Source organism: Lineus longissimus, chromosome 3 (genome assembly GCF_910592395.1).
Source record: "Lineus longissimus chromosome 3, tnLinLong1.2, whole genome shotgun sequence".
Taxonomy (NCBI): domain Eukaryota; kingdom Metazoa; phylum Nemertea; class Pilidiophora; order Heteronemertea; family Lineidae; genus Lineus; species Lineus longissimus.
The window spans coordinates 16,249,975-16,394,153 of NC_088310.1; the positions used below are offsets into that span (position 1 = coordinate 16,249,975).

The 144,179-nt window shown below is 40.7% G+C and overlaps 3 protein-coding genes and 1 long non-coding RNA gene across 36 annotated transcripts; 2 read left to right on the forward strand and 2 right to left on the reverse strand.

Annotated features, from left to right (window-relative positions):
* Nucleotides 1-1,700: 1,700 nt before the first annotated feature.
* LOC135484036 (uncharacterized) lies at nt 1,701-32,535 on the reverse strand. 2 transcript variants are annotated; one of them, XR_010446414.1, is made up of 3 exons: nt 32,333-32,535; nt 31,201-31,281; nt 1,701-2,070 (listed from the first exon to the last, which is right to left on the reverse strand). It is a non-coding gene; the product is annotated as an uncharacterized LOC135484036 (long non-coding RNA). The 2 variants fall into 2 exon arrangements; XR_010446415.1 differs by lacking the exon at nt 32,333-32,535 and adding an exon at nt 31,664-32,052.
* LOC135484035 (uncharacterized) lies at nt 9,233-16,339 on the forward strand. 4 transcript variants are annotated; one of them, XM_064765070.1, is made up of 5 exons: nt 9,233-9,348; nt 10,812-10,857; nt 11,213-11,373; nt 12,248-12,457; nt 13,379-16,339. In XM_064765070.1, exons 3-5 carry the CDS (start codon nt 11,217-11,219, stop codon nt 13,549-13,551), a joined length of 540 nt encoding a protein of 179 aa, XP_064621140.1. In that variant the 5' UTR covers nt 9,233-9,348; nt 10,812-10,857; nt 11,213-11,216; the 3' UTR covers nt 13,552-16,339. The 4 variants fall into 4 exon arrangements, with proteins under 4 accessions (XP_064621140.1, XP_064621138.1, XP_064621137.1 ...); XM_064765068.1 differs by lacking the exon at nt 9,233-9,348 and adding an exon at nt 9,860-10,167; XM_064765067.1 differs by lacking the exons at nt 9,233-9,348; nt 10,812-10,857 and adding an exon at nt 9,860-10,167.
* LOC135484983 (uncharacterized) lies at nt 18,485-28,157 on the forward strand. Of its 3 annotated transcripts, none has more exons than XM_064766705.1 (4): nt 18,485-18,619; nt 24,901-25,014; nt 26,463-26,675; nt 26,964-28,157. In XM_064766705.1, exons 1-4 carry the CDS (start codon nt 18,559-18,561, stop codon nt 27,455-27,457), a joined length of 882 nt encoding a protein of 293 aa, XP_064622775.1. In that variant the 5' UTR covers nt 18,485-18,558; the 3' UTR covers nt 27,458-28,157. The 3 variants fall into 3 exon arrangements, with proteins under 3 accessions (XP_064622775.1, XP_064622776.1, XP_064622777.1); XM_064766706.1 differs by having other exon boundaries at nt 18,485-18,610; XM_064766707.1 differs by lacking the exon at nt 18,485-18,619 and adding an exon at nt 24,502-24,563.
* Nucleotides 32,536-39,817: 7,282 nt separating the features above from the next.
* LOC135484037 (MAP/microtubule affinity-regulating kinase 3-like) lies at nt 39,818-110,253 on the reverse strand. Of its 27 annotated transcripts, none has more exons than XM_064765076.1 (25): nt 109,588-110,253; nt 109,332-109,478; nt 104,922-104,957; nt 102,962-103,015; nt 93,123-93,171; nt 92,593-92,658; nt 86,543-86,613; nt 83,647-83,703; nt 83,069-83,204; nt 81,172-81,272; nt 80,674-80,793; nt 77,899-77,998; nt 71,472-71,584; nt 69,928-70,120; nt 68,187-68,356; nt 67,441-67,500; nt 64,570-64,623; nt 63,055-63,099; nt 61,053-61,279; nt 58,394-58,543; nt 56,518-56,748; nt 54,874-54,990; nt 52,423-52,452; nt 49,209-49,259; nt 39,818-45,801 (listed from the first exon to the last, which is right to left on the reverse strand). In XM_064765076.1, exons 1-25 carry the CDS (start codon nt 109,684-109,686, stop codon nt 45,477-45,479), a joined length of 2,802 nt encoding a protein of 933 aa, XP_064621146.1. In that variant the 5' UTR covers nt 109,687-110,253; the 3' UTR covers nt 39,818-45,476. The 27 variants fall into 27 exon arrangements, with proteins under 27 accessions (XP_064621146.1, XP_064621145.1, XP_064621143.1 ...); XM_064765075.1 differs by lacking the exon at nt 77,899-77,998 and adding an exon at nt 76,854-76,953 and having other exon boundaries at nt 109,588-110,252; XM_064765073.1 differs by lacking the exon at nt 77,899-77,998 and adding an exon at nt 76,854-76,953 and having other exon boundaries at nt 69,934-70,120; nt 71,457-71,584; nt 109,588-110,252.
* Between the last annotated feature and the right edge of the window lie 33,926 nt (nt 110,254-144,179).

Here is a 144,179-nt window from a genome sequence, read left to right on the forward strand (position 1 = left end):
CTCACGTTTTGCTTAATTTTGCTCAATTCATGATTGAATGATAGCTGTATGAGGATCAATGGGGCTGAACCCCGCTGAAATCTTTATATGACTGTTAGAAGACATACAGGGCTATCTGGTAAAAAAGATTCCATTCAAATGTGATGAGGGCACTTTGAGATATTGGACCCCCAAAAAGCACTGATTTCAACGTTTTCACCGACTTCGGCGCCACCTATACCCTTGCACCGTCATTATCCCACAATATTTTTAAGTGGCATAGTATTGGGCAAGCTGATGGAATCCTATCATGCATTAACTTGCTTGGGCAGTTGAGGACGCAGTCCAGGATTGCCTGAAATACATGTGTCATTTAAGAAAAAAGTACAGTTTTGCAGTGCCCCCTACAGGCACCCTCAACTACTCACGGAATTTTTTTAATTTTCTGCAGCTCCTTCCATCACAGACTGACATCTATCAAAATAAAGCTGGGCAGTCATCGGCGCATTGAGATATTTCAACTTCAAAGAATATCTTTTAAGAAGTCCAATTTTGACCCTCACAACAGTGACCATTCCAGAGGTCTAAAAAAATTGTTTGTTTTAGGGACCTGGAATTCTATCTACCCATAGGCATTTCACAAAAAAAAATTAAGGCAAATCTGAGATGGTCATATATCATCCTCTAATAGAAATCCGCCTGATTCTTATAAAAACTGGCTCTTGATTCTGAGAGTGGATCCAGGAGTGTATATGGCATGTTGTCCATTGCAAACTTCAATTGCTGTTGTTGTGTCGAATGAGTATCTTTCTGCTCAGCCATTAATACATTTTTCTTCAAAGCTTTTATTATGTGCATCATTGAGTTTGCAAGCAAAGTAACCAGACATCGTTGGTTAATTTGCTGAACAACTCTTTTTTTCACCATTTTGTGTAGCATGAACTATTTATGTGTGGCAGAATTATTCATGTTTGATGTTATTGCTGTTCAATTGCTGGTAAAATGTCAAAAAGGGACTTTGAAACTGTTCAAAAAGGTTTGCCCTATTCCGAAACAACCAGATCATTTCAAAGTTCCTTTGACGTTTTCGCTAGCAATTGTGCACATCAAACTTGCACTCTTCTGCACCACACGTAAATACTTTACACTATTATTCACTTCGTATTACAAGTTTTTCAGTAAACTGATCAAAGAACTCTGACAACATCGCTCACTAAACTTCAATTTGCACATAATATTAGCCTTGAAGACTAATAATGTATTGATAGTTGAACATTAAGATAACAATTCATCTCAATAACAATAAGAATTAAACTTTGCAATGGATAACATGCCTTATACACTCCTGGATCCAATGCAAGAATTCCCCAAACAAACCCTGTGCACTGGACCCTCTATTATAGGCTCCAAAGTCGTCAAAAAAAAACTTGAGCGTGACCTCGCTCCGAAACTTTTTAGAAGAAAAAGGTTATGGGGCGAGGTCAAGCACGATTTTTTTTCGTCATTTGTGGACTCTGGAAACAATTATAAAATCAAAGAATAAAACAGATTGAAACATTGATTCGTTTCTGTTAGGAATGGATGGGAAGTTTTTTAGAGATGCCCAAGGACAAATAAGAAGAGAATCAAAAAAGATCAAAATATTTATGATTTTTTATTTCTGTTTGTGCGCTAACTGACCACGTTACCCTTGATGAAAGAAGGAAGATATTATATCAATTTATAACGTTTATTAATTCACTTTAAAAACATACAGAAGAAAGAAGAAGGTTACAGGAAAAATAAATTATAAACTCGGGTTCGAATGACATTCGTATCGGGAAGAGAAGACGCGTGGATGACTTACATGTCAATTAAAACATCGTCTAACTTTTGATTTTTTATAGTGCCTTTGTTTCGGAAGAAAATATTTTCAGATTCCGTTCGTGGTCATGTACCCAAGACACGGCAAAGTATTTCCTGCATTTTGTCTACGTTAAAACAAATGAGTTATTTTGAATCAAAAGTAGAATATGTTTTTCTTGATACACGTATGTAGTAGTTACATGAAAGACTATCTTCATGGATTTGTTTTCAATTTCTAAGAAGGACCTGCAAAGATACCAAATAAAACGAGAGTTTAAAATACGGCAGCATAAGGAACAACACTTGTACAAATCAAGTCTAAAATGCATATCTCCCTAGTTTGACTTCAGAAAAACAACATCACTGGAGCGATCTGGTTCCTGAAAAACAACAAGCGGACAAGGAACACTGATGCATCGCCACGAACTACAAATGTCCAGAGCGAGAGTATGTATTCACATTCGTATTTCGGGAGCCTTTGCTGTGGTGCCTGTGAAAAAAGACATAAATCGTGAATGTTAGCCAAGGCATGTACACTGAACGGTTAACTAACAAAGGCTAAAACATTTCTAGAACTCAGGAGAAAAGTTATCAAAATGCAATGGTCATTTTAGTTATTTCTATTTTCGAACAGTTGCTGTACAGGCGTTGGTATGGACTTATTGTGTGTGATGTCTGGGACACAAGGGCATGTCGACAAAGAACCTCGTTCACAGGTGCATGCATGGCATAATTCAAGTGCAGTACATTTCATAGAGCGTTCACCTGACGGCGAGCTAAATATTAATTTACTGATAAAAATATTCTTCTGATATAATGATATTTGCATAAGTAGGAGCTACGATCATTCTTATCAAAGTCAAAAAATAACTTTCAATTCTTCTTGGTTTTTGTTTTCCTTATCATTACATATATTTCTCTTCATCATCTTCCTAATCGGATAAGGATAGAAAACACACTAGATATACTAAGATTTCAAATCAAACCTATTGCATACTTTCAACAATTCCCTTGACCAAAATATTCCGGCAATTTTCTTTCGACTGAGATTGTACATGGACCAACACCATGCTGCGCAACACGCCATATCGAATGAGAAAATGACCAATGTTCAAACCCAAAATATGTGAACTCAGTCGACTTTGAAACTATTCAAACAAGTGAATGTGATACTTCTGTTGTTAACTAAAAGTTTGGGTCGAAATTTAGAGTTTAATACGTTCTTACCGTGATTATTTTCGGTTTTTGTGGGAGCAAGTTGTGAAGACATGTTTGGACAACATGGTGGCTGGACTGAAGACAGACGAAGCCAGGCGCATGCGTACCAGGTCAAAGCCAACGGCCCATATTCATAAAAGTTCTTAACTTAAGCGCCATAAAACCCAAAGTGGTCAACTTCCCAAAGTTCCCCACCTAAAATGGAATTCATAAAACTACTCAGTGCCCCACTTAGCCAGGTTGACTGCTTAACTTTGAGTGTAACACTTATCTTTCTTCAAACAACACATCAGGTATCCATGTCATATTTCTTGTTGATTTCTGCCTATAAATTAATTCGTTATTCATTGATCATGGGCATTCAAAGGTGCAAATTACAAAGCATTTTCTGTACACAATTGTATCATCATTGCTTTCTCTCCCCCAAACTGTCATTCATCCCCCTCCCTCCCTCCTCTACTCGTCCCTGCTTCCTTCCCCTCCTTCTTCAACACCCTCTCTTCGCCTGCCCCCACCCTTCTCCTCTCTCCCCCACTCTGTCATTCATCCCCCTCCCCCTCCTCCTCTACTCTCCCCTGCTTCCTTCCCCTCCTTGTCTTACACGCTCTCTTTGCCTGCCCTCACCCTTCTCCTCCTCTCTCCCCCACTCTGTCATTCATCCCCCTCCCCCTCCTCCTCTACTCTCCCCTGCTTCCTTCCCCTCCTTCTTCAACACCCTCTCTTCGCCTGCCCCCACCCTTCTCCTCTCTCCCCCACTCTGTCATTCATCCCCCTCCCCCTCCTCCTCTACTCTCCCCCGCTTCCTTCCCCTCCTTGTCTTACACCCTCTCTTTGCCTGCCCTCACCCTTCTCCTCCTCTCTCCCCCACTCTGTCATTCATCCCCCTCCCCTCCTCCTCTACTCCCCCCTGCTTCCTTACCCTCCTTCTTCAACACCCTCTCTACGCCTGCCCTCACCCTTCTCCTCTCTCCCACACTCTGTCATTCATCCCCCTCCCCTCCTCCTCTACTCTCCCCTGCTTCCTTCCCCTCCTTCTTCAACACCCTCTCTTCGCCTGCCCTCACCCTTCTCCTCTCTCCCCCAAACTGTCATTCATCCCCCTCCCTCCCTCCTCTACTCGTCCCTGCTTCCTTCCCCTCCTTCTTCAACACCCTCTCTTCGCCTGGCCTCACCCTTCTCCTCCTCTCTCCCCCACTCTGTCATTCATCCCCCTCCCCCTCCTCCTCTACTCTCCCCTGCTTCCTTCCCCTCCTTCTTCAACACCCTCTCTTCGCTTGCCCCCACCCTTCTCCTCTCTCCCCCACTCTGTCATTCATCCCCTCCCCCTCCTCCTCTACTCTCCCCTGCTTCCTTCCCCTCCTTGTCTTACACCCTCTCTTTGCCTGCCCTCACCCTTCTCCTCCTCTCTCCCCCACTCTGTCATTCATCCCCCTCCCCTCCTCCTCTACTCCCCCCTGCTTCCTTACCCTCCTTCTTCAACACCCTCTCTTCGCCTGCCCTCACCCTTCTCCTCTCTCCCCCACTCTGTCATTCATCCCCCTCCCCTCCTCCTCTACTCCCCCCTGCTTCCTTACCCTCCTTCTTCAACACCCTCTCTTTGCCTGCCCTCACCCTTCTCCTCCTCTCTCCCCCACTCTGTCATTCATCCCCCTCCCCCTCCTCCTCTACTCTCCCCTGCTTCCTTCCCCTCTTTGTCTAACACCCTCTCTTTGCCTGCCCTCACCCTTGTCCTCCTCTCTCCCCCACTCTGTCATTCATCCCCCTCCCCCTCCTCCTCTACTCTCCCCTGCTTCCTTCCCCTCCTTCTTCAACACCCTCTCCTCTCATTTCGTCAAGAGGCACACTGTGGACTTACAAGAAATGATGCGATTTATAAAAAAAGGCCCCCCCCGGAATAACTCTCAAAAGTCCTAGGTGGCGAGAGCGAGCCCCCCCCCCCCGTTTTGAAACTCAGAGGGGTGGCAGACAACCTGAGAGAGAAATTCGACCAGTGGGCTAGGCAGTAAAGGACCTAGACCTCGAGTTGATACGCAAGGCTCAGAGGAGAAGCAGTCGTTAAGTGCTTCCCAGCCAGCATCCAGACTCGCAGTCCAGTAGACGGCAAGGCACGCTGGTGACCCCCACAGGACGGCTGTATCCCTAAGACCCAAGTCCGCCCAGGTGGAGGCTTGAATCAGGGTTGGGGACGGGGGCAATTCTTGAACGCCTGGTCTGGGACCACATCCGGTTCCTGCTTGGCAGTATCCCCGAAAAGACCAAAGGGAACCCAACCGAGAGCAGGGTTGACCGGCGGGAGAGGACAAGTCTCTAGAGACACATACTGCCTAACTAGAGCGCGCATACCTGCCACAAATGGCAGGGTCCTCACTCCCCGAGGGGAAGTCGGCCTGAGAGGCTGGGCCAGAATGGAATGCAAGTCCTGAAACTCACAATCCATGGGCTGATGACCGAGGTCAAAAGCTACCAGCCGATCCGCCTGACGCACCGTGGACCGGTCCTTGAGATTTTTATTTTCCAGGTGTTTCGTCAGGCGCTTGAGCATCCGCCTCTGGCTAGATGTAAGGTCAGGGTCAGAATGCTGAGGCCGAGGGTCCTGAATGGCCTCCCATGTGGCAGGCATGGGAGGGGGGGGGTAGGGCGATGCATCTGAGCGAAAGCCCCGTCTTCAAACCCCGAATGGCCAGACAGGACAGGGTGGGAGCACACTAGAGAAATGATAGGCCTCACTGCACCCAAAGCGGGGGGAACACGAGCGTCCCTCGTCCGCGAATAGTGCTCTAAAACCGAGCCCTTGCCAATACCTGGCAGGACACCTCCTGGCTGGGTGAAGAGCAGCAGGGACGGGGAGGTGAACCTCGGCCCTGCGAAGTCGTCGTCCCCAAGGTGGGACGAGGAACCGGGTGCATGTAAAAATCTGGCATCAGCAGTTCTGGTCAGAATGGGAACTGCCCGTCTGTTTTGAGGTCTGAATAGACGGGATGATGACGTCAGTTTGGCCATTTTCCTTACCGCACGCCTTCCCGCTCTTATAAAACTGACATGGTGTGAAGTGGGGGAGAGGCTAGATCATCAACGATACGAGTCAATCTTATGGCAGGAATTCTAGAAGCATGTGTAATATAAGTCACATGACTCCTACGTCATTGGCGGGCAAAAGTAAACATAATGAAATGGTCCAGGGACCATGTGCTCACCTCGGGTAATGTTATGCATGTCATTTGCAGTGGATATGGGGAGAACAGTTCCTGGCTAGTTTAACCAGTTCTGATTCCATTGAATAATATTATTATTCTGAGCTCAATGGCACAAAAGAAAATGACTGGTACATCATTTTGGTTATAAAATTGACTGGATTTTAGAGTTATTGAAGAGTTCACATGTTACATGGAAATTGGTTGACATCTGTTAAACAGTTTAGGAGTAATAGGACTTCGTTGGATATTCAAGATGACGGCCTGGTGGCCATATTTGTCATGGGATTAGACTGAAAGTTAGGGATATTGATAAGAGTACATAGATATATAATCTCATGAAGTTTGGTTGCAATCCAATTATTAGTTTCGGAGTAATAGGACTGTGTTTGATTTTCAAGATGGCCGCCTGGCGGCCATATTGGTCAGTGGATTTGACTGAAAATCAGGGATGTTGTAGAGAGTAAATAGATATACAATCACATGAAATTTGGTTGTAATCCGACTTTGTTTAATTTTCAAGATGGCCGCCTGGTGGCCATATTTGAAGTCCGAGCGGGACAAATTTTTAGGGTAGAATAGAGGGTCCCTAGATACATGTCCTCACAAGTTTAAAACCTTCTAGCTCAAATAGAAACGAAACGTGTCGGTGATTTAGTGAACTTTGACTTCTGCGACCTTGAAAAGTAGGTCAAATCAAATTGTCATTAAACCTTATTAGATACACCCACCATAAAAATTCCGTCACTCTATGTACAAACGTTCAAAAAGGCAAAAACCACTTTCCAAATGGCCGTCTGGAGGCCAGAAAGTAGGTCATATCGCGAAAAAGAAAAATAGGTCTGGGCATATTGCCCAAAGCTACCATCACACCAAGTTTTAACCATCTAGCGCTAGCGATGACAAAATGTGCTCCCCTAACGGACGACGGGCGCCACAGTATTGTATAAGCTCCCAGAGGTGAGTTAAAAATGAGAATTCAAACAACATGGCGTGAGTTGTCGATGTCAGAGAAGAATGGTTGGTTTTCCCTAATCGTGAATAATTTATTGACTGTTGAGAATATGATAAGAAGCTATGAGATAGATACCAGGGATGAATGCAACCAGAACCATTGAGATTTGGAGTCCGTAACAGGAATGACACAAAATCAGCTGGAAGTTGACAAGGATCAGAGATATGGTGTTGTAGTTCTACCCTCTGCAGATGGGTTACTTCCCGACAGTAGTCAGTAAGAAAGTAAACCTTTAAGATAAAGCCAAGTCAAAATGTATGCTTTCGTGAGAACGCAACTAGACTGGCACTGGGAGGTGCAGTGGGACTCAACCCCCCTCCACCCCTCCCCCCCCGGAATCCCCTACCTGCTTGATGCACCAACCCAGAAAATGATATACTAGCCAACATCATTTACTTGGCCCTAATGTGTCATGATTATGGAATTTCATTTGATAGATAAAATTGATTAGACACTCCGTCATGAATGCATCTCCTGAGAAATAAATGTCAACAAATAGCACAGCGGTAATGTTTACTGCAGCCTAATTATTAAAATAGACACTGACACATGGTATTTCAATGCATGTGCAATCGATCGTAAACAATGACATGTTTTTTTTTATTAGAGCATGCGCAATACATCGACTCGGATCTAGCCTCTCCCGTGAGTGAAGTTGGAGGGCCCACAATGAGAACCACACCGCCACAATAGTTCTTATTCATAGAATTCAGTCGGCAAGATTTATGTGCATGGCAAAAGTGGATTAACTCAGCTAATTTCCATGGATATTACCCAGGAATGTTTTCAAGGCGAGAGAAACATCTGATTTAAGTACTGAGCTTATTAGATTTCTCGTCCATGCCGAAGATTGGCCTAAAACGTTTGCGAAAACTAGTGCATTTCTGAGCGTTCCTTAGGTCACGTGATTGTAGGACAAACTTGAGACTCAGCTGCGCAACAACAGTACTGGGAGCTATCCATGCTATTGATGGTAGTGTGTAAACACTGAAACGTTTCAAAAGAAACAGGTCAAACGAAACGAGTCAAATAAATGGTCAAAACGTGAAATTGAAAATGCACTATATGGATGTGTCGTTTTTCAAGGCTCTGTTTTGTATTTTTACCACATAAAAGCCACAGAATTTCAAACAGAAAGCGATTAATTATAAATAGATTTACCGCAGTCCATTCAGCTCTTTCCCAATTAAGATAAACCGGTATTTCCCCACGTAACCTCGTACCCTGCCCCAATATTTAGCACTATCGTATACTTTAACGATAATAACGATGATTTATTGGAACACGTTGAATTGAACATGTCCAATTTTGCCTTGAACTCTTTCGAACGTAGCAATCAGACACGGAGCATCAGCAGATCAGAGGTCATAGCATTATTCATGTTTTTCCGCATTTCATCTGGCATTTCCCTGACCTAATGGTTCGGTTTTGTAAACACAAATAAACTAACACGAATTTAAAACAAAAGATAGAATTGATATCATAGGCTACACGGCAAACACAACAAAACATCACATCAGTCTGGTCAGAAGCTCAAGCTGTGTCATGGAATGCATAATGTACAGTGATTCGCCAACATGGAAGCCAATTCAGGCAGAGATAATATTTTGAATATTAACTCTGCTTTTGGAGATTGGCACAGGGACGAGGCCGATTTACTTATTGCGCTGAAAATGTGGAATGCCAAGGCGGGTCGCCGTGTTGCAAACAATTTACCAAATTCATCGCCTAAAAATCTATCCAGACTATCAAAGTACGCAAACAGAATTATTGTTATCATTATAACAGATCATGAGTATAATTATTCAGTAATATTCATTTTTATGCCATATTTTTATTTTTGACTCGTTTCGTTTGACCTGTTTCTTTTGAAACGTTTCCGTGTTTACATACTACCTGCTATTGATACTTCTATACAATAAAAGGAGAAAGTGGTGAGGTTTGTCCGGAGTGTTCTCGAAATTGGGAGGGAAGAGGTTGTTTTTTGTAGTAGGATAGTCATCTATGGTTATATGTGGAATGTTGTTTTGATATTGTAAACTTGGAAGTGCTGGGAAAAAGAATTTGACGGGGGAATCCGAGCCAAGATGTATACATCAAGTAACATTGCATTTCGTCAGTCTTTATGTGATAATACCCGTCCGGTGGACGTGTTATTGAGGGGATTTGTTTAACCCCTCCGGTGTCCACCGGACGGGTACTATCACATAAAAGCAGTCTGTTCTAGGATTACCTTTTTATTGATCCACCTTGTATAATCATCTCATACTCCAACAATAATGTGTTGCTACGGCAGCATGTCACCAGACAATACATTGAGATCCCAGGTCTGCCCTGAATTCAAAATCATGTCAATCGATACAAAAATATCATGCCCTGTTCGTCGTAGGTCCACGATATGCTTCAAATCTAATTTCCCACCAGAAAAATTGTAGGCACTAGAAATTGTAGGACAAAATGACTGATACATGTTCCGTCAACATGGTTTATAGTTAGTTGTTTTGCCAAATATCACCAGGTAATATTTGGGCTCCAACTGATCAATTCACCAACAGACAAATTGATAAACTTGTCCCAGGTTTACTCTCCTCGGGATGATCCATTGAAATCCTGTGCAGTTCTTTACAAGGGACATACAGGTTGCATCATCATTGATATAGATTCATGGAAATAAACTGAAATTTGATGGATGTCAACCCAATATTCCTGATATAGAGGTTTAAAGTTGTGGTTATACTCTCATGTTTACAAAGAAAACTGGCATTAACTGATTTAGGTCACATGAGCAATGCAAAACTATAAAAAGGCTATTAATAGATCTTGCACAATCAACAGATCTCGTTATCGCCGAGAGTACCCAGAAGCCTCTGTAATGTCCTTTTAACTTTCGTTCTTGAAAAAGACACAACAATATTTCTGGTAAAATCGCTTCTCTGACTGCATCAATTTCTCTGAATGCAAAAAGGGTAATCTTTAGCTGGTTGCATTCAATCTTTGGCAGATAACATTAAAACGATTCATACCGAACAGGGCACATCCAGAATATTGGCTATGAAAAGATTTGACAGAAAAGTCAGTGCTTTCATCACATGTACTGTAGGTACAATCTACACATGAGAGCCATTCTCAAGACTAGCATATACCCGTGGCGCGGGCTGTTCGAGGTATAAAAATCGGATTGTGTGGGTGCTGGTATGTTGTGGGTTTGGTGTAAATGGGGTGCTGGTTTGTGAGCAACATTTTTTTTAATGAGTGTAATACTTCTCAAGATGGCAGCCAATATGAAGCCTACAAACAGGGTGATTCTGAAAACAAGGGACACATAATTAGCTTGTAGATTCTACCAGACGTTATTTTCACAAATCATTCACAGGTTAACAGAACTCACCCTAAAGGATGTACCTTTAGCTACAAGTTGGATGGAAAAAAGGCTGAGGTACAAGACGACAGTAAACACCTGGTCAGACCAATAGATTTTGAATTGTCAGCCTTGTCATTCTTTTTTCTCAAAAATGATTAGCAACTGCAATTGTGATGAATTTGAGACTTTTGGCCATTTTCAGAACTAAAATTCCACCAGAACTAAGGAAACTAGAGCCATTGAATTGTGTACGTATATATGTATGTATTTATACTGATCGTTGCTAATGATCTCAAAACGTTTAAGGGTGACATCTACAGTAAATGCCTAACTGCAAAGCGAAAAGAATCAATGCTATCCTCGGGAAGTCATGGTTTCTAAGGCTATAGGGGCTATAGCAGCCACTAGGGTGGGGCTCTTTTAATTTTCAGGCCGCTGTAGGGTTCAAAGGGTTAATGGAGTGGTCGATTTTAGAATATGTTTGTTCTTTTCCTATTTCATTAGTACACATTTTTTTCTGAAGTTTTTGATGTCTTTCCCATTTTGTTTCAACTCATCGATATAAGAAAACCAAATTCAATTCTGACATTTCTTTCTTTTCAGGAATATGGCAATGCAGGCCAAAACAGTTTGTCAGTCACTAACATACACTGACAACTTTGAAAAGGTACAAAATTGTGCTGAAAAAGCATGCAGCTCCATTATAAGTGGTGGATCGAGTTTGGAGAACCTATTCAACAATAACTGCAAGGATCTTTGCAGAGGTATGTTATAACCTGTGAACATATTACTATTTCGTTTAATAAAGTGGTTCTTACTCATTTGGTTAGCTTAATATGCCTGTGTGTCACAGAGGCGAACACAGAAAGAAGGGCGTCTTACCAGATTATCAGTTTATTAAGTGCAAACACCTTCAACATGACCTCCACCTCTTTGGAAACAGAGTTCACAGCGACGTTGTATGTCTTGAATTGCTCCTCTAACCATGGCCGAATCCTCACAAAGATTACAGCGCAGGAGGGTGGACATTCTTTGTGAGGACCCGGCAATGGTTAGAAGAGCTATATAAGACATGTGACGTCACTGTGAACTCTGTTTCCAAAGAGGTGGTCTTGTTGAAGGTGTTGGCGCTTAATAAACCGATAATCTGGTGAGACGCTCTTCTTTCACATTCAATTCGTGTATGTACTCAAAATGCAGCAGGGAGATACCTGCATAACACAACATGAAAAGAATGGAACAGGTGACTTGGATAAATTAGATTTCTGCATGTCATTCTCAAGTCAATGGTGTGCAGTCATCCGTGGGCGCATGGATGATATGAAGAAATCAATGGAAAGGTCCTAGCTCCTACTTTATCATACATGGCACTAATACTTTTCACATAAAAGCTGTTTGTTTCAGGATGACCTTTTTATTGATCCACCCTGTATATGACTAAAAATTGTATTTTGCTTCCACCCACCTTTTATTGACCGAAGGACTGTTAACACAGAAAAATTAAAAATAATTATCACTTTGACCATTGACTAATGGCGCCATGTCTTTGAGTTGATTACTCGCAGGAGGGTGACAAGTCCATTTGGAAGTGATAAAATACAACAATTTTGGCTACTGATCTTACATATTGTCTTTCAGAATGTTACGATGCTGTTGTAGCCGAGACGATGAGTGCCCGTCCACCAGTAACATTGACGACATTCCCTCCAACGACTTCATCTCCAAGCCTTGGAACAACTGCTGAATCAAGTCAAGGCTCAGATGCTGTCACCATAGGCCTTTCTGTGTCAATTGGGCTTGTGGTGGTGTGTCTAGCATTGTTTGGCTTATATAAGCTATACAAGAAAGGTACAGTACATACTGACTCATTGACTCAAGATACAATACATGCAGGTGGTAACCATCCATATATCTTACTCAGGCTTTCAAAGGACTCTGTCCAGCAGAAAATTCCTCTGTGCATTTTTGCATACATCATTTCTTGCTCATTCGATTTAAACCCTTTTTTCTGGAGACACATTCATGAAATTATCACAGATGAATGTATGATCAATAAACTATGGGACTGTCCCAGGATGAATGCAGCAAAACATGTCTCCACATAGAAGTTGTTGCATTTGAGCTCTTGAGTTTTCTGGTAGCGTACATGGGAGCGTAAAAACAGAGATTCCGAATACGATTGCCACCACCTGAGATAGTTCAAGATTATATTGATTGGTTTGTGCAGAACTGACATGGCCTCTGATGCATATCTCCTTCAAAGAAAAATCTGCGTTGCGCACCTGATTATGCATGACTTGCAGTTGAGCGCAACACAGTGTTTTGAAGGAGATATGTTTGAGCCTCAGAGGTCATGTCACTTATGCGCAAATTGTACCATCGTCATATCCAGGGAAAAGTTCCGGAATGTCGTATCTCCAGTGAAAAACAGCACTTAATTGGGTTAATTAGTTTCAGGGAAATGGCTGTGCCACTGATATACCACTATCGACTCTGACAATCTTTTTGTGCGCGGACACAGGAGGATTTGTCTGGGCTTTAAGGCGGCGTAAGCTTAATGGGGAAAGGAGTGCTAAAACATCGAAAAAATTGTGCAAACATACTATATGAACAGTCATTCTGACATCAGTCATCAGATCCTGATGTAGCTGCATGCTCCTTTGATTACCTCAGCTTTTATGTTTCATTTTCCCATTGATAAGCTTTTATTTCTTCTCTTTAGAATGATCCACCTTCTGTTTCAAAATCATCTTTCTTTTACTGTTCCAGCTTCTGATATGTACAAAAAGTCGGTGCAGAAAAAGAACGGTGCTGCAGCAAATATCCCTCTATTCCCAGGTTGCCCGGAGAACGCAGAAGTAAAGGTGACAGTGGAGGCCGATGATGAAAGCACTAAACTACAAACGGATGTTATACCTGATACAGCCTTTCAAACTGCCTAAATCATAAAACCGCCTATTACCTGACCTATGCTCCTTTCATGAACTCATTTTTTGGTAAAAGCAGAACTTTCTCAATTCAAAATTTTCAAAATTAGTGTTCTTCTAGAATCCTTGGAAACAACTCAAGCTTTAGAAAATATTTAATTTTGGCAATATTGTTGTTAGGCAAAGGAGTCCTGTCTTGTTAATGCTCCTCTAAGCTAGTCTAGTTTTGCAGAAACAAGAAAATTTGTTGATCACTCAAATTGTAAGAAGAAATTTTGGTTAGTTTGATCTTGGTGGGAGTATGAAAATGCTTGAAGTATGATATCGCACCCTCAATTCTTACTCAGATGAAAGTTGTACACGTATTTGGCCAATTTGCAGAATCGTGAGTGATATTGCACCTCTTATCCCATGGCGTCAGAATACAAGTTTGTTTAGCAAGTGAGATAGAGCTCACTTTGTCAATGTCTATACCTAAGGTATCATTGACAACTGCAAAAGGAGTACAGGCATGCAGTTATTGTGTTACAGGAAGAAAACTTGTACTTAAATTACAAAACATGCAAACATGTAGACCTTTTGTTTTCCAGACTGAGTATAAGATCAGCTTTGTCCTGATTTGCAATGGGCCCAGCAAAAGAGAGATTTCCATTGCTGCATGTAACCTGAGTTCACCAGCCAATTTCAAGTTGTCATGCCTATTTTACAGGTTCCAGCGACTGAAATCACTCGTTTACTAGGCTAGGTTTATGAATAGGACACAGAGGTATTAACCTGGATAACATATTACTCAATTTGTTGAAACATGAATGACAAAGAGTCGTTTGACAAAGGAGTTTTTTGAGTGTTGCCCCAGTGATGCACAAAACTGAGTTTTGTACACGGGATCCCTCAAAAATTGTTTTCTTCCTCTACACAGATAGCTGAGCAGCGTCAGCCAGATGATTACAGCTACTACGGACTTGAACTCAATCTCATTTGCACTATTTCGCTAGAATGATGAAATGTCACCCACAATTCTAATGATTGTCTATTGAATGGCAGCCTGATGACTAGGAATGCAAGTGCATCAGTGTAGTACCCAACAAACCGTCAATATCTTGATACTATAGTAAATGAAATATGTACCGGTAGGTATTATTTGTGTGAATTCTTTGTTGATCTAGACAAATTTTCTGATTTCATTGTTTAATATCTGACAAAACTAGACCCACTTAATTAAACTCCCATCATTTGTACCCTCTCATACTCACTACCTACAGAAGAGAGTGGAGGTAGGCCAGAGAATAGTGATAATCAAAGCTTAAGTTGTCAAGAATGAGAATTCTTAAACTATGGTAACAAAGGGCCCAACAATCATGACATATTGTGAATCGGGAAATATTCGGTACACCAAAAGTTGGTGACTGTGCACTTTTGAAATTGGCAGCAAAATTATGTAGGTTGATGGAAAAGGAAGTAGAGTTACTGGGAAACTCTTTTAGACGTTTTCAGTTTGCATTTTGTCTCCAAAGTTGCAAAAATTGTGAAAAATAAAGCGGTTGTAAACATTACCCGGTCCACAGTATGTCCACATGTTTTGTATACACATGTATACATGTTTTATGTAAATTAATGGGTTGTCAGAGAGACACAGTGGTAAACACCAATGTTTGAAATTAATTTCTGTTCGTGTTGGGTTCGATGGAGCTGGTGCACGGCATAATGAGATTGAAAGGGCAACTCTCTGGCAGCGTATGTTTCCTCCAGGATCTCCAGTTTCCTCGAACTCTCAGGTTTCCACCTACATTCATTAAATTTTTCAAAGTGTTATGTATGAATTCAAAAAGGTACAGATAGGTTTTATTTTACTCATCTAGTATATTTTCGGTTGACTCTGTCTGTGTCATTTTGACCAAGATGATTTTCGAAAGCATAAATAAATTTGCTATTGATATTCAGTATTTCTTTGAAGAAACCACCTGACTGTTCCGTACTGTTAAGTCAATCGTACAAATGTGTATGCTAAGGTTAGAGTAGTAAATGCATAAGCCAGTCTAGGTCACCAAAGTTTGCTTTTACGGGGTGCATGGTCATTCTCTAGGCAGCTTCTTCAGACACTTCACAAAGTTATTTTTTTAACCTGTAATTATTTTACATCGTCACTCTGCACAAACAGGTTAAAACCTAAAGGTCTCCCTGAAGGTCATGACCTGGCCCTCTCACCAAGTGACAAGTTTTGTATTGTTGGAAAGCTTAGGCTTTCTACCACATTTCTAGGTTTACGGTAAAAATTTTTTGCAGTTTAACCCTATAACACCTGGAGGCGCCCTATGACGCCCGCCGCCGATCCCCCTGGAGGCGCCCTATGACGCCCGCACACCCATATTCAAATTTCGCGCGCTTAGCTACTGATCTCCTTCAGAGCGCCGCCTATTATTAATCTATGAAACTTAAGCTTTCAAATGCCCGGATGAACAATGGTTGTTACTGTAGAAGTTTTTGAGATATTTGACGATTAAGTTTTTGTTTCTCTTCAAGCCAGTAAATTCAGGTTGGACATTTGAATTACTGAAATGGATCGTTTGTTTGATTCCGATTTGGATGTACCCTATCTAATAGGGAATTTCATCTTCTTTTAAATAAACGGGACTTATAATATATTATTTGGAAGTTCACCTATGTCATTTTGTAAAAAACTGGACCCATCGCAAAAAATGTGATTTCCAGGAAAATCACGTCGGGGCCTAGGGGAATAAGCACTTGCGCTGGCAGTGGCTCTAGGTGTTATAGGGTTAAAAAGGGTTGATATTCACTCTGTATGTATCAGACACTTAAGCTGATTTTACAGTTCTCTTATGAATAAAACTTTTTTGTACCAAAAAAGCTGTTGCTTATATGTATATAACGTTGCGTGATATCATATCGCCACTGCTGCGTTGTATCGCCATTTACGTCGTGAGTTAATGCTTGCTAAGCAATTGGGCCCTCAGGTTTGATCCTTGGGAGTGCCCAGGTTTTTATTTCTGGATGTACCAGCATTAGTTTCAAGGAACTAAGTCCTGACACAGTCCAGTCCTTTGAATGAGACTTAAAACAGAGGTTCCATGTATCTGTTGTCAATGCCAGGGGAAGCGACCGACAAAATGGCCAAAAAAGGATTATGAGGTTTTATGAGATCGATGTTTCCTGTGATATGGAGGACATCCATGCCCCACATATATGCAGTGGGTGTGTGAGAAGGATAAGACATGCCAAAGATCATAAGTATGCGACTAATTACAGTAACTTTCGAAAGGAGTGTCAGAAAAACAATTCTTCTTTTTGGTACCCTCACTGTTCTCACTGTCGGGCATCACCATGAATGGAGGGGGAAATGTGGGCGACCAGTGAAGACATTGCCCTTGGACATTCGGTCAAATGACATATTTTCACCCCTCACATCTGAACAAGAAAAGATTGAAATTGATTTGAGCTAAGGAAAACTTTCCGATTCTTAACCACCAAATATCTACACGGTGAGCAGACACGGTGCGCAAAAGTGGTATATGCTACATGTATTATATAGGTCAAACCAAAGTCTGTATGACATGTGCTGCATTGTTGCTTGAGTATCTACCATAAAAATATCATCAAAAACAAGTCTTCGTCACTAATAAGCGAATTATTGCGCTTTTTTACCTTTGTTAGTTTTGGTCTCCTGGTGTCCAAGTCCAGAATCAGATCAGATCGAAATTCAGTGTTGGAGGTTACATGACATAGGGAGTCATGTGTAGCAAATTTCAAGTTCATAGCAATGTGCCATAGTTACACTCAAACAGCCAATTTACACCATTTGACTGCTGAACCTTGAAAATGAAGGCAGATCAAAAACCCATAGGATATGTGATGTATCGATCCTTCCTTGGAGTACCAACCATAAAAATAACATCGAAAACAAATCACTAATAAGCGAGATATTGCACTTTTTACCTTTATAGTTTTGGCCTTCTGGTGGCCCTCAAGTCGAGAATCAGATCCAAAATACGGTGTCAGAGGTTATACGTAGGGAGTCAATTTGGTGTACAAAATTTCTAGTTCAATTTCATAGCTTTAGCAGTTAAGAAACGTGCCATAGTTACATTCAAATGGCCAATTTACGCCATTTGACCTCTGTGACCTTGAAAATTCGGTCAAATCAAAAACCCGTATGATATGGGATGTATCCTTGATAGGAGAACCTACCACAAATTTATAATAAAAAACGAGTCATTTCATAAGAGAGATATCACGCTTTTTAGGATTCCACTTCTAGCCCCCTGGTGGCTAAGTCAAGAATCAGATCGAACCAAAATTCATTGTCAGAGTTCATTTGACCTGGGGGGGGGGGGGGTCCTGTGTACAAAGTTTCAAGTTCATAGCTCTAGCGGTTAAGAAACGTGCCACTGTTTTCGAAACAGGATACAGACGATGACAACGTAATTGTAATTACTTCATCAACCAAAATGCACTGCATAAGTGCAGTGACCTCGGTGTCCTACTAAAAGGGGGACTATAGGTAGGAGCAGAGGGGCTAATTTGGCCATCTTCAGGTGACTAATATACAAAGTAAGGGCCCTGGGTCATGTCAGATTCAGCACTTAAAATGTATTCTTCGCACAAGCGTGAATCATTTTGACATACTGTGAGATGTGAGAGACCCCTATTGACGAAAAGTAGGCGTCTAGATAAAGCTGTGGTAAACAAACAACTAAGTGAGCAGTGCCAACGGTGTGTGTGGCCTTTTATTGCAACACTGTCCTGATTACAGCGGCGTTTGACTAATGGTGGTTCCCGCTATAAAAAACTGCCAAGTGATCATCAAGTCAATGGAAAGTTTTCAATAATGCTGACTAATCCTGGGGCTGAGATTTCCAGTGGAAATCCCATGATGAAATCCTTCAGTATAAACCAGAGAAAATGCCTACTTAGCTCTTTTCGAAATATGTAGTCTTGATGGGAACATCTCGAGTAACCACTCAGCACTAACATTTAGTCCATACAGTTGGTGTAGGGCAGATCAGCATGGCATTTTTGAAGACGGTGGTATTGACTGCATGTATTGTGACTTCTCTTGGTATGCATGGTAAGCCGGTATTTGATATTGATTTTGATAGGCTGTTATATCAGGCCATATGAATAACAGTATCAGTGATATTGCCACTAGAAAAATTTCATGAGGTCGTCCTTTTAAATGAATTATACATTTCATGTAAGATCAGTTTCTCCACGATGATTCAAGGAATCTTTGAGTTTCACCGAGTCTATCATAGATTTTTGAAAAATGGAGTTCATTACGACTGGTCGAAAGCTTCTCTTAGATGCGTTTGCATCAAGGAGTTGGCAGGAGGGTGGGAGCCTTAGGAGTGCAAACGGAGGAGAAAACACCTTTGTAAAGAGTTCAGCTCCAAAGGGGGCACTTTCACTGGGGGCAATTTTACAGGGGGTTATTTTACTGGGGGCAATTTTCTGGGGGGGGGGATTGTCGGGGGCAATTGACCGGAAGGAATTTTCCTAGAACCATGAAAAACATATTTACATTGGGCATGGCCAGGGAGGACATCTACATCCAGACGAAAACATCATGAGAAACCTTGATTTCAAATTTACCACTTCAATGTCTACTTTTTCAAATGCAAAACATGTGACACTGCCAAATATTTCCACAAGATTTCCCCTCAAATGTCAGGTCGTCACAATTTGATGTTGGGATACCCTAACCTAAGAGCAAAGAGCCAAGAGCCACGATCACCTTTTTTTTACAGTACAGATAGGCGTACGCACTTGTCTATCACTGCGCCATCTACGGTCCTACTAGTCAATGTTATATCCAATACGCGATAGCAGGTTATGTGATCTTTGAGATTTCACGGGATATGAAATTGTAAACAAACGCACGGGCACATGACTATGGTTTTTCCCAGTGATTTGAAAAGGGATTCTTAGAGGAAGGAGCTGAGAGGAAGGAGGGGAGGGAGGGCCATTTTGTGGCACAGCCTTAGTCTAGGTGGCCCTCCTTGAGGAAGAACGATGTTTTCAGCAAGGAGCCATGAAGTCAGTGGTTCTGGCACTGGAATGAAGGAGTCGTCTAGATCAGGGATGGTGGAACTAGCCAGTGTCCAAAAAAATTAACACCCTAAGGCTGGGTTCACATAGAACTATACGGTATTCGGTAAACGCTATTCGATATACGCTATTCGGTATTCGCTATACGCTATGCGGGCACGGCGAGTCACATAGGGTAGCATGCGTGCGGTATTCCGTCTTTTGGCGCCGATCAGATGGACAGTTCAGACGAAGAAGATTTGGCTCTTCTCCTCTTAGCCAAGGATGAAGATGACCAGGCACAAAGACCAAAGAAAGAAAGAAGTTCGCTATATGCTAATTAAAAGAATCATTTAGTTGATTAGTAATAAAACATGTAATGAAGGCCTGTACTTAGAAATTGCAATAAAATGAGTAATGAAATGGCCAGGGCCATTGTGCTCACCTCATGTGGAGGAAAGATGGATAAAGAGCATGGTATTGTGTCATGTAGTGTTAGGTTTGATGTAGGTCCAAGCAATTACAATTTCCCCAAAATGGCCAATTTACATAACATTCGACCTCTGTGACCTTGAAAAGTAGGTCAAATCAAAGAAGACCCGGGTGACACATTGAATGGTTGTTAGAATTAGATGTACCTATGATATAAAATTGGTGCCAATCGGGCAAGTCATTACTAGGAATAATGGCATTTTGAAGAATTAAGGATTTGGCCCCCTCCCTGGAGGCCAAACGGCAAATCAGATCGCACCAAACTTCGGTACCTGAGATCACCTGACCAAGGGGTACATGTGTACTTAATTTGTGATCAATAGTCATTGCAGTTAAGAAACGTGCCATAGTTACGGCCTGACGGCGAATTTACGCCATTTGACCTCTGTGACCTTGACAAGAAGGTCAAATTAAAAACCTGTGTGACATATACTGTATGGTGGTTAGATGTAACCATGATATCAAATTGGTGGCAATCGGGCAAGAAGTTAAGGAATAATCACATTTTTAAGGTTTTTGGATTTTGCCCCCTGGTGGTCAAGTGGTGAATCATATTGGACCAAACTTCGGTCCCTGAGATCACCTGACTAAGGGGTAAATGTGTACCAAATTTGGTATCAATAGTCATTGCAGTTTAGAAACGTGCCATCGTTACATCCTAACGGCCAATTTACACCATTTGACCTCTGTGACCTTGAAAAGGAGGTCAAATCAAAAACCCGGAGGATATATGATGCACCTTTGCTAGAAGTACCTACCATATTTTTTTCAAAATTTCCCGACTACTATTAAGGGAGATATTGCATATTTTCACTTTTAACATTTGGCCCCCTGGTGGCCAAACCATGAAACGAATCGGACCGAAACTTGGTCTCCAAGGTGTCATTACATAAGGGTACATGTGTACCAAGTTTCAACTCAATAGCTCTGACAGTTACGAAACGTGCCCTGCTAACGGACGACGGACGACGACGGACGACGACGACGACGACGACGACGACGACGACGACGACGACGACGACGGACGACGGACGCCACGGTATGGGATAAGCTCACCTCTGCTAAGAGGTGAGCTAAAAATGAGTACTATTGTTTCTAACTTATCCTATAGTATGCAATAAATCCTTTAATAATTGTGATAGATAACATTAAAATGCGTGTTCTTACCAATTCCTCTGGTCACTTCTGAACAGGGTGGTATACGCTGCACGAAAATCGAACGCGCACGATTCCCACTATACTATACTAAATGCAGGTATACGACCTTTTCGAATAGTGCCCTCTTATGTGACCCAGTATTGTGAAATTTACTTGTTCGATTTCAGGTACCCGCGTGCCCTGGCAAAATGTGCACCGAATACCCAAATAGTATAGTTCTATGTGAACCCAGCCTTAGAGTCACTTTAAAAACTTGATTTTTGTCTGGCACCGTGTCGCCGTAAAAACTCGTGATCAGGATTGTCCTTGAAGGTGGCCTTATATAATCAGTGTCAGGTTATGCCATTGGGACTGGAAAGATTTTGGGAAATGAATTTCTATACAGGGTGTCCCAGAAAAAGAACAAATTCTGTGAAAAGGGGTTAATAATGCCAGAAGTAATCTGCTTTCCAATGATACCTTGATGACACACAGCTACTGCATCACTGAGCACCATTGTATCAAAAATGGTATGTTAGCCCCCTTTAACACCACCAATTTGGCATAGTGAGCCTGTACAGAGTGTATGAAGTGCAGACACAATGTACACCGTATTGTACAGACGGCATAACGATAGTACGATAAAAAATCCAGGCTGCAGACAACCCCTATCCAGGCGGCAATGTCTTACAAGGTCATAAACGGTTACAAAAAAACATTATTTATTTAGCACCTGTGGGCCTCAGGCTCCCAAAGATAATAATTATATTCATTTGCCTATATTTTCCCTTTGCTCATGGCTTTCCTGGTGACACTTGGCTCTTAAATAGAGTATTGGCTCTTAGCTCTTGGCTCTTGGCTCTTAGTTTAGGGTGTCCCTTGCATGTCTCCTGAATCAGTGACAGCTGACCTTGCATGTAGCCTGTGCCAATCAGACATTATGCGAGGGATGGCGTGTGTGTGAGGGGGGGGGATAATTCAACATCAGATACATGACATAAAATATACTGCTCTTCTTGAGCATTTTAAGTCAAGAATGATGGCACATTCTCCCACCGTGGTAGTGCCACACATGTACAGCATCTTTTTTTCTTGAGTGACGTCCGATGAATGTTGCTGGGGTGATGGTTTTTTTGTGAATGGAGCACCAACAGAAATACATAATATATTTCTTGAGTTTTCCACTGGTTTATTTGCCAAATAAATAAGCAACAATGTGGTAAATTGTGCACTGGTTAACCCTTTAGCTTCTGCAGTTCTACAAAAAAATTTCCAGCATCGCCCTGAAGATTTCCAGGTATTCCTATAGTGTATTATAGACTTTTGGCAAAAGAGATACAAAAAATTGAAAATGAAGTACTACACGTGACATTTATTTTGAAGCTAACAATCATTCCTACAATATGATATCATTAATTTTTCAATTTAACCCCCTGGTATCAACAGCATTAACCCTCTCAGCAATTTAGTTAAAATTCATATAAAGGCCCTGTAATAAACAATAGAATCATAAGAAGTTCCTACCTAATCAAAAAAATCCATAAAGATACCCTAATGTACAATAATCCAACCTAATATCGATCGAAAAACACAACCCGGCAGTCTCCTGTACATGGATACATGAATGGGGTCAGGAGGCTGACTGACGCCAACTCACTACAGCCCTGTATTACTTGGTAAAATGTACAGCAACCCACCTAGGAACGCATTTTATTATGAAGATTACACTCCAAGCGTCGCCCCTGTGGTGTTACTTTACTTCTCGGCCGCTTGGATATCGTAGGGCGGGAGTATTAAACACGGGCGGTATAGTGAGATCCGGCTTGGGCGGTATAGCGAGATCCGGCTTGGGCGGCTACGGGCGGTACAGGAGCAAAATAGTTATTCCAGTGCAATATCATATCCAAATCTTAAAACTCATTTTGTCTGCCTTCGCTGTTGGTTCTACATTTGAAATTTGAAATTGAAATTGAGTTTGCAATTTTTCAATTTGTGTATCTCACACTTTGACCCCACCCCGTCATGCCACAGAACATTCATGCCCCATTGGTGACAACGGGATCGCCGCTATTTCAGTAGACTCGGGGACTAAACATAAAAGCTTGGTAGTTAAAGGGGGACTACAAGCAGGAGCAGAGGGGTTAAATTTGCCAACTTCAGGTGACTTAGCAGGGGAACTGGGTATGTTACACGTGTTAGATTCCGCACTAAATATATTCCTCGCACAAGTGTGAAAATGTCAAGGTACTGTGAGATGGGAGAGACCCCTATTGGTTACTTTGTGTAACTTTATCTAGCCTACCTAGCACCTGCCTTTAGAGTCCCACAAGAAGCACAATAGTTGAGTATTCAACATCAATAATGCAGATCTTATTCCAAGTTCAGCATTCAATTTTATGGGTACTGGCTACCTCTACATCCAACAAGGTTATGATGTACTGACAAGAACAAGGGATCAAGCTAGTATTAAATGTGCTTTCGGGGTCATGAATCAGAATTCCAATGACCAAAACAGGACTCAATTCAAATAATTGAGTAGGCGAGTACGCCTACACATATCTGAGTCACCATCAGAGTAACGGATCCTAGAAGAGACTATACCTTTAATCCCTTGGACTAATTACGGAAAAGAAATAAGTACAGAAAAATCAAGTTGCCTTGACTGGGAACCTTTGGACTAATTATGATAACAATTGAATGTACATGCATCTGTGAGATTAGCTAAATATGAGGACGAGACCATCTTAAGGAATTTTCATGTGATTGGGAGAGTCTTTCAACCTCTACCACCTGCCCGACTGAATTCGTCAATTCAAGAACCGGTTTTGGTTTCGAAAAAAACACCCCCTGTCACATATTTTCCATTACAAGGATGCTTTACACATGCTGACTGTCGTAGTGCAGTTATTATATATGCCAATATACTGTAATTAGAATTTTATAGAATTGATAGTATCTATATACCTGTGTTCACACAACGGCAATGTTTAAATTTACTTTCACTATGTATTTACACAGTTGCAAATTTTTCATTTACAAATATAAATTTTTTTAACAAATGACGTAGGTATTAGGAAATAAAACGGAAATGACTGGGCGAAAAAATGAATAAGTTACAACATAAATGGCATTGAGGTCAAGATGACACCCACACACTCATTTCTTTTATGGTGCTCTTCAATGTCACAATCGTAAGTCAAAGGTATTTCAATGTGGAATTTTTACAGGTGATTCCCCATCAATTTTCCAGTTCGGGTAGTTGGGTTTTCACTATTCAAGTATCACAATCACACAATTAACCATCACTTACACTTGTTTACACTAATTAGGTAAAGGATCAAACATGCCGGATGTTAGTAAGTACTTGTGATTTTAAGTGATTAAATTGATTAGTGATTTAAATTATGTGCCTTTCATTCACAAATTTTACACATGTAGCTGAAAGTTGTTTTCTTGGAAACATCAGGGTTTCGTCCTCTTAAAAATTCCCTCTGCACTTACATGCGAAGGAGTTCTCCACAAAGGTGTACTCCTCCTGAGCAGACTATGCAGCCATGCACAATCACCAGAGTGCCAACAGACAGTTAATCATCCATGTTATCATCAACCCCATTTAAACATGGCAAGTTTATAAGTCTCTACTTTGATTTTCACCGAACCAACAGTGTCCCTATACTCTGCTCTTTCTTACAGTGGACTCAGATTGTCTGAAAGGTCAATTCTACAGTGAAGGAACAGGGAAATGTGCAGACTGCAGCACACATGCCACAGTATGTGACAAATTCCCCACCAAATGTCCAAGGCAATGTAAGTATAAAGACCCCTGGTTGTCCTACAAATGCAGTGTTTACACTCAATCCGAATTGAAATCGTTTTTCCGTGGAGAGCTCTCCGGAATATGACGAATTGGTTAAACCGGTTTCAAAATGGTCGCATCACACTGGAACGAATGCGCATTGAAACCTGTTTAAAATACGCCACACTCGATACGCACTAACGCAGCGCCATCTATGAATATATCAATTAACCAGTTTCCGCGGTCAAAGGTCACATTGCTTGCCATATTTTCAAAGTTAAATTGATACGAATTCTGATGAAAAATGATGAATTTGACAGATTTTTGACGGTGGTAGTGATTGGAATATTGACAAAAATGTTTGACGCAGGATGGAATGGAAGAGGAAGTTACGCTGCGCACAAGTGCAATGCGAACACAATTCTTTATCATTGTTTATCAAAATACCTATCAAGCGCGCGACACTAAAATTTCAATACGGTTTCTTTGATGCGGCTTAACTGCATGATCTGCAATCGATTCGGTTTAAGAATCGTGTTGAATAAAGCGGATTGAAAACGGTATGAACAGAATTGAATGTGGCACCTCCTTTTAAAGCGCAATCAATTCGTATCAAGGCTGCTTTTAGTTGAAACCAAAGTGTTAGTTAACGCTGTGGTGGTATAATGACCAGGATGCTGGGAAAAATGACAGGGGAACAAGGAACCCAACTTTCGAAAAGCAAACTTTCTACGAGCAATACATGCAATATGCCCATACCGAGCATCAGCCAGTATCAAAGAAATTGATGCATCATCAAGTCATACATGAGTTGCAGGCCCTATAATTGTCCACATGTTCATCAGGCCTGGTCTAGCTTGATCTTCACTGGACTAAACAGGAAATGAGAAGGTTCATATTCGAAACGTTGGTCGTGTGAAATGCCCTTTAATTGTGGTTAAGTCATCCTACCACAGCATGCCTTTGTATTGTTCCAAAGCCCTGCTATAGGTGATGGGTGAAATGCCCAACCTGCCAGTTTGGTGATGTGCAATTCATGCCCTTTAAACCTGAATGCCAATGACAACCTACCTGATTTTGACTTGCGATTCTCTATCATACCAGTACAAGAACACAGATTTTGGCCGTTTCTATTTTTAAATTTGACCTCTGCGGTATGCTGGTCAGGGCCACACTTGTCATACCCAAAAGTGTTAAAAAATATTGACTGTACAGTGTGCAGTCTTGAAATTTCCTTGTAACTTTACCTTACTAGCGCCATCAAGATGGCAAAAACAAGACAAAAGTAAAATTCTGGTGACATGACATAAAACTACAACCTAAAGGAAATTAGGGCACCACACTCTGAAAAACGAATTGGGGGCCACACCCTACACAGATGATGTCAAAAAATTAGACCAATAAGTAAAAAAATACTGTTTGTTGTCAAAGGACCTGTATCCAACTTTCACACTTGCAGGTTTACAATTCTTCCTTGAGAATGCTCAGGACACGATTGAGTCCCTGCAGACCGGGATTCAGTCCCGAGAGACCAGGATTCAGTCCCAGCAGAAACGATTTGATGCGATAACTGGATGGGAGTTCAACAACTGTGGCATCGTTTTAATCTGCATCATTGCTGTTGGCTTTGTCATTGTGGTATTGCTGATCATAACCATCAAGCGACTAAAAGGTAGGCTAGGAGAAAACTCAAGGAAAACATCAACATTGTCTTCTAAATATGTACAGTGCTGAAAAATAGCATATGGCGTAAATATGGCCACTACTGTACATAGTCCAGCAATAGAGCTGCCCCATCACAGCATAAGAAATAAAAATTAAGTCTCATTGACCATGGGTAGATGTCCGCTGAATTCCGTAGTAGCTTATCACAAAAAACTTTCATAGTGGCCTTCCAGTTTTAGGTTTTAAATCACCAATATGAAGATATTCAGATTGTATCAACTGAAACATGTTTCAGGGGCAAAGAAAAAACAAGCAGACCTTGAAATGGGAAATCAGGAAGAGGAACTACCGCTAGTTCCACCAAACTGCCCCACTCCGTCTCAGGATGTCACTTCTACTACTCAAGGTGCACGAATCGCAGAGAAAATAACAGAAGAAGAAGGTACACAAACCCCAGAGAAAACAACGGAAGAAAAAGAAACTCAAGTGGACAAGCTGCCCACTGAGGAAATTGGTCACCAAGTTGAAGATGAAGAAACTGGTCAAAAGGTACAGTCGCCAGAACCAGAACCAACATCAGGATTAGAAGACCAAGACCTGGACGATGACGCTCAAACCGCAGTGAAGACACCCTTTACTGACGAAAACGATGAGGCTAAGGATGAACTCGTTGAGGTATCCAGTGAAGTTAATCCGAAGGTTGCTTTGAGTGACCACCACTTTGACAACTTGAACACTGCTCAAGGAGGAGAAGAGGTGTCCCTTGGTGCAACTGGTGGCTCAGATTAATGGTGTACCCCTTTAAAGAGTTTGCTGCTGAGGCATTTTAACCCTTTCTACCCATTCATTTCTAAGAAATGAAACACTCCTGCTGATGAAACTATCCCATGTAATAGACTCGACCTTCAGACCAATGAAACATATTCGTTTCCAACCATCTTTAACTTCCAACTCATATTTAATTATATATAATTATTCTGAACAATATTTGGTGACCATATTTTCTGTTGACTGAACAAATTTGAGGCATATGAGATCAAATCAATCAAAATTGACACCTGTCACAGCAAAACCAGGCGCGTGTTGCACAGATCAGCCTCAATGGCATGGCAGGTAGGAGACAATAGAAGAAATTTATATACTCAGATGTCACAGAAGGCAGACAATCCAGTCAAATGAACAAACAGTCCTTCTCATCCTACCTAGCTTAGAACATGTAGCAGGATATTTTTGTCACAATGGAAACGAATCATTGATTGGTCTTGAGGTTGAAATATAGTTTACTATGTCTGAGACATTCTTAATTCCCAGTACTTCATTGCACTTCACCAAAATAGTGGTGAAGTACTTACAGTTCAAGAGTTGGTAGATTGTGAAGTCAATGGCCCCACAGTGTAATTGCAAATTTAAATTTCATACCAATTTCTTATGCTGCTATGAACTTAATATGCCTGGTCCACGCAACCATGGTAATATTTTCCGTTTACAGGTGATAGGGTGGGGGGGGGGGGGGGGGTTCAACTCACAGTGAGCCAGAAACCTTAAGCCTATGGTCCAAAACAGTTTTTCCTTCATGAATAACTGCTGTAACTCTGCCCCCCTATAGCAAAATTTTTTTTTCTTTTCCTGAAAAAAATAATACATATTGCTTTTAGTAAAATATATATTTGCTCCTCATAAACTCATGCACATGTACATTTTCTTGTTCTCATGACTCATTACTCATTGATGAATGAAATATTAATAAGGAAATCACCATGCCTATATATACATACTCTTTAATCTTAGATTCTGAAATGGGGGAAAAACTAAAGATGGTTATGTAAAAATATTTTCGTGACATCCCCCATCTAGGTGCCTCTACTTTATGACAGTGCCACCACACTTGAAGGAATATTTTTGGTACGAGTCTATTAGCTTTTTCGCTACCGCAGGGTTTTTGAAGTGTACCCCTGGCCCGCACCCGGTATAGACCGAGCAGCCTGGATCCTAACTTGGCTTGGGAAAAGGTTCATGGCATTACCCAACGACGACGAGGTGTGCATTGAGTTGAGTGCAGTGCTGCCATCTGTTTTTTTTAGGTGTGACCGACCAAAATGTTATAGGGACTGTGGTTGAATGATAGAACTTGGGTGAAATTTAGCAGTACGCATTATTATGGACCAGTGGTGCGTAGTGCACAGACCTGGTATGTACTGGGTGCGGTAGCGAAGAGGCCAGTTCCCCAAACTTTATATACTCTAGTTTCACAGGCATAACATCCACTGTAGTAAGCCAGTGTATGTATACATTTTGGTAGGTCCACGACAGGTGATTGACCAGCAGCCTCAATGGCAATAGTGGCTTGAATAGAAGGTCTAAAAATCATCCCATTATGGGCCTAGAAATGTGCACTATGTATAGATCTGGCTGGATGAGAAAAGTGAAGTGAGAAGCTAGTATGCACTATCTCCTCCAGATACAAAATGACACAATTTGTCTAACTTTGGAAGGCGTGATGCGTTTTTATGATTTATTACATGTCTATTCAAAAATCGATTAGGGGCACAGAGGCCTAAATGTTCAACTTTCATCACTGAAAAAATGTACCAATTTGTCGAAAATGTAGGCAACAATTGACTTTTTAGCTGTTGTCCTGGAACAAACACCCTGTCTTTTTGAATCTTTACTATGAGGCCACCAAAGAAAATGTCTGGTATTTAGCCAGGGGTAACCCCACCTGGCATTTATGCTCAACGCAATCATTTGTATATCTTTTTATACAGCTTGCACATTTAAAGAGCATTGTATTGTGTTGTGTTGTATTAGAAAGCATTGTATTACACGTAAATACGTGAATTTTATGTACGATAGCATCTACTTTAAACCCGGAAAGATTTGCGACCCTCTTATTTCACAGCTTTGTAAAATTACAGCTTTTGCTTACTTTTGATTTAGCATTTTGAAAATAACCTTGTACGATAGTTTCGATTAGATTTTCTTTTCCCCCGACATATATTTCAGAAATTTTCTGTAAATGCAGAAAACGCCAAAATATTTCCGGGTTGACAGTGTTTAACGGTTGGAAAACATTTCTTGTTGTATAAACCCTTGCAGTACGTCTGATACGGGAGCCGTATCACAAAACACCATCGCTTTTTTCGTGTGGCACAGCTCCCGTGGCATGCAGTTAACTGGAAATTACTATATATATTCAGTGCTTCCATCTACAAACTGTTTTTAGAACTAAATCTCTCTTCTGTAGCAACTGAATGAGACCGGCCTCGTGTTCTATACAATAGGTTTACATACAGTACCCTTTCAAAAAAAGGTCAAAAATTAGCCTAAAATAGGCTCAGCATGTGGCTGCAAAAGCATTGAGTACTGAAAGGGTTAAGTAGCAGTTTTGTGAAAGTGTCGCGCAGCAAGTGAAATGGAAATATTCGATGACTTTCATCGCAAAACTATTAGATACATCCATTCTTGCCATTTTGAGCAAAAGGGCCTCCAAGTTTGGAATTAACAGCAAACACATTGGATTGGAAAGATTTGGATATTATTGATCATAAAAGTTTAACTGTTGGCCCGAATGCCATAAAACTTTGTCCTAAGGTCATTATGGACAATGCCATGATAATGTTGGATATGGTGCATATTTTGTTTTGCTATGCAACTCTTCATTTCTTTTGCGGTACAGAAAATTGTTATTTGTTGTTAGTCAGGGTGTAATTTTCAGTAGCAAAATTGCCTATTTTATAACATGGGTATTGTGTAGGGCCTAGCCATTCAAGAAATGTATGTAGCAAATAAACTGTAGTGACCATAATTCCATACCAGATATAATGGATATTTATTTTTGTGGTGTCTTTCTGCAAAAGGTAAGAAGTTGGAGGAGGAACTCAGACTGAATGGCCAATAAAGGCACCACATATTTTAGTTGCTGCAATCTGCATTGCACCCACGACAAGAGAACGATTGTCATCCTTGTGATTGGAATGCGACTGCTGATTGGTTTTAAAATCTGCAATCATGTTGTCATGGGTCCGCCCCAGTGGCAGTGACTAAAAAAGATGTGAATTGTTGTTGTGTAGACAAGAATACAACCAAGAATACCAAGTTTTAGCAAATTTGCATGCATGATATAACTGCAGCATTGCCATTGTGTATATACATCGCTGCTTTCTTCAGCCACCAGAGAATGGTGTACCCTTAAAGGCCTACGCCGTTCGTTAAAAATTTTCAATTTGTAATTGAATTTAAAAATGTCCAATTGAAGAAATACGTACTAAATATAAATTTCAACATTGTGTAGACTAATATACAAATACTATAAATACCATGTTTAAACAAATTTGTATTCATAATAACTGAACTACGGCATCGTGTATTTGTGTATTTCATTTAACTGGACCACCAGTAATTACGAATGGCGTACCCCTTTGAAAGTGAAATTAAAGTTAAGATAGTGATTAGGTCTCCTTGCTTAACAACCGCACCGGCTACAAGTTGAACAAAATCAATCTAGCCTAATAGAATACGTGTCGATTTCCTACCTTGATATTTTTCCTGTTGAGAGTAAATCCCAATATTAACGTCTCATAATCCAACTTGAACAAGAATATTATTCAAAAGTTCTGAAAAGATAAAAAAAATGTGTGGTTATTTTAGCATGATTCTAGTTCTGTTGTCATCGTTTTGTAGAATCTTCAATAATGCTCCTTCCTGTTAGTCCTTGTGCTGATGATACTTGGCACTATCATTCACACATTTGATTTAGAAGGTCCTGCCACAGTATTACAAAGGGTCAGAAGAGAAATGGAAAGAACATTTCTAGAATATTTCATATTTTTTCTGAAAGTGATGAAAACGCCTAAATTGTGCTAAATTGCCCAATATGAGTCACAGCTCTTACATTGTCACTGTTTATCATAATAATTTGGATTTGAGCAATATTAGTCATTATCATCATAATGGCTTGCCACATGTAAATGCTAAAATGGGTGAAACTAAACTTACCCTGTTAATTTGCCAAGACTATTCACTTTCGTTTTTGGGATATAGCTGGCCTATCATCTGCATATTGCACATATCAATCTTCAGCTGCCTTAGCTTCATAGGAAAGGTAGAATGTACCTTTTGCATTCCATGTAATATTGCAAAGCACATTCAGTAAGGGTTGATTCAAGCTTATTTTTAGAAGAAATTGAATCACCATCCATACAGGTAACAGACCAGACGCCATCATGTTTAGACTGGCTCCAGGGTATTTGCATACCAATTAACACTGTCTGGGGGTCAAACACTGATTAACATATCTAGAAATTGATGATAACCTGTTTTCTTTAGATGCAGGTTCAAAGATGGCAACATGCGAAAGAGTTTTTGATGCACCATCCACGACTTATAAAAAGTGATGAATGCATTATCACTGGGTTGGTTCAATATACCTGGCACTTGCTTGACAATAAATAGGCCTAAACCTGTTTGGGCAAGTGAGGTTTTTGTGAAAATTGGATCAAACCAAAAGTCTTTTACTCAGTTCCATGGGTGCCACTATTTTGGCTAGAACCTGAAATTTAAAAGCAATCAAAACTCCTTGGCATTCACTTCGTTTTGAAGGAGTTCTAATTGCTTTAGCATTTCGAGTTCTAGCCAAAATATTGGTACGCATCATTTTCAACTTACCTGCTTCCTGCAGAGCCTATTGCCCCCAACAGAAATCTATAGTTGTCAGTGGAAAACAAATTCGTAAACCCACTGGCAGTTGACATTGGTAACCGGAAAAACGCCGACCGACCGACCAACCGACCGACCTACTCGCCGACTCTGACAACCTCACTTACGGCATCCCATTCGCGCCTCATAGCCCGGTAACCGGAAAAACGCCGACCGACTATGGCTGGCGGGAGTGGACAAATATCTGAATTAAGGGTCGGGATAAATCAGATTTATACCACGACTATATTCATAATAGTAGACAGCCAATCAGACCCCCGCATTTCATGAATTATGGTGACCATTAAATCTGAATTATACCACGACATAAATGAATCAACCCACGACTATAATCGTTTTAGACCCACGACTATATTCGTAATAGCAGACAGCCAATCAGAGAGCCGAATTTATTGACGGAAGTGCGATTTATGGACGCCGGAAGTGCGATATATGGACGCCGGAAGTGCGATATATGGACGCCGGAAGTGCTATTTATGGACGCCGGATGTTAGAATGTTAGATTTAATGGTCACCCTAATTCATGAAATGCGGGGTTCTGATTGGCTGTCTGCTATTACGAATATAGTCGTGGGTCTAAAACGATTATAGTCGTGGGTTGATGCATTTATGTCGTGGTATAATTCAGATTTAATGGTCACCATAATTCATGAAATGCGGGGGTCTGATTGGCTGTCTACTATTATGAATATAGTCGTGGTATAAATCTGATTTATCCCGACCCTTAATTCAGATATTTGTCCACTCCCGCCAGCCATAACCGACCGACCTGCCAACGTACCGTCATAGTGCAGTATCCCTTTCGCTTCTCTATAGCACGTGTCTGTGTAGTGCCCAGCGCAATGGACGTGATGGAGTCCGACGTGACCTGACAGCAGCATCTCCAGTCAATTATACCGGGAAAACGAGTTCACGCGGTAAGGAACTGATAACGATACTCTAAAGATATGCTTTGTCTACATGGTCGGTGGATATAAAAACATGATTTGGGCCTAATCTATGCGCTGTAGTTTTTCTGCTCGAGTGTCTCGACCGATGCAATCAATGCATGAACTGCAACGCGCAACATGCATTTGTTGTCATTTGACCAGCGCACGTGCGCTTGTTTACAATTTCATTTCACGTGACCTGCTATCGTGGATTGGATATATCACATTGACTTATGAGACCTGTGACTCAACTACGAAACTCCTTGGGTTGGTAGGTCGGAAGGTCGGTCGGTCAGTCGGTCGGTCGGTCGGTCGGCGTTTTTCCGGTTACCGTTGAGGTTCTCGAAATTCAGATTCATCGAATCACAACAACACAGTATCTAAGCTGCTTGGTAGGGATTCCCCACCAAGCACATGAATGATGTGAATGGAAAAGAAAACCCGCATTATTTCCAGGAAGCGATTCAACGAATCAATGTGAGGAACCAGACATTTGTCACATTGCCAGAAGGCAATGGCTGATATGAATAAAGTCTAGCAAATGCTTTTACTTCAATTTTGTACAGAAAGGCCCAGTGTAAATGAACATGGAGTTTTAAATAAAAGCATTTGCTCGTCTTTATTCATATCACCCAATGTCTTGTCAGTCTCAATACTGCATGAATTCAAGACCATGCACAGAAGTATTTTTTGGGTGGCATGTGTCATTTTTATGGAAACAACCACCAAAGTAAACTGTAACTAAGCATTTTTAAAATTGGCCATCTTCAGGAGACTATAGTGTCCAGAGTAGGGTACTTGGTAAGGTTTGATTTAGCACTATATAAATATATTTCTAGTACGGGTGCAAGTGTGAATGGTTTCGACTTGAACCTCCCTTATAGCGGACACCTCTCTATTGAGAACAACCTCTCATTTAAGGACAACCTCTCTTTTAAGGACACTAGTTTTGGTCCCAAATTGGTTGTTTCATTCAATTTGACCTCTCTATAAATCAGGGCACCTCTCTATACAGGACAGGCTTTTTCACTCCCGAGAGGTTCTGTACTGCGAGATTGGAGAGACCCCTTTTGGCAACTTTGTCTAACTTTATCCTGCCTACCAAGTTGCTGCCTATACAGTCCCTTTAACAGTGCGGTGGCACAACAGCGGTGCTACACTTGTGGGGAATAATGGTCATGATAGTGGTGAGTGGGAACATTATCCTCTGCCTGGCCACCTGAATATCCCAACGCAGCCTAAATCCAAGTTTTAGCTACGGAATCTCTACGGATCCCTTCTCCTTCATGGACATTTTACATGCTTTTAACCCCTTACTGACCCACGATTCAGCGGCTTGTGCTAAGACCGGCGTAGAAGTTTAAAATGTCCTAGGATAAAATGTCTGGGAACAAAGGATTCTATTATGCGCTTCAATCTCTGAGCAATTGACGGTCAGGGTCTCTATAGAACCATATTGCAGAATACAATAGGGCCGGACACTTTTTCCAGGGGGGACACTTTTTACTTTTACACCGGCCTGGCCCTTTCCCACCACGACATGCACAAGTGAAGTGTGGCGCATCGCAGCCCAAGACTGACCTAAATTCTAAAATTGGCAGCACTTGCTCCCTGTCCAGTCCAATCCCTTAGTAACCAGCCTAAGACAATCATTCTACGAGAAACCAAAGTTCAGTTAACTTCAATTTATCTAAATTCAAATATCAATGTTTGGGAGAAAATGATGATATGATGAACTTACGTTTTGAACAACAGAATCGACCCAGCTGCAAGCGGGAAAGACAGTTGAATAACGCGTGACCCCAGTCCCAGAAGTAACCTAGATTCCCGGTAATCGGAGGTATTATTACTTTGATAAGGGAATCCCGCTACTCCGATGTTTTTTCCTTGCAGAGATCCAAGAATTCCCAGATTGATATTCCAGGGCGTAACCGTGGGGCGTAACCATGGGGCGTAACCGTGGGGCGTAACCCGTATCCATGGGGTATTCATCATTCTGATGAGCCAGCAATTTCTAGAGGACATACCATTAGATGATACAGCACGTGGCTGGTGTCCCAGTGACACCTACAGCAGGGGGTTCATAATTATAATTACAAATGTATATATAACATTTTTGTAAGAAGAGTAGTCTGCAGTCTGCAGTTGTCACGTGGTGACCGCTCGATCAAGTGTTGATGACGTCAAATGGCTTGCCATACATGTCCAATTATTAGGACTTTTCATGGGAGGACAACTTAAAATTAATCAAGCCAAACATCCCTTAATAAATGACACTGCTAGATGTCAAGCGCCAAGTACCCTGTTTTATCATCCATCTAGCCAAAGAGCCCTTCAAATGACAGAGCTGGATACCAAGCGCCACCTAGCAGGAAGTACCCATTAAGCCAAAGAGCCTGTTACATCATCCTTCCAGCCAAAGATCCCTTTAACTGACACAGGTGGATGACAAGCGCCACCTAGCGGGAAGTACCCTGTTATGTCAAGCGCCACCTAGCGAGTACCTTGTTACATCGTCCATCCAGCCAAAGATCCCTTTAACTGACACAAGTGGATGACAAGCGCCACATAGCAGGAAGACCTAGTTATATTCCAGATTTCCAGGTTTCCAACTTTCCAACTTTCCGGAAAGTACAGGCAACCGATATTAAGTGTCTCTTCTTATGATTAAATGACTTACTATTCTCTAGATAGTTAACATAATCATCGAATGCGATATCTCTCTTCACTACATTCTTTCCAATACCCTTTAATTTCTTTGATTCTGTTTCTTTAGTCGAGCCTTCCAGCTTCGCTCCTGACACTTTGTCAAGCTCTCCAGACGTAGACGCAAATTGATGAAAACCTGGGATTGGCCATGATACTCCTGGCTCTCTCACCATCTGTTACCAATTCAATTTCCATCCTGTTCCTTATGTTCTCACAGGTCTTTCCGTAGAAACCATTGTTCATCAGTTTAAAATAATCTTTCTTAAAATCATTCTTAGAATCCATCCTCCTTTTAGTGTTAAACTCAATGTAGGTCGCCAACCATTTTGACTGTTTAAAGCTGATCACAGAATGAACCCTCTTAAGTACCGTGCTTGAGGTAAAACTGTAGCATCCTGTAATGTTCTATGTAGTTGGTCTTATCCTTTTGTGGTTCTTTTCTCATCACCCAGTAACTCTAGTAAGGGCTGAGTTCATCATCTTCAATGAAGAGAGATTCAGGACAGAATGGAAAATTCCTTGACTTGAACTTCATGTTACTAGGATAACCCAAGTCTACCTCAAAGAAATAACCTACATCACTATCATTAGGTATCGACATAATCCATCTTAGATAGAGGTTATCATCATCTGTTGAATCAATATCTGTCATATTAAAACTACCATAAGGTTGAGATTCCATCATAGCCCAACCGTAAAGGTTGTTAGCATCAATGTAGAGTAGTTTGTGGTGATCATCAGCCTTAACATGTCTTGTTCCCATAATGAAATACCACCTCTTATTGCATTTTCAAATGTAAGTAAGATGTTAGTATCTGTCAGTAGTTCTAGGTTTATTCCTGTGTAGTTCAAACCAGCTTGCCATGTAAGACCCGGTGCCGAGTAACAGTGACATGGATCTATCTGAAAGTACATGTAGTTTAAATTTACTTCCCTGAACTTTTCAAATATATCAGCTAAAAGTAACACATCAGTTATAAGGTACAAGTCAATGAACTCACCGTGATTTCTTATGTTAAAATGACCCCATATGGATTAGCCTCCTCGTACGCTGAATCAGGTGCCATTTCGTTCTTTAATTCATCAAAGAACATAGTCTTATCTTGGTAGGTTACATTGTAACTTTCATGTGACGTGTAAAATGAATAAGTTACCGATCCCTTCTTCCTCAATAGTTTAAAATCATCATTAGAAGGGAAGTGATATCTCGTTATTTTGAAGTCATCATCTAACATTGATTTGGTTATGTTGTCTAAACTGGACTTTAGGAATCTGTACGAGTCTAAGAACCTGAAACAACCGAACTGAAATGAAATGTATTGTTCTGCTGTTTTGGCAAGTAACTTAATACACAGTACGAGTCCTGAAGAACATATTTATGTCAGTTATGTACATGAAATTACCCTTGAAATAAAGAATATCAATGACATCATCATCATCATAGTTCTTACCATTCCCGGACAGGTAAAGAGATTCTAGTTTTGCCTCGCGTATGTTTTTAGCAGCTTCGTTCTGTAACTTGAACACATTGATCTTAAGATTATTATCACTCTCGATTTTAACTCCGTACTGAGAGCTAGGCTCGATATTAATCTCATTTTCATACATCTTGTAGGGGTTAATTTCCGTTGCATTAAAACTTGTTTGCCCCTCACACGATGTGACTTTGTGGTATTTAGCAGCCAGTAGACTCCAGAGCAAACACTTCTGATCATTTCCCTGTTCCTGTGACATAACATTGATGACAGCTTTAGTGTTAAATGGTAATCTAATGTAATGACCACCTTTGCACTTCTTGTAAGAACATATTGTCATGTCACAGGACTCTATTATGTTAAGAGACAAGCCAGACCCTTGAAAGTACCTCTCTTCAATCTGTGTATCAATGTAGTTAAGCTGGTTGGTTACTGCATAGATTGCCTGATTCCTTGAAATTGTGCTTTCCATTGGAGACTGAATTCGGTGTGACATTGTCACCTTGCCGATTCAAGCTCTGCTCTGCAGCCGAAGGCCGATTGAACTTGGCGAATACTAATATGCTTATTTTGTGGTGGTAATCATTGAGTTGACAAAGGACCTCCTCTAACTTCTCTCTGTATTCATACACCTGTTTAGCTTCTCTGTCAATATTAACTCTAATAGTAACCATGGCTTACCAAACTCCTTTACTGCGTCAATTCCTTCCACTTTCTTTATGCCATCAAGCTCCTCGGTCTCAAAGGCAAGCTTCTTATCTACAGTTCTAGGGATTAGTGGTGGAATAGGAGGTTGTACTTGTACCCCTAACGTACTCATCTGTTTCTGTAAATGCCCCTTTGTCTTCTTGTGGCTGCCATATTGCTGTATGAAACGTATTTAGTAGGACAGTGTACCTTTTGGTTTCAATAACTCATATTATCAGTCATTATTTAGTTTAAAAAGATTTATTAAATTTCACTCATTCCAGTTATAGTATTCAAGTTATGTTACTTCTTACAGACTGTACGGACTGTACACACTGTACAGGTTGTAGTAATAGGAGATGAGTGATAGATTACTCTTTTTTTTTTGGGATTAAGGCAACTTTAATGTTTTCCCCCTTGATTTTAGCCCTTTTTCCTACACAGAATCGTAGATATTCGTAGATGGCATTATCCCATTACTAAAGGCCTTACTAAAATCCAGGATTTTGACATCGAACTGTTGTTTCTTGTCGTGGGCTTGGGCAAGGCTAGGGCATACGTTGTGAGAAGCTGTGTTTCACACGAGAATCCGCGTCGGAAGCCATAGTTTAGGTTTGTTAGTATGTTCTGCGACTCAAGGTGGGACATGAAGTGGCTACATACGATGTGTTCCAGGGTTTTACAGAGTACTGAGGTGAGGGCCGTGATCGGTCTGTAGTTTTACAGTAGATGTTGATTCCCATTTTTGAAGGCGGTGCGATGTTTGCATCGGTTCAGTCTCGTGGGAGGACTCCTGTTGTCAGGGATGATTGGAGATGACTCTTAGACCAGGCGCCAGCTCCGGTACATTCTCCCTTATGACTTTTTGGAATACCATCCGGGCCAGCGGCTTTGGACACGTTAAGATTCTTCAGCAGCTCTGTACACCGGCGGTTGTCACACTGATGTTACTCTCTATGTGCGGAAGAAAACCCACTTGTGGCCTACATCCTGCAGAGGGTGGAAATTTCACCCCAGCATTCTGACAAGGACATCACAAGCCCATATCCCAGTTACATTGTCCAATTACTGCTGAAAGCCTAGAAAAGAGCTCTTCCCTTGCCAATTAAGTGCACACGCTAATACCAATGGGGGTGCAGGATTGTTAACCTGGCTAGTCGCAACCTTGTTGTTTTTGTCTGTGGCAAGGACTTGAATTCAGGACCACCATATCGGAAATTCACCCTCTTGCCACTGGAACAAGAGAGCTTATTCTATCCAAAGGAGTGGTTATGAAGGCTCGGGTGCAAACTCTGGACAACCTGGTAAAGGTGTGCCTCAGCAACTGCTTGCTGTAAAGGTGCAAATTCTGTTCAGTTGAATCCCACACAGGTATCATAGGTTTTTTCAAGTGAGAAACAGTAACCGTACAGATTGTTCAGGTGCTGCTCTCCAAATCAACCCTGGGTATCTCTATCCTTGGGACGGACACTGTCTTCCCGAGTACTAAGGTGTCCGGATTATAGGATTGAACTAAACGGAAACCTAAGTATGCCGTCCTTTATAATGAGTGTGGTCAGCTAAACAAGGTGTCTCGTAAGGCAGGTTTCACTGTATTTCCAAACATCAACATGAAATCAACAAAGATAAATTACTTATAGTGTAAATCATTTTATTTACATCACCTTAATTTGTGTGACTGGATAAAGCACAATCTTAGGTTCCTGCAAAATAAGGCTCAATAAATGGAGTGGTTGACTATACAACTTACAAAATTCCCCACAATTTATCTCTTGCAAAACGTGCTAGAGCTGCAAAATTACAAACTACAGTATTTCAGACTTTTACTGAACAATATATACTACAGCGTCTTGTTGTAACCAGTTATTGTGAGATTGGTTCATGATAACAGCACTATGTGCATGATCTCAAAGGATGTACATTTCAGTCACATATTACATGATGTAACCTTATTAACCCTTTTGATGCGGAAGCCCGTTTTTGTGCCAGCGCCTGATCGTGAGTAGTAGTCGATAGCACTACTGAACAGTGAACAGGCAACCACTAATCAAAAGTGTCGCCATCTACAGTATTTGGATCAAACTAATGTTTCCCAAGAACATTTTGCATTGTTTAAAGAGGCTATGACCCCTGCCGACAAATCAAAATCATAGATGGCCATGATGCGCTATGCACATCACCCTCATGTGATGGGGACATGTGACATGGCATGCTATGCATGCTGTCTGCATCGAAAGGGTAAAAGGTCACTCATAATTATCAATATTTTCAAAAGAGAACAAAACTTTTTTCCCTGAAATGGTAATTTCAAAAATGTCGATTCTTTGAGAATATTGATCAACATTTAAATAAAAGATTTGTACTCTTTTGAATGTACCAATGCATGACCCCTAACTGATCTCCGAAATAAATAAAAACAGGATTACATGCCAAATGTCCCAGGAAAAAAGATCATGCACATTCTGCTGGACAAGTTCTTCACAGGACCAGATATCAACCATTGACCTCAAGTGCACAGGTACCAGATATGCACTCTAAGGCCCAGAAATAAATATGGGCAATTGGTGCAGGAAACAAATTAAATAATTGTTAACCTCAAAGACAATTGAGGAGAATTTACATGCAAAAAGTTTTTACATACAGCAATCTACTGCACGTCTTGTAAAGTGCTTTACACATCAACGAGATTCTACACAATGTATGGAGCAATTGTCTAGGTTCACGTTGGGGTGGAAATTACTGTACATTATTTACAGACGTACAGCAATCCTGCAGGTCTTGTACATTATTTACAAAATGAAATATTACCTATACACAGTCAAATTATTTAACTTGGTTACACTGTACAATGTGATCATCAAATCTGAGAATGCCCTCATGAAAGGAGAGCTATGATACAGGCCCTCGCAGAAGCCGACTTGACAGCTGCCAGTACAACCACCGCCCCACACCCCAAGCAATGTTCACCAGCCAGGAATCGCATGCCAACATCAAACCCCTGCTGCAGGTTACACAACAGTATTTATTCTAAAAATTGGTCCATTCGAAATAGGCCATTGTGCACTTTGGTAATATCCTGGAAGAATTCAAGAGCTGAAAATTGTGTAAAAAGTCCAAAATGTGAGCAACTCGTTAACCTTATGAATGTACACAAACATGGCCAAGGTCAGTGAACTTCACACACTTTAAATTCTCGACCAAGTGAACACTGCTAAGTACAACCGTATAAGGATTTTTGTTACTTAGTACAAGAATCTAGACATGGAAGAGACCACCACGGCTTATGGTAATGAAATATTGCTCAATTCTAAATGTGTTGTTTGTTAGGCATCTACTGAGGCGAGACGTGTTGATGAGATTCATTCTCATTAGTGGCCTCCACTAATTTAACTACGATCCATAAATGAGGAGATATATTATACAATGAGAGAAGACTTCAATACAGCCATTCGCCAAGTACTGCACATTAATTTGAATTCAATGGTAATTTTACAAGACATGGGACCACTGAAAATGTCTTCCTCTGCACCAAAACTTGAGTTTGGCAAGTTATTACTGACTGCATATTTGTGTGAAATTAAATCTGCCCTTATAGTCTTGGGCTGTATGAATATACAAGTTTTAGCTGCTTTCTAAAGCCATGATAGCACAGTCAATCGGCTTGCAGTTGTAGAACATCAGCAAAATTTGTACTGTTGAGAAAAATAACAACACAGCTTCTACCGCTGAAGACCGGCTCACATTCTAATCTAACAGGTTGAGGGGAAATCGCTTAACACTGTTAACAAATAACAAATAGGTTTTTTACAACTCGATAACAGCATAAACTGTCATGAGCAACTCGTGTTTCAGATGACCAAAGGAACAATCTTACTACTTACACAGAAACGACAGGAGGCCTATAGCCAAATTACTTAGTCTTTGTTCAAAGCTTTTGGGCTCTGGAGCAATAACTTTGTCAGATTCCTTAAAGTTGACATTTTTATTTATCGAAGCTTAGCATTGCAACCGAACACTCCATTTTAGTAACCAAGGTAAAAAACTCTGCTCAGACAAATGTTGAACCCTAACAAATCCAGATAACAATTGATTACATTGGTCACAACGCGCAATATAAAAATCACAACTTCAAAGCAATCCAACCAATAACTTGTACTACTGAGCCAAAAAAGTCGCAAAGAAAGACTAAATCAACGGACTATGTGTGAAAGGCAGAAAATCAATTGGGATTTTAAACTGTATCATGATCAGAGGCTGCAATAGCCTGAAGTTATAATCGACCATCACTCAATAAGAGGATGTAAGCTGAAGACCATACTGGACAATGGTTACAGTTGCACGAAGCTAGGATTAGTAACAGAACAGTTCTTAAATTTGATCTAAGGAAGAATTTGCTACGAATGTGATCTGAAGAGAAAAGCTGCAGATACAAATGAACGAGAATAGACAGGTCCAGTTTTGATCATCGGCGATTATGCATTATTTGCCAGTTCAAACAGAACCCAAGGGTGTGCCTACGAGGAACCATTTTCCAGCGTTTTTTGACCAATTTAGAAATATTTTGAAGCATTTCTGCACATGATAATATAGCTAGCATGACTAGTTATTGTGACCGAAGCAATACCCTCCTTGCATACCAAGCACCCATCCTTAAAGTTGATCCCACTTGAGAAACTGACAATAATTTAAGACTTTTTTTTTGTTTCTGATCTATTAAGTTCACCTGACAATATTTTAACCCAAAAATTTCCATTTCCCTCAAAACATTAAGTTACTGGAGTTCAGAAGGTGATAGAGGAGTCTTTGTTCCTACTTAGAGAAAGACTCAGAAATGAAACCTAGCAAATACCCAAATTTCTCAACATTCAGGCAGACTACTTGCTGACTGATAAATAGATTCTACCTTTGGTTAGTCACAACTGTCATGAAGGTAAAGATCCAACAAATAGAGTTGCTGTCAATTTTTAACAGTCTCAGTCACTGAGAAGTCCACTGGTCAGAGTTCCTGGGACGGCGACACTTGGGAAGAGACAACAAATCTACCATAAACAATTTTAGCACTGGATGAAGCTTTGTTATATTTGCCCCATCAAATGAAGTCCAAAAAGTCCAGAATGAATCATAAGATTTGATGGTTTTGGATGAGAATTTCAAGCAAGACGTCACCAATGTTACAGACAATATTTAGATTCCAGAGTTCATGCACATCCATGATTCTGCACACAAAGCCTTGTTTTTCAAATGTCAAAACACTGAATTTAAATTGCACCCTGTTTTCAAATCTTTTATAACCTCGGCGGGGACACACCATTTTTTAGTTTGGCAGGTCACATAATTGTGAAAGATGCATCAATCTACAGAAGAAGAGTTTTTGAATGATAATCTTGTGCTTGATGATCGAGGTCGGAAAAATTTTAAGACTAGCAGATGCTAAAGTTTTAACAGAAATATTGCATTTTCAAAATTGCCCATGATTACATTCAAGTATAAAAAGACAATTTTCTGCTGAAGGTTTACACGTGTAGTATATACACGTGTAAACATGTAAAAAAGGATACCTACACACAACCATGTACATGCAAGGATTCATGCACACGATCATGTACATACGAGGATACATGCACACGACCATGTACATGCAAGGATACATGCACACAACCATGTACATGCAAGGATTCATGCACACGATTGTGAACATGATTACATACCAGGATACTTGTACACGATTTGAGGGATCACATCGGACAAAAGTACAGCGTTTATAGAAAATAGCCACAACAGAAACGTACCTGATTGTCAAACATGATATTAGAACAGATTGCGGTTTGGCTATTTTCAGGTTTACTCACTTCATGCAAGTAGCCATGAATGCATGCAAGTAGCCGTGGATGCCAAAATAACATTGGTCCTCATATTATTTTCATCTTTCCAATTATATGGATGACTGAATAGAACTGCAAACCATACTGCCATGAAACGACCAAAGTCCACATCTTGTCAAATTTAATGGTACATTCAGAATGCCACCCATATTCTGCTCAAGCCATACCAGTCATGGCAAGTGAGCTAGTCCAACACTTAAGGGCTAGGAATCAAAGGTGTTCTCATCAATTTATCAGAACTGGTTGAAATATGGTATTTTGGCGATATTTATCGTGCTAAAACAATTTATTAAAGTCAATTTCTTTAACTCCCTAAACCAGTTGAACCAGGAGCACTAAAGGCACATGGCAGGTTGATTACCTTTACAAACACACAAACGTTACTGCTAGAAAAGCAAATGCGACCTTAATATATCCAAGTTTTCATCTACATTTTGATCAAGATGAACTTTGGCATAACTCTGGCATGGCCTAGTACCTTGACTACTCATCTTTACCTCTTACCATTTGGCACTATTCTCACTGAACTATAGTTAAATAGAATTGAAGCACGATAAGAGCAAATTTCTTGAATGCCCATTCTGCAGGAGATTGAACTTTGCCCAAGGAAGCAAGACTGTCAGCAATTTTGAAATCAGGCCTACACGATTGCTACGCATGAAGAAATGATTGCACCATGTTACCAAGTTACAAAATACCGTTCACACAGAAAGACACAGTGTCAAAATGCCACATAAGGGCAGCGAGATCGGTCTGCATTAAGAAATTGGGTAAAGTGGTTTATGAATAATATGCAATGTTACTAATTTATCTTACCGATCAATAGCCACATTATTTGTACATTTGTACACATAATTCGTATATATAAAACACTGTTCACCCCATTTTATGGCAAGCCGCAGTTTTTTACTTATGATGAATTGGCTGCCAAAATAATGGGGCTCAGAGTCGATTCTAGAATCAATGGACACACATTCGGACTCATTGCCTACTGGGGAACAAGAAAGACTTCATGATCGAGGTTGAATGAATGCCGATAGCTAGCTAGTCTCAAATAGAGAGCAAGTATCGGTCGGCTCATTCCGAACCCTACCGCTAGAAAAATATGAGGAAACATGCTCTATTTGCTGCATTTGGTGCCAACATCTGCCAACAACAAGAGGCTTCCAAGTGAAGACCAAATAAAACAGATAAGGTATGTATTCATTTGTGAATATCACTTCTCAAGTTGTTGGGAGGACCAGGCTATTTATTCATATCAAATCTACATACCGAGTCCAAATATTAACCCTAGCGGCAGGATCAGCAACGAAAACATGATGACGTCACTATCTGTCTATAGCTCATAATGGAAAACAACATATCAAACGGATGATATCTAAAATGAAAGAACATACTCCAAGTCTCCTAATCACAGTTTCAGTTCATTGGCAATTTTAGAAGCAATATTTTTGAAGCCAATCGAAGTTCCTGATATCCGCTTAAAGCGTACCCCATTGAGAGAAAGCCGTGGTAGCTTGCATACTTCCATTTCCCATTGCACCAGGCTGTCCGTGTTTGGATCACCATGCACGCAGAGCAGCAAGAATTTCTCGCGCTGCTCATAGTCGCAGTTGTTTGCGTCTAGCACCTTTCTAATCTCCTTCATCATGTCATTAGGGTCCATAGAACTAGTTGTCTTCATGCTCCACGTAAATCGCAGTGACCTTGGTTTTACTTGGTCTTCGTGCATCGACCTGAAGTGGATAACGCACAAGTCAGTAAAAAGTTCCGCGAAAAAAATCAAGTTACAAAGCAATATAAATAGAGATCGCCGAACTGATGCATACCACCACTATTCATACCATTGGTACACTTTGAACTTGGAACATGTAACTAATATGATTATGAAATGCTGATCACCAACAAACACGACCAAGCGGATCGGCAATGTGATAACAAAGATGAAAAGGACGTCAGCAATTGAGACGACATGGAACATGATAATGAAGATAATGATGACAATGCTAAACAAGAGTTGGTGGAAACTGCCTTCACTTTCTCCTCCAACATGTGTTGAGTGCAAAGTGTACCAATCAGCAGGGCAATTAGTGAGGTAGAACATCCAAGTACCAGAAATTGTTGGAAATTGTTTTCTTGTCAAACTCCCACAGACCTTTACATGAGGGTAGTTGTACCTGCTTTCTAAACAAAGGAGAGGATGAGGAGGCATGCCAAATACTTCATGAATGGTCAACGAATAGATATCAGGGCCCATCACAAGGGCTTGCTCTTCTTGAAAAAATTGTTTTTGGCAACAAATTTAATCTGATTACGCGGTAACCAAATGGGGCATTTCAGTTAGTGAAATATCCACACAAAGTTCAAGGCATAACCTGACTGAGCCCATCCATGAAGACGAAGCAACCAAATGAAATATAATAAATTAATAAGGGATTAAGCTGTCATAATGGAAAGGTTATAAATTGTCACAAACATACATGTACGACAGGGTCTGATTTACCTCTACACATTCTTCATGGATGGTACCAATTCAAGTTTACCTCAGCCCACCCAAAACAACTGCTACCTGCATGCTCAACTTGGGTAATCTTCATGCGGTTAATATCACTATCACAACCTCCAAAGCAATTCTAATGTTAAAAGTAAGCTCAGTGACCAATTTATTACACATTGCTAAATTTCAGAACAATTTTGTGTTCTGTTCAGATGGCTTTGACAAAAACTGGCACCAGTATTTTACACTTTGATGATATTGTACACTTTTGGTGAACTTCTAACGCACAGATTTAATTTTCAATTTACACATATAAAACAGTGGAATACACCCTGAATAGACCATGTGCCGAACAGCCAGAAATGTGAGATTTCATTTGACATTTGTTCAAGCCAAGACAAAAAGGTGGTTTTCGTTGAAATATGGGGGGGGGGGGGGGGGCACAGGAACTGTTCAAGGGTGAATTCCAAGTTTCTGGGTGTAAGTTCGGACACCAACTTTGAAATAACTAACAATGTTAAATCCAAATACGGAATTAAACATTTCACACTAAAGTCAAAAAATTTGGTCAGACACAATGTTTTCTATGAACAAATTAAAGAGATCACTGCTACTGCTGTTGAAAAGTAAACAGAAGAGGAAATTCTCAAAACCATTGAAAATGGGACTGCAACAATGACATGCAAACTTAGTTTTTCCACAACAGATCAGCTGTAGATAATGTTGTTTATATGACTCCCAAGGATCCACCTTTATATTGCACATCATGACAGTGCTCTCTTCAGATTATACAGGCATTGAAATTCATATCTCTATCGACATCAAATTAATTGGCGACTAAACGCAGAAGCCAAGAGGGACAGCTTAATTGGCGATAGGGGTCTCCACTACCTTACAGCACATTGGCATTATTAGTACTAAAACTCAAGGTCAATTTTTCAAACCCAGCCCAGTCCCCTATTAACAGTGCACCACCTGGAGACCATGCACTTATTCGACCAGCCCTTCAATCAGGAGAGAATGTGGTTGCCTCCACCAAGGAGAAAGCCCCCTCCTGACATTTTTTAGACCCGGTTATTTATTTCTAAAGAGGCTTACACAAGGAGGTTTTCTTAACATGCAGAGGTCATTAGTTCCAAGACTCCAACTACATGTAGCATTTAGATAAGGAAGGATTCATTAAGTACGTACACACCAAAACGCCGATTTTTAGACCCCCCCCCCCTGTATGCACCTTGTACGCATTGCCTCAACCCCCCCCCCCGCCCTGTACGAGCGTACACCTAGAGACCACTTTAATACTCGATGAATTGCCTATTTTCCTTCCTGCGGCGCTAGTTGGATCGGCGGGCGGACTGCGCAATAACGCAGACATGGCACACACATGGGAAAACAGCATGGGAAACAGCTATAAACCTCGTAGTGGGGCGACATCAGAACCCAGTCAAGTTTATCGCGTGCAAGTTCCGACCTCATGTGCAGTACCAGTATGATTCCCTTGATTATGACGGCAATCTATCATTTAAGCATTCAAGCATTTTCAGAAAATGGTTCTTGGGTTGCGTAAGACTTTATATCCCCCCCCCCCCCCCGTACGCATAGTGAACGGTTTTTCATAGAACCCCCCCTCAGTGTGTATGTACTTAATGGATACTCCCTAAATGATACTAATAGGTCTTATGGAAATCTAGTACATTGGACTACTTGTCCTCTGTTGATTTATGTGTAGAAGTAGGCAAAAATGTTCACTTTGCCTTATAAGTCCCGATTGTATTCAGACTGACTGTTATCTGATACTAAGGCCATACATGAGCAACAGAAACATATCTGTTATTGTAGGACGAAGGGATGGTCTTGAAATAAATCAACGAAACGGAACAGGTTAATAAACTGGGTATGGTCATCAATGGTTTGAAAACCTGACTTGAATGAATAAAGTTTTCATTCCCTAGTCATTTGAGAATTCTGAGGCTCGACAACTTATGCTGTTGTCAAACAGATGTCTGTTTAAGTTTCGCCCTCCGGTTTGCCAAACCATGACAACTCGTGTTACTCAAGAATAATTAACAAAATTCTATGTTAGATCTAACTCCATGCAGTGAAGAAAAGAACGAAAATAAACTATGTCTTCTATGAGTAATGTTCACATCCATGCAGACATTAAGATAATACATCCAAGTCACCAACTCATCACAGAGTTCATGGTAGTTATCATTATGGCCTTCGGGATCCAATACATAGAATTGCAATTAAATCAATTCACCGAAACATCGATGTTAAACTTATAGTCAGATACAATTAATGGTCAAAACAACTCAACTGAGTCAAAAATCAGATGGTTGCAATGTTTTTGTGTGGGTCAATCGTTGTAGTTATTGTACAATTGGACTTGGAGCCTCAAGTAGTTCAGGTTATTTTTCATAAAAATCATGCAAATTTCATCAAAATTATTCTGGGTTCTTTTTAACAGTGTGCATGAGATGAATCAAAAGGCTATGAAACTCTCCAGCACAGAGGTGAATATCAATATAGGGTGGGACCTTAAGTGGAATCACAACATTAGCCTACAGCCTTCGTCGCCATTTGTTAAAATAAGGATATACTAGTCATTCTGCATTCAACAAACAGAGTAGCAGGATACTTTACTTTGGCAGTTTCAGTTTCTCCCTATTTTGAGCTCGGTTAAGGTTACGGTGTCTGAAATTAGAACCCGACATGTTAGATTTTTAAGAGAACAGAGACACTAAAGGAACGCCAGTGTTGTAGGTGATCGACTTTGCTGAAACAACAACCAAAAGCTGCCCGATTTCAAGCCAGATGTCAAAGCCATGCGGAAACTACATACTATCAATGGGTTTAAGCCGTGTAAGGAGCCTGTTACACTGTACATAGGCCTACTACAAGTGAATTTGAGGCATTAATTGGCTTAAACACGTTGTAACAGTATATTCATGATATACGCTCTGCAAAAAAACTGGATTCTCTGCAAGAAAACTTCCTAAGCTTTGATGCAGAAAGAGGCAATGTAGCAGGTGGTTTGATATTAATTGCAGTGCAGGTGTGAGATGTGAAAGGCAAGTTATGTTCCACATCTGAATCACGAGAATAAAAAAAATTTTCCAAATCAATCACGTGGATGAGAGAATTCAAGGCTGACAACACAGAAAGGGAATTTTTAACAATTTACAGGTTCACTGGGTGACAAATGAGCATAGGCAGGTCCAGGATCTTGGGGAAAAGAGGCAATTTTCTTTAAGAATTACATTTCAAGATCATAAAAGTTGTCAAAGTTCCACAAAATAATGTTCACTGCTATAGAGGTTTTTCACTGACGTCACATGATGACGTTGCCAATTGTTTTGCACTGCCATATTGGCCGTCACACGTGGTCATGACATAAAGAAATGCATTGGCAGGTGGCCTTCAAAAAGTTATGTTGTGACGTCACGTGAAGAGTCTCTACAGTGAGCCCAGTAACATTCATTCACTGAAGAACCCAAACTAATCATGCTTGATTCACTATCAAATGATGCTCACTTGCAAAAGGGTGCACATTTCATATCAAAATACCCTAGAACTACAATGAAAAGGTAATGGCCCTTGAATGTGATCACCTGAGGCAGTATTAATAGCAGAAATAACATGATGAATTTGTTACAGTTTTAAAAGAGGTCTCAAAAAGATTAGGGGGTCATGTATTTCTTGCAACATATGTGCTGTACATCTGAACTGGAAAATTTCAGATCTACACATTCAGTTATAGCAACCTTTTAGCTCTTATGTTTTGTAGCCACCTTGGCCAAGCCAAGATTTAGCTGAGACCAAAATCTGTATGGTAACCTGTACTGTGTGCATGGTACTATGTTTCTGTCCTTCACCACATCTACGCCAATTTACCAATGTGTCTTTCTAACAGAAGAAGGACAAAGCATTATCAGCTGACCCAAGTGCCATAAAAAAATTTTAATCAAAAAATTCAAACAAAAAGTTATCGTGAATCAAAAAGTACATGTAAGTGCAGAGCTTGAAAATCCCCAACAATTAAATGCATCATATTAACAAATCCCGAATGCCACTAATTTTTTCACTTGATCCGACAATAATTTGATATTGGAATGCTGACACCATTTAACCAAATTAACTGCTCGTGATGACTTTCATCTCACTAAAGAACATCAAGAAGAATTGTACCAAATGAGGCCTTCACAAGGGAAAGCACATGTGATTTTTATTGTTTGTTATTTCACTATAAAGCAGCTCATCTCTTTTGCACTATTTAAACATTCACTTGTCAAATCAAGTCACCACCAAAATCTTAGCACTGCATTCTGAGTCACCATTACCTACCAACAGCCTGAATACAGGACACAACAAAAATAAAGTGAGCAATAAAATAAAACACGCATATTCTGAATCCCAATAATAAGAATAGGTACCAGACAGAAAGGGTATTAGACTACAAAATCAGGACAGGTTAAACACGGTGCCCAATCGACATGACCGTATTAAGTAAAGGGGTGTAAGGAATGAATTTCTCCCCTCAAAAATTTGTCTGAGGAAATATTCGGGCAAGGCAATTGTGGCCAATAACCGATAAATTCATGCGATTGGACACCGTGCTACATGTACATGGACAAGCAGAGAAAGGACAACTTGGTGTTGGGTATGTCTGTAACTGATACCTAATGAGTGGGAGGGATGGTAATTAAGACCGATAAGTGTCAGCTTTATACTTAATAACTCAGTCAAAGAACACACTCCCATTTGATTTGAGGCCTTCTGATTACAGGCAGTTTTCTGACTGGGGATGCGATGACATCACAGAACTGCAAGCCTTTAAATTGGGCGCTTATCAAATCAGTGTTAAAACTTATGGCTACTATGACCAAACTCACACATCTCTTACTGTTGGAAAAGCTCTGAACAGCTTTTCAGCCAATGTGAACAGTACATTCTTACATGAATTTAATGATGGCACTTAAATGCATGCATTGCACAGAGGCAATACTTCGGCACAAAAAAGCTAAACTACAAAGCCGCTCGGCATCTTTCAACATTCCAACTCTCCAACTCTAATAAATGTTCATTCAGCCTGTTTCAACTTCACTGCCTTCTGATTACCAAATGGACAAAAGTCCGTTTAGTCGATTAACCATGAACCAAATTTTGGCCCGATTGCAATGCACACATTCTCCAAGGCCCTTCTCGGGGCAGGAGGCAATGCAGCTTGGCAGTAAAAGTCGGAAGGTACTAATACATATGAATCTCCAGAAGTTGGGAAACCTGTTCTCCAAGACACGACTATGATGGCAGATACAAACTATCGTGTCAGTCCATTTTTGAAAATCTACACAAATAAAACACGCAGACAAACAAGCCTGGCAAAGGCCTACATCCTACCAGGTTACCAGGTTACCACCATACACCAAAGCAAATCAAATCAAGGAAGACTGTACAGGTTAGGGCAGAGAGGGGTGTGTTAAAACTAAATGGAGTAAGGCAGAATGTCAAATACATTAGTGGCTTCCACAGGAAAAAAGAAACATTCTTATCAGTCCACACTATTAACATCCAAAAGTTTATTACTGCACTCTTTTTTTCATATAAAATCACACTGAGGTGCACTTAAATTCCGAGTTGCTTCACTGGCAAGTAACAATGACTTGCACGACTGGTAAGTAAAAATAACTCAAAAGTTTGACAAAATTCAAGGTCAAGGATAGTTTCTGGTCAAGACAGATTACAAGGACAACATCGGGTGTGTTAAAGTATATCGAAATCAGCACAGCGGACAACTAGGTGACTAGGGTTAATGTTGCTTTTTTCGTAAAGCTCTGCGTGATTGAATTCAGTGTCTTACCCCTTCAAGGCCGAAAGTGGACTGTCCTCTCTACAAAAGCAACACAAGAATAGAAACATGTTTTAAAGGGCCAAATCTTCAAATATGGTCACAACTCCTACAAGTTAACCTCTCACAGCGTCACAGAACACTAGTTCCCAAACTTTTAAATATTTTTGATTCTATAAAGCTGTTAAAAGGATTTGACACAAAACTAAACTACAGTGAAACAGTTTATGTTTCAAAATGTATTATTACCATTTTAAAAGCAAAATGCCTCACAAGCCAGTTTTTGAGCTTTCAGGTGATATGCCATTTTGAAAAGGTTGGGGTTTATACACTGAGCAGTATTAAAGAAGGGGACTTGGGATTATAAGTTAACTCTTCTAAAACCAATTTGTCTCTTTTGATCAATTTTGTTTGTAGCAATTTATAAACTATTCCACTGTCTTATTATCTTACTGTCTTATCTACACATTATTTCTGTATCATTTAGAACTATAATTAGTAAATAATATGGTTATCTGTCTACTTTTCACTAATCTAGCATAAAATCATATCCGACCTTGAAGATTCAGAGCTTTTCAGCATGATCCTATATATCAAAAATATAAAATCATATGCTGTTATAAAATCTTTAAAAGATTTCAAGATCCAGGCATGTTATTCCAAGGTTTTGTGGCATTATATCATCTTGTTTCCAGATGTTTTTAAACAGGTATTGACACAACACTGCAGTGCACTTAATATGAAGAGAGTAGCTCAATCAAAAGGAAGAAGTGATAGACTGCCAGGGTTAGCCAGGCATGCCAAGACTGGTGGGAACCCAGGCTAGTGCGCAAGCAACTTAGAATTCCATGCCCCCTATAGGCGATGATGTTAAACAAAATGATGATGAAAACGTTTCAAACAAAGAAAACGATTAGTGAATTATATGAGCCGACCTAACACAGGATTGAGGGCTGGCTTACTCGGCTACGGTGGGCCCATCTTGGTCAAGTTGGAGTTTTTCCTGGAAGCCACCACAGAGAACTCAAATCAAACAATGGTGGACGTCAGATGACGGATGCATCGCAACAGCAAAAATTTCAAAGTTGTTAGGTAATAAGGCAATGATTTTTATTACAATTCAGGACATAGAAGTCTGAAAAGTTAATAACAGGAGATTTCATAGTGATATACTTCTATTTACGCGTATGAGGGATTTAAAGGGTAACGTTTATCAAAGTCAACTTTTCTTCCAAAGGGTCCCTTATCAGTGACATAATTATGACGACATTATCAAAAGAATATGCTGATGAAGCCACTGCAAAAATGGCGGCAATACAGTTAAACCCACAACCAAGGATTTCAAGAGCATGGCATACAATGAAGGACAGACACCAGAACCAATCCTGAAAGAGTATTAAAGAGTTAATGTGACATAAATGTCTGCTGAATTATAGCAGCATTTGATATTAAAACTTGGTATTTATGATATGTTACTGGAATAGTTTCAGTTAACCATGGTTATTATTGGCAGTTATCTTGACAAGGACTTCATTCAGGGTAGGGGGTCACTAACCAAGGCAGGTCAACACATTCTTCAGCGATGCCAGTAGTATTTGATCCCAAGTGAATCATTTCAAAGTCATTCAACCATGAAGGAGGCAGTTTGGGGATCCCTTAATTAATGACGATTGTCATTTTTCATGCCCAGAGTTCCGAACAAGATGATTCTGTGATGCATAAAAAAATGTACACAATATTCAACCAAATAATCGTATACATTAGTGGACTTTTCCCTGCTTCACTGTCTTCAAAGGAAGTGTGCAACATTGCATTAGTGATGGCAGTATGTTATATAATAACCAGGACTCTTTGTTTAAATATGACCCAATACAGCATTTAACCACTGCTCTTCGGAGTCTAGTTTCCGCCAACAAGGCTTATCAGAAGTAATGAGAAACAAATTATCACTTCGCATTGAAAATATCTCAAAGATGCATGGTTTATTTTCAGCACCTAAGCTTAATTGCAAAAGCATACATGTGTTTGCACTTCTTTTGCAAATTCTCAGGCATTACATCTGGTTGAATTTTAAGGGTTATACATGTCAGTACAACGAGGAATATAATCCATGCAACATACAGAAGACACGTGGATATAACAACATTAAAAGCCAAAGAAAAAGAATTTCAAGGGCTTGTTCCCTTTAGTCAGCCAAAGTTTCAATGTCAATTTACTGCTCCCTTGACAAAATACTTTCAATTAAAGTGGTAGCCAGAATAGTTCCCAATGAACTTCTGGTTTTCACCAAGTAAAACCAGAATATTTCTGCAATGTCTAATTTACCATAATTTGCATGGCATCCGAGATCAAGGATTTTCTAATCTTATTTAGGGATTCTTGAAAGTGGCTTTCGTGAGCCCAGCCCTGGATGAAGTCTTAGAGAGATAACTGATTAAAATGTAGAAATGATCATGCCCCTACTTTCTCCTCATACTATCCATGAACTGAAACCTATTCTCAGATACAGTCAGTTCGCTTCGGTGAGCCGGTGTTTCACGATCAGGAGAGCGAATTCTCGTGGTAAGAGTGTGATAGTTCCTGAAAATTTCAACAGATGGCAGGACATCGAAGATTTGATATTAAAAACAAAAATAATCCAGCACCCCTATTTACAGAAAAATTTATTCACTATTAGCATTTTTATTTCTTGAGGCAATTTATTTTCATGATTTTTGAAGATGCAAAAGGCACACTACTATATCCAAGTTTACAGTCTGTAAAGTGCCACCTAAACGAGCGATTTAAATCACGGTGACCTGTGATCATAATCGCTGCTATGTGTGACAAAATAATCTTTTGTCTGCGGGTAAAACAGGTAATCGCCAGGTCTGATATTGATCGCATGTTGCCCGATCACCAATTCATGATACCCGGTCGCAGCGATTTACATCGCTTGTTTCCCAAACCCTTAGGTGGCTATTCCTATTCTTATTCTTAATCTAATTGTTTCTGAAATAACCAGTCTTCTAAATTGTATGCACACTAACTATTTAATACTCTCTCACATAACGAAATGGGCGCTAAGGCTAATTTTGGATTGTTGCACGAACCAGAGCCTAATCTTGCCTAAACTCATACGCTTCTTCAAGTAGAATAAACCACCAAGCATTACTATTCAAACTCTTGATGCCAGAAAACTGTGCACTGGGATAAAAAGAATCTATACTCCCTTAATCCAGGCCTATTCAGTAACCATAGAAAAGACTGCATAGTTTCAATCGAAGATTGAGGGATGCCATGACCCAAGAAAACAGCACAAATACTCAGTACCTAATTACATTTTCACAGTAAAACCCAGCTCATGCAAGCAAAGAAGCCACTGCCATTATCGGATCACAACAATTGCCCACTTAACTAGCTTAACCCCCTCAATGAAACAAATACCGCACAAGCGCTTAATTTTCTCCCAATCAAGGCAGCGAGTGTTTTGTTTTCAAACAATAAAGGCTGCATAAGCAAGAAATGAGCAGATGCAGGAGCCCAAAGCACAAGATGCAGAAGCTATCACATCCTGCAATACCACAGACACACTGGCTCGTGAAAGGAATTCAACATCATTACATTATGCACTCGGTTACACAACAAATTCTATCCCAAATAGATTTCATGGTATGTAGGTTTCATGCAAATTCAAAGACAGCGTCATCAAAATTGAAGACCGCGTCATCAAAATACTCTTCCTCGGCTTATCTCAGTTACCCTTAGAAATATTTACAGTTACTGATAATACATGGATATACATGTACTGCTGACAAATGTTACGATAGCATGGTGGTTGCATTGCATGCACTTGTCTACCAACAACATATGTATTACATAATCCAGTATAAGATGAGACACTGGGAGAGTCATTTCTGTACGTGCTACACACTTCAACAATTAAGTCCCCTCAAAGGTGATATTCAAGCAGGAATTCTGTAACTTCCGTATAACTCACATTTAGATTTTTTGACACGCACAATTTCATACCACAGTTGAAAACCCCAGAACAGAACAGCTACATTTGAGCGGGAACAATACAGAGGGGGACTTGCAAGCACAGAGCGTCACCATCACGATACATACCTTCTACTGAGCTTCGAGGTGATTTTGTTAAAGAAGGAGATGCCTGCCCGTTGGTTGCTGGTGACTGATCCAGTATCCTGGCTATGCAACGGTAATCCCGGGCTGTTATACGCAGCACCAGGAGTGCGTCGGATTGGCCCACCGTGGAATGTGCTACGACTGGCAGTATTACGTGGAAACCGTGTGCTGCTGACGGGGGACACTGGTAATGAGGTCTTCCCAGGTGCGGTCCTAGAAATTTGCAAAAAGACATTTAAAATATATGCACGAATCCATGAAACATTGGTCAGTGTGCAAGTCGGTGATGCCAACAACTATTCCTCTCGATTAACTCACTGACTCAAGTTTTGATTACTTTTTTTAGCAAATTTTTTTCTAATCGTGGCGTTTAATAAATAACCCAAAACAACCCATTGGCACTATTGAGTTCAGAAATGTCAGTGAGATTTTGATGTTTGGCATTAAAGATTTGGTCGACAGACATATTTTGAAGAGAGTATTTGGAGATGGTTGTACTAAAATGTCTCCCTTTAAATGCTAGACAGTCTACATGCAATATCCAAGCCACAAGCTGTATTTTTATGCTGAAGTTTTGAGAGAGAAACCAAATAGAATTTTGATAGCACAGTCAACTACAAACAGACTACATAAATGTCTGCTTTTTATTTGATGAATCATAGCAATGGCTCAAGCATTACCTATCAAGTCAAACCACCAGAATGACCAATAAATTCTCGAATGAAACGATAATATATGATTAAAACGATGAAAATACTGTCACCACAAAAATGTGACCCCCAGCTTAATTCCTACAACTTCCGATTTATCTTATTCCTTTTTCTTATTCCTCTTCAAAAATTCTAAATACGAGCTTCACAACCACATTTTTTCCTCCAAATTCAACTCTAATCATATAACAATAAGTGCAATTTTTCATTTCAATTACAAATGGTGCAGATTTTATAACATCAGTTATGTCTACCTCCTTGATACTGATCAGATACTAATAAAGATTGGAATCTCATGGGCATTCTTTCAGCAGAAGCCTTCAGTGGTACGGTACAAAAAGTTGAACAAAACTGTCTTGATTTTTGGTTCATTATGTTCAATATGACCCGGGACAATGTTTAGGGTTCATGGGTAACATAACACTGGGGATTCAATCATACAATCTACTGGCAGGCACGAGAGTGTTAAGAGCCTGAAACCACCTTTTTCAAACCTGAAATTACAGGTCCTATAAATGGAAGAATACATAAGTGATTATGACTAAAAAGCCTAAATTCAGGCTATAGCCTGAAGACTCTCATGCCTGTACTGGGTTAACTAAGAGTGAAACATAAAGTTGGACAACTCAAAGATTGAGGACCTTAGAATTATGTAGGAGCCAGTGGGATGTTAGTGGTAAAAGTAGGTTAAAAAGTCTTTAAATATTGAGTGCAAAACAAATCAAATCAAGCGTTAAGGATGAGAAGCCAGCTAAAGCCTGTCAAACGGAAAAGACTTGGAACAAAAAAGGTCAGATTGAAGCAATGCAATTGAGAGAGCAAACCACACATGCAATTTGGACTCCACACCGTAGCTTCGTATCTCTACCAAGCATGCTTTTTGTAAAGACCCAACTGTACCAAAAGGGAAACGCTTTCAGCTTGTTTGTTGACGGGACAGGTCGGGGGTGAAGTGGTGCAGACACAGTGGAACACAAAGGACATGATTTAAAGACATGGGTGCACCACACAAACATGCTGTCATTATACATAGCACACCATCCATCTGCTGTCAGGGCAATCTTAGGGGAGATAGGTACCCAAAGGTGGCATCCCAATTGGTCAGTGTCAGAAGCATCAAGGAGAGACATAAACTGTTTGGTACATACGTTGGCCTTAATGGATCTATGGGGTCATATAGAGGTGGCAAGTCCATGCGAGTTGTAACTGACGTGCTGGCCGATTTAACATGGCCTTTTGGTCTGGCAGCAGGCTTATCAGTTGAGCTGGTTGTAGAAGGAGTAGCATTGGCAAGCTGGCTGCATGGGCAAAAAGAGGTACAGGTCTGTCAGGCAATCGTCAAACTTCAAATGGCTAATTCTCTAATGCATGAGTCAGGTTGAGAATTAGCAGACTACAGTACCTGATACTGCAGCAATATGAGATGTGGTCAAGGCCTCCACACACTTAGTTGATTCGTAATCTCTTGAATGTTTTCACAAGCACTGGATTCATTCACATTATAACCATGAGACTTTTACGATGGCAGACGTCCAGTGCAAGTGAAAACCTTGTGGTAAAATACAAAATGCACTTGGCTAAATACCGGCCTTCACAAGCAAAACATTGACACTATGTTTTTAGTAAGGAATTAAACATGCATTTTTAGTATCAAACACAAATTTAGACTTATTCAATTCGCAATGATTATTGTCTATTCTTCAGTAAAATGATTATTTCATTTTCAATAAATCAAAAAGCTGACCTTTTTAAACCATTAGTATCAAATGATTTCAAAAGATAGATGAATTAAACAAAATTGCTGTGAAAATACATAAAAGATTTAAAAGCAGACGTGAAGTGAAGGAAAAAATAAGGAAAAAATATTTTGAGAGCCAAGAATAGACAGTGGAATACAGATGATCATAAAGGGAACCAGAAGATTGTCCAAATGCTAAGATAAACATTTGATGAAGTGCAAAAGATCAAATTAGTAGGGCAATGTTGAACAATTCCTGACAATGCAGAACTTAACCTGCGTGCCACAGTGCAACGTAATACTGAAATGCAGGTTAGGTCATGCCATTTCTTTCATATCATGCACCACATAAGGGAGATCACTCCCTGCCTCACACACACTACACGCTTCTTACATGTATTTCAAACATAACATGCATTTACATGTATACAGTGTAGTACCGAAAAATGGCTAAAACGTATTGTTATTTTTGTTGTATCACTGGCACACAATCATGCATCTGATAGTAAGCATTTGCAATGTGGATCCTAGCAATAACTTGAGTGAGAAAAAATTGTAAACTGTAAACACTTAGATTTGAGCAAGAACACAATGATGTAGGCGCTTTAGACAAGGTGTTTGTTTACCTTGTGGCGACGTGCTGACACGAGTATCCTCTATTTGGCAGGAAAGAGTAAGTTTTTAGGGTAAATTACATACTTTAGGGATGAATTTTATACAATGCGACTGTAACCCATTTATTGATTCTCTTTTGATCAAGATAGTTCCGTTTGAAATGTGATAACTCATATGGTATTCATCAGGTACTTTTCTTTGGTGTTTGTTTGTTTTCTTACATAATATGTGGAAATACAAGGTTCCAGCATTGCTGTACCCGCCCACTGAAAGTGGTCAACATGAATTAGAAAAGGAACATCTAATACACCATTCATTACAACATAAAAAACAATTTTTTTATTATGAATATTTATTTCTTTATGTAACATACATGTATGAAATCCTATAAGACTGCAATGCACTATTGCAGTAGAATTTAACTAAAATACTGATAAAGAAAGTTTTGATGATTAGAAAATATGAACTTGTTTGAGACCACAAAACATTTATTGAGTCTCAAAAGAAAAAATTTAAGAACTAAACTGACTCCATTGAGAAGGAACTTTTCATGGTCATCACAACTTGTCATCCATCATTGCTGTCATAAAAAATCATCCTTAGTAACTGCCACAGAATTGACTTTTTACCTCACGACATGCAAACACAACATTGGTTCAATCAGCATCAGACCTGACATACCCCACAGACCAATTTCCCTTCAAGGGTTAGAGTTGATTTAACTTTGACATATCAGGCAGAGGGGGTAGGCAGGTACAGAAAACTATTGGTGAAGAGAGAAACAAATGTAATTCCCCGACTAGTCCAAGCGGCTTTAAAGAAATGTTAGCTCTCCAACCCTCTTTATAACCTAGACATGCAGGGTCACTTAAAGCTTACAACACACTTCTCATACAACCACTACACCCAGGGTTAAAAGCCCTACATACTGCTACATGGTCAGGAACAGCACTTCAACACCCTAATACCAGCTCATTGTCATATGCACGCCAGTTTTTGACAATTCATCCGGCAGAAGGAAAATTCTCATAATGACAATCTTATTTTATCGTATGAAAAAGTATAATACAGGATGCTCCTGGTACTTCAAGCAGGGTCTACAAAAATTGTAGTTTATTTTGTGACGTAAGCGAGAAATAGACTGATTAGCAAATCTTAACAATACCCTCGGAACGTCATCATGGATAAAGTTTTCAGTAGGCCTGACCAGTTAAATTTCTTTCCTCATTTTCATACTGGATCTCTCACAAAATAAACAGTGCTAAAAATTGAAACGAGTGTTTTGATATGTTCAAGCCACAACGCAATAGGCTGTTCACCGTTTTCAAAGGATATATGACTTTTTTATAAAATGTTCCCGACCGCTGTGCCTGACCAACATCCCATTCATGAAATACAACAGAGAAGCACATGACGTAAAGTGCACTGATCACAAGCCGGACGAGAAAGCATACCTTCGGATGTCCTTGATTTCAGTTGTTGTAGTGGTTGTGGTGGAACTCGTTGTTGACGTTGCATTCACGGTTAATTTATTCAATTTTTCTCCGGTTTTGTCTATCATTTGGCCCTTGTTGTCACCGTAACCAAACGTATTCCGCCTAGTTATACCTGGTATTACACTATTCTTGGGGGGTTGCTTTTTGGGGATTGCCGACTTGCCAGGACTAGCAGACGAAGACGTCTGAAAAGAGAAGACAACGGAATTGAGCATGTTAATGTACAATGATAACGGATCAAAACATAAAGCCAAGAAAGTTATACTGATACCAGTATCTTCCAACATCACAAACTATGGAAGGATGACAATTGATGACATATTTATTCATGAAATGCACACTTTTCAGATAGTTTCGAAATAAACATCAATTGTAAGATAAATCTACTGGTTTAGCTAAAAGGTCTGCAACAGCCACAGGTCAAGTATACTTATCATCTGCAGCAGCCAGGAACAAGAGAGCTCCTGTTTGCATATTTGACAAGTCAAACAACAACATAAAACAAAAGTGGCTCTGAAAATTGGTTAGCAAAAGCAATTGATTGCAGAAGCAACTTTTACATTGAAAGAAGTCATAATCATTGATGCCTGCTGCACATGAAGTACTTTCATCTGTGCCACGGAGTTGGCAACTAACATTCAATTGTGTTAGAATAACCAACATTCTAATTGGAAATAGGCACGAGCTGCGAATAATGAATTTGCATTCCAAGTCTGGAGCAGCGGCCTCAAACTTGGAATATATGACCTCCTTATTTCCACCTTATGCAAAGGTCTGTATAGGAATTTCAAACATTCCTGTGAATAAAGATTTGGTTTGAAAATGTTCCATTCTTCACTTTAGTTACTAAGTCAAAATATCACAATATGACTGTAATCATAAAGGCGAGTCAGAGGTTAACCCCTCTTTTATGCATTGCCTCCCTCCTCACAGCAGATAGCTTAATGAAAGGTCAACCTTAATCAGTCCTATTACTCAACCAATATGAATCCAAGGAGGCATGCAGCATGACACTGGAAAGGGTGAAGGACACCGGGCAACCTGATACACCAGCCATCAAGTTTATTGGCAATGGTTCTGTTAATAATGAACAGCCAAGTTTTTTCAGACAAACGTGTTCCACCATCCTCACATTAACCCCACTCCCCCCAAAAAATAGTTTTCTGGATGCTTAATGTTATAACCCTTAAAGCATAAACTCATGGCAATGATTCTTGGGGCCAAACAATGCTTCAGTGAATAACCGATTTGAATCAGGTTGATAGCGCTTGAAACCCAACTAGAAATCAGAGTAAGAAAGCTGGACTATATCTTACTGTTAGTTTAAAACTGAAATGCTAGCATAACACCTCCAGTGGCCAAGTTAGAAGACACTAACGGTCGACTATCGAATGACTGAATGCACCTAAATCATCATGATAAGACACCCAGCGACTGGTCTCACTTGGTACTCAAAAATCAGCCCGTAGCACGTATCCACGTACTCACAGGTCAGAAAACACATTGTATACACACGTGCAGTCAAGGAAGACCAGTGCCTGGGCGGTGTCTATCATGTTTCAAGTGCTGTTGGTGGTTTGATGGTTGGGCGTTTGCGTTTTCAAACTTGGCTGCTGGAGGTTTCGTTTTTGCGTGTTAGCTTTAAAAAGTTTGGAAGGTAACCTAGCGTAGGTCTCAAAATTTCTTGGAATTGATGACAACATGTTCATTTATTGTTCAATCCCCGCTGATAGAAATAAATAAACATGCAATACAACTATGCTAACAGATAAATCAATGGGTTGGAGTAAGATGCAAACTGCAAGGCCAATAACAGATATTCATGGATTTGGATAATACGTCCATTCCTATCTAGTGGCCCCTCCCTAATACTTGACTACATAGAAATTTTGAGACGATCATCATAACATTAACAGCTGTGGCTAATGCTAGGAGAGACAACATAGAAAAAAGAGCCTACTTCGTCGATTACCTTGTCTTCATTCATCAACCGTCTTTCCCTTGCCTGCAACAAGAGGGAAAAAATGTGGATTTGGTGCAAGAGATTAGAATCATTTAATATGTGACCCACCACAGCAAAATGAGTCGCATGTCGCTTCGAGCTTGACAGGTTGAGACGGACTGGTTGTTCATTTCACTACTGTCTGCCTTTTGTGAAATCTGAGCGAATCAATTTCTTCTATTATGTCCTGGTGTCATTTTAGGCTCACCTTCTGTGCGATATGCAACCCATTTTGCTGTGGTGGGTCACATACATTGGAGCTTGTCACGGTGAAAAACTTATTCTATTCGTATGCACTGACAAAAAAATAGCAATTCGGCCTATACTTTATTCTACATGAATATTTCATTATTTTTTGACAATAAACATTTGTTTTGCCGATTGGCCCCAGAGGCTGTTTTCTAAGCTACTTTGATGGGGCTATGAAATACCATAAACCAATTAATTTGTAAATAATTCATAAGGCACATTAACAAACATCCATTATGAACCAACAATAGGAATTAGGATTTTCTATTGCAGACAGATACTTAAAAGTTGAAACAATTTTGTGTGCATATTAATCAGGACTTTTCTTATATTCGAAAAATCGCGTTTTCTAAAGATGTCACAAAATAAGATAATAATATCTGAATCTTCAAAACAGACAGCCTGATGTTGGCCTGAAAGATAACAGTGGTTATGTACAGAGAGAGCAGAAGACAAGAACAAGTAGTCTAAGATAGCAAACGGAAAAGGGTGCATGCCATGCAGGGCTGAAACTTCACAAGAGCTTCATCAGTGCTTTCTCCCTGCAATAACTAGAGAGAAACTCCCGCAGAAATTGCTGCGGAGTGAATTGCGGAACTTCAGCCCTGCCAAGAGAAAAGCACAGAGGAACTCAGATTCAAGTGGCTTTAATGGAGGTAAAGAGTAGTGAATCTTATATCAGAAGGAAGAGAGGTTATTATCAAAGACGATTGACATTATTCAAAATTCAGATTAGAGGTGTTAGCAGAAGTGTATCACAGATGTTGTGCTGTGGAAGACTTGTATCACAGATGCCATCCAATATTTTTAGAGGAGCTTTTGATTTCCACTGTCGTCGAAGAGCCACCAATACAGTGTGGGGTTCTGCCGTTCGGGCTGAGAGTAAGTAAATTCTCTTATTTGAACCCAATCAAACGCCCAAACTGTGGATTGTTCATTGATAGCCTCAAGAATTTATTCAATAAAGATGAAAGTTTATCTAGTGAATTGCAGATGCAAGCTGCGACGATATAAGGCCAAGTCCATTTGAGTATATAGCATGAATATTTTCCGAAAGACCACCCTTTGAATGACAAATTCTGCCCACATTTAAGGTACCGGTACCTATGAATTCGAAAGACTGAAGTGTATGTTATGAAGAAAACAGTTATATTTAGAATGCATAGATGTCAGATAGCCAAATAGAAACCCATCACATGGCTGAACTAATACTCTGACTATTACCTTATCATCTATTAGTTTCCTATGATCATCTGTGATAAGCCGCCGGTCTCGGATCTGAAAATCATCCAAAGAAGCCTTGGTAATGTTGTTACTCTTAATCTAGCTGCACCAGGCTTACTTCTGTTAATCAGATGCATTTCCACAGACGTGTACTTTCTCCGCATGTCATGAAACAGCGTGAAATTTAATTTCTACCTGTCCACAGACAACCAGCAGTGCATGACCGGTCATACACTGCTGAGACGACCTTTATCATTGCAGGACTTTTGGGTGGCCTGAGCAAGCAGATGGTGCCCACAAGCGATCACTGGTAAGCTTGCAGCTGCATTAGCATTAGTGTCTGGATATCACTTAACGAGAATCTGGCCCACTCCACACAACAACTGAACTCTTTCAATCAAGTACAGACCAAAAACACTGTGGTTATTTCTATGCTGACACCAAGTGCTGCGGACTTACACAAATCAACCCTTCGAAGATGTTATTTTTCACTTCGGTGATAAAGGTACCTAACCCTAAAGGCCTTCTTTTTCATAGTGTGAAAAACACATGGTGCGCTCCTGGAAGGTTTTATGTAGTTTCTGGCACTTGTTGTCAGTACAAATAACTAGCCGGCAATAAAGAAAGACCATCTATCGACAGCATGCATGCCAGATGCATTTGGACTGTAAATCCCAATCGCATGCAAAACACCAATAGCACACACCACAAGAGGTTTTAGAGGACCAACGTATCCAGAGATAGTGAACCGGCACAGACCTAATTTTTGTGTACTTAGAAGTCATGACAACATTCTGTGTACTCCTCAGTAAAATAGGCATTGGTAAGTTTTGATTTTGCAACAATAATCTTGATTGCGTTTCGCCAAAATTAAAGTGATTTGATGACCAAAGCATATAATTCTTTGCTAAGTCTTTCCAGTCGCAGACCTCAGAATCGACAAGGGTGTTCTTCACTCATTCAAATAAATACTTGAGCCCTCAGATGAAACTATGCTGTCAGAGATCAACTGCTCAGCACAAGGATCAAACACACCACAAGAGAGGTGGCCAGTGCAGATGAATATCAGAACACAAAGGTCTGATCCATGGCACTACTAACAGCATTAACTGCACTTCTAAAGAAGAACGAATATCTGCACTACGTGCCTTCATCTCTGCAGGAAGGAGCATGGGAATACTCAGCTTAGGATTTCAGCATTCCAATGCACAGCAATTTTATGATCTCATTTCAAAATACCACAGAAGAAAATGGCCAGGAGCCATTGTGCTCACCAGTAGCACTTTAGAACAGAGATGCGTTGGTATTTTTTATTCTTCAGGTTTAGGATGTCTAAAGCGTAGTTAAAAGGTACGACTGTACAGTCTTTTCTGCTTCGACCTGACCTTCATATTCAAAGTAAAGGGCTATCCTTTACCGTGGACAATAGGCCCTGGATATGTTTTCTGCACTAATCTTCTCCAATTAAATCACAGCAACAATGTTTTCGCAAAATGATCACAAGAAATGTAAAGATCATGATTTCTCAGAGAAAGTAGTGTAACAACTTCATCACCAACATTTATGTAGCCGATTTCCAATGTCAACAGGAGAAGTCAGTTTTGGAGGAGAACACTGAACATGAGAAGTTTTCTGTGCTAACCAAGCATGCCTGCTTCTCATGCACTACTTTCAGTGGCTGGACATAAGTCTGACAATAGAACCAGGACAAATCCAATGTTTGATTATATTTTTATGTCTGGTATTCAACTAACACACCAGATTTATCAGCACAAGGGAAATGTGACATATTATATTGTGTGTTTTAGTTTGTAGCATAAAATGAACAAGTTAAAGAGATCCAGTGTGGCACAAGTCTTTATTTAGACGAGCTGAACACGGTAAAAATAACTAAATTGGTGATTACTTCTGATGCAGCTCATTGGCTACATAATCAACTACCTGAGGGAAACTCGAAACTGCTAACATTTATCAATGGAAGCTTAATATTCCCATCTTGGGTTTTATCCGGACAGTTTAAAATTCCCCATTTTATAAGCGTCTCGCAACAGGCTTCCTTTAACTTATTTTTCATGTCAAAAACGCATTTGAGGTAATGTGCATTTAGCTTTAGAGAAGGCCACAGATGATATGGAAAGATCTGCCAACAATAGTAAACTGCAATATACATGTATTGTCTACAACTCCTCACATAAAATCATCCAATATTCAGAGCATAACAAAAGCAATGCGCCAGGTCATTGAAAACATAGAAGTTCCACGGCACTGGAAGGAAAAGCAAGAAGGGCTTCATCTAAGCTATGGAGAAGCAAGGAGCATGGTGCAGTAATCAAATGACTACATACTGACAAGAAATGTTCATAGCATGCTTCTTTTCTCTATGCAATAACATGACCACTGTTTACTATTAGTTGTGGAACAGTACTAACTGGAGTGTTGAGACCAATTGGAACTAACCAAGTTATTTCACCATTGGGACTAACAAAGTTATTTCACCAAGTGTTCGTATCAGACTGCTGTTTGGCAAGTGAAGTGTAATACATTTTCTTTATTGCGATTTAAGATGTGGTGCATGTACTAGCATTTTATTGTTAGTCTCCATCCAGGAAGATTTCATTTTCCTGGTGTCTGTCACTGGCAGAGTTGTGAAGAAGGCATCATGTTTTCTCGCTTGCTTTTTCTGTTTATACATATTTTTGCAGGATCAGGTTTTGCTTCAACATAGACACTCATAGCATTCAGTGTTGCAGGAAAAGTACACTGATTTTGGTATTTCATGAATGAAGGACAAAGCAGTAACATTCATTTTTATGCTCATGAAAGCACGACAGGAATACTCAAGCTAGTACAGCTGATAGAATTCATGCTCACATATTTTGGCTGATTATCTAAAGGTTTTTTCCTAGCCTCGGGAGTACGGGACATATGAACCTGATAGAAAGGATAAAATAACGTCATGCAAAGGAAACAGATAAAACCAAGAATGTTGGGAGAAGTGAACTGTACCCGTAAATAAAATAATAGTTTTTAGGTGAAAAAGACAATAATTAGGAGCAGATTCACTTGATGATCGAATGAAAGTTATAATTGTCAAGGAAACCAGAGGTATATTCATAGGACATAGGCAAATGAACCCCCAGTGAGAAAACAAAAATCCTTAGTTTTTTAGAACAAATTCCACCAATAACACCAGAAGATTATCAACACACGGTAAGTTTTACTGGTCTTAGCCCCAGTATGCAAAATGCAAAATAGGCCCAAGACAAATAATATCTGAACCTACTCAACTTTGTGCATTAATGAAATATAGAGTATAAAGTATAACTGCAGCTTCCAACATGTCCAAGCACATTCCAACAAGTCCAAGCACAAAAAAAAAATCGCTCTGCGCTGTAATGATTAATCAAGCGGTATGCCGATGAAAAACGAGTTCCAACACCATTAGGAATGATTTCAAGCCCACCGCCAAATGTAACATGATGTACAATTTGTATGATGTCACCACAGGTCAGAGATTCAAGGTACCATGAAGACGTTCGCAGGAACATTTTAACATGTTTGACAAACTAACCTAACAGATTAGTGCTGCTTGTCACGCTACACAAGATGAGACATACCTTTCCAGAATCCAACCTCGAAGACGGCGTGGACGACGTTGTGGAGGAAGTTGAACTTCTGTGAGGATGTGACCGAGGGACCATTGACGTATTCTCCTTCATGCTCGTGTCTATAACTGCTGGCGTTTTTTGATACGACGTCGCACTCTGGGTTGGTCTATGACTTGGTGCTGCAAATTCGACAAGTATACAATACATAGGCAAGTTGCATATCATTTGGAATTCACAATTCTATCAAGAAGTGTATGGTTGTGTTCATGTAAACAAGTATATTCTGCAACATGTGCTGTAACCCAAAAAACATTCGTGTGACTGAATTTCGTGAGTAGATCATGCTCCCAAATTCATTCTGCTGTGAAAATCATTTCCTTTTATATCAGCTGGAAGTCCATTTTAATATTGCCTTGTTTTCACAGAGCCACTCAACCACTCTCCAGCCCGGTCAATCTCAGTTTCTTCAATCAACTTTCATTGTCATAGCCAATGTCAGTACTTCTGAATTCATTTAAAACGTATTCATTACTCTTGTACAATTACTTAACCAAATCATAGTACAGAATTCCTGATTCAATTTACAATTGTATAAACCATAAAAAAGTGACTTAAGAAGACTGGTGTATTAAGCAAATATCATAACTAGAAATTACAAACACCAATTTTCCACCTCCTGAAAGATTTTGGCTCAATTTCAAAATAGACAATATTTAAATACACAATTTTTCATTGTTTTTAGAAAAAATTGCCTCAACTTGCAACAACATCTTGCCATCAATAGGTCCATCCTTTGGCATTTGTGAAAATTTTATGCCGCAAAAATATTTCTTGGTTACGGTAGTTTAAATACTAAAGTTGAGAACTTGAACAGCAACATATTATTATATAAACCACATCTGGGTCAGCACACAGCCTGAGCTGCTGCTACTTGACTGATTGAACAAGCAGAGAAATAAAGCCTGAACAACAAGCAATAGGTTAAAGCAAGCCACACCCAGTGAGTTAAAAGACACCATTTAAGTGAAAGCCACACCAACACAGTGTCCGAATCCCGGAGTCTCTGGCATGGGCCGTGACTAATGGGAGGTTGTGGGTGAGAATACATGGGCAAGTTTTTTTTAACTTGAAGGTGACTAAATTATCCTAACCACTGTTTCACGAAATGTAAACAGCACATTGCTCAAATTTGTCCAAAATTTTTCTATTCATAAGGGTGATACTTGCCGTTTTCATGAACTGCATTTTTTAAACAGACGAACATGAGCATTGACGAGCAACCAAAAATGGAATGTTCTGTGTGCATTGACCTTATAACAACAATTTTTGGGTCTGGAAGAAATTACTCTTTTTCATAATAGGAGATGATGGTAATGGAATGGAATGGATAAGAAGTGATTTAGTTCTGACTACCATACTACCATACCAACGTACCCCCTCTCCAAATTTGTGTTATATCAAAAGGTGGCACTACCAGTTTTTTTATAGAATTCCTGTATCTAAGTTCTAGAAGTTCCTTTATCTCAAGTGGAAGAGAAATTACCTACGGTGGATATTTCATCCATACACAATGGATTTTGTTATGATGATGTCAGTTGACCTCTGGGTTTGTCGCAACCACTCACATTCTGGGAAAGTTTGAGGTTATATTTAATTTGACTCAAACTGAACAAGAGCACTCATTCGTGGCAGTCAGAATGGAATCACTCATTACGGAGCCCATGATGCCAGAGAAGGATTCGACACTTACCCTTACCCGATGTATCACCCTGACTAAGTCTTCTCGTCTTCTGCTGCGTGGCAGATATACTCCTCGTCACTTTGCTATTCGGATGAGAAGGTGATGGTGTCGTATTCGCATTCAGTTCACTATTTTGCCGATGCGGTATTTGTAGTTGTTTCAGTGACAAGTTACTACCTGAGCGAGAATCACAGCCATCGAACTGAAACAAAAGATACATTAGAAATGAGTTCAAATTCTCACAGACCGCAGGGGCAAAAGCAGAAGTTATTTGATAATTTTTGGCTCAGTTGGCAAGATCTTTATCAAACTTAAATCATTCCCCACACATTTACTCAGGCATGTGTATACTCTACTGATTTAATTATGATTGTAACCTTTGAAGCCCAACAGGAAAGCACTTGAAACCAAACACTTTCAGTTCACCACATCCACAGTGATATCAGCATGTTTGAGGTTCTGGATGTATGGTTTCTGTCATAGAGAGCCCCCGTGGTCAAACCAGGCTTTTTGTGGTTTCTATCTCTACTTCAGCTGATTTTCAACCAATCACACATTGAAACTCCAAATACATGCAGTTGTCAACGTTCAAAAATACACAGTTGCCGCTTTAAGTTAGAGTGATATAGGAACACATTTGAAAGTGCACACAGGCATGGTATTCCAAGTTCAATCTATGTGACTTGCATCATGACTCATCTAGTAGTCTCTAGATTGGCACTCCAATTTTAGTGTGGAGTATGATCAAATTTTTTCATCTACCTTGTCCATTTCAGCATACATCGAGCAACACCTCTGTCAACATCCATCAGAAAAATAACTACTCAATCCTTTTTTTCATTTAAAATTTGCATCATTTCACATAGAAGCATACAACTATTGAGTAAACTCAATAAGATCAAATATTTGTGCAAACACAACCCTCTACCACACAGTGCAATCAGATGTACATGTTCACTCCACATGACGTACATAATCATTACCATTCTATTTGACAACCAGCACCGACCAGGTCAATACAGGTGATATCACAACTGATCTAACGGTGAAAAGAAACTGCTACAATGGTCTATCTCGTGCCAACAACAACGTATGGACCAACAAAGCCAACACCTGGACGTCACTTGGTGCATCCCACTATTATTGAATGAAATAACGAAGTGGTGATGTTCCTTAAAGGAGCCACTAGCAGTATCATTTCAAACTATCAAAACAAGTGATCCCAGTGACCTCAAGTAAGAAATGGCAGTGATAGACAGGCCAAGGGAACTGGTAAGATATTGACATTTCAGTTTTTCAAAAGAAGAAATTGATTCACGATACACATCCTGCTTGAAAGTAGGACCTGTTTATTCCCAAGGCTTTACTATACAGGGTGGCCCAGAATTATTTTCCCTCACCCAATCGATAGAAAATAGAAGTCTATCGTGCATGGGGAAATAATTCTGGGCCACCCTGTAGTTCTATCTCAACCAATGCCATTTCTTTGAGGATGATATCATTAGATAGGTGCACTGTTAAGGAACTACACTACATACATTGTTGAACCCTACCTCCGCCGTTCTTCTGCCAAGCAGAAGATACGTTGCCGTGACATCGTCATATTTGTTCTGCGTCAAGGAGTCCTCGATTTCTTTCCTATTGAAGCCCATGTTGACCATAAGATCTGAAATGGAAGGCGGTCGAGTTAGGAACCTGCAGGAGAGCCCCAAATGGCAAATAAAAAGCACTATTTGCTAACCTCCACTTGCCTACTTTTTTGCACCATCATGGCCATGTAATATTTCGAAAGACAATTCATACCCTCTTTCTCTCGAATATAAGGCAAGGAATTTTCTTAAAACCAAATTTCATCTTCCGACTACAAAATTGCTTCCTTTTTGATTGAACACACTTTCTCGCATCTTTGGTCTTGGTAGCTGAGAGGTAGTCGAGATTAGAGAGGTTTCACAGCATTTATGACTCACAACTTCAACGCAAATGTATAACAGTCATTTATGGATTGATGAGCAAATTCAAATGGTTCAGCTCTTGTATGCAAAAGAATACTTGAACAATATTATGGAGAGTACCTATAGCAGTAAGTAATGAAGTCATATTCCAACACTATTACTGGTATTATATGAGCCTAACGCACAGATCAGAAATTCAAAAACAAAATTTATCAACAGACACAGGTTGTTTATCAATATGAACACATTTGAGTTTCAAAGCTGAAGTTGTAGTCGGGAGAGTGAACAACCTCTTTAATCACTGGCTAAATGCAGCTGCCTACATTGCCTACCAAGATCGAGTCAGAATGCAAAGTTAAATGGAGCCAAAAACGTCGATGAACTAATGTGTAGGACTCTTCACAATAATTCAATGGACCATACGCCTGACCAAAATCTTAACTTCTCAAATGGACCAATTTCTGATGCGTGCGTAACAATAATAATTTTTCACACACGTTTGATTATAAGGCCACGAAAAATATAATATAATATATTCAACTCAATCTCTCCGCAACAAAAACACAACGTTTTTATATGCTGCCGAATTCATTTTCAATTCTAACACGCCTCAATTGCAAGGCAGCATCGATTTCCATGTACTTCAAACAGTGCCTTCTTTTGTGGCAGCGGTCTAAATCTTTTTATCGAAATATGGACGGCGTGGTTGCAGTACCAGTGACGCTGAAAGGGTGGATGTCGTCCTGGGCGCCGACAAATGGTACCCAGGTTCGAGATCGACTGGACGAGGACGAGAACAAATTAACAGGTCACTGGCGCTGAAAGGGTGGATGTCGTCCTGGGCGCCGACAAATGGTACCCAGGTTCGAGATCGACTGGACGAGGACGAGGACGTGCTTATTGTCCAGTCGATCTCGAACCTGGGTACCATTTGTCGGCACCCAGGACGACATCCACCCTTTCAGCGCCAGTGACCTGTTAATTTGTTCTTCGCAACTAACAAACAGAAATGGGTCCATCAAAGGCAAAGTAATATGTTGACAGTACATACATGAACAAAGGGGTTTTGTTAACCGCGGTTGAGGGCACAATGTGTTAGGTAGGGAACATTTCTTATCTGGGAATATAACCGGAGCAAACATTTGATGTCTTTTCAGTTGGTGTTCCACTAGCATTTCTGTACATCAAATGTACATAAACACCAGTGCTAACACAAACGTCACCCACTGGCTCAACAACAAGTGTTAGTACAAATAATAGCATTATTTGCAAGGATCGCAGAGCATTTATGATTATGTCATGATGTGTCGAATTTGCCACCTCAACTCACTGTGAACCACCAAATTTTCACAGGTGAATATTTTGGCAGATTTCGTGCATCACTGAGATTCATGACAAACAAACCTTGCTAAAAATTTCTTATTATACATGTATGCCAAAATAGCATTTTTATTTCTGAAGAAATGTTCAAAAAAAGCAAAGATATAACGGCACGAAAATTTGGCAGTTTACAGAACCAGAAACCGACACTAGGCAAACTGGGCACTGGTACAGAAAACATGGAATTTGTTCGAATTATTTATTGTACATTATTAAGATTATGACGATACATCACATACATTATCTAGCCAAATGCACTAAAATGTCTCTCAGGTTTCATGAACTGGTCTAGAAGGTATCCGCAGATCTGTGCCCACTGAATGATGTATTCATTCAAAGCAACTCGTCGCCACAAAGGTCAACCCGTCTTTGAAGTCACCAGTAAAGCCTCATCATGCGACATGATTTCAGGGAAGTTTGCACCAATTCTGTGATCAAAGTGAGATTAGGTGTGCGTAGACACTTACTCCCAGAATGTATTCACATCTGATGGCTTCTGCAAGAATGTACATCGCATGTCCTAATGGACATGTACAATGTGATATGTAATAACCTGAAACACTGTGCATCAGGAACACTCCACATGAACTGTAACACTGTAACAATGTAAAACAAGCCAAGAATAGAACACTGTGGCACTTTTCTGAACTGAACATACTGGCTGAACACCAATATCATCATATTCAAAATCGAATTTGTTCTTTTCTAAAATTTTTGTTTATTTCTGAAAGTAGCCCATCAAGAGAATTTCACTCATATCTGGAACGACGACGACTTGGGATAGACTGCGAATCAGTTATGATTAATATCCTAAACTCTTTACAAGCCTTTTTTCATCAGACAAACTTGAAACATGTCGAAATCACTAAAAAATCAACCAGTCACATGAGTTGAGTGTTAAGAGCCAAAGCTGGACAACTAATCAGTCCATTTCTTGACAGACATGTTCATGATGCAAGGATATTATAAGCAACAAGCTATTATCTATAGAAGGGCAGAATACTAAGCTGCAGAGGATAGGTGGAGAAAAAAACTGATATACATATTTCGACTAATACGAATTGACCACACTGGATACAGGAAGGGAACATCCCACTTCAAGTGGGTACATCTTTTTTAGACCCCTCTTGGGGCACAGCCTAATAAAAGAACTATAATCTCTTCCATGATGGCTTGATTTCAGATTTTATACCTGATTCATGCTCTTTTGGCTATGAAAAGAAGTGCTATTATACATATTGTTATGGAGGATGTTGATAAATAAGTCTGATAATGGAAAATGCCAATAACATTTTACTACTGCTTTCAGAAATGGGCAGTAGATACTGAAAATAGAAACTTGGCAAATTTTGTTGGGAACAAGCATGCAAATCATGATTGTAGAAATCACCAAACAATATGCCAATGAAAAAAAGATGTCATTTCTGCCCAAGGCCATTTTTAAGCCAAAAAATCGTTGGCCTTGGTTTATGTTGACAAACAGCTTTTACTTGCTTAGCAGCTGATTTGAGTATATTTTCATGTCTTTCCCAAGAAATTGTATTCCAATGCAATTCCAATGCAAATTTTAAAACAAAGACCATAAAATTATTCCATCAAGCTGCTTTAAGAGCGTTACAAAACAGATTAATTATCAAGTCAAGGCATGTCCAGATTCGTGGCCTAAAATTTACCTCGTTCACGATTGATAACTTGTATTCACGAGCATATTACATAATGGATTTGATGATTTCGCACTGCATGATTGGCACCCATCAAAACAGGACAAGCTTCTATCTTCCAAATGCTGAATTCCCGGCCCTGGTGATTAGTCACTAAGATTTTCTTCCCATCACCGCCAAATGCTTGACTATCATTTCACTCACTATCTGCTTCTGTTACAACAGTATGCAAGACCCAGCCAATATAATGATTAGGCAGCCATTCAGCGTCAACAGAACAATTCAACTGGTCTCCATTATCAGACTATTATCAGGTAGATGCGTGGCCAAGAAACAACCGAGCGAGGAGAAACAACCTGTGGTCTCCGTGACTGTTTATTTCTCCTCGGAAAACAAGTTAAGCTAACCCACGGTACTAGCAGGCAATGAAGACTGAGGATGAATCATGCACTATATTCATAGGATGAGCTTTAGCGACCAGGACGATAGCACACCCCCTTCATCAGCTTCGATTGCTCAGGAGGGTCCATGAAGAATGTCAGTATGGAGAAAGCTGCAGGTCATTTTACTGTGTCACTTTTTTTAAACGGTGCAAAATGTCAGAAGGGGACCTAACCAACAACTTGTGGCGACGTCAATATTGACATGTGGTGATATCAATATTGACATGACTGATGTAAACCACAGCCAATCGAGTTGTTGACTGTTCCTGACGGTAGGAGTCCCAACTGTCAGAGGGAATATAACATCATTATTAAGACAGTCTGTGACCCTTACAGTCATGAATAGCCAAGAACTCCCATGAACTATGCTAACAAGTGTTCCACAACACTTAACCAAAAATTCCCAGACAACTGACAAAAGGAACAGGTTGAGAAAGAATAAAAATATTATTTTTCCACTGGACTAAAGAAATACCATCAAACACGAAAATGAGTCTTCCACCAGACCGAAGAGACGCGCATCCGAAACCAGGAAGTGTATGGCCATATTTGTTGTTGTTCTTAGGCAGGCTGCACACCCTACCCACATCTGCATCCAACATGGTTTTAGGACCCTATCACATTGCTATTGGGCATCTGGAGACCAGCTAGTTCTAACCACAGACAGCTTTAATACGAAGGATGCATCATTCTTTATTTTTATGCTTCAGCTTAGCACAATTTTTCTTTCAAGTCATAGGGGTAAACACAAGACAAAATGGGTGTCTGATATTAGCCAGGAATAAGGGTGTTAGGCGGTGCACAGGACAAACAGCAAACATTCATTTTTGGTCAACCATATCATTCAAAGCACAGAATATAAACGGTTGCTCATTCTCACTGACAAGACGGACAAAACGGTTTGCCGGATGAACAAGGAGAATCACATACTGTGGTTAAATGAGTGCATTCTTGAACAAAGTCGAGCAGTTCAAGTTCAACCAACTTTTTGTTAGGGAATTCAAACAAATGCTGGCATGGCTAAAATACATCAACAGTTCTATCTGTTTTCATTCTTAGTTTTCAGTATCAGACAACAATGGTAAGCATATGATGACTGATACTCAAATTTAGCACTCAGTTTTGTCTTGCTTTACTGAGAACTGCCCTAACAGCAAGATTTATGGCAATCTGAATATATCTTACGCACAAATAACATACCAACTGTGAATAGCTAATCATAACTAACAGCCCAAAAACGTTCAGACATCATTATTTGCACTGATATCAGGGCAAAAGATATCTGATCAACATCACGATGCACTCTCAGCAGCATGCCTAACATTGATCAGCACTTAAATCTCGCTTAAGAACAACAACAATTACTCTGTAATGCAAAATGCCATGGCGCAGTGTCATTCCTGGTCATGCCAATGTTCAGAGAAGCGAGAAAGGTGTGCTGAAATATTATATATAAAGATCACATCTATAGAAAGATGTACATATAATATGTCTATTACCTATCCTCTTTATATCAAAATGGTTAGATGGGGGTTCTTTATATGGCCGTAACTCATTATCTTCATAGCCAACATTCATCCAGCGGTCTTTCATTACTTGCTAATGAAAAATAAGTAACGTATGAATAATATGTAAAATGGGACAATCAGGCCAGCACGAGTGGATTCAGACCAGAAACCAGTTGGGGGACTCACCGTCTTCTCCTGTTAGTGTACTACCTACTTGTAATCAGGGTGCATGCAGGACACAATGGCCGGATATCTGCTTGTGTATCAGGAAAACACCCTCCCTAAAACTGGTCACCAAACTTTCATCAGGATGATGTCAAGTACTGACTTCAACATTTTTGAAAAGTTCAAAGAATGAGACCGAAATTTTGAATATTTTTTTAAAAGTGCAATTTCATTGATGAAATGGGAAGTTAATTTGAGGAAATTATTCATCGTTTTTGACCTAGATTTCTTCACTTAGGCTTTTCATTGATTTGGACAAAAAGAGGCAAACAGTGGGAATAACAGAAACAGCAGTATTCACAGCCAGGCATGTTTTACAGCTAAGGATACACTAGCCTACCATACACAGCACAAATCCAGCCACTGCATTCAAGGGAACAAAATTTTGTGTCCACACACCATGCTCCTGACTACATTTGTCAAAGGCCTGGTCTGAAGGCCCCTACATCTGCTGGCATGTACATCCAACCCCCATGAACTACAGCAAGCTGATTCTGGTCGACACCTGCTCATGCCGTCATAGCAGACGACAAGCATTGTTTCACCAGATGATTTCTGGAATAATTGAACTGAATTACTCAGCTCTATACTGGTTGCAAGGATGATATCTATCCATTTTTCCAAATTCTCATACTAGCATATGAAAACACATCTTTTTTCAGATAAAGACATCAATGGAGATATTCCATTTCATTAATCCCTGTCGACCAAAATAGATTGCAGTAGTCCATGATGCATATATCTCCATATATGCATTGAATATGGCGATGATAGAAGGTGATTGAAAACACAGACACATCATGGTGGTTACCTATTCTGGTGGAGTCATTAATATCTGGGGTGGGTTCTATATATGGTTTTAGTTCATCGTCTTCACAACCTATATTCATCCACTTGTCCTTCATTATCGTCTGCACGGAATGGAAGAAAAACGCATTAAGATTTAAATGTGGTGGGTCACTCAAGGATGTGTGCACTGGTGCTAATTTCAGTAATGTGGTCAAAAGGAAAGGCATAGAGAAGGGAGAATCCTGATCAAGTCCATAGCAATTTAAATTCATTCACCCCTTGGCAGAAACCTGTCACTAACACAATAACATTGGTGCTTATCCTGAAGTATTCATCAATATTTAGTTATAATCATTTGGATTAAAGACAGAAACGTCTAGTTGCTGTCATCTGTACACTGCCACCAATGAACCCCATCACACTCATGAAGTTTAATACGCGACATCACTCTCCTATCCGGCAAAGTTAAACTGCCAGAGGTAGGCTGTCTTGTACATTGCTGTACAGCAGTCTTGTTATTTCATGCTAATTTCTCTAAACACTGAGTGCTACATGTTTACTGGTGGCATTATTATTTTGCACAAGAGAAATACGATCTCCAGACTCCTGAAATTTCCTACACCCACAGGTAATATCAACAACTAAGTTGGTGTAAAATATTTAATTCCATTGATTACAAAATTCATGAATTTTGGTTGATCAAGTTTGATGTGCTTTCTTTGCCATCTGATATAAGAATGCCAACAGAATGTTCACACAAACAGCCAGTCTACAATCAAAAAGCTACCCTGCTCATATTTTGCCCCCCCCCCCACAACTTGCATAAATTTCAGCATAATTGCTTTGGACTTGGTGGGACAAGATTGAGTAGTTGTAAAAGTGATTGTGGTAAAAATATAGAAAAGAGAATCATTGGGTAGTTGGGGGTAAACATGTGGGATAGAAATCTTTTTAATACAAGAAAAATCCTCTCCACTTTAGTTGACAAAGTTCTTAATTGCTCAATACGTAGTAAATGGGGTGAAATGTCACCAGATCATTTGCACACACATGTACTGAAAGTATGTGGAGGGGTCTCCTCATTGTTAATGAGATTATTAAATAGGGAACCATGCAGTTTATCAAGGACACCAAACATGTTACGATAACTTTAATACATCTAGAAGGACTGCGAATCCAAGAACTTCCACAATGGAAATCCCAAGAAAAATCTGTTACCCAATCATTTACTTTAACAAGCTTATGCCAGATACTATTAGAGCAATCCAACTACTTTTCACAGAGAAGTAAAGTGTCCAATTCTTAAAATTTCCTCATTATCATTGTGCCATAGTGTCAAATTTCTCCGTGTTTTTATTCCGATGCATAGTTGCCAATGGATGGTTTGTTCAATCAAGGCAGAGACACTTCACCAATCAGCCCAACTGATTTACATGAGTTCCAACAATAGTGAAACGAATGCATTTTTCATTTCTTCGAAAGAAATGTTATATTTCATAAAGACGGCGTAAACAATTATAGTTAATAGAGGGCAAATTTTACCAAGAAGGGGATTCACACCATAAAAAGACTAAATATGAGATATCATTGAATAGAAAGGAAAGACAATGAGTAGCAGTCATGCCAAGAAGCTAAGGGGAAAGGGGTTCGATTGGAGGGGGTCCAGTACAAGCCTGGCAACTGTTGTGTCAATTTCCTGTGATTAAAGACAAAATTCAGCGGACACTCTTTGAGAATGTCATACATGGTTGCTCTGACCTGACATTGTCCCAAAAAATCGCGAACTTCCCAGAAAACATTGTACTCCCTGTTGGTGAATCCATTTTCAAGTCTGATCTGAATACAAAGCTATCAGTACATCCACACAGTGTACAAACGACCAGTGATTACGTTCTTTTCTTACACGGTATTTTAACGCGAATGTGGTATTTTTTCAAACGGCTATACCCCGTCACCAATAAAATTTGCACTTGCCCACCCTAAACAGCGAAGAATTGGGCCATTGGAATGATCTTCCTGTTGGTATAGCAGGGTCTTCTTTATTGCTTATACACACCCATTTACATTCCTATCAAAGTAGGTCAAATTTCCATCTGCAAACTAATTGCCCTATGCCTTTTGAAATAGTCTATTCAAATAAGCACTGCTACCAAATAATGAGCGTCTAGTCGGCGCTATATAGAATCTACAGAAGTATATCCGATGCTTTCCATATACATATTTCCATATGGAAAGTGGCAGGTACCTCAGTACATTCTACCACTCTATGTATATCCAGTATGGCACCGTATGAAGGTGTGAATTGATGGTTGCTGTCGGTCATGGGGGCAATTAATCAGTGTTTCTACATAAAATGTTGACCGATTTGGGAGGGGAAAGGCTCCTGGCATGAAAGCTTCTAAATATGACCACATCATCAACATTGAAGATCATCACAAGAAGCAACAACCAGGGTAATCACAATGCATGAAAAAATGGTCAAAGATTAAATGACCCTGAAAAAAATTGATTAGGGCAAGTTGAATGTCCACGAGTTGTATTTGAATTTTAAACTGATGAAGCCTGATGCTTACAATGTTGATGATAATTGAATTCAACAGACATGCATCATATTAACAGTCAGCCTATAGGTATCATAATTTCACCTTTCAGTAAGAGTCTGATCGACATGTTAAGTAATTAATCAAGATAGATTATTCAGATGAACATTATTTACTTCAAAGTATGACTGATGTTTGCCTAAATCTGGTTTCTTTTTTCTCAACACAACCTCTGGCGCCACTTTATTGATACTTACTTCTAAACTACACCGTTTGGCGGGATTTAGTACTAAAAATTTCTTCAGGAGATTTTCACAGTCTGTTGACATATAAAAAGGTATTCTGTATTTCCCCCGTAACACTCTTTCTCGTAATTCCTGCAATAAAGAAGGATACAATGTATGTAAGTACCGGTAAAGATATGAAAGAATGTGGATGCAAATGACAGCTGTTATTCACTAGAAGGTCTTGTTTAAATGTACTTTCATGAGACCATTCTGAAATCGTTTGTTGCACTGATTAGTGGTTGAAAACCTGAAGGCGCACGGCTGAGGAAGTCTTAAAATGGGGCAATACAAGTTTTCTTTATCTCTAATAAAGTGTCACCGACCAATCAATGTGACACTCAAAAGATAACTTTTTATTGTATTGTAATTGTACTGCCTGTGAAGTAGGTCTTTACCAGGAATGACGACAGGTGACATGATTCCAAGCAATTTTCTTCCTGTGCACCTTGAACAGGTAACACTCCTTACCTTTAAATTTTGACCATCAAATGGTAATGACCCACTGACTAATGTGTATAATATGACACCTAAACTCCAAACATCTACTTCAGGTCCGTCGTACTTTTTACCTGGAATGAAGAGGAGACAAATGAAAAAGAACAGCAAACATTGCCATCACCAGAAACATTTCAGCTCACTGGCGCATCATCAGCAGGAAAAATAAATTATCAGAGCAGGGGTGTTGAAAACCTTATGAACTTTAACAGAGTCACAAGCCATAACATGAACAATTTTAATTTGATTAACTCAAAGAGATAACACTTCTATGGGTACTTTTACCAGTAGGGATAATGTGAATTTGGTGCTTTTGAACAACTAGGCGTAGGCCATTGGTTATGCAAATCTAATTAACATTATTTTGTTTATGACTGTGTAAGTCAATTCAGACAATTTACATGTGTAGTTATGTTTTTTACTGTGAAAGCATGCCAGTTGAAGTCATCACATTTCTAAATGTAGTCCTGCCCATTATGAATCAGAGCAGTAATGATCATAACACCCGGCCATTTCCACATAGGATTTCCCACTTCCATGAACCCAATTGAATTGACAATACGAAACCACACATGACATATCCTGTTACTCATAATAGCAACATAATACATAGCACATGTGCTCACTGATAATAACATGTTTGTTTTCAAATAGTCGATAAATTGTGTTTCTAATAGGACAATGATTTCAACAATTATCAAATCAATCGATGCTGTGTGCCTATGTCATCACGTCGTTTGAAATCAGTGATGTTGTAGTAACACCAAGGCTCACAAGTTGGCAGCACCAGTATGCTTTAGCCACAAGAAATGCATGGAGGATTCTGTAATATGAACGAAATCCAGATTTTTATGACTTTATTCTGCTCTCAACACCACCAAGTTCACTTGAAGAAACACATCTCAGGTGTATACATTCATTATAAAGCAAGACAGTTAGACATATTCGGCACATCAGTTACATTAACAACACAACCCTGATTGAACAATTATTTCCGTGAATTATTAAAGCCATGTTCATTTTCTCAGTACAAAAAAAATAATGAAATAAATCATCTGATAATCTGGCAAGCTGTCTGCAAAGTACTTTTTTTGTGCCTCACTTGCAATAAAGCAATGCATGAAAACAAGGACCACACGTTTTAAGGTCAGGCTACAATCTCTACAAGTGAATCATCCAGCCTGGCAGAGCTGTGTGGCTTCTTCCTTTCTTTGTTTAATAAAACAGAGTCATCAGCAATCCAACCTCACACGAATTCTTTGTGTGTTTGCCTGCCATCTCATTCACTGATGTCACTACAGCTGGGATCTTTTGCAGATTTTTAAAAAGTATTCTTATCAAGAGCTGCCATTTTATGGCTGGTTGTTATCTCATTTACCGACTTGGTGTTCATCACTGGATTTTCTATATTAGAAGTATGGAAAAGACTTGACTTTTCATTGAAAAACATTGGCGGGGATTTTAAGAGGGGTGGCAGTGAGATTTAAGAGGGGTGCCGCGATTGGAAAATCACTACAAAATCTGAATTTTAAGGAGTTGGGAGAAAATCCAACACTCTCAACAAACACTAAAATCAAATCTTTTCTCCTAAGGTCAAAAGTCAGTCTCATGCCCTTGCACAAAATCTTGCAACTAAATAGTGTTTCAGCTGGAGTTTTAGCAGGGCGCAGCAACCTGCCGCTCTCATTTTCTCTTCTGCTAATACATTTCCATTCATCAAAACAGCGCACTGCCGAGGTTGTCAATCCAACTCTGCCAAGGTTGTGCCATCTTCTGCCTGGCTTTTTTTAGATTTCTAGCTGAAGCACTACTACAGTTATTAGACAGAGCCAATCTGACCTCAGCAGCAAGCTGAAAGGAACATGCTTACCTTGGAACAATTCAGGTGCTGCATAGGGAGGACTACCGCAAAACGTGTCCAATTTGTTCCCTGGTGTGAATTCATTACTAAACCCGAAATCTGCTATTTTTATGTTCATGTCTGCATCCAGAAGTAAATTTTCAGCCTGAAAAAAATGAATAAATGTCAGTAACTTCCAATTTTTAGTAAAATGGGGGGGGGGATGGGTTTGGAGGGAATCACTTAGGGCAGCTACCGTTAAGCCATGTTCAGTTCTGACGATAGGAAACATAGAAGTGAGTGCTGAGCAACCATCATTACGTGCATTCTTATTGCCCCAACAAAATAAAAAGATACGGGATTAATCATGAAAGGCGACTGTCAGTTAGCGTTCGGAAATGAAAAAGGGAACAGACACCAACGCCTCGACAAAATGTCCCCTTCTGCAAATTTGGGGCATAAAAATAAAGAGATTGCCGAAATCTGCATATGAAAACCTCATCGTCACAACTGTTGTGCAAGAAACTTCTTCAGTTCCTGATATCCGAGTCAATTCCTCGTCTGTGATAGCAAAAATGTAGAACACTCAATTCCATCGCAGTACCTACTTTTAAATCCCTATGTACTATGTGTTTTTGATGACAATACTGAACTGCTGACACAATCTGGAAAAAGACAAGGCACATTTTGTTACAACTCAAAGAAAATGCAAAACCCAATACCATTCAGGAGCTTTTGGTCACTGAAACTGACAACACCCACTGTCACACAAATAAGCAATACCTGGGTGAGAGCACAGCAGCTTCTAGGCACAGACACACAAAGGCAGCAAGTCACTGCTCTTTCTTCATTCAAGCAAATAACTTCCTTCGCACTCGCAGCCCTCACAAGACCTATATCATGCAACCACAGCAACCCAAAGAGTAAACTTTATATTTTTCTCTCCATACTTGATTCTCTTCACTTTATAAAGAAGTACTTGATTTCTGCAGCTCTTGCCGATCATTTTTGGCTGACCATTGGATTTACATCTCGATATTTATCACACCTTATTCCTTTAGCATATATAGGCCTACAGTCCACATGAGTGGTACTAGTCGTAGTTCCACCTATCATAAAACCCCGTGTTTTTTCAAGACCCGTGTCTTCGCCGTGTGTCAAAAAACCTGGGGCGCACTTCGGTCTATCAGTGGTGTTAGATAATGGTTAATAGCCCCGGCGACAGGTGCGCTGTAGGTAGGGAGCTCTCCTGTGTTTCTTTCCCGTTGGAGGGGAATTTCGTGTGCGCAATACTGAGGCAACTACACCGCGCCATCTGTCGCCGGGTCTTAGAACTTGCAATTGCCGGGGCTATTCAGATTCCACCTATCAAAAAACCTGTGTTGAACACGGGTCTAAATTAGCCCCCGATTAGCCCCATCGAGCTCGATGGGGCTAATAGACACGGGGATTTGACACACGGGTCTATTTAGACACGGCAATTCATAGGTGTAAGCGCAAAAGACACGGGGATTTGATAGGTGGAAGTACGACTATTAACAAAGATATTATCCGTGGACCTACTGGCACGTATATGATGTATAGCTGAGCACTGTATACTTGCACACAGTGTATGAGGGCGGAGGCACATTTCGATTTGATTTTTTAATTTTCTATTACAGAATTTCAGCATGATTACATTTCTGGTGGTTAACAGGCGTCAGTCTGTGGAACGGAAGGTTGAAGGTTCGAGCTAAAATCATAGGTTTTTCCAACGCGGCAAGTTGGTCAGCCATTACTTAGGATGCAAACTACCTTCTCGCCAGGTGCTGCCCTGGCATTACAGAAAGGAGTTTGAAGTAAAGAGTGTCTCAAAAGCCAAATCTGACTCGCCATTTCATTAGGGGTGACACCATAATAAATAAACTTTACTACACACATTATGCATCCACCGTGTTGATCATTGGTTTGAAGCATAAAGGTTGCCAAACAAATTGCAGACAAAACATCTCAGTAGGAGGTCAACTGCAAGAAGTCTAGGGGGACAAACACTACAAGCAAGGACAAACACTCAATACACTAGGACTGACCAGTCATTCCACTGCTATTGGCAGTCCTATTTCAAACCACGCTCTGTACTCTCGACACAAGGCCTATTATATTCTGACCCAGAATAGAATAGAGTAGCCTATAACATAATCATTTAGAGCACAATAGAGATTTCTAGGCCTAGTGGTACTACAATGGTGTGGACCTCACAATGTCTTACAAGTTGGTGTACTCTGTACAGTATGCAGGGGCCGGCCAATGTACGAGAATAATGCAAGAAGTCCTATCGTGAATGTTCATTCGCATGACTTAAGAAAGTGTGCAAATGTCATGGCTTTCTAAAATTAACCCTCCACATTACATCTCACTGGGGCAAAATGGTCATCCTAAGCTCTATTCTGAATTCTACTTGACTGAAATCCCAGTGCATGGCATGAATTGCTGACATTCTTGGGTGGGCGTTTGTAAAAAACCAAATAATTCAAGTAACGCAAAATTCTAATTCTTGCGATGATGGCCGAAACAACAGTTGCATGCCCCAACAGCTGGCTGGCTGGATCACCCCTTTCCTCTCAAAAAGTCTCATTCATTTTTTGCTTGCATCACCCTAATCATCCAAGACAAATCTCATCAACCTTTTCTGCAAGTTCAGATATTTTTGTCAAAGATTAATGACATCATTTGATGATCCATCAATCTTTAACATCAATTTTATAGACCCTGTCCATATAAAGCAGCCATTGAGTACTTCTACTGTCTTTTCATTAGATAGCCAGCGATTGCTCAAGGTTGATCTAAAGTTATTTATTCATGAACAGTAAGTTAGACATGTTCCAAAGTTACTTCAGGGATTGTTTGTGAATTTAGAGCAGATATCGTTTTGCACCTAGTCAATGTTCATAAATTGCAGAATAATGAACTAGTGGACTGTTGATTCACGTAATAGATGCACTTGCTGGCATTACCTTAATGAATGAACTTCTATTTAATCACTGGGAAAACAGCCAACTCGATCAACTAATGAACTCACTATAGTCTATACCAAGTATGGATTAAATCTATATCTGTGTGTACTAAGTTTTTGCATACAATTGTGTTGATTAGCTGTTATACAGTGCTTTTATCTTAGGCTGTGTCAAATCTCCTTGAAATTTTAAAAGCGGTTCAGAATGATGAGTTACCCATGTCGGAATTGGATTGTGATCTGGAGTTGACCTGAGCAGATTGGTACGAGGGCCAAGATGGCTCATTTTAACCCAAATGTCATTATTCAAACCTCGTCCTGGTCGGTTTGCTATTATATATGTATGCTTTATGTTTTCTTACTTGAAATGACTGACAGAAGTTCACCGTTCTCAACTGAAATCGATGTTTGAAGATTTAAATTTTGCATTCGGTCAACTTCTCCTCAGACATCACAAAGCCACCAGAGATGAAGAATGTATTGTAAATGAGGGATATGATCATGAATAGTACCTGTCTAAATTTGGCCCTGGCTTCCTTTTCTTTCATTCTCCCATGTGCAACGAGGTAGTCAAATACTTCACCTGAAAGTATAAGATGAGAAATACATTTATAATGGTGCATATCATATGGACAGCCATTACTAAGACAACAATGATGTCCAAAGGTGTGTGAATCTGAACTAATTTCTGGCAGTGTTGGCACAATCAAAGCGACAGACACTCAGCACAGACCTTGCCCTGAAATGAAGGGTTAAAATCATGCTATAACTGCTATGCCTTGTACATTTCTATGCATGTAACTACAAGGAAGATGAGTCACCGGCCAACTTGAAGATTCCAGTACTATGAAGTCCTGTAATAGAGCTCTTATTCAACATCAACCCCCACAAGTTCCAAGTTGGTCCTCATCAACGGGGATGAGTTGCACACCTGTGAGTTCATGGATGTTGAGAAGTTCTTTCCAGAGCAGTACCGCTACTAGCCTAACTGATGACTAAAAGTTCGTAACTTGAATCGGAAATGGAATGCGTGTGATTAACAGTTTTGAGCAGAAGTCACTAAGTGTGGAACTACATGTAGTACCCACATGTTGAACACCTATCATTCCTCAAAACCACTATGCGCTGCTCCAACAACCAACAGCAATAGCAATAAATGCCTTTTTTCAAACGTTCAAGGTGCGAATACAGGGGGTGCACGCCTGCAACGAACACCTGAATTTGCCTCCACTTTCAATTCAACTATTAAAGGCAATCCACAGCTGGCAATACATGTCAGACAGACAGTTTTCGACAAATGACATTATTCAAGTAACAGTATAGCATAATTTCATCTTTTCGCTATTTACCACGGGATGCTCACAACACCGTCGAACAATTCACTCCCATTTCTATGTGAGAAGCAGCCTTTATATTGATGCAACAAAAACAAGCCAAACAGAATCTAATTAGAGCACCTTACTGTCATTCACATCATAAAGAAAGCATATCACCTCTGACTGGTATGGCGGAGCAAATTATTGAACTTCAAATTTAGAAAGCCCTTCGTCTGAAACAGTGATCAGGAAGCCCAGAGCTTTAGCCATATTTATGAGGCTCCAAGTATTAAAGGCAGAGTGAACAATAAATGATGACAATTAGGACAAGGGATTGGTTCATTATATATGGAAAGTATGTTGGCCACTTGTCAAAATTTCAAATCACATCTGCAGCACTTGCTCCACAACCCAGGTCTCATGACCCAGCCCTTCCCCATACAGACAAATATGGATTGAGCTCTGCTTCCAATGGTGACCACTCATGGCAACAGTCACTTAGCAAGATGACGATCTGTCATAAAAAGCTTGCCAATGAGCCACTCTTGACATTTACAAGCAATATACATGTATAGCCTGTATGACAAGATAACACAACTACAGCTAAGGATAAACTAATTTAGCATGTACGTCACGAATCGACTCATCTTCCAATAGCCTACAACTCGCCAGACTGTAAGACATCTCATCCTGCTCCTCGGTTGCAACAAAACAGATCGTATAACTACTGAGAATTCCTTACAGTCATTGAAGAAGCACAATGAGCCATCACTTGAAAATAAGCCATGAATATCTCACTGATTCTGCTGTTTTCCAGTGATGATACGTGCCACCTATACATCATATTAAGAGTGCTTTATAAAGTGTACTGATGGGCATCTGAACTATGAAGAATATCATGCATACTAGTATTCCATATTGGCTAGAATTAGAAATCCGTAAGCAATTAGAACTCCTTTGGAACTAGAAATTGACTTGTCTGTCAATCTGAAGACCGCCCTTTATAGTGTATTAGGATGATGATGAGGAAGAAGACTGGTCAGTGCCCAAACAAACTTCTACGCAAAAGGTCCATACATTATCAAGGATAGCGCAGATTAAATGAAAACTTTTGCCTCTTTTCACAGCTTGTTTTTCTAGTCCAAGCTCTTGCTGTCTATCCTTGATGATTCAGCAGTCAATATTGTTATTATTTTCAATTTATTTACATATCATGCTTAATATCGAAACATGAAACATGTGTAAAACAAAACAACTGCCTAAATTGTAAGAGATAATCTATCCCATGATCTCATAGTGGGGTATTCAGGACATGATTGATGGAGAGGCTCTAATAGAATTCGTGCTGAAGAACTACCTTGTTTCATGATTTCAATTCTAGCATCCCAAGTGTCATCAGCTAGCATCATTATGAGACTATGAGAATAATCCTGTCATGACCAGCATGATTAAGTTTGGTTTGCGGGTGCAATACTGTCAGCAGGCACCTGTGGAAGACTTTCTATATATCATATCAGTGTTCTCCACAGGGTTTTCTCAAGGTAGGGTGATACCCTTGATTTTCATGACGTTTTACCAGTGTGCAACACAAGGTAGGGGCCAGCAATTTGAGGTAGGGTGGCCCTATAGGAACCCTCTACAAAGTTCTAGAGCAAGGTAGGGTGGCTCTTCCAAGGTAGGGTGGGCCACCCTGACAACTAGCCTTGTGGAGAACACCGCATATGATTTAAGACTCTTTCACCAGTCTCCTCAAATTATTACAGAGACTGTTCATTGATTGCAATTGACTCGTCATGAACTCGATTTTGGGGCATAAGCTTCTGGTGACCAGTCACGTGTTTTTCTGTAGGATGGGTAACCTCGATTCAAGTGAATAATCTGCAATACCAGAGCACTCGGTATGACACTGCATCCACTGTATGCACTGAAAATGTATGGCTCGCCTCGGGTAAATCAACGAGGCTTCCTCGACCCTCCACTATGAGGCAGGCTAAATGAAGAGCAGCAGAGGTTACAACCTCTTTCAGCATGTTTATCAGTGCAACCAAATGGCTCCTATACTGGCAAAGCATAGTATCCAGTGAAGCCACTTATGGCCGTACACATAATGAATGCTCAATAGGTGTCTACAGGAAACATGTATAGTATAATGTACACCACTTCTCCGTATTGATCTGGCTGTCTAACACACTGCAGGGTAGTGGTGGAGAACTCTTGGAGCCTACTCAGTCAATAAGGTAATCAATTGTACTGGGAGTTGGGGAGATCACTGGGGATAACAATTTTCAAGAAATATGGCTACAGTCAGTCAAGACCTATTGTCGCATTGGGACGTTGACTGATCTCCCGATTGGGAGGGAGGTCACATTAAGTTGGCGAGTTTCCTACCAAGCGAAGACCAGTTGGCGCCACTCCGCCACCGTATCACCAACAAGGGAAACGCCCACCCAACCAAATCACACCAGAGATCATTCAACTCAAGCCAATTAGGCGACTCCTGCAGTTACAGGCGGGAATGTTAAATCCAACATTATGACCTTCTCTCAAAGATGTGGCCATTTTTGCCTACAATGCAAATGTTCTACAGATTATAGACCAGTTTTACCGGTCCTGCGAGAGATGCATGTAAGGCGAACTATAGCAATCTAAATGTAGTGTATCAGTCATATTGTTCAAGAGCAGATGGGGTAGACCTGTCAATCCATTTCTGAACCTCTTATCATCATGACACAGATTCCTAAACAATGCTTTCTTAAAAGTATCGTGGTCATCTTGGTGTCAATCAATGCTGTACTTTAGACAACACAAGCATGTTGCAATAAAATGCTTTCTGTTCCGCCCAGTTAGACAAGAACCAGTGACGCATTCAACAAATGAATTAAAAAGCATCAATAAACACACCAGATCAATACAACCATCATGTCCTGCATAGTGCATCAGTTACCAAGTACGCCCAATATCAGACATGTCAGAACAAAACTGTGATTGCCATTCCAGATTATTTTGTCTCACTCCAACATGTATTCAACCACTGAACAACCGCTTTGGAAAAAAACAGTATACTGCCAAAACAATACAATTTTTTTTGATTATCCGTCCAGCAGGGTATTCTGACAGTACAGCACGTATTGATTGTACAGATATGATAAGCACATGAATGCCTTCACAACAGCCCAAAATTTGATTTTTGATACAAATTTCAATAGCAGTCACCGTAGGCAGTCAATGACTGCGTTAGTTTGCATGCTAACTAGATTATGTCCTTTTGTCTGTTTATTTCTGACAGATCTTGGATTTTCTCAGAACAAAGAATACTAAAAATAGAAATAATTGCATGTAGGCCGCTCATTTCAGGAAAGAAAGCCGAGGATGGCCCAATTCATAGGTTTGACTAAAGGTCAATGACAAGTTATGAAAGATCAGTACTTGTACTGGGTCATCATCAGATTGTCCTACATAATGGGAGACAATTATTAAATACTCAGAAAGCTTTTACGGCCTTTATGAGTCGGTTTTTGTTCAGCTGCAGGCAATACAAGAACAAAATAGGAACACATTTCAAGTACATGTAAACATGCCAGCAGGTCACATGTAAAATGGGAAAGTTGCATTGGGACAGGAAGGCCAAAGGTTGCAGAGTATTCACAATGCACATGACACATCAGGAACACACCACAAATGCATTTAGCTCAAATTTTCTATTTGATGCCAAGTTTCTTTGCCTCAAATAAGGGGACTTAAACTGAACTTAAATGTGAATTTCAAAATCTTTGTTAAAACTGTGACCAGTGTATGCCAGGGCTCAAGCTAGACTTTATTAGTCGAGAGTCAAAAATCTCAGGAGTCCTGTAACAGATTTTAAGTTAACCATATTAACAGTTTCAAATGTAATGGTCCTGAGCCAAGTTTCGTGCTTCAAAAGACACTTTTCAGGGGATCTCGAGCCCTTGTATGCTAATTTAGATGATAATTTTGGCAGAAAGTTGTTAGACACAGTCAAAGTGAGTATAGTGTTCACGTTTATTTTAAAACAGTCATCGTATCATTGTCGGGAAACCATGAAAATGAAAGGTAGACAGTCAGCACCATCTTTTTACCTCTGCAATATTAAAAATTATGTCACCTCTGCAACCTAAATTATGTATAAAATGTTGTTTTAACTGGAATTAGAATCACTTAAAGGAGCGACTTAATAATTTATCTCACCATAAATAACATAACTGTCACTGGTTTTGCCACCAACTTCAAATAACTACTGCCAGTTTGCAACATAACTTTCTGATAATGTGTTTGTAGCCAGATAGAGTAGCTAGGTCTGATGTGGTGAAGTGGAAAGCTTGGGTAATGGGCCAACCCGGAGGGAATTGCTGATTGATGTCACGAGCTTCCGGGAAAGCCACGCATCAGCTGGAATCTGTCAGAGGAGAGTCGATAAATCGATTCCAATGATGGAAGGCTGCTCGGACCACGACAGCCTGTGTGAGCAGATTCAGAATCAATTGGTATACGGCTTTTAAGCCCGATCGCCTGGCCATGTGTTATGAGACTAGTGAATCAATAAATTTGGAATAGAAATCCGCAAGATAGTGATTCAGCTGAACATTAAGGTGATGGAAGATCTGGTGCTGACTGTGTTGATAGTCGATGGATGTGTGGGCTGGAAGACAAGGCAGGCCACGTATCTTGTACAGTAATAGATTAACATAACTGCTAATTTTCAATTCATCGTCTCAAAACCAACTTCTTAAAATGATAATACAGAATACCTTTAAAACAGGTTTCATTGAATCAAAACATAACAAAACGAGAAAAAATAAAGGAGCTTTTTACAAAACAATAACTGCCAGAGGGAACTAAAGCTTATTTAGAATAGAGTAACAGAAGTTTAAGCCAAAACTAGAAATATTCCTTTTTCGGTAGAGGTTTGGATAGGTGGTCATCTGTTGAGGTCAAAGAAGTAAATCATTTCATCAAATGGCAATCCTTAGGGAGCCGGCATATGTCTTTTCGACTTCTTTTTTCCCCCTGTAAATTAGGACAAGTTCAAGCTGCACTTTCTAAGTCTGGCACTGGCACTGGAATGGTTCGTATATATGCAGACAACAACTTCATTTCCGTTAAATATGTTGATGAACCCGTCATGCAAACACTCGTTTCTAATTCCATCACAGCTGCAACAAGCAGACACTGCATTTACAATCACGTTTAAATACTGAGAAATATGAAATGTAAAGAAACCAACTCACCTCCGCTGGCATATTCCATAACCAGGTATAATGTCTTGTCAGTTTCTATCACTTCAAAGAGTTTGACTGAAAAAAGAATGATCAGAAATAACATTCTGAAAAACAATCTGAGTATAATATAAAGGAAACTGGTTCCTGTAGAATAGTGATTAGTGAGATGACCTTATATCAGCTTATATTTGAATTATAAAACGAGAATGCCTCAGAAATCTCGGACATATAAAAGTTACAAAATGTGATAAGCAAAATATCTTTAGCATCAAGAAAACAAGGCATGTGACAAAAGCCGGTGCAGACTTGAACTTGATCACCAATATTGGAAAGATTAAAGAGAACTATTCGATCCAAGCTATTTGCTAATGTATTGTAAGACGCTAGTTGATGACAACCTACATACGTAGCTAGTCCACATTGATTTTCCAGACCATAGGTCAATTGCAATGTCACTTTGTATTTTCGCCATCACAAGGCAAGCAGCTTTGGTGAAACCAGAGTGTACTGATGTACATTTATGTTCAGCTCGAACTTACCTATATTGGGGTGGTCTAACAGCTTCATTATTCTGACTTCTCTGAAGAGCTATGAATGAGAGAGAATAGCAAGAGTTAGAAAAAAATTTGAGAAGTCCAGATTTCTCTATGACAGCTACTATTCAATGTTGTACACTGTTCCCACTACAGTACCAGAACCACATCTACAATTACAAAGGCAAAGAGTTATTAATTATTAATATTATAACTACCAGGCATGAGAGCAGACTTAGAGGCTTCAGTCTGAAATATCTTTTCAGTAAGGTGGTACCCGCGTCGCGGCGTGGAGGGGGGGGTCGAGGGGGGTATCCCCCTCGCCTTGGAGAAATTTGACAATCATAATACCCTAGATGCCATTTCCTGGCATTTGAAACCCATCTTCTTGCAGAAATATTTACATGTTTTGAAACATATTTCATCAAAAAGAATGAAACTTTGAACCTCTAGGTTTTAATTCTTCAGGAAATTTATGCTCAAAATATGGACTACAACAAAAACAAATGAAATTCAAAAATCTTCCATTTTTCCAAAAATCAAAGAGCCGACATGGTTTTGCATGACAAAGAAGCACATGGCCCGAATGCCAACAGAAATTGTCGATCCACAAGCCGAGCGTGTGACGTCACACGATACGCCAAATATGGTCATAGTTACGCTACTATTTCATTCATGACTGTTTATCACTGCAGTAGATCGACCAATCAGGAAGACGGAAGTGAAAATGGCGCGAAATTGACGAGAATATATTATGCATACGGCGCATAAATTACCGGAGTATAGATTTTTTTCGTCTGAACGCGTCTCGGATTTCGTCAGTTATTGAAGCCGGTCGGAGGTTGATTTCCCGGGGTTGATTTGGGCTGGTGATAAGACGAGAAAGGGGAAGTCATGGCAGTATGGATGGACAACCCTACCCCCCCCCCCCCACACACACATAATTTTTATTGCAGATTTGCATGAATCTCAGGACCCAACTTTTCGAAGGCCCTGGGCCGGATTTCCAGAAATAGCCGGAAGACTCTCATGCCTGAACTACTTCTGCTACTGACTTCCCTATTCCAAAAGACTGGGCAATAAGAAAGACAAAAGCATAAATAGTTGAAATTGAAGACTACAACTGCAATATTCTGGAACGTATCCTTCGTGATAAATTTGTTTGCAATCAATTTGCACATGAAATCAACAAACAACATGCAGGTTGGCTCTGCCGCTGAACTCCAACCACGATCAATTCAGTTAAAACTCATCTGTGCACCAAGCTATTACCCTGGGCATCAAGCTTCTAGATCACCTCGCAACAAAGCTGAAGCAACACGGGAACGAGTGATAGACGAGATACCAAGAGAATCCAAGGAAACCAGCCAGGTATATTAAATGCTGTCCAGGTACATGTACGTCATCAATATTGGAAACTTTTAAAACGAGATACCAACAGAATCCAAGGAAACCAGCAAGGTATATCATATGCTGTCCAGGTACGTCATCAATATTGGAAACTTTAAAAACGTATGTCGGTTTCCAATATCAAACAAAACAAATGAGACCTGAGACATCAACTGGAGGATTAAAGGACAAGGGCATTACTACATTACCGAGCTCTCACCTGCCCAGTCACCTTTCAAGCTATGCAGTTGCGGTTTCCATCATCAAACTGACTGAATTATCAGGCTACTCCGATTTCAAACCTGACTGGATCATTTTTGTGTGGAACAAAGCATAGGCAATGCACTGTGCAGAGATGAGGATCAACATCATGATGTCATTGTTCAAACAAAACTAGAAAAACATCCAACACGAAAAATTGTAGCATATTTTGAGGTATACAAAGACAAGCATAGTCAAGGGAGAATCTGCCTTGTCCTTTTAAAAAAAAATTAAAATCCTGAGAATTCCATTGACATGAGATCATCTTTCAAAATAGACACAGTAATCAATACAATAGATGAAAATATTACAGTACTGGGTGGAGTCCCGAAGTTGACATCATATTAACAACAGAGGCATTTGTGGTACTGTTGACATGACTGATGAGTAAGGTCTCAATGATAGGGCCAACATGTCCATGTTGGATGCAACTTTTTACTTTCAATTATAGCACAATTTGCTATTTATGCTCTTCCCTCAGGTTGGGTGTTCCTAAAGTCACTCGTGGACATGTTTTTTATGGCTGCAACCAGCGATAATTGTCATTCCGTCGAGCATTAGTAGCAACATCAAGGTGAATTTTCTAACCAAAGACCAATAACTTGCGAGTACGTCTCTCTCTCAACAAGAGGCCCAAGGGCCTGGCGCTCAGCTGGATATGACCTAATAACATAGGACTGAGGGTATAAAGTAGTAAATATCGGCTTTATACTACTGTTTGAAGGTCAAGAGAACACGTTATACCACTAAAATTTCCAATGCAGAGCTGCCAGCTGGATGAAATATGATTGAACTAATCAGCCATGGTATGTAAATATTACAGGAGGCAACGGAAGATATCCCTAGTTCAGTATAGCTTTACAGAAAAAATGGGAGTAACATTATTGTGTTGCTTAAAACGTCTACTTTTTACTCATGTAAGAATCGTAGTACTAATAATAACTTCAACTTATTTTCCAGTTATGATAACACAACACGCATCTTCATGATCATGATCTTTCTCAAACTAACTGAATGACCTATTAGTAATCGCCTTGGACGCACAACCTAACCACATATCAATCCGCCCCGACGATCGACACATCCATTCGATTCGATAACCGGGTAACCCTCGATAAAGTTTGATAAATAAACTAGAACTGAGATTTCACAGGAGCACCTGTGAATTCATGACTCCAGGGTTGTTATGAGGGCGATATTGTAAGAGTTGGTCTTGAGTACGTGAAGGTCCGTGTGAGGCACCTGGGGAGAGAAGACTAGTTGAACGATGGGATCATGGAGGTATAAATACCTCCATGATGGGATCTGACACGGACACTACTATTGATCTCATTATATGAATACCATTTAATTACAAAAAAGTGAAAACAGATCATATCATATTCCTTGGGATAAATTAAAATAGGAGTGCGGGAACAAGGTTTTTTAGCAGGAGGAAAGCGAGAACATTTTGTGCCGTCGTATTCCGATTTGGCTGGTTAGTGGTGAAATCTGCTTTTAATTTTGCAAATTAACATATTCGTTTTTCGAGTTCTAACGTTGTCTGAATTAAAGATGCTTTCCCAATGCTTGACTGGTCTGGCAATTAAAGAGACATTGCCAGGAAAACGTGACGTCATTTTGGCCATTCTTCTTACCGCACGCCCTCTCTCTCCGTAAAAGTTCCTGACATGGTGTGAAGTGGGAGGGCGCACAATGGGAACCACACTGCCGCGATGTTAATAGTTTCTATTTATAGAATTCAGCGGCAGAGATTTTAGGCACGGAAAAAGTGGATTAACTCGGCTAATCTCAATGGATTTTACCCAGGAATGTTTTCAAGGCGAGAGAAACATCTGATTTAAGTACTGCGCTTATTAGATTTCATGTTCAGGCCGAAGATTGGCCTAAAACGTGGACGAAAAGAGTGCATTATCGAGTGTTGGAGAGGTCACGTGATTGGACGAAAAACCTGAACAAAGTTTTCGTGCTTTTAGCTGTCAACATCAATGGCTATAATATACTCCTACGGAATAGTAGAACTAATAGAACTAATTTCCGAAGTTTCCAATAGTTTGAACACAAATCAAAACATCGCCCATCAGCTGGACTCAGATCTGCATAAATTACGATAAATAATGATGTCGTCGCTTCAATTTCGCAAAGAAAGTTGACTCCATTCGAAGGTTGTTTTGACCAAATTCTGTTGAACTCATCGTTATGAGGGCATTTGAACACATTCTCGTTGATCTTTTCTATAAACGTGTGAAGTTTCGTACCAAAATACGTTTCCGTAAAGGCTTAAAAAAGAAAATTTGCCACTTACAAAATCATCGCTCCGGTAGAAATAAAAAGGTCACCGCCATTTTCTTGATGATAGTACTCCAGGTAACCGGCGGGAAATTTAAAGCGGGGTCATCCGGGGTCAAACAACAGTTTTGCTCACTACCGCCAACTGGTGATATAAATCCACACTAATCTATTTTATATCAAAACTTCTGTATCATGAAGACCTTTTCAACTTTATTTCGAGCTTTTATCTGCTGGAATAGAGCGTCAAAAAATTGTTTTTTCATTTACGCATTTTGCCCCCTGGGGAGCTGAATTTGAGTCGAATCGCCCAAATTTTTTTCCGTAAGCAACATTTTCTGCGGTGTTTATAAGCAAGACTAGATTTGAAGTGCCTCGGTTGTATGATTACAAAATGCCCAACTTTGCCTACAGATGGATGGATGGATGGAAGGATGGCAGGATGGGTGGAAGGACGGACACCAATCGAATAGCTATTTGACTAGCTCCGCTGACTTTGTCAGCTGAGCTAAAAATACTGGTGAACTAACCCTACTTTAATGTTATGCAAACCTTCAGAATAATATGTTACCCACCCAACATTTGGGATTTTGTTTTTTTGTGGAAACGTGCTATAATAAATACTTATTCAAGTCGGTTCAAGTACTCGCCCTGCCAATGTTTGATATGCTGTGGAGAAGCAGCTGGTTTTATGAATATTGTAAGATCAATACACCATGTACAGTTAGTCCAACATGTATGTCAGCGATCGCCTGCTCTTGAACACTGCATAATGAATGCAGTGTTGATGTGTGACAATGGAGGTTTCAGCGACACCATCTACATCCAGTTGTGGGGAGTTCAAATGAGGAACATTATAAACCCCATTGATGAAAAAAATTCTGAATTGGGAGAAGTAAATAAGTCTGTGAAGAAGCACTTGCATGTGTTATAAAAGCACCGATCAGGAAAAGGTACTGTGGTGAAACAATGACTTTAAAAACCCTCAAGACAGCTTCAAATTTTTCAAGTCAGAGCATCTTTTTCAGTTCTCAACTGTTGCTCAACGAGTTGATGAAGCTTGAGATCCCCCAGGCCCATCAACGAGATTCCCCCTCTAACCACACAACGCTTGCAACAGAGTTGCATGTCCCAAAATATGCTCCTCACCATTCTTGGATCGCTATGAAGAACATCCACTTCTCGCTCAAGTCAAACACGTAACTCAACATCATCTTGTGGGTGATTGATGAAGTCTTGTAGTGCGAATATCATTTACCGATAATCCTGCAGCCACACAATTTTTATTCTTATCACGTCAAAATGGACTCGCCCATCCTGTCAGCTATCAAAAGTCTGACCAGACCTAAGAACAGGTGTTAAGTCATTTGATAAATCAACTGATCAAGTTGCCCACCTTGATTGGAATTTCTTAACTTGATTTTCCTCTACTTACTTCAATCTTTATATCAGCTGGCAGCAGTATTAGCAACTTCATTTTAAGATGAAATGGCCAGGACCATTGCGCTCGCTTAATCCCTCAGAGACAGGTTATACAGGTAAGAGGTTGCAAAATAAGGAATCAAACCAGATCGAATTTTTGACACTGAGCTGCAAGATTTCATAACGTATGTTATGAAAATATTAAAATACCAAGTTTCAAGACAATTCATTCATTTGTGCCACCATCGGCACAAATCTTTTTTTGGAGCTTTTGGTTTTAGCCAATTGGTGGCAATTTCAGGAATCAAACTGGACTTAAACTGGTGTCCCAGCTGTCATTACATAGGGGAACAAACAAACCAATTCATGTCCACAGCTCCAGTACTTTACAAAATGTGCCTTGCTAACAGACAAACGACAACAGCCGCTGTGCCATAAGAAAAGCATGCCTCTCAGACATGCCAGAGAGGAGAGCTACTCTAAAGTAAAAGTGTAATATGAGACTGTATTACCGGTATCTATCAAAGAGACACCAATGAAACTATAAACGTCAAAACCAAATATACTTCTCCGAGACTAAAATACTCATCAAAGCAAAAATGCAAAGGTCACCAAATCCCAGGAGAAGTCTATCCACCATTAATTACCAACACATCTATGTCATCCAATAAACCAAGCACGCTCTGGGATCAGTTGACGGGTGTGCAACGAATGTCAGTAAATAATTAGTTTCACCATCAACAGGATAAACCAGTGACGATACAATGTCAGTAAATGATTAGTTTCACCATTAACAGGATAACCAATGACGATAATGTCAGTAAATGATTAGTTTCACCATCAACAGGATAACCAATGACGATATACAATGTCAGTAAATGATTAGTTTCACCATCAACAGGATAACCAATGACGATACAATACAATGTCAGTAAATGATTAGTTTCACCATCAACAGGACAACCAATGACGATACAATACAATGTCAGAAAATGATTAGTTTCACCATCAACAGGATAACCAATGACGATACAATACAATGTCAGTAAATGATTAGTTTCACCATTAACAGGATAACCAATGACGATACAATACAATGTCAGTAAATGATTAGTTTCAACATTAACAGGATAACCAATGATGATTACAATGTCAGTAAATGGTTAGTTTCACCATCAACAGGATAACCAATGACAATACAATTGTCAGTAAAAGATTAATTTCACCATCAACAGGATAACCAATTACAATACAATGTCAGTGGTTAGTTTCACCATCAACAGAATAACCAATGACGATACAGAGGTTGTCAGAATAAATAGTTCCACCATCAACATCCTTAACCATCAACAGGATCCTCCACTCTGTCTCTGCTTTTAATCGAGAGGGCAGCATTCAAACGAAAAAGTAAGCACTGATTCATGGAGTTTGTAAAGGTATTTAAATGGCACCCAGCAACATTTTGCCGCCAACCAGGACAAACCTAAAGTGAAGTCCAACTTGTGTCAAAATGTGTTTAAAAAGCACCAGGTCAATGGTAGATGCTCATCCTGCCTAGCCTTCCGCCATGAAGGAGGAAAACTATCCGGAAAAAACCTCTGCCTCCAGGGGCAGAGCAAACACGATGACGAAATGCCGGTGCATAAGAGGAAGAAGGAGGTACATGGAACAGTACAGAAATCGAGACATGATAGTTGATACAATCAGTCTTTCTTTTAACTGTAACATATCAAAATGACCAATACATCCCCTGAAATATTGCTAGTAAAATCAAGCATACTTCTTAATCTTATCCAAATCATATCATATCCTCTATTCCAGTCTCAAATTTCAAAATGGAGCTTGGCATGACCTGCTGTGGCATAAATGATCCAATATAACAATGTATTTATAAGATCATTCTGTTGCAGACAGAATATTGAGTGGTTGTCATCCTCAGTAAGAAAAATCAATAAGTACCCAGGTAAGAGCTGATGGAGAAGTGCTGAATGTGCACAGCAGGAAGACCAAATTGTGGTAGCCATGGTAACGGATGGTGTAGTTTCAGCAGTTTCTTGAGCTGTAAAAGATCATCTGAACAGCCATGTACCAGTGAGTTAACCATGCTTTAAATATGACTGTGACATGACATGCATAGTGGAAAGTATTTTCTTCTATGCACAGAGTACAGTAATGATTCATAAAAGAAATAGTGATGTTTGATCTCTATAATGAGCATACTCCCAAGTGGTTGTTTTTTTCAAACTCACGATCTAAACATCATGTGTTGTGTTGTTCTGTATCGTTCGCTATGGTAGTGAATCTTTTAAAGAAGATATGCTGTTTGATTCCTAAATGAAAGCATGCTCTGGTTACTTTTTTATAAGGTTTCAGACTCACAATCTGAACAACACGTGTTTGTTACCAGAAACGGCATCATTCTGTTCTTGATGAAACCATCTACTGAAAACTTGTGTTACATCATCATGGTTATCATCTTCTGTTGATGGTGAACCAATAAACTGACCACTTGTGTGACATCATTGAATAACAGAATATCCTGCCTAAAGGTGGAACTAGTCTACCAAGAACTTCAAGTGTGACATTATCCTCATCACCTTAACTGGTGAACGTCTTCTCATGAGAACTTGTGTAACATCATCAGGTAGGGTGGCACTATCTATCAGAAACCCTACTTAACATTCTAGAGCAAAGTAGGGTGGCTCTTCCAAGCTAGGATGGGCCACCCTGACAAATGACCTTGTGGAGAATACTGTCAGTGTCAGGTCATCCTGTTATGATGGTGAAACTAATCATCTGCTGAGAACATCACAAAACATTTTAAGTGCCTTTCCAGGTCCCCCTGCTCAAAGGGGGACCTGGAAAACACCTCCTCCTTGATGTCGATTCAATTTGGCATTGGCTAATGCACTTCCATTTAAAGCAGGGTGCTCCATACTGACTTTTTCAGACTGCACTTCTCTGCCCTCTCTTTTCAAATTTCAAGCTGAAACACTATGCTACAGTGACAGATTAATTCTGGGTATTTGAAATGGTCCATGTGTTCAATGAGTTCGCCACATGTTGTTAAAGTACCGTGGTCCTTGTGCCTTTGCCTCTGGTTGTGCTGACTTCCACAGAACAGATGCTACTGCTTCAAAAAAAACGGAGGCAGAGTTCTTATACTTTTCTTCCGTCAGTTGCCATCAGGTCGTGGCTAAGTGATGAATATTCTTGATTCAGTCAAACAAAAGTACAAATATATGAATGTACAAGAGAAAAATTGCCAGGCCTTGGGCATAAAACATCAGAAGCCCTGACCGCAAAAATTGACCTTGTGCATAAGAATGCCAAAACGATATAATACACTTTTTTAAAGAATACAAAAGTTTTTTACCCTTGGAGCCCGAGTTTCCACAGAAATACCACCCCAAAAAGCCAGAGTTTCTGGAACAAAATGTTGTTAATCACCTTGACTGAGTCTTGATGCCAAAATACTAACAGACTATCAAAAGAATTTTCTTGTAAACCTGATATGATCAGCTACCGCTGTACGTAACCAAAGTTGTCTTTCGGAATACCTCAGTTGCACAAAGCTGCAGTAAGTGTTCTATGTGAGGGGTTGCCGACTCGAGTTTTGGCTGCTATAGTCGAGATCGGGGAAGAGGAGCTTTTCTACACGTATGGCAACCAAAGTCAAATCGGGCTTCACAGGGTAAAGACAAAGAAGTAGAAGCTGGCTGAAATACAAAAGTAATGTATGCTTACAATGAGGGGTTCCAGACTCCAGTCTCTTTTTTGCATAGTTTGTTCATTTTTTTAAATGTTACTGACCAACAATATACCTCCTTCTTTCTACAATATACCTTCTTCTTTCTACAATATACCTGTTTTTAGGATCTAATTCCAAAGTGTATGTATTGTAAACTGATCGTGAGGAGGAGAAGGAGCCTCTCATCCATACAGATACTGGAGAAATGAACAGCATTCAAATGACAACCTCAAGTGATGGTGAAAATTACTTACCAGGTATGGCTATGGTAACAAGGGACTCAATACAAGAGCACTCCTCAGTCTGCACGCCATGAATTTTTTTAATTTGAAAGCTGCTGGTCGAGGCTCATTTTGACCCATCAAGGGTTAACATAACACTGAACAGATATGCTCATTTCCAATGGTGATGGAGCACATCACCCATCAAAATTGTGCGAATTTTAACCCCTGCAGCTTCAAGATGGTTGAGGCTGAGATAAGAATGTGCGATATTGCACATTCTGCTGCAATGCTATGACTCTTAAAATATTCCCTGCAAAACCATGAAAAGGTTCCACAAGGCCACTCTGTAGTAAGAAGGCACAAGCCACTGGGCACTGTCATCATGACTGTGTTCCTTTTGGATTCTTCCTTTTTTTAATTCAAGGGAAGCGAGGGGGGAGTGCAGCTAACCAATGAATGCCCTACGTTAAATTTGAGCATTGGGTTTTGAAAGATTGACTTCTTCTTACCTTTTGCAGACTTGATGGATTTAACTGTGTTTTATCTATAATCTTGATGGCAACCTGAAACAATAAAGCAAATAAGAAACTGTGAAAGGGATAAGGAAGAGAGAAACATGGCCGATGTGACTGTAGCTTCACTATCAGTTTTAGTCCAGAGAAAGGCTGCAGACATTCACGGGGAGGATTGTTTTGGTTTGAATGCAGGGATGGGCCGAAAATCACAGTCAGAATTTTGGGATACACAGAGGGTCTCGACTTTATGCGAGTAATTCATACATAATCGTCTTTCGTAAGCCGTCATAAAAATCTTTGTTCCGAAGGTGCCGAATACCCAGAATGAAAATCATCACATTCCTTGAAAGCCTTCTCCTTTAAATGCCTGGAAACAGATTTCAAGATGGCTCCCCTGGCAGCCACCTTGGATAGTTGATGGCGCCCGTAATCTAAAGGAACCTTCGTCTAACCATTGGCAATTCCCAGAGTAAAAATCATTCCAAGCGTTATCCTTTAAAAATGCTCAGAAACAGATTTCAAGATGGCTGCCCTGGCGGCCATATTGGAAAGTTGATGACGCCCATTATCAAAGAGAACATTGTCTAACCATTGGCAATTTCCACAGTGAAAATCATTGCATTCCATGAAAGCGTTCTCCTTTGAATTTGAATGCCCGGAAACAGATTTCAAGATGGCTTCCCTGGCGGCCATCTTGGAAAGTTGATGGTGCCAATTATCGAAAGGAACTTTCGTCTAACCTGGAAATTCCCAGAGTGAAAATCATTCCAAGCGTTTTCCATTAAATGCCCGGAACGTATTTTAAAAATGGCTGCTCTGGTGGCCATCTTGGATAGTTGATAGCACCCATTATCAAGGGAACCTTCATCTAACCATTGGCAATTCCCAAAGTGAAAACATTGCATTTCATGAAAGCGTTCTCTTTTGAATTTGAATGACCGGACGCAGATTTCAAGATGGCTGCCCAGGCGGCTATCTTGGATAGTTGATGGCATCCATTATCAAAGGAACCTTCATCTAACCATTGGCAATTCCCAAAGTGAAAACATTGCATTTCATGAAAGCGTTCTCCTTTGAATTTGAATGTCCGGACACAGATTTCAAGATGGCTGCATTGGCGGCCATCTTGGATAGTTGATGGCACCCATTAGTGAAAGGAACCCTCATCTAACCATTGGCAATTCTCACAGTGAAAATCATTGCATTCCATGAATTGAAAGCGTTCTCCTTTGAATTTGAATGCACGTAAACGAATTTCAAGATGGCTGCCATCTTGGATAGTTGATGGTGCCCATTATCAAGGGAACCTTCATCTAACCATTGGCAATTCTCACAGTGAAAATCTTTTCATTCGGTGAAAGCTATCTCTAGTTATGGCACGGAAATGGAAAAGTTTACAGACAGACGAGGACGGACATGGTGTCGACCATTAGTGCCCCCCCCCTCGAAGGCGGGGGCACAATAAAAAGCTGAGGAGTCTGGGGGGGGGGGGGCACGGTACACGTTCAGCTGGCAAAGAGATGACCGAGATTGCAATATGGATAAGAGAAAGAAAGCTTTTTTATTTTATTTTGAAAAAGCCAGCACAAATCATTCACAAACAAACCTGGAACAATGACACAGACTGTGTGGACCTGACGACAGACTGACTAATAATAATAATTCTAGTACTATAGTACTCCTAGTAGTATAGTAAAGGTAAAATATCCATGCCCAAACAAGAATAGAAAAAACAAACTTCAACCAAAACACATAATAACTATTATTTGAAATTGATTTGGCTGCTCGGACGGAGTCTTCTTAGTGAAGCTGTTAAAATTAAAATTCAGTACAAGGGTTTCCAGAGGACAGCTGATGTGAGTGACACTGACAGTGCAAAAGGAGGTAAAAAAATGTACCTCAGGTCATCATGCTGTCCAGAGGAATTTACTGATGGGATGTCAAAAATACTTACTAGAGACTGGGGCAACATAGGGTGGGCACTCGTCTTCTGCAAGGTACAAACAAATCTTAGCGGATTGCGTTATAACAAAGGTTTCTAGCTCCTAACTAAAGGTATTGGTGTCGGTCCACACAGTCAATGAGTCATGTTCTCACTACTCACGATTTAAAATCAACACAGAATGACCTGCAACCAAAAACCAATCGCCAGAAATTTCTTAAAAGAAGCATCCCTACTGCACTGCATACAACAACATGAACAAGAGTTACTCGATAAGTCAGAATGTTTTTGACACTCATGACTAAAAGATTCCTAGTGGGCTAACACTGAAATACACATACATTTTTGAGGCACTGATCATCATATTTTTGAATTCTTAGGATTTTTTATAAATGTGACCTCGACTCAACTCACATAACACAAGCACCAGCCCTGCTTTGATTGAAAATATTTTGCACTCAAATGCCCTGGCATTGATTGAACTGAAAATGTTCAAAACAATGACTGGAAACAACTGTTGTTACTCAGACAGTCAAGTCAAGGTTCATTACCAAAACAAATTTACATCACAAGCCAGTCAGCCCAAAACTGGCTTCAGTGGAGTAACACGACTGATTTCTCCAATGGCATCGTATTAAGGCAAGGGTTTGTTTACAAACAAGAGGTATACAGTGCTGTACAAAAAGGGGTTACAGGAAAATTCGTCCCCGGAAAATTCGTCCCCGGAAAACTCGTCCCCGCAAATTCGTCCCCGGAAAATTCGTCCCCGAGGAAAATTCGTCCCCGGAAAATTCGTCCCCGAGGATAATTCGTCCCCTAGGAAAATTCGTCCCCAGATAATTCGTCCCTGGAAAATTCGTCCCCAAGGATAATTCGTCCCCTAGGAAAATTCGTCCCCGAGGATAATTCGTCCCCAGAAAATTTTTCAAAGTTGAAAGTTTCTGACTGCACTGGCTTTTGTCCCAGTCGATGATGTCATTGAAAGTTATGAAGCCTTGCAACCACATATTCCAGATGCTGCTGAACCAGTTGTACGATATTTCGAAACAACTTACATTGGAGAGAGAAGACGCCAGGGACGTAGAAATCCAATGTATCATATCTCCAAGTGGAACGTGTATGATAGAACTGTCGAAAACCTTCCGAGAACCAACAATGCCATCGAGGGCTGGCATCGCGGTTTCCAGTCGAATGTCGCAGCCTTCCACCCAAACATCTGGAAATTCATTGATGTGATTCGCCGTGAACAAAGTCTTAATGAGTTGAAGATTACACAAATTCTTGGTGGACATCAGCCTCCCCAACAACGTCGTGGGTATCGTGACTGTCAAAGGAGAATTGCTGCTATCGTGCAGAATTATGACAATCGTGATATTGTGGGATACCTGAGAGCAATTGCACACAATCTTCAGATGTGAACAGATTTGTGAACTCTTAAGGCCTCCATACAGTGCATGACAAAAGTCGAAATATAGTACATTCTACAAGAATTGACCTAGCTATATAGCTAAATATCGAAATGTCTTAGTAAATGTCAAACAGACTATATTTCAAAATTTGTCATGCAGTGTATGAATAATGAAGGACTTTATAAAGTTGGTGACTGTTGTGGAATACCTGAGAGCATTTGAATACATGGGTGTCTCAAGTTTACTCTTGTCTTGAATTAGTATGAACTGTTTGAGACAGTGAATCAAGAATTTTTAAAATTTCCTTTCAATTGTACATATTTATCAGGACAAAGTTGCTCAATTAGCATTAACCAATCATTCGAGTGTTATGTTAAAATGTTGGCATTATCTCTTTATTAATGTAAAATACCAAATTGTGCAACCCAGGGCCATATACATTTGTACGGCAGATTTGCATATATCCAGAAAATTTACTTAAAAGACAATGAAAGATACTGACATACTTGTAAACAAAATTTTTGGTAAAATTATCTTTTCGTATCAATAAACTTTCTATTGTACATGTAATTGTTGTCAATTTGCTTTTCTTTTAATTCCCTCTATTTTCTTGACAACAAGAGAATAAGGCCACCTTTAGAGCTTTTCTCTCATTCTGACCAGTAAAAATACTGATTTAAAAATAATAAAATATTACCCCTGCCTACCTCTACCTACTAGTACTATGAAAATAGTGGAGTAGGTTACTAGCTAGTGGGGTAGTAAAGAGAGATATAACACTGAATACTAGAAAATAATGTCAGAAACTTTCAACTTTTGTTAAATTTTCTGGGTACGAATTATCCTCGGGGACGAGTTTTCCAGGGACGAATTTTCCTCGGGGACGAATTTTCCAGGGACAAATATTCCGGGGACGAATTTTCCTCAGGGACGAATTATCCGGGGACGAATTTTCCTCGGGGACGAATTTTCCAGGGACGAATTTTCCTAGGGGACGAGTTTTCCGGGGACGAGTTTTCCGGGGACGAATTTTCCGGGGACGAATTTTCCTAGAGCCACAAAAAGGTCACTAATGTACACGAAACTCACTTATTTCACTTATTTGGAGGTATTCAGTAACCTACATTGTAACTTCGTTTGAGTGATTGGAAACATGTTTTTAACCTTTTTCTTAGCAACAGTTCATGTTTATCTCTTTTAGACTCTGAATAAGAAGGAAAATGATCACAAAACGTTGAGAATATTTGGTTACATGGCACATCATATCATGTGACCATTGATTATATTCTTTTTGTGATTTTTCCCCCTTATTGAGAGTCTAATAAAACAGATAATTTAGAACCGTTGATGTGATCATGGTTTGATTGAATATGTTTTCACTGCTCAAGTAGAGTTAGGTTATGTATCATCTCAATAAGTGAGTTTCATGTAGTGTGCAACAGTGACCTTTTTAATTTGTACAGCATTGTATACAGTCTCCGTTTGTCAACAAACTCTTGCCTGACATTGGAGGATATTAGGCGTGGTTTAATTCAACACTTTCTACATTTTCACATGCCCCCCCCCCCCTAAAGAGTGCATGCAGAGGCTTCCCATTCATTCAAAACATGAAGAAATTGTATTGGTATTGTCATTGATTCTTTGTTCGTGATTCATGCATAGCACTGCATCCCCCGTCCAGGTGTACACAGTGTGACTGATGAGTAGCCAATATGCAGTACAGGTACCACTAGTGTAGTGTGCACAATAGACCACATCCGAAAGTCGGCCAGCAGGTAACAACAAACATTTTTTGACAACAGTGCAATACTACAACATCGTGCGTACGTGTATTGCGTGTTTGTTATTACCTACTGACCAACTTTTGAACGTGGTCTATGTTGGTTGCAAGGGGCCATTTAGAATTTAATAGCGGAATAAGCGGAATGAGCTGATTCTGGGCTTCAAATTCAATCACCTGGAAAAGCCAGTATTTGTCGCGATGATCGTCGCCATGCCTGAACTCTGAAGACGAAAGGAGCTATGGTAATACAGCGCTGCGCACGGCTACCAACTGAACTAAACTGTCCCTACAGACCAGTTTTCATGCCCTCATTGCGAGTCATGGCTTAACGACTCTAAAAAGCGATTTTCAAATAATCTTTGTGGCGTATCGAACAAATTAAAACTTAATGAATTCATTAAGTTCCATTTTGTATGAAATTATATCATATTTTGTACAGAATCCACTCATTCCGCAAATTCTACACAGCTGTTGTAAGATTGCCAACCTTCTTCATCTTTAGACGAAACATGCGGTCAGATGAGAGTACTTCAATCAATGAAGAAATTGTTCATTGATTGTGGCGAGGTGGTGAGCTACATAACATTTAGGCAAAATTGAGACCGGGGGCCAAACAAAGGTCGAATCAGCGTAGGGTCTCAGTCTGTATGCTTGTTAAAATGTTGAACCACTCCTTTACAACAGAACGCCAGAAGGGTGATCTGGCTACGAGTACAGTATAAAGTTAAACTTGATTTGTCTAGCAGTTGCAGCAAGACGGTAACCAGTAGAGTTGGTGACATCAAACGTCCTGCTCTCGGCATCTATTGCAGTACTGGTGTTGAACAGACCAAGATGATCCCTTGTTCTGGGTTAACTTATACCCAAAAGTTGGTTATGGTTGGTAATTAGTGTAGCCAGTCAGAACCCAAAAGAAAACAGTCGAAACCGTCTGTTCATGAGTGTTAAAGTAATATTCTGATATTTTCTGATTCTATATTTTACTCTTTTACATTTTAAGTAGTCATCCTTTGGTTTTGTTTCGTGAGCAAGTCCTGTAGAACAATAATAAATGCGGACATGAAAAAAACATTCCATCCACACCTCTGATGACTGCAAAATTATCCGCTGATCTGTCAAACATCATTTGACACTTTTGTCCTGGAAAATATAAACAAAAAAAACGACACTGAACTTACCATATCAGGTCTACTCCGAGGATACACACTACATTAAGCGACCGAAACTTACCTCTCTGCCAGTTGGCACATGTTTAGCAAGCTTCACTTTGGCGAAGTTCCCTTTTCCGATGGTTCTGATCAGTCGGTACTTTCCTATGTGGGGCTCATCAGACCGCCCTCTGGAGGAAATCCTTGGGTTTGCGTTGTCATCTGTGCCCTGAAAAAAAATGGGTTTAGAATTATTTGACGTGATGAGGTTTAGGACGTAGCAAAAGTGTATGATCAAGGCATAAAAGACCAAGAAATCGGTGTTATCTGACACTTACTTTTGAACCGACGCCACGGCCAACCCGGTGATGATGATCGGTGTGCGAGGATTCATGCACAGTCTGCAGTGCAGCTCGATCGTGTCGATTGGTAGACATCTTGGATTGTTAATGATTTTTTAGCAATATCACTCGTCCTACCACAGTAACCACTTAACCATGAATGTGCTTGTTCCTTAGAATCCGAAATAATCGAAGCACAATACTCGTATTCCAAGAAATCCACCCGAAATAATCCAAAATGAATCGAGGAAAGTAGGGGCAGGGAAACGAAGGGATCGGTCTTGACAATTTTCCCAAGAATCACAGACGTGAAAAGAGGGCGTTTTCTGGCTTAATTACCACCCCATAAGATTATTTCACGCTGGGGATCTCTACTCCAGAATCTGATCACCAAATGTGAGTAGACATTAAATCATTCCATGACGATCCATCCCATCAAGAGCAGGAAAAAGACCGAAAACAGTCACTTGCAAAACAAAATGGCCGTCTTTTTCTCGTCTACACGCCAGCCGTGCGCAAAGACCGATAATTCGCGACTCCGATTGGCTGAAAAGGTCCAAATGACGTCATTAGCAGGCCCCAGACCACATCAAAAAGCCCAAAAAGGACACCTTCTGCCCTCGAGCAACGAATCCACGGTTTCAAAATCTCAACCACAGCTTCAGAAGGATCTAATGCAAGGTGCATTTACTGGAAATTGAACTTTAGAATGGATGTTTTGCACTGATCTGCAATTTTCCCAGGGAAGAAATTCGCCCTTGACCTTCACTTGCCCTTCTGACGTCTATTGGGCACTACTGGAACTGAAATTATTCGACATTATTCCCTCTTCCCCATTCCTGATTTTTAGTTTGTCATAACAACACTAGATGGTAATACTTACATCAATGAGGACCATGACGGGGACACCTGCATGCCGCCAGAGCTTGAATGAATTGGGTAGGATGGGAGTGCACATTTGTTTTTTGGATGGCGTAGTGCTGCATGTCGGTACTGGGTTCGAATCATGCCAGTCAGAAGTGGTGTAGTGCTCCAAGGCCAAGGCCGTGGGTCATAATCTTGGTGTTTATGTTTTCGGTTTTGTCATTGTAGTGGTGTCGTCGAGAGGTGGAGTATATTGAAAACCACTTGTGCGGGGATGGTATTAAGGTAGGGTTTGATATAATCCCATTGGAATGATGTTGCGTATCTAGGCCGGGTATGTAGGCTGGGCAGTATTAAAGTTTGGGGGTTGGAATGGTGTGAGACCTCGTGCTGTAGGTAGCTAGTTAATCTTGACTTTGATTATTTTTGTTCTGGTTTTGCTGCAGATATAGATATTGTTTGTTTGATTCTTGTATTGAAAACGTTCTGCAGGTAGGCCAAAGGTAGGTAGGCCTAGTATGATGTGTTCGAATTATTGTGAGATGCATGAGGCTTAGGTCTAACATGCCATCAGCTAAATGGAAAGAGAAGATGCAGGAGGAGAGTAAGGCAAGGGGAAATACATCCTGAACTTCAGGGTAACATCTGCACTAATTGAGGAGCAAGTTTTTTGGTAGGCGATATGCAATTATGTCCCCATGGTGTAATTGGCAACACACTTGTCACACTGTGACTTGAGATCTGGGTTCAAATCCCAGTGGGGACCAAGGCATAGACAACTACTGAAAATTACGTTCAATGCGCTATAGGGTCTGAATCAACATCGCACGCAGCATCCTCCTTCTCCAAACACGTTCCCCTTTTTTTAATCGTCATTCGTGCCTAGCATCCTCCTTTTCCGAACACGTTCCCCTCTTTTTACCCAGCATCATTCTTCTCCAATTTAAGCAAAAATTACAAGAAATTAAAAATTCCACACCTCCTGCACTATATAGGAGGTGTGAAATTGTTAATTTCTTGTAATTAGCACTTTTTGCCTCAAATCCAAGTGCTCCAATTATCAATATCAGTATAGCCAGCGGTGTATGACCGGTCATACACTGCTGGTAAGCTTATAGCTTTAGGTTAGACTTACCAGAGTCTTTCAAATAAATTTATTTGAAAGACTCTTGGCCACATCGCTCCATCCCGTCGAAAGACATAATAGCAGTCTTTAATTAGTTAATTCATAATCGTCCAAGTTGATCTCCTGTCTGGCGTTGAACTTTTTGACATGAAATTTTGAAATTGCAGTTTGTTCCAACACTTAACTTAAAAAACATTGAATGTGGCAAAACTCCTTATAATAATGTATCTACAATATAAAAGGCACAGCCCTAATATTTATACAATTACATATTTATATGCCTCACACCAGCAGAACATCACATGATATAATTTACAGTGAACAATTTCATACACAGAATTGCAACAGATTTCTCGTTTTAGGTCAATTGGGCTTCTAATTTTGATCCAACCTCGACTAATCTTGGAGTCCGCATTCCGTTATTTTTACGCCAAAGTTGAGCTGAGGGAATAATAAATGAATAAGTAACGGCTGTATATCGGCCATTTATGATAAGCGTTATAGTACATTTGGGCTGTCATTGTAAAATATAGTTGTTTTGCGACACATGAGTGGCCGTTTGAGTCCAATCAGGCTTGTAGTTTTTGATCCAACCTCGGCTAAACTTGGTGTCCGCATTCGGTTCACTTTATCGCAAAAGTTGAGCTGAGAGATAGAGCGTCTGAGTGTAGGTTAAACATCTCTCTTATGGAAAATCAAAGCAACATGAAATGGTTGATAAGAAATCCACGAGTCCATTACTTTAAAACCAAAAGTCATATCTTCAAAGTAGTCTGTAGTTAAATTTATGACTGCAGCAAAATGACTATAATTATAAGACATTCATCATGATTGCATATAGGTACGACATGGTCTTTCTGAACGCTAAGCAGAAAAGAATAGAGACTCGACAAAACGTCCGGCGAAGACAGAATGTGTCAACGAGCACAACAACGTCATCGTCTGCTACCGGAGGAACAGCTCCTCAGATTTCGATGATATGTTTTATCCGTATAGGGTGGATTTAATGTGCTTATGAATTGCCGTATCTTGGAGGGAAGTTACATCGTTTCCCCGTACGATGGCGCCAGGACTGGCAAGGGCCAGAAGCAGGTGGGACTAAAAACTGTTAACTTATCTCAACCCAATACCGCTCATCCTGGGGGTTACGGACCTGGGGGAACTAGCTCCGGGATCAGAGGAAAGAACTTCCACACGAGAATGGGATACGTACTCGGTTTATTTAAGATGCTTTACATCGTTTTACTGTTGACGGGGTTACACTGGAACTCTCTCCTGTCAAGGGAGGGACAGTTTATATACAGGTACCAACCAATCAGGGTGCAGGGAATGGACCGTATTGCGCCACTGCAGCAAATACGCCTCCAATTAGGAGGCCAGTAGCCTACTGCTGCAGTGCGCCGGGCAATGGAGCACCACTACCTGCACCTATCTTGGTCCTGCATATAGTCCACCTGTCCATTAACAGGGCTACGTTGAAGTCCAAAATTCAAGCAAAATAGCAGTCAACTACTTCAACGGCGATTAAAAGCTTGCTTTGGTGTGGATCCAGGTTACATTTTGAAAATGTTGATGGCTATTTGTAAATTATAAGTTCACCATTTATTATCATAATCTAACAAGAAATAGGAGGATTGGGGGTTGCCTGGAATGTGAACTTTAAGGGAAAATTATACTTAAAAACAATACGATTACAAAACGTTGTTTTCTGCTTCTGAACGTCCTGGGAAATATTATAAAGTAAAATGTCGAAACGGTCTAGTCCTTCTTGTATTCGTGAAATTAATGTAATCAGCGTTTTCTCGTTCATATCCCGATACTGATGGAGATAGAGCAGGCTTTTGCCGGGGTACGTGACCAAATGCAAGAGATTCATGAGGCGAAAGTCAGGTTTGGTCTTAGGATAACATCTAACTGTACCCCGTGGTGAGAAAGGACCTCCTCCCAAATTTTCCACTGATGATCTAATTAAGTATCCCGACGAGAAGCACCATGAATCCACTCCACGCCTTATCGTACGTCAACCTCCCAGTTTTTCTGAGCATGATTCTCTTGTATTTCTTCATCTAAAACACAAACAATACACATATAAACATGTCATGAATTTTTTATACTGTAGACGCTAGGTATTAACTTGTCATGCCATCGACAACTGTTATGGTTCAAGTACTGGGACCTGTTTCATAAAGCCTAATAAAGTGCCTTTAGCCCTAATGCTAGGATAAAGTCACTCCTTAAAGGAAGAACGCGTTTCATAAACGTGCCTCTAAAATATCTAGGTTAATGTTACCATTAAGAGTGTTTCAGGTAGTGGTTTTATCCGGTCTTTATTTTATTCGGTTCCTTTAAACCCGAAGGTAGTCTAGAGTTCCTTTAGTCGCGAGGACTTCGTCCAGGGTAAGCGTGGAATCATGTTGCGCTTGATTCAGGAACGGAATAGGCGAAATCTTCGACGAGAACGGGTATTCAGGGATCAATTCAATCCGCTAGATTCCATGAGAGATGATTTATTCATCAAGAGATATCGTTTCCCGAAGAACATATGTTTCGATTCTTGTCGTCAGCTGTCTGAGGAGTTGGAGCATCCTACTCAGAGAAATGACGCCCTCCCAGTATCAGTGCAAGTGTGTATAGCATTACGATATTTCGCAACCGGGCATGAACAATCTAGTATCGGTGATATTCACCATGTGAGCATTGCGACAACATCGAGGTGTATTGGCGCTGTGTCATCCGCGTTTGCAGCACGCATTGACCAACACGTTCACTTCGAGAGGGACCTCCAGAAGGTCAAAACCAATTTTTTTGATAACACGGGTTTTCCAAGTGTAATTGGATCGATCGATGGGGCCCCATTGTCGTATACGCAAGCCTCACATCAACGAAAACGTGTATTAATATCAATCGGAAAGGATACCACAGCATTAATGTCATGCTAGTTTGTGATTGGGATATGATCATAAATAACTGTGTACATGGCACGTTTTCCAGGAGGGTCTCATGACGCCTTCGTTCTCCGCAGTTCAGCCCTTGGCCAGGCATTTGAAAACAATCCACCGAATGGTTGGATGTTGGGAGACTCGGGGTATCCTTGCAAGAGGTGGCTTCTGACACCTCTTGCCAATGCCTAAACCAGACAGGAAAGGGCACTCCAGCGGATGCAAATAAGAGCCAGATGCATCATAGAACGTTGCAACGGTCTCCTAAAGCAACGGTTCAGATGCCTCCGCTAGGAGATTCAATACACACCACAAAAGGCAAGCATTATTATTCAGTCCTGCTGCCTGCTCCACAACATTGCTGTCCGGGATAGAATGCCCTTAGTGGAGGATTCAGATGACGATGACGATGATGACGAGACCTCTGATAATGACGCAGGGGATGATGACTTTCCTCCTCGAGACATGGATGTGAACGGCAATCATATTCGCCAGCTTGCAATTGAGTTCTGAATAGAACTCCACTATCAAATACAGTATCAGTCCAACTGCGAGATCGCTGTCTCTTGGCCATGTTCCCGGCACAGAGTTAATGCATGGAAAGGAAGTTTCGTATGTCGAAAGGGCATTCATATAGTGCATAGGAACCAAAGACACTGAAATTGACACATTTTGCCACGGCCCGATCGTGTATTACGAATCTCAACACAACTGATAAATCACTCTGCGTTCGAGTTGTTGTTTTTTTCACCAATAAGGTACACCATACAATCATTTATTAATGGCAGGCCTGTTAAATTTAATGTAATGGTAGAGTAAAAACGATTTATGAAACGCTTTTAATACGCAGCTTTAAATAGACGTTATATCCTTCCTTTATGGTACCTTGAAGGAAGCCTGTTAAAAAGTTTTATGAAACAGGTCCCTGGTATATACACGAAGACTAAGTGTCATACCGAAGACAGAGTTAGAATTCCGATGTTGTCTGAATAAGCGAACGTGAGGAAAAAGAAAAAGAAAGGAAGAATAGCCGAAGTAGAAAACAATATTTACTTTTTCTTGAAACATGCGGCATCCAGTTGATAGAGAAATGGCTTGTTTCCCCCCTGAACAAGTTCCTTGCTTTTGATTCAGTTGACATGAAAATCTCATCGCCGTACTAGGGACGAGATTAAACGTGGTACAAGTCTTCAATGAAATGCACTGGATACTGCAGTGGAGACAAGACACGACAAGCGTAGTCCCGAGGTTGGGGTGAATGAGAACTTTATTGTGAATTAAATTATAGAACAAATAGCCTAAAAATATATTTTCCATTTTAATCTCGAGCCTGCACACCGGAACCAATAAATCGCCCTTGGTTTTAGAATACTTGATCCTCGCATCACATACAACATTTTATATTCTGTACCATGCTTCTCAGTCCTCAAGCATTTGACGACAGATATCATGAAAAAAGTAATCCATTCATGAACTGACGGAGTCCAACTTCATTGTATTCTCCACATCTTTGTTTAACTGATTATTCGTATAATAGTCGTTCCTCTGCGTAAAGATTTCATTTCTCAGAAACATCTTCTACACCAGTAACCATTGGTTACATTACCAATCAGTCTGTACCAAATCTTCCGACGGAAGTCACGAGCTCGACATATTCGGGAACGGCTTGATTCTCACTGCATACAGTTTTTGAGCTCACGAAGCCATACACTGCAGAGTAGTTTTCTCCCGCTCATGAAGTCCTTAGGCTTAGTCAGCAGTGGTAGGTGGAGGTGGTTGTAAGTCCCTTCCTGCTCAACGGAACCCGGCTCAGCGGGCAGCTTGAATTTTCTTGTCTTGTTTATCGACCACAGCATACTCGGCTGTAGCGGAAGTGAACATGACATCTGCACAGATTACTGGTGAACTGTGTATTTCGAGTTTGCTGACCACAACGTATTCTGCGACAGTTGAAGCAGAATCGAGACGGATCCGTCCAACCTCCGGAGAAGGTCTCCTTCCAGGTGATGGCGATTCTCCGCTTCCCATTGCTTCCCGCCAAACTGTACAGGTAGAATGAAATTACATGATACATGTATATACCCAGCCTCATAAAAGTACCAATTAAGGCTTCATAGTGTGTCGATAAAAAATATACACTTCAAAAAATGGCTGTGTTATATTCAATCTTGGACACTTCGTGAATTTGGTGTATACATAAAGATATCATCTGACTAGCCAAATCTCAACTCCTCGCTTCCGCCGAATATCCCGCGCACTCGTTGCCTAATTTTCATGACCACTTTCCCTAGCGACAGGAGAAGCTGCCAGCTGGTATCGTTTACCACAGTCCATTTGTAAATGCTGTGCCCGCATCGTCTTTGGGGCTCTGGAGGGCAAACTACCTGTCGGATTTCTTTGAAGGAAGGTTTTATTGATTCTTGCCTCACAACCAAATAGGATATTATGGTTTTTAGCATTCTCAGTGCAAAAAATAGATATTCGTAGGGGGCCCCGGATGCGGTTTTTTTACAGGTAGGTTCGTACCATTGTGTACATTGACAGCCAATCAGAGCTCAGTAACTTCGCCTGACGTCATCAAGTAAGAAACGCACGTGTTGTTAGTCAGTAAACAAGATCAGTGATGCACATTGACAAATGGTGCGAGTTCGAATCTCGGAAGGACCCAAAAAATTATGCACCTTTTGTTTTTATTGCTTTTTACTATTTACTTAATTATTTTAATAATAAATTTCTCTTCGGAAATGTATACAATGTACACAATGGTACGAACCAACTGTAAAAAAAACCTCGCGCCCCGGATAGACCATATTTTGTTTCTGGATAGTTCTCTTTCATTCTTGGCAAATGAGTAGATGGACAGCAAACAGTTATAACCTTAACATTTCACCCAGACTGGTCAAAAAATAAACTGTACAGAGCGGAAAGTGTCTGAATTCAATGCACCACGTCAACGTACACAAAAGCTTCCACTTTTAAAAATTTCGTTACGGAAAGATCATGTTTGGTTTAGAGGTGGAGACCAATAAAAACCAAACTTCATAGAAATCTGGTCAGTAGTTCGCACTCTAGCGTCCCGAACGATGCGGACAACATTTCCGAAGGGACTATAATTAAAGCTGTTTTAACCAAATCACGTGATATACCTGTACTACATATCTTTGAAACGTTCTACCCTTATGGCGACCTCCAGTGACATTTTTCGCCCGGTTTCTGAGGTTTTTGTAGTTGTGTATGCAGACCTTGACATATGTCGATTTCATGAAGCAAAGTAAATATAGCAAAACAATTTCCCAATGTTCACTCCGAAAGCATTTTAAAGACTTTCTCGAAGGATGGACTCGGGAAATTAGCCTAGATAATAAAAATATTTGACTAGAGAGTTTGAGCAAATTTGGTCAGTTAATTCATCATGGATTACACGTTTATTTTCCCTTGCCAGTTTCGCCTATCGTATCTTGTGAAAGCTGTTTCGAGGGCATCGTTATCAATATTCGCCGTGGTAACTCTTTGATAAGGCAGTATAACAATGGAGTTTTGGCCTTGGTGCGAGTATGGTAGGCCGTAGGGGACATCAATGCCGATTTAAGTTCTAGAACATAATTATTTATTGTCTAGCACGTAAATCAGCCTATCACAGAGCAGGAATTTAGTTCTAGCACGTTAATCAACCAATTGCTGACCAGGAATAATGGTCTAGCACATAAATCAGCCTATCACAGTGCAGGAATTAAGTTCTAGCACGTTAATCAACCAATCGCTGACCAGGAATAATGGTCTAGCACATAAATCAGCCTATCACAGTGCAGGAATTAAGTTCTAGCACGTTAATCAACCAATCGCTGACCAGGAATAATGGTCTAGCACATAAATAGCTATGGTGATTGGCATGAGGGCCGTGTTGGACATAAATTCATTACGGTCTAGAACATAAATCAGCCAATGGCAACCATCGTTTCAAACATTTCATATTTCCCGCGTGCCAAAAAAGTATCACAGGCAGCTCAGTTTATTTTACAACGACACTAACAACTATTATGGCCGCAGATAACACACCACGATTGCGCCCGGAAAATCACGAAGATATCCGAAGTAGACAATTTTTTTGAAACGATGGTTGCAATTGGCTGATTTATGTGCTAGACCATAATTCCTGTTCAGCGATTGGTTGATTAACGTGCTAGAACTAAATTCCTGCACTGTGATAGGCTGTTTTATGTGCTCGACCATTATTCCTGGTCAGCGATTGGTTGATTAACGTGCTAGAACTAAATTCCTGGTCAGCGATTGGTTGATTAACGTGCTAGAACTAAATTCCTGCACTGTGATAGGCTGATTTACGTGCTAGACAATAAATAATTATGTTCTAGAACTTAAATCGGCATTAATGTCCCCTACGGCCTACCATATGCGAGCGGTCTATGTTAAAAGATAATAGACAGTGTCTTCTGCATTCTTTTAATTAAGAAGTAAGAGGCAAAAAACATAATGATCTTAAATGAAACAACTGCGTCAAATTGAAATGAGCCCAAAGTGTTCGAAATATTGTGACATACGATACTAGTAGGTGAGTGCATCATCTTTGTGTTTGCTACATCCAGCTGATTAACAGTCGAAGCGAACCGGACTGCGACAGTTTTTGCAAAATGTACAGTGTACATTTTCTACGCGCGCTGTCTACACAACGTAATAAAAGCTGTAACTGCATGGAGTAGATGTATAACTCGTCTTGATTGTGCGGATGTAGGGGGGAGGGGGGGGGGGTATCTGTTTAGATGAGAATGTACATGTACGTGACGAGAATGCCTATACCTATAGTGTGTAATGTCCTTTGATTTGCCTTCTTTGGTACTCGATATACATGATAAGACCCCCTTTAGGAGGGGCTCTTAAGATACACGTGTGTACGGGAGTACATAATGTAAATTAATGATGAGAAATAAAGAGAGTAACTGTATATCCTACAAACAATTTTTTTTGGTATTTTTCTGAATTAACTCCGTTGAGTTTACCGATTTCTCCGCGATCTTCCGGTGGTGGTTGCTATCCCATTGGTTGAAATTAAGTTAAATTAAATTTAAATTAATTTAAATCTTCATGGGAATTCGCTACATCATATGCCTAAGAAATTGGCCAATTATATTAATATTTTGATTAGAGAAATATCCGTCCTAAATAATGACAGAAAAGGGTGGTTTATTTCAATTTTGTGTCGACATGGTCGAGGTCACGTGACATAAACAAAACAATCGCACACACCCGTCCAAAAAGGCACTTTAAGAAAAACAAATACGTTTTTCCTGCTTAAAACCACACTGACGACTAAGTTATTTTGGTCCACTACCCAAATCTGAAGTATCAAAATGAATTACAAACTAGAACTAGCTCTAGCAAAAGTTGCGTGAAAAATTCGGGTGAGCGACATTCTGAACCCTAGCGGCCAATAATTAAACTACTTTCAGCCGTCTGCTCCGGTCTCGTTAGGGAGTTTTTCCCAAATGTACGCGATGATGACGTGCCCCATTAACAGGACGTAACATCTATTTTAAAATGCGTTTCCAAAGTGAATGCATGAGGACAATCCATTTAAGTGTCGTATATCACTGGAAACGCCCGATTCCCGTGAATAAGGACAATCACAATGTATTACATTACCAAAACAAAAATGTGTCGGAAGGAACTATATGGATGGTCCCATCGCACCCCCCCCCTCCAGCAGTATGACACAGAAGGGCTAGTTGACTGTCCACCGGGGGGGGGGGGTTTGGGGGAGCTTCCCCCCAACGCACTGGTAAAAACCTATGTCGACGGAGGGGGGTTTGGGGGTGTCCCCCCATTGTAACAGCTGTAGTTGTTAGAGCTTGCACTTAACATATGCTCGTAGGGGGGTTCGGGGGAGCTCCCCCGACCTAAAGGGGGGCTCACTAAGTCCTTGACTTTACATATTATAGTAAACTAATGAACTTGCAAATCGGCTGTAATGTTCAACTCGTACTTTATTGTCTCGTCTCGCTCGTCGACTACAATAACAACAACAATGCACCGTTTTCGCCCCGGCCGCAACACGGGCCGAAGACAGATTGGGGTGGCTCGGGACACCACACCATCCCCCACAAAATTTGGTCAGTGTGTAACTGACCACAATGTAACAGAATTCAATTCACTAACATAACAGGGCTTTCATATGTTACCCAAACATAAAACACAAGGACACCATTGTAACGCAATGGAACAATTAACTATCCCTATACAACATTATCTCAAACAAAACAAAGTACGGCACAATGTTCAGAAATAAGTATGTTAATCAGCATACACAGACAAGGGATTACTACAAGTAATAAAACACAAAAATAAGAGTTAACGTCTTGCTGAGTTGGGTAGGGATTATCCTCCATCGTGTCCATCCTCAGTATTGTCTTCTCCAAAATCATGATAATAATAATACTGAAATGATTTTATAATTATCAAATATCAAAAACACCATTACTAGCTCCGATCCTTAGCAATAAAATACACAAAACTATAGATCCAAGTACACGAAATAGTACATGAAATGAGTCCTGAGTCCATTTCTCTGCATAGAACAAGGATATACAAACACAACAAATATATCCAAAAATAGTCTTAACATGTGTTGATCAAACACACCAAACGAACAGATAGTCTCTATAGGCTTCCCTCAGTGCACTACTAAATGAATTTAAAAGTCTCTTATCCATTTACTAAGTCCTTATTGCTTCAGAAAGAAAATCCTCCTGTGAGCGGCAGATCAAAGGCACCTTAGTACCCTGGCATGAGGTAATGTAAATCTACACCTCTCCCTTACAGGAATTGTTTAAAGCTACAAACAGGTTTTCACTATTAAGTCATTGCTGAGATGCGCTTCAATTTTAACTTTCTGGCGCGCTTGAGCCATCGCATTTTGTTCTGTTGCATTGATGCGGAATCGCGTTGGTTTGTGTCACGCGCGGCGCAATCGATTGACAAACGGAAACGTGCAGGCCTCTGAATATCATTACGTGGTCTTAAGCAATATTTGTTCATGGGTACTTCGTCTGCTTGATCATACACAGATGAATCAATTGAAGAGGCGGTGCCATCCAGGTCTGGGTTTGGAATATCTATTGCAGATTCCCCATCTGGTGGATCTACTGCTCCATCTGATGGTCCCATCCCTGGACGTTGCACGTCGGGGGAACCAGATTGAGAGTTAGGGGTACCAAAGCGGCCCTTCCCTTCTGGTGTATCTAAAGCAGCACCAAGAGGGTCCCTCAAATCTGGTCTTGACATCTGCTTGTCTTGTCCACGAGATTCTGGGGTTTCTTCGCAAGACCTTCCTATAGGCAGTTTCAAAAATTCTAAAGGCATAGTCTCTACCTCTTCTTCAGACTCAGTCTCAGAGTTCTCAGCAGCTGACTCAATTTCAAGTTTCTCAATGAAATCCTTCTTCGCTGATGTTTTATTAGGATGATCATCCACCCGACGTGGCTCATCCTCCGTTCTAATGTAGAAGCGCCGCAAGTTGTTCAGATGGACCACTTTTGTTTGCTTGGTTTTCCCATCGAGAGGCACAATCCTATAGTTCACCTCTGATATCTTTTCCTTAATCTTATAAGGTCCCTTCCATGGCTTGTGGAACTTGTTAACCTCATCATGCCGAAGATGATAGTCTCTCAAGAGGACTAAATCATCCTGGGAAAAAGAAGAATCTTTCATCTTCTGGTCATAGTACTGTCGCTGTCGCCTCTGAGCCGTCTTCAGGTTGTCCCTTGCATTTCGATATGATGTTTCAATTTTCTCTCGGAGATCCTTCACATATAGTGTTGTTTCTGGGGAAGCAGAGCCACATGTAGATGTTCCAATCATAAGGTCAAGAGGTATTTGCATTTCAGCTCCGAAAGTCATTGCAAAAGGAGTTTCCTTTGTTGACTCATGTATACTGGACCTATATGCCATGAGTGCTGATGGTAATCTGTCATCCCAATCCCGTCCCTTTTCATCTACGTTGCATTGCGGGTGATATGCAGTTGTCCTAGTCTTCTCAATGCCTAATAAGCTGCACATCTCTCCGAATATTTTTGATTCAAAATTCCCCCCTTGGTCGGAATGTATACCCTCGGGTGCACCAAAACGCGAGACATATTCGTTGACTAGAACTCTTGCACAGGTGGATACTTTCTGATTTTTCATTGGCCATGCCTCGGGCCACTTGGTGAACGCATCTTCCACCACCATGATATAACGGTTTCCCCTTCTGGAGGGTGGATTAATGGGCCCCACAAAATCGATATGCAACCTTTGGTTTCGTCTGCCCACTGGAATACTCTGTAAGGGGGCTCTTATTCCCTTGGGTGGTGATTTGCATTTCTGACACTTGGGGCATGTGCGAACAAAGTCTTCAACTAAACGCTTTAAGCCTGGTCGCCAGCAGCGAGATCGAAGTTTGGCATAGGTCTTCCTCATTCCCAAATGGCCACCAGCAAAGCCTTCGTGAGCTTGAACTAAGACTGGCTTTATCAATGGGAGAACCAAACGGCTTTGAGTTGACTGGTCCGGAGACTTGAAATACAAAACTCCCTCCTCTAGTTCCAACAATTGTCTCTGGGCCCAAACTGCCCGTGTCCGAGTACTGCATCCTTGCAAAACACTTTGTGGAATTATTGTCTCTTTGGAAAGGACATGCTGATAAACTCGTTGATTTCAGGGTCATTGACCTGAGCTTGTCCAATTTTCTCAGCGGTCCAATCCATAGGCAGTTCCACTGGGGTTGGTACTTTTCTCTGTGGCTTGGACTTTGCACTTGGTTTTGCCTGGGTCACTGCTACACTTGCTAGGTTCACCGACTGAGTTTTTCTGTCCATTGGCGTTTGCTGATCGATTCTCTTTTTGTCAGTTGGCCCACATGATGGGCAATCTCCATGTTGTCTGACTCTACTGGGCTTTCTAGACAGGGCATCAACATTCCCGTGTAGCCTTCCTGCACGATGTTCAATCTTAAAATCAAACTCGGCTAGGCACTCGAGCCATCTGGCCACCTGTCCGGATGGGTCTTTGAAATTAAGCAGCCACCGGAGCGCAATGTTATCTGTTCGGACCAAGAACCTTTTTCCCAGGAGAAAGTACCTGAAATGCTTAACAAATTTCACGAGAGCTAACTTTTTCCACCGTGTGGTGCAGTAATTATTTTCTCCACCTTGCAAACTCTTGCTGCCGTATGCGATCACCCTTTCAGAGCCATCTTCTTGACGCTGGGACAAAACGGCACCTACAGCAAAGTCACTGGCATTAGTGTCCAAGACAAAGAGACCCGCATCTTCGGAGAAGTCAGGGTATGCTAAGACTGGTGCCTCAATCAATGCTTTCTTCAGTTTGGAAAATGACTGTTCACAGGCTTCTGTCCATTCGAAAATTGCATCCTTTCCAGTCAACTGGTGAAGTGGGGCTGCTATCTCTGAGTAGTTCTTCTCATACTTTTGATAATATACAGCCAAGCCCATGAAAGATCTTACTTCACCCACTTCCTTTGGAGTTGGCCATTCTTGGACCTGACGTACCTTTTCAAAGTCAGTGGCGATCCCGTCCTTGGACACAACATGTCCCAACCATTTCAGACTCCGTCGCAGCAACTTACACTTCACTGGCTTCAACTTCATGTTGGCCTTCCTGAGGCGCTCAAAAACCTCTCGTAACTGCTGAATCTGCCGGTCAAACGATGGTGTATGTACGATTATGTCATCCAAGTACACGAGACAGTACTCTACCCCCCCCCCCCTAGCACGATGTTCATGAGCCTGGTAAAAGTTGCTGGGGCTCCAGTCAGACCAAATGGCATGGCCAACCACTCATATTGCTTAACTCCTCACACAAATCCTGTTTTCTCTCGATCCTCGGGAGCCACGCCCACTTACCAGTAGCCACTGGCACAATCAAGGCTGCTGAACCAACAGGACCCAGCCAGTCCTCCAAGTGTATCATCTATTCTTGGCAGTGGTTGGGCTGACTTCACAGTGCACTCATTTAGCTTTCGGTAGTCTACACATAGGCGAAAACTCCCATCATGCTTCCTAGCCAGTACGATAGGCGAGCTCCATGGTCCAGTAGACTCCTTTATGAGATTTTTGTCCAAGAGGTCTTTGGTTGTCTCATCAACAAAATGTTGTTGGTGGGGTGGTACCCTCCTTGGCCTCTGTTTGATCGGGACAGCATCTCCTGTGTTTATCCGATGTTCAACCACTGTGGTGTGCCCAATATCCAGATCATCCATTGAGAAAATATCCTGATATTCCGCTATGAGGGAAATCAGCGTGGCACGCTGTGACCCAGTCAGATCTATCTCGTCTATTTCCAATTTTTCCAACAGTTTTCCAAGTCTTTCTGATTGCACAGGAGACTGGACAGGGTCTGGAGTACAAGGCGTCCCAACACTGGTTACTGCTATGGAGGCTGCAGCCAAGTGTCCCTGTCCGAGTATGGGAGAGTATACAGCTAGGGTCTGGGGTACAAAGCGTCCCAGCAATGGTTGCTGCTATATCAGCTGCAGCCAAGTGTTCCTGTTCCTCTCCATTCTCCCTGGCCCCCACATGTTTGTCGTCCTGATGTCCACTTATTTCTGTGACTGGGTGAAACCATCCCAATGTCTGATTGGTCCTCATCCTAATAGGGCTATCTGTGAAATTGGCCACACGAATGGGGAGTTTGCCATGGTTTGACTTCACCAAAGTACGCCCTGTCGTGAACGATGTCGGGCCCCTTCTTGCTTCAATCATTCCTGGTGTCAGATGACTAGCTTCACCTCCCCTAGCAAGTTTTCCTGGCACAATCATCTCAGTCTGTGCTGGGATCTTCACAGATCGCCCAAGGAGTGCTCGACAAATCTTAAGTTCATCTCTTTGGTGACGCAATGGGATTTCTTCATTGCCAACCTCCAATGTAGCACTTTCATATCGCATGGTACACTGGTGCTTTGCAAAGAAGTCGCTTCCCAAAAGACACGGGTGGCATAGCTTCTTGACCACCACCACTGGAAGACAGTAAACATTGGATCCAATCTGTAAATCGGCATCAACCATCCCCATAATGTGCAAGTCTTCCTTGGTGGCTGACATCAGGGATCCCATTGCAGGTTCAAGGGTTTTCTTGGCCGAATCGAGACGGTCCGATAAATCACTACTGATCAGTGTTACTGCTGCTCCAGTATCCAAAAGCATGGAAGTTGACTGGTCGTTTACCTTACCACTCAAATAGAGGCTGCTTTCAGCCAGCTGTATACTCCCAATAGTGACGTGTGAATGCCCAGGCTTGGGCTCAAACACTGTCGCTTTAGGGTTCAACATTGAATTCTCCACCAATGTTGAATTTTCTGCTGGGCTAACCTTGTTTTCTTCTTGGACAACTGAATCTACATGTGGGGCCACTACTGCTTCTTCGGGACTGTGCTGCCCCTCGACAATCCCGCCGCCTCGTTTCCCTGCTTGTTGGGGCAATCTTTGGAAATGTGGCCTTTCAAGTGGCATGTGAAACACTCGTTTTGAAAGCATCGCCGAAATCTGTGATCACCGCCGCAGGTTTTGCAACCATCTCTTTTACTGGTACTGTGGTTTCCCTTTTGGCCTTCCAATCGCAAGATTCTCTCATTCATGGTGGTCAACAATTCTAATACCTTGGACATATCGGACATATCGGAGTTCTCCGCCGGCTTTGGCGCAACGCTCGCCACTTTCTGTTTTGGCTTGGCCACCTCCTGCTGGCTCGACTCACTTGCCCCCTTTTTCATCACTAGTTGGGCTGCCTCTAGTTGCCTAACCTTGCGAATGGCCTCGCTCAGGGTGGCGGGTGAACTCATTAGCAGCTGCTGTTTGACTGCATCTTCTGCTGTGACTCCGAGAAGAAACTGGTCAAGGGCCATTTCTTGTTGTAGTTCGAACCCACTACTTGGGTACGCGTTAAGGGCAAGTTCTTGGAGGGCATCTGAGAAAGTCTCGTATGTTTCATTTCCACGCTGTACTCTGGCCCTCATCTGTAACTTGTAATCCTCCCTTGAGGTATTATGAAATCGCTTCATTAGTCGAGTACAAAAATCCTCGTAGGATAGGCTTTCCTCCAGGTGTAAATTGTTGACCGCAACATAAGCCTGATGTTCAAGTCTTGAAAGGAGTTGTTCCCGACGCTGTTCATCAGGGATCTTGGCTAACTTCACAAAGTTGTCAAACCTTTCCAGCCAAATTCGGAAGTTTTGATTTAACTGGAAATTTTTCGGTGCCTGAATTTTCACATTTGCGGCGGTGGTTGAAGCTGTAGTTGCCTTCACTGTTTCTGGCCCCATTTTGGTCCTCATCAGGTTGGTGAATGTTTCCAAAAATTCTGTCATAGCATCAGGATTAGCCTCTGCCCCTTTAGGGGTTCCACCTGGCCTCATCAGTTGCCTCGGGGTAGTCGCCCCCCTTCCACGTCCTATTGGAGTATCCATAATCACACTAATAGACCTACTTTCTAACAGAACACACTTTCTGTCTCCAAAAATAAACCCTTCAGACTTGTGAACTCCCACAAAATAGGCCCGCAACCACAGCTCAGTGGACTTAACCTGACCAAAATTTATTTATTGATCTTGCAATAATCTGCTCCCCACTGACACACTATACTACTATCAATGTATCTGTGACGACATGCCAGCGTATCGAACTCACTTCGGAAACTTAGATCACCACGATTTCAGAACAGTGCATAATAATATCAAAAACAGTTCACCCTAACCGGCCTCCGTACAAAAACGAGCATGGGGAGCAAAAAGAGTTTGCCCTAACCGGCCTCCGTATAAAAACGAGCATGGGTTGGTCAATACGAACGCACGTACAATTACAAACGCAGTTTTCGGCTCTATTTTTGCTGTCACGAGTCTGCAACTAGCTTACACATCATGTGCACATGCTAAATTACCGTAAGCAAGTTTCTATACACGTTGCTTCATTGTATTTGACGGCGGCACAAACAGGACAAATCTAGCTATGGTCTCCCATTATGTTTACATGCATTGAATCAGAATACGCGGGTCGAGCGCGGCAACCGAGCGCGATGACACAACCATTCCTGCCTTCAAATTTTAATTTGGGTTCTTTTTAAATCCCATACGCTGTCACCACTGTAATGTCCTTTGATTTGCCTTCTTTGGTACTCGATATACATGATATAGTGAACTAATGAACTTGCAAATCGGCTTTAATGTTTAACTCGTACTTTATTGTCTCGTCTCGCTCGTCGACTACAATAACAACAACAATGCACCGTTTTCGCCCCGGCCGCAACACGGGCCGAAGACAGATTGGGGTGGCTCGGGACACCACAAGTGTGACCACTAAAATCTAAAATTCCTCCTCGATTTCCCACAATGCTGATGAAAATGCTACCCGGCACGACAGCGATGCCTGTACAATTTTCTGCCGGCATATCAAATTGGTTCCCAACGCCACCGCTATAATCCGGGTAGCGTTGGTATTGATCCCCATATTGTTAAGCCATGTTATGTCTCACACGCCCTCCCCCTCCTTGCAGCACCATGTTAATTTAGACGGAAACCCTCATGCCAAGAGTTATTTTGAGAACGGATACCCCTTGACACCCGTCTTGACACAATCAAATGTTTTTAAAACATTTCCTAGACGGTAATTTAGCCCGAATCCTGCGCAAATCACTTTTTACACCCTTGTAAACCATGAAAACATGCCATGAAAAATAGACAGGTGAATGATTTCTCAGCCGCAGCTACGAACCCAGTAGCTGCCTTCATTGATATCCATCGCCAATTTTACGGGCTTCAGAAAATAAACAACTGAAGTTATTTTAAAGTGTTTAATTTTATTGATACACCTTGTATAGGCAGGCACCAGGTGGGTTGGGATATGTTTTACGTAGTCGCCGATAACTGACTCTGTCTACTACTATCATCTCACATTTTATGTCGTTGTATGCTCATGCAATCGGTATAACCTATAGTCCTTCGATGATTTTGTGTGATCTGCTCACTCGAAAATCCTACTCGAATGGTTATTTTTTTTACTAATTTTTCTGATGGCCAATTAAAAACCTCTCGAAGCGTTTTGTTAACCAACTGGCATAAAACGTCTGGCGTACTTTATTGTCTCTTTGCTCTGTCCTTTACCCATATCTTTAATAGTCCGTACGGGTGATAATAGAACGCTATTATGCAGCATTACTATTTTGCGTTCTTTTCGGTATTTACTTTTCTTCATCGGTATCTCAATATGCAAATTACTGATCCGAACAAATGTCACCTTATTAAACTTTGTTACAGTTTTCAAGGGGCCCAGAGGAGAGCATATGCCTCTGATAAATTGTACCATGGAAAGAACTTTTTTGTTTTTATGTACAAATAAAATCGTTGATTCCTTTCGATAGTTCAAACGGTCAAAATAAAAATGGATCGGAAACACTTCCAATCTCTTTCTAGGCTTAGGAAAGGCACGATATAGTGTAAGGGATCCTCTATTTGGCCAGTTATAGAGTAAGATATGACCTTGTCGACTAATGAAATGTCCTCGGACATTCCGTTCTAATGTTTGCCAACTATTCAGTTTAACAGGCGCCTCCTGCCCGCGGATCAGAGTTATATTAAATACGGAGAGAGTCTGATGAAACGAATTCCGTTTGACTCCCCAACCTATTACAATGATGTTTTTCAAGAGAAGCGGCTGGGTAAACGCACATTGTTCAGCTGAGCATGGGTGATAATGAGGTAGGATTATTGTGTGATAACGACCAGTTAATATCTCAACCAACTTAAAGACAACCGTTTTATGTCCACTTCCCCGGCGCACGTAGCGGAGAAGCCATAATTTCCCGCTGGGAATATCTCTGAACATTACACCAAAACGAGAGGAAACAGACGCATTATGAACGAGTGCGTAAACATTCCTTTGTTCAGGTTGGTAGACAAGTATATTTCTTAAAACATGAACATGTCCTCCATCCACTTGATGAATGAATAGTATTGAATTAGAATTGTCATCAAACATGAACAGCCTGGCTTCATATTTACTCAAAATGGCTGATACGGGCGGTGTGAAAACCATTGGTTCAGAACCTCTGTATATTTGGGCGGTTTTCTCCTGAAAGTGCATTGGTTAAAGAGTAAGTAGATTAGAGCTGCACTGCTTTTCATTCCTGTTACCACAGTACAGTGAGCCTTTAACTTGGGACCCAGAAACTTCTGGATATCAGGTCGCATAAGACTACTATGGGCCCATTTTTGTTTAGCGGGACATTTTCGCCGCAAAACCCTGATTTTTTTTTTAGCGAGTATCGTTTACTGATATATCTTACCCTTATGAAACTGTCGCAAGTTGGAGCGTGTATCTGCTAAGGTTAAAGTAATAGTCGGCTTTTTATTGCAATATGTTTGTTCTTCTTCTGGTTCATCCGTAAACTATTTTTCTGAACGTGTTTGATGCTTTTCTTATTTTGTTTCAGCTCTAAGATAGTAGAAAAATGACGTTTCCCGCCACCTGAGTGCACGCCGCTATTAATACGCAAGGTCATTTCCATTTATCGTCGCAGTTGCGGGTAGCGCCATCAGCGTGACATCGGAAAAATCGATATCAGTACCATGACGTCAAGGGATAGATCCTAGCTCCAGGAAACGCCTTACTAGTGCATCGTTGTACGTGGAAAGAGTCGATGCGTGGAGAGCTAACTCGGGTCAAATCGGACTCAACATCGGAAAAGCGCGATAACTCAGTCAAATTTTTCCTTTTTCCTTTTTTGTGCAATTTGTTGATGGAAACTATTAATGTACAGGGTCGCCCAGAATGGTTTTCCATCGCACAATAGAATTCTATTGTGTATCCATTGTGTGAGGGAAAATAATTCTTGGCCACCCTGTAAAGCCAATGATCAGTTAAGTGTAAATTATGGAGTGATGGCATACCGCTACCCGTCTACTGGACAGCAAACAACAAAGTCGGTCGAGTTGTAAAAAAGCAGTTACAATTTTTCAATGGTCAGCAAAATACTAGTAAGCCCCCTGTTGACAGGTAAAAGTAGGGTGACAGTCCTAAACTTGTTCAGTAATAATGTGGATACTTCCAACAAGTGTGCGAAGTTGAATAAAAAAATGAAGTTAAGTTCAAGATGGCCGGCCCTTAAAGAGTTCACTTTATTATCAATGCGATATTTTTTATTGTAGATTTGTTGTCAATAGACCTAGGCTAATAGACAGGGAAACTGATTAACCACTCCATAACCACTGATAGATATAAAAGTGGGTAGGTCTCGTGATCAGTTCATTCCCAATGTCAACCACTGTCCATCAACTTACCACAACCTCAAGACCAACAAGTGTGAGCTAATCATTTTGAAGAGACCGTGGCCTGTTCAATGCATATCATACTAGGAGCGGTCATGCCTCAAATTAATGAACTGGTCTTAGATTGGTGAGTCTAGAGTGTCTCCAGAAAAGAGAGTAAATCCACCGAGAAAAAAACATTTCAATGTAAAAATGTGCAGAGGAATTTTGCGCTGTCACAGGGTCTCGTAAAAAACTGGCGTGACGTAGCTGACGGTCACCACCTGACCACGACGTAACCAAGAAGTTCTACGTCACGGATTTCATGCGTGTGCACCCTTGTGATACACTGTGTTATATAGAAAACGATTACACGGCTGGACAGCACGCTCGACCACGCATAGAAACGTTCGAATAAATATGTTTTGCCGAGTCTAAAATTGGTTGTAATCGTATTCAGCCGAAAGATTGGGAAATAATATAGGGTTTGGTATGATTTTCTGCTACAATTTGTGTCACATTTGACTTTGTGACGGATTTTTACTAAAACACGATGGAGTCTTGGCATGTGATAAAACCTTACCTTTATTTGATACAGAAGCCATCCTCTAGTAATCGTAACGTCCTCCCTCTCCAAACATGTTCCCTTCTCACTGTGCAGTCGGCAAACATGGCCGCCATTATGCACTCGAGTATTAATAGTTTTGCAACTTAGCATCAAAAGGCAAACAAATGCGCAGTGACACCTCGATCGTATGTTTTTATCAGCAAAACTTGGCTGAATTATTTCTCGATCAGGTGTAACCTTCTTGTAAGACCTACTTTCGGTGGGAAGATACATTTACTCATCCAGCATCTTGACCTAATTCAATCGAAGAATTTTTCAAACAACAACATTTCGACATGAGAAAGCATCAGAACTATAATCTATGAACCCGAAATAGCCGATATTTTACAAATAATACAATCTGATAACAAGCATTATTGCTATTACCTGTACTAGAATTAATATAAAACAATGCGTGGCAACATCTTGGATACTTTTATTAGAATTTGTTAATTAAGTTTTTTAATGAAGCGGGAAACAAACAGCGGGAAACCGCTTTACATCGAGTGGTCCGTTTCGGCTAATCGACTGCTCCGGCAAATACTCGTCTGCAAGCAACATATTTGCCACGATCATTCAGCCGAACAGTTGACCTGAGTATTTCCGAGCATAATTAGGAAGCGAACATTGCTGAATTGTAGAGGACTCAACTGAATGGAAGACTGCCATACACACGCTGAATCCAAACATGATCACTTCAGTGACGGCAAACTCACCACACGCTGAACTTCTCTACGTGATGCCACTCAAAAGTTTATAATATTTCATTCCCTTCGATTTCGCTTTGCCATATTTATTCGATCCTTTTATCACTTGAATTACCCTGAAACAGCATGGTAATTCAAATTACTATACCGGTTACAGGCCGCCGGAAATTGACGTCAGACCAGACGAAATTTTTCGTTGGTTGGTGAAATTGAGGGGCGAATGGTTTGAAAGGCGCTGCTGCTCAGTTATTTCGAAAATATTAGAATCTGTACAGCATATGAGAAAACAGATATGTCGCTGACGAATCAGAAAATTCCATGCATCAATATGGCATGCATTATAGATGAACGAAATCAATATGCAGAGGTTTAGAGCTTCCTGAATTTTGTTCTCCCTTTTTGGCCCACCCGGTATCATAACGAATATGTCGTAGTTTGCCAGGAAGGCGGTCGGAATCAAATTCTCCATTCGAAGGTCGGTAAGAAACAGCATTAACATGATATTGGGAGCCTGCATGCCGTCCACGTAACCGCTCACATACCGATCCCGATGTTCCAGTGGCCCAGGCGTCCGCCTCAGGAATGCAAAGTCGGCCAGTCATGGGAGTGGAAAGCACCATGCTTTTTGTGGTACTGTGCTATGTGCCGCCGAAGTAACCGCAAGAGTTCGCATACCGATCCCGATGGCCAAGTGGCCCAGGCGTCCGCCTCATAAATGGAAGGTCGAGCAGTCATGGGTGTCGAAAGTACAGCGTGCTTTATGAAGTGTGGTACTCTACTTCCTGAGGTGTCACCTATGTGCCGTCGACGTGACCGCAAGTGCTCACATACCGATCCCGATGGCCAAGTGGCCCAGGCATCCGCCTCATAAATGGAAGGTCGAGTAGTCGTCGGAGTCGAAGGTACACCGTGCTTTATGAAGTGTGGTACTCTACTTCCTGAGGTGTCACCTATGTACTGTGGCGTCGACGTCACCGCAAGTGCTCACATACCGATCCGATGGCCCAGTGGCCCAGGCGTCCGCCTCATAAATGGAAGGTCGGCCAGTCGTGGAAGTCGAATGTATACCGTCCTGAAATGTGGCACTCTCTCCCTGGTTCATTCAACGAGGCTACGCATTGCTTTATTGATCAACAGCATCGATCGAGTGCGGATTGAAACTGAATGCAGTATCATTGGGAGACAATGTTCTTTAGAAATTTCAATATACTTTTTGAAAATATCGGGTGCCCCCCCCCCCCCCCCCAACGTACTGAGTGTTAATATGGCACCGAAATATGTAATTCTTTAAATTTTGCATCCTGGGTGCTTGTAGTTCCAAATATCTAGGTATTTCTTTTCTCTTGTAGCGAGAGAAACAAGAAATACATACATGTTGTCCAAGTTTTATGCTGACATTGTCACGAGTTTTAATTGTCACCTGCAACACTATTTAACTTAGGGAAAAAATAATAGGGCATAAGATAACAAACACAGTGGTGAAAACCGCATAAATTGGTTATGCCCTTCTTCATCACAGCAGGGTCATGTTGGGTTCACCTAGTCCCATTTTAGGGGTACTTTATTTCCGAACTACAAAAATATACGTTTCTTTTTCATGGTGGGAAGAAATTGGTATCCAAGTCAAGTTATCCCGCTAGTTCGGGGGGGGGGGCATCTCACAGATGAGCTGCTTGCTACTGCTGTCACTCGTCCTAGAAAAGCCAATGCGTTTTGTTGGCAAAATCAATCGCTAGTTGTGGTCATCTCCTTTGATAGACCACACTCATTCATTGCTAATGCATGTCCTGACTGTAAAATGGAAAGCAATCCTTCGCTGAAAGGCTAACTTTAATAAATTGAACTCAACTCAACTTGAGATCGACACTACCAAAATCTCTGCGTTTAGGCCTACTATATACAGGCGTGATTTGGCAAAAGTTTGCTTTTAAAGCATGCTTCACTTCAATATGTTTACAATTTGATTTAGATTACCGCTCATTTAAAAAGACACAAGGATTTTTGTGCCAAGGTTATATAATATGTAGCATTTATTCAACTGTGAAAATGTCATGCCTACTAGTATACTCTACACTCACCGATCAAGACCGTTACTGGACATGCAAGCCAAGCCCCCTTAGACATTATGCGCATTGTCGTTGGATGTCATTCAACAGCAGTCGGCAAACATGTCCGCCACAATGCCCTCGAGTATTAATAGTTTTGCAACTTAGCATCAAAAAGCAAGCAATTGCGTAATGACACCTCAACCGCATGTTTTTATCAGCAAAACTTGGCTGAGTTATTTCTCGATCATGTGTAACCTTCTTGTAAAACCTACTTTGGGTTGGGACCATTGACGATAAACAAACTTAGTCACAACGGGAGATTTCAACATTCATGTCGATAAGAAGCATAACGCCCCTGTGATTAAATTTCACCAGCTTTTGCAGACATTCGGTCTCATTCAAAGTGTCGCTGAGCCTACTCGCATTAAAGGCCACACTCTCGATCTTATGGTGTCCAAAGACAACTGTGAACTTGTCTCCGACATAGTTGTCGACCCGTCGCTGCCCCAAAATCACTTCGCAGTGTTTTGTTCGCTAGGAGTTACCAAACCTGTGGCTTCCGGAAGAAAAACGATCAGCTATAGAAAGTATAAGGACGTCGACATTGATGTGTTTTGTACTGACATCGAAGACTCCGATCTCGTGCAGCAACCCAGCGGTGACGTGGACGCACTCGTTGAACAATATAATTGTTGTCTGAGAGTCATCCTTGATAAGCATGCTCCCTTGATCAATCGATCCGTGTCTGACCGACAAAAACCATCATGGCAGACTGATGAAATCAAACATGAGCGTCGCATTCGGCATCGGCTAAAGCGGAAGTGGTAAAAGGATCGGTCCGTGATCAACGAGCAATTGTATCGTCCACAGAGTTGCCTTGTGTCAAGAAAGATCCAATACTCTAAGTTGGTAAAACATCTGGATTGCCCTCGTTCCACGCGTTCGATGGACGAAGATTCCCCGAAATTGGCCGCAAAACGAACAAAGATACGCTACGGGGATCGCAGATTTTCGGTGTCCGCGGCACAGTTGTGGAATAAGTTACCCACGGAACTCGCTACGATTGAAAATCCGGACACATTTAAGAAGCGCTTTAAGTGTTGGTTATTCGAGAGACATTATCAGTGACAATTAGTGAAGAATTAACAAATAGCGCTTAAACAGCAATGCGCACTGAGCAGCGCTTTATAAATAATAGACATTATTATTACACTAGAATCCCAGATATAAGGTCTGGTGGGTTTGACCAGGCCTCAATAATAGCTCCTCCCACTAATAATACTCTTATTAGTGCTATTGCTAAAGGGTGGATAAGTTGACAACATGAAGGGGCTGAACAAAGCCGTTGACCAATAGGCAGCAGCAATGAAGTGCTGCGATCACCTGGTCACAGTCTTGAATTCTACATGTCAACTGGCCCACAGGCTTTTTTCATTCACGCGCTGTCATATTGCCCAAATTGCAGAATAAAAGGGAGCTGCTGTCTTTGAATAGCGCTGCCCGTACTGGTAAACACTTTTGTGATCGGTAATGAGTTGTCTTAGATCGTTGGACGTAATAGGCCTAATGCATTACAGTACAACCGTGACCACAATGTTGATGAATCGTGGTAGTCAAGTGGATTTTAATTCTCTGATGTTGTCAGAGACATATAGGGACAATAAAACCAAGGCAAACATTTCACTGCACCCTGAAAGTTTACTTGGTGGTCATGATGACTTGAGGGACTCGCCAGTAACTTTCTCCTGCCACATTCCTGTTAGAGTCCCTTTCTCCTAGAACAAGTGCTTAGCTGCTGAGTGAGTGTGTCAATCCACATCCGCTGCGACTTCCACTAGGTTCCACTTCCACTAGCTTCCACATCTTAAGGGCTGCACATCCATAAACAGGGAGTGTATTAGTTAGTTTTTTTGGAGGGGGATTTGCCATCCCCACCCCCTCTAACTACGCCCCTCTGAACAGACTTAGAGTGATCCATTGCACCAAGGGGAAGGGTAGGGAAAGATCCATTGCCGGCTACGCATGTCTCAGTCTCATCAAGTGACTGTAAGGGGTCTCCTCAAACTTTGATCTTGTGTAAGAACTGATAAGATGCAAATGAATGGAACTTTACAACTATGAGCTGAATTTCCTGTTGGTAAAGGTTGTACCTCCCAAGCAAAGATAGCCTATGTTACTGGGAGGTTGAGTGGAGGGATTGCTCCATCCGAGGTGGGTGCTCATGGGGGGGGGGGGGGGGGGGGCATTACCAACACAAATGCTTCAGCTCCTAGTTCACACTTCTTCTGGTGCCAGTTTCTTTTCTTCACAGTTACCTGTATCATACTTTATGCGATAAAAGTTTCTAAACTTAACCCCTTCCAGGGAGAGGATGTGAAGTGAAGGTAAAGTTTTTAACACCCTAGACATTGGGTGATATGAATAAAGACTAGCAAATGCTTTTATCTAAATCTCCATGTACATTTACACTAGGCCTTCCTGTACAAAACCGGAGTAAAAGCATTTGCTAGTCTTTATTCATATCACCCATTGTCTGTAAACCAATAACAGAGTGCAATTGGATTACAACGCTAAATAATTAGAAATAAGATTTGAAATAAAAGTATAAGTTCATCTATAAAGGTTCTAAGTCTTACAGACCAGATACATGTACATTAAAACAATTTGTAAGAGACATGTCATTTCACCTTTGATTGTTACATGACTGCCTTAATGCAGCATAAATCAACTCTTGAGTTAAATGGCACTCAATAACAATAGGCTTCAGCAGCATGAATTAGCCGAGGTACATTTAGATGCACTCTGAAACGTCTAGTTATACTGTACATTTATGTGCATAAACCTTAAAGTTATACAGTCAGCATTTAGCAATATCTAGCATCTTGACTTTCAAGAAACAACTCTTAAAATCCTTGAGGCAGCCTAACCAAGTAGAAAGCGGTTAATCGTCAATGCTCCACTAACATTCTCGTCTTCCATAAATCTTAAAACATCCATGGCTATCCCTGTCATGTACATAAACATGTTGAATAGAAAATGGTTCAAATTGACAACGCCCCACTGTGCCCTGTCTTTCTTAAACAAAAACAATAGTTGCGCTCTTAAAATCCCAAGCTACTGTAGTCAAACAGAAGTGAGTAATCCTCAAGACTCCACTGAAACACTAGTTGCGGCGCCCTTAAAATCCTTAAAGCTACTGCAGTCAAACAGAAGCGCGTAATCCTCATGGTTTCAATAGGAACGTTCACATGATCAGTTACTCATCGTTACCATTCTCATCACTGTCACTGTGGGCTGGCATGTCCACAAACAACACTGCATCACCATCATTGTTATTCTCATCAGCGTCGTGGTGATCAGCGTCCACTGGCTCTGCTTCCTCTGCTGCTCCGTCGCGATCCAACAGGACCTCAAATCGACGGCGTGGTCGATCCGGTGAAACATCAGTCCAAGCGTTGCTGATGATCGCTACTACATCTCGTAGTCTGATAGGATCGCATTGGCCATCCATGCCCGTCCTCTCCTTTTTCCACCTTTTCCAATGCCTTCTAATCTTTGACTTGAAGGAGTACATGACGGCGATATCCAAAGGCTGAGCCAGTGACGTGCAGCCTGCAGGGACGAATTGCAGGATACCCCCAAGGTTTGTTACTACCATACCGAAGTCCTCTGACCGATGCACCCGGTATCTGTCGACAAGAAGTACAAAGTTCTCATTCCGTCTATTCTCTTCAACGTGTGGTTCAAAGATTTCTGTCATCCAGTGCAGAGCAGTTTCAAGGCGCATCCATCCAGTTTGAGATGAGGTAACAACAACATTATCTGGAAGGTCCATTGCTTCTAGCTCTGCCAGCTGTCCGACAAACCCTCTGCGAGGAAATGTTATGTGGGCCTTGAGCTTGTCTCCCGCTCTCGAGATGCATAACGTGACTGTACATCCTAATTTGACGTGTGTTTTCGAAGTACGTACATCAATGTTCATTTCACCACGCGTGCTACAGATGTAGAGGCAAGGACAATCAAACAATCCAAAAGTCTGGTCCATATTGAATAGCTCCTCTGGCCTTAGGTGATATACAACAACAAGAGCGTTTAATTCATCTCGTAGAACGGTGATGCGAGCTTGAGCATCGGCTGGGATAAGCGTGCTGTTTTTATTCTTCTTACGAAAGGAAATCCTTTTCCTCTCCTTGAAGCGATCACACCATCCCACCGACGCTTGAAAGCGCACGTGTTCTGGTCTTGTCTGGATGAGACGGTCCCTTTCTTCCTGTGGCAGATCATCCCACCATTCGTTAAAGAGATGGGTGGCTTTCTCCTGTATCTCTAAACATGAAACTGTTAGTCCTTTGGCCCTTTCGGCAAGAAACCACCCGTGTAGCATGTGTTCAATTTCGGGCCAGTAACCATCATGATCATCCCGTAGTCTGCGGCGAGCTTTCTTGTGGTCCGTTGCAGCTTCGTTGCGGTTCCCACTTTCGGAATGTATCGAATGGTATCCGGTAGTGTTCGGCATATTCACGAGCAGTCTGCACCGTTCCAGCAGCCAGGACATTTTCGAAGTCAGTTAGATGTTGACGTTTTTCTTTAACTGTATAGCTTCGGCGGCGGGCAGGTAACCCACCTTCCGCCATCATTGAGTCTTCGATTTGTACTGATCTGTACGTCTCCTTCCATGTAGATGTTGTTTTAAGCCCTTCCGAACTAAACGTTTTTTACCAATGAAATGGAAGCATTAATTTTACCAAAGCATGTTGCTTTAAAGTCAACGCAAAGCAATAAATCAAAGAATGAGGAATCAAACTCCTAACAATGAGGCAGCCACCACGGTGTATGCCTGATCTATAATTGGTCCAAGAAAGATGAGTAGCTATTGATCAAGCATTGTATAGTGATCACCACCTATTGCCTAATCAATAGGATACTGTAGCCTGAAGAGCGTGTCAATCATTCATGAAGTAAAACTGGTCATTGACATTTCCAAATTTTGACAAGGCATTCAACTTGGCTACCCATGGTGAATTAGTGTAGTACATGTATTATCATTTGAATGGCATTTCTGGGAGGAGCTATGACTTAGGCCAGGCCATGCCTACCAGACCTTATATCTGGGATTCTAGTGTATTATCATATTGTCAGTTATTGCCGTAAATGTACAAGACCACTATATCAAACACAAGACATGATCATGACCACTGGGCGCAACATATTGACCTAATTCATCCGAAGATCTGATTGGCTCTTTCAAACAACATTTCAACATGAGAGAGCATCATAACTATTTCTGTGGAGCCGAAATGGTGCCGATATTTTACATATAATACAATCTTAAAACAAGCATTTTTGCTATTCCTTGTACTAGAATTAATATAAAATACACCGTGGCAACATCTTGGCCGTTTGAGTGTGACTATGGCACGTTTCTTAACCGCTAAAGCTATGAACTTGAAATTTAGTGCACATGACTCCCTACGTCATATAACCGCTGATCTGATTCTCGACTTGGCCTCCAGGTGACCAAAACTAAAAAAGGGAAAAAGTGCAATATCTCGCTTGTTAGTGACTTGTTTTTGATGATATTTTCATGGTAGGTACTCCTAGCATCAAATAGACTACGGGTTTTCGATTTGACCTAATTTTTAAGGTCACAGAGGTCAAATAGTGTAAATTGGCCGTTTGAGCATAACTTTGGCACGTTTCTTAACCGCTAAAGCTATGAACTTGAAATTTGGTACACATGAATCCCTATGTCATGTCACCTCTGACATCGAATTTCGGTCCGATCTAATTCTTGACTTGGCCACCAGGAGGCCAAAACTAAAAAAGGTAAAAAGTACATTATCTCGCTTATTAGTGACTTGTTTTCGATGATAGTTTTATGGTAGGTACTCCAAGCAACGATACATCACATGTCATACCGACTTTGGTTTGACCATGTTTCTTAACCAGGATGAATTCCTAACCACCAAATATCAATACGGTGAGCACAATGGCCCTTGTGGTGTAGCCCATTATATAGCCTCGATCCGCTACGCTGTACATCGAGCCAATATGCGACCTCGAAAAAAGCCAGGAATTCCAGCCCAAACAACTCTAAGCTTACTAAGCAAGCGATAGCGGAAGTGAAACAGACGAATTTTTCGCGATTTTTCTGAATGTTTTTAAAACTTTCTAAATGCAATTTCAGAGTGAAATAAAGCCAAATCTGAACAATTATTGTTTGCTTTACGAGATTATCTTACTTATCTGGAAGGGTAAAGGATATTTGGCATCATTTGACACGATTTTGGTCTGAATCACGGAGTGTTGAATAATAAATGTACAGAAAACTGCAGTGATTGGCTGTGTATATGTAGTATAGGTTACACCACATGATCAGGAAGTACAGGACCAGATTCCATAAAGCACGGTGTACTTTCGACTCCGGCGGCTGCTCGACCTTCCATTTATGAGGCGGAGGCCTGGGTCACAGGGCCATCGGGATCGGTATATGAGCACTTGCGGTTGCGCCGACATCACACCACAGACATTTCAGGTCTGTCACTCAGCCGGTTCTGAGGTTGTAGGGCGGAATGCGAAAAACAAAGATGGCAGTCTGGTGGCCATGTTCGATTTTGGGTCGGTCCAAATGAAATTAACATATATATATATTATAATAGAATTCATTGCCTTCACAACTGGATGCCCTGGCTACAGCTTATGCAGACTGAATTTTCGTTACTGCGCATGTGCAACCGGAACGCACGTTCCAATTGTCGGCAAAATATGATTTACGTTCAAGTTGAAAAAGCCAAAGTCCATAATTAGTAGACATTTTTAGTCAGGCTGCTCTGGGAAAGGCAGTTTAGATTTCTGCTTCAAATATCTGATGGATGGTCGTGGCATTTATTGCCGCTTTCGAATTTGTTTATGGATGTGTACTTTACCGAGATGTTATCCGTTATCTGTTTTTCGGAAGGACATTGTCTCTCAACAATCCTACATTTATTCGCATCCACACTCGATCGATCGTAAAGGAAACTAATCGATCATGTTTCTGTTGATCAATAAAGCGATGCGTAGCCTCGTTGCCTGAACAAGGGAGAATGCTTTGGTTGTACAGTGCCACAAGCACGGTGTACCTTCGACGACCTTCCATTTATGAACCGGACGCCAGAGCCACTTGGCATCGGGCATCTCTGTTATGTGAGCAATTGCGGTAGCGTCGACGCCGCATAAGTGACACCACATGATCAGGAAGTACAGGACCACATTTCATAAAGATCAGTGTACTTTCGACTCCGGTGACTGCTTGACATTCCATTTATGAGGCGGACACCTGGGTCACAGGGCCATCGGGATGATCGGTGTGGGAGCTCTTGCGTCTACGTCGACGGCACAAAGGTGACTCCTCAAGAAGTACAGCGCCAAATTTCATAAAGCACGATGTACTTTCGACTCCTGCGACTGTTCGACCTTCCATTTATGAGGCGGACCCCTGGGCCACTGGGCCATCAGGATCGGTGTGGGAGCTCTTGTGGTTACGTCGACGGCATTTAGGCTCAAAGTGTCATGCTAATGCCTTTTCTCACAGACTTTCGAATTGAGAATTTGATTCCGACCGCCTTCCTGGCTCTCATGAGTTTGGAGAAAAAACTACAACATGTTCGTTATGATACCGGATGCGCCAAAAAAAGAAAACACATATTTTTTCCAATATTTTAAAAGAAACTGGGCAGTGGCGCCTTTTAAACCATCGATTGCACCAGCCAACAAAGGACTTCGTCGAGTTAATTGTCAATTTCAGGCAGCCTGTAACCGGTATAGTAATTTGAATTACCACGCTTTTTCAAGATAATTCAAGGGGTGGCAGGATCGAAGATACGTACGTAGATGGCAAAAGAAAAGTAGAAAGGGATGAAATATTAACTTGTAAGTGGCATCTCGTGCAAAGGTTCAACTTCTGGAGAGTTTGCGGTCACTGCAGCGAGCATGTTTCGATTCAGCGTGTGTGTTCGTATGGCGGTCTCCCATTCAGTTTAGGCAATGTTCGCTTGTCCTAATTTATGCTCGGAAATACTCGGGTCAACTTTTCGGCTGAACGATCGTGGCAAATATGTTGCTTGCAGATAGGTATTTGCCAGAGCAGTCGATTGGCTGAAACGGGCCACTTGATGTATTGTAAAGTGGTTTCCCACTGTTTGTTTCCAGCTTTACTGAAGACCCAAATTAACAAATTCTGATAAAAGTATCCAAAATGTTGCCAATGTGTGTTTGCTATAACATTGTATTATCTGTAAAAAATCGGCACTATTTCGGCTCCACAGAAATAGTTCTGATGCTCTCTCATGTTGAAATGTTGTGGTTTTAATGAGCCAATCACACCTTGCATTGAATTAGGTCAAGATGCTGGATGAATTAATGCAATTTTATTAATACTGCGCCCACTGGTCATGATGATGCCTTGTGTTTGATATAGTGGTCTTGTACATTTACGGCAATAACTGACAATGGTCCCAACCCAAAGCAGGTTTTACAAGAAGGTTACACGTGATCGAGAAATAATTCAGCCAAGTTTTGCTGATAAAAACATGCGATCGAGGTGTCATTGCGCAATTGTTTGCTTTTTAATGCTGAGTTGTGAAACTATTAATACTCGAGGGCACACTGGCAGCCATGCTTGCCGACTGTACAGTGAGAAGGGAACATGTTTGGAGAGGGATGACGTAACGATTACTAGAGGATGGCTTATGTATCAAATAGAGGTAAGGTTGTATCACATGGGTGCACGCGCACGAAATCCGTTACGTAGAAATTCTCGGTTACGTCGTGGTCAGTTTTTCCCTGATGACGTGTCCAGTTAACAAGACAAAACAACTATTTTGAAATGCATTTCCAAGGTGTTTGCATGAGAACAACAAACAACAAACGTGCCGTATCTCACTGGAAACGCCTGATGATTACCCTATCCGGTGTTTCATCTTGTTTAAATAAATCGTAAGCGTCGCATCGGCTCCAAGCTCTTTTCACCACCCCAAGTAGAAATATTGCCAATTGCCGAACAATCACGGAAAAACGGAAAAATCCTACGTTTCTTCCTGGATAATACTTACTGTGACCATTCCCCCGTGAATGACAGTTGGTATAAAAACTACACGAAAATCAAAAAATATCGAGGGTCAACTTTGATATTTTGAATTTTTCACAAATCAGCGAAAAACGCATCAACTGGCACTGGACGGCATTTCATCACACGTTAGTGTGCACAAACGTCGGCAGCAGCTATAATAGAATGAATGCAAGTTTCTTGTTTTCAGCCTATTGAGCAGCGCTCCAGGTTTCAGAAACTCCTAAAAACATGCATTTGCCAAAACAATTGCTAAATCAACACTGGCATACACTGAGGACCAAGATATCGAAAGATTTGTTAGGAGCTATTGGCGCAAAAATCCTTGTTTCTTTTTGAATGAGTGGTACACGTAGCTTGACGTAAGTACGCCTGTATGATAACACTATACAGTGCGGAGGATGGTGTCAAGGGCAGTGTCAAATAGGCCCCGGCAACTGACACAAGGCATTGTTTCAGTTCCTGCTGAGGCCAAATCATGCATCACTGGCACCATAATCTATACATTTCTGGGTTCGTATGTATCCAGAGAGGAATTTTTTAGGTATGTCACTTAGCCAGTTTTCCATTCGTGCGTTACTTCTTGGCCTAGGTACGTCCCCTGGAATTATAATTTCGCCGTGTACCGAGTTCTCATCCCCGTGATCTGGAAGAGGTAGCTACCGCATCCTCTTCGCTGTGAGTTCGGCCTTTTCAACCAGATTCTTTGCCTGAGGCTGGCTTTTCTCAATCTTAATGACAGCCTCCTTCCTGTTCTACTGTTCCTGCCTGAATTGGTCGCCATTTAATCTGAAAGTGCGATAATCGATTATTCTGGTATTATTTCAAAAATTCAAAGAGGTTGTCACGTGTATTTAAAGTCTGTGTCCGAAGCATTTCCTCTAAAAACAAA

Excerpts from the sequence above, each read along its gene's own strand:
- LOC135484035 (XM_064765066.1), top strand. Across the intron at positions 11,374-12,247 it reads CTGCAAGGATCTTTGCAGAG|AATGTTACGATGCTGTTGTA; the intron begins GTATGTTATAAC and ends ATTGTCTTTCAG. Across the intron at positions 12,458-13,378 it reads ATATAAGCTATACAAGAAAG|CTTCTGATATGTACAAAAAG; the intron begins GTACAGTACATA and ends TTACTGTTCCAG.
- LOC135484983 (XM_064766705.1), top strand. The coding sequence starts at position 18,559 with ATGGCATTTTTGAAGACGGTGGTATTGACTGCATGTATTGTGACTTCT. Across the intron at positions 18,620-24,900 it reads GACTTCTCTTGGTATGCATG|TGGACTCAGATTGTCTGAAA; the intron begins GTAAGCCGGTAT and ends TCTTTCTTACAG. Across the intron at positions 26,676-26,963 it reads AACCATCAAGCGACTAAAAG|GGGCAAAGAAAAAACAAGCA; the intron begins GTAGGCTAGGAG and ends AACATGTTTCAG.
- LOC135484037 (XM_064765072.1), bottom strand. The coding sequence starts at position 109,686 with ATGTCTACCAATCGACACGATCGAGCTGCACTGCAGACTGTGCATGAA. Across the intron at positions 70,121-71,456 it reads CGGAGGTAGGGTTCAACAAT|TTCGATGGCTGTGATTCTCG; the intron begins GTATGTAGTGTA and ends CTTTTGTTTCAG. Across the intron at positions 63,100-64,569 it reads GGAAACTAATAGATGATAAG|GCAAGGGAAAGACGGTTGAT; the intron begins GTAATAGTCAGA and ends CTCTTGTTGCAG.